Source organism: Pangasianodon hypophthalmus, chromosome 11 (genome assembly GCF_027358585.1).
Source record: "Pangasianodon hypophthalmus isolate fPanHyp1 chromosome 11, fPanHyp1.pri, whole genome shotgun sequence".
NCBI lineage: Eukaryota > Metazoa > Chordata > Actinopteri > Siluriformes > Pangasiidae > Pangasianodon > Pangasianodon hypophthalmus.
This window is the reverse complement of record NC_069720.1, coordinates 25,661,952-25,789,418: the sequence shown is the minus strand read 5'-3', so window position 1 is coordinate 25,789,418 and position 127,467 is coordinate 25,661,952. Positions and strand designations below refer to the sequence as shown.

Below are 127,467 nucleotides of genomic sequence, written 5' to 3'. Positions count from 1 at the left end.
CACTTCAAAATGAAGTAAAATAACGTTATATAAATTAAGTATAAATGAAGTATTTAGTAAGTATTAACTTTTACTGTGTACAAAATCAACATGTAGAGAATGTACAGACTGAAAAATATTTACAGCTTGAAAATTGAAAGTTTCAGAGTGACGTGTTTGAGGACTCCATAATCCAACACACATGATAGCGCCACATGTTATGACCTAATGTAGGGCTGGGTGACAGTAGAAGGGTGTGAATTATGAGTGTGTGCTAAAAGAGAACCATCACTCAGGCAAACGAATTTAAGAACAAAAAGATGTGTATTTGACAATTAGGATATGTGCTACACTAACTGGGTGGAACTTCAGGTGTGACCAAGGCCAAAAAAATAAACATAACTACAGGCTAACTTTATAAAAGAAAACTTTATGAAAAACTTACCTAACTCCCTAACTAAACCTAAAAACATAAACAAACCACCAACATAAATGGCAGTCACGCCCCATGCCCAGTGGTACTAAACTGAAAAAAAAAATCAAAACAATGCAAGTTGTATTTACAAAAATATATAAGAAGCAATCCAGGCTAGCAACGTTCAGATGGGACACAACCAAGAGTTTAAAGATCATCACAAATATAATCACAAAAACAAAATGGAGGCACAAATGAAGTGAACAGAAGGAAGCTGTTCCATTCAATTTGGCAGCATCTTAAATCAGGTGTACCAGATGATGATATAGCACACAGACTGGATTGGACTGAAGTAACAATGACAAGGACTGGACTTCCTGGGTCCTAGAACAGACTACTCAAATCAAACACAAATACATGCAAAAGCACTGAGCATAACTGCTTTCTTGGATCTAGTTAGAAGATCAAAATGTGTTAGCTGTAGTTGCTTTATGTGTACAAAATTATACAAAAAATGATCGCTCTTGGGCTACAGCAATTGCTGGTCTTATGAAGCGTAAACATTCTGGAACATTAGAAAAAACTCGAGTGCAGTGGAAAGTTAATATCGAAGCTGTCATCAAAAAACATTATCATTAAATATTAGTCACAAGTTAACTACAAGCACTGTGTTACTAAACTGAACCTTCCAGGACTAAAAGTCATCTGGTTGAACAGAAACAAGTCGTAATTTTACAAAAAATGTTTTATATTGTTAATATAGTCAAGTGAAATATGTTTAAGAATAATGTCAGGAGAAAATGTTCATTAAAATAAAACCATTAAAAACTGAACATAATATGATCAAAATGGTCTTAACAGGGTTAAAAGTCTTTTCTGCAGTTTTGTCAGGTAATCAACAAGAAACTCTGTTTCCCAGAACACACCGTGGCCTACAGACATGGCCACCAAGGACTACACTTTGCTCAGTCACCACTAATCATACACACCTGTTCACAGTTAACTCCACACAGGGTTTTTTTGATGCCCCATATTTCAGAACAATTCTTCACCCATCACAAGTTGTCATGGAATGGGAGATGTCTGATGTCAGTAAGGACACAAAATAAGTGGCCCTAGTGTATGTGGCAATGATCTCTTGTTAAAGGGAATTCTTAGTATGGACCTATAAGATCTCATTTCTAAGTCAAGGTTTTGTTAATATCACTGGTTATTCTAAATTACTGAATGCTATTCTTCAGTGCAAGTTCACTTGGAAAGTTGGGATACGGTGACCTTTGGGTACCTAAAGCCTGTGCTGGTTTTTAATAGTTCTGATGATTAACTGTTCTATTGCACTGTTCTGGTCCACCTGTTGGGGAGGAGAGGCATGGGTAAGGTGGCAGGACGCAACCGAGAAGAAGCAGTATTTAACAGGACAGGATGGCAAAGGTGCACGTAATGATTTCAGATGCGCCTATATTAAAGCACAATGTGCCTGTGCCGCCCCTGGCAAGTTACTGCCCTAGGTGCCTACGGCAAGGACTGCTACTGATAAAGATGTTACCAATTTAGTAATCATTAATATAACTAATAACATTTCATTTTCAAGATGACCTTCCCAACCTTAAGTGACCCTGTATTAGCAAATCCTGAAGCTTTGTAAAAAAAAATGGATAAAAAACAGCGCTCTATTTGTTAGTGTAAATTGATATTAATAATATTACCATCCTGCTCTAGCAAGGAATGAACTAATAAAGCCTCACAATATGGTTATCTATCTCTGTCATATTCCAAAATCATACAACTGTTTGACTTATGTAATGCCACCATGGCATTGCAGAGTGTCAGTTCAGTCCCTGTTTCACTCCCCCGATATAATTACTGCATGAAAAGTTAGCCATTGAAATGTATGTTGCTGTCAGTTTAAGAACAAGCAAATTGCAAATATTTTAATGGCTTTGGTTATTTTGGGTCATTCTGAGGATTTGGTACAAAAGAGCCTGCACCTCTTCATCCATGCGACCCTGTGAGCAGCAAAACACAAACATACATCTCTATTTAATAAGCCCAGTATGAACCACAGTTCTTGTGTAATACAGAGACAAATAAATCTACTGAGGAATATGCATTTACTCATAAACTAAACGTGTGTAGTCAAAACCCTGTGTGTGTTAAAGAAATTATTCAAATTGGGTTACACTTAACCCAGCTTTTTAAATGTGTGTATTACTTACTTGTACTGCAGCTAGGAGGTGAGAGCGATACGTGGCCACCACTGTTTTGTGCTTACGCTCCCAGTCCTGATGAGAGAACAGCAAGAGATTTTCTTGTATTAGAGTTACACTCATACATGGGTGGCATGGTGGCCGTACAGTGACTCACTGTTCCAGTGTCCCCGGTTTGATACTGAGCTTGGGTTAATGTTCTTGGGTTAATGTCCCCATGGGTTTCCTTTGGATGCTTCAGTTTCCTTTCATTTCCCAAAAACATGCCGCCAGGTGAATGGGCTACGCTAAATTTTCCCCAGATGGCAACCACCTTGAACAGGATAAAGCAGCTACTGAAGATGAATGAATGCATAATGCATATTCTCTTGTATTTTAGTTATGCTTGTTGTGGATGGGTGGAAAAACTCTTCACTTCTTAATACACATGCTATAATTTACGACTGTAGTGGATGGGGAAGACTTTTTAAAGTATGCACCCCAATTCAAGTTATTTGAGCTGTAATTTGAGAGATATTCCCACCTGGATTTGCTGGGTCAATGCAGATACTCTGTTCTGAAGTGCCAACTGCTGTCCTGGTATTCCAGAGGAAGTAGTGCAGGCAGATAAACCCATTGGTGGAGTCAAAGCTCCTAGAGCCTCCTTCAAACGGAACACATCCTTAGACAACTCTGTGATCTACAAAGACAGATTAATGTAATTAACGACAAAATTAGAGTTTTCTAAACACCAATGATACCTTGGTAGTTTTATTTGCTCTAACACATTTGATTAAGCTCATGAAGGTGTTAACACTTATGATGTGCTAAATCAGGAAAACGAAAACCTGTTATACAGTTGGTACTTCTGGTGTTGAAAAGTGCAGTATATATACCACAGTAGAGGACACCATAATTTTAATTGTAGTACTGATAGCATGAAATGATAGCTATAAATTGATAATTGAAAATAACTGAATCCATAATACTGACAAACAGCAATGAAAACATGCACAGCATTTAAGCAATGTATTCACAAATTATGGAAACATATTTTTCCATATGATAATGCAATCATCTTACATGGACGATTCACATTTTTTATGTTTTTTACTCTCTATTACGTAAACATAAATGTCATCAGTTAGTGCCTGTAGACCACCCTGTGGATATATTGGCTGAACATCATTAAAAATTAAGACTTCTGGAAGGAAACAGGACAGAAGAGGAATGAGACCCAGATCAGGAAAAGGAAGTGGGGCTGGTTGGGACACAGCCTTCGAAATCCTGCAACCAGTGTAACCAGACAAATACTAAAATGAAACCTGTAAGGGAGGAGATGCAGTGGAAGACCCAGAAACACTTGGAGAAGATCACTGGAGGCAGAAGAGAAGAAACAAGAAATGTATTAATCAAGCAATGTTAAGCAGCCTAACTCATCACTTGAAAGTGATGTCATGCATAAGTCATGATGTTATGCTAATCCTTGCTAATGCTAATTCTTGTTAATGCTAACTATAGTTGGAGTATACTCTATGAGTCACCAATGCCCCTGGGGTGGAGCTTCTGAACATGGGCAGAAATGGAATAAATAAAAAAATCATTCAAATATTGACCTAACCTACGACTAAAGAACTAGTCTTGACAAATTTTGACTAATCTTGACTAATGCACTTTTAAGTCAAGCGACATTAACTCCTTATATATAATATATATAATAACTGTCATATAGAATTACACCCTTAACATTAGCCACAAAGCCCATGTGAAAAATATCATTACCTTTGCACACCATTACATAGTAGTGTTGTAAATTTAAAACTCTTGTGATTTTCTCACATTATAACAGTAATGTCTTGGTAAACACAGTCATTTTGTGATAAAGCACAATAATGTGTCTGGATTACTCGACTGGTTGAGATGCACACTCACTTTGTGGTCTTTCTCCTTGATAAGCCCCTTTGAGTGCTGGATGTCTTGGTGCAGTTGCTGGATGTGGCTGGACTGAGCCTGCAGGTCTGCTAACTGCTGCTGGACCGTTAGCAGCTGTGCCTCGGCCACCTGACGTTCACTCTTATTGAAGAGAGCCTCCCTCTGCACTTGGAACACCTGCAGCGGGGTGACAGTCAAGAGAAAAGAGAGAGATACACAGGAATGGTGAGGGAGAAGATAGTGAAAATGGAAATAAAGCCTCTACAAAAATGTGAGTTTGAACTAAAGGTCTATTTGGCCATATTACTTACTACCCCTTTTACAAGGTTAAATGAACTACACTAGCACATACACATACCTGCTAGAAATCAGGGAAGCGCTTGTGCATATAAATGTAAAGGTGCAAGGGCAACAGCGTAATGTTTCACAGGGTAGACTACACACAGAAAGGGCCATCCTGACATTTTCAAAACACTCGCACACAGTACACATTTACAAAAAAAAAAAAAACACATAATGGCTGACCTCAGTGCATGTTTTCTCATGCTTGCGTGTAAGGTCAGCCAGGCAGGCAGTCAGTGTGTTGATCTCAGCCTGAAGTGAGAGGCGCTGGGCTTCGTGGGCCTCTTTAGATACCATATCCAGTTCTACAGCTTTCTGAGATTGCAGCTCCTTCAGCTCCAGCTCTTTAACACTCAGAGCCTCACGGGCTGCTGCTACAGCGCTCTGGCTCTCCTCTAGGCTACGCTGCAGCTCAGTCTGCAAGAGAGAACATGCTCTAATATGGTGCTTCAACAGATAGATGCATTCTGAACACTGTGAACATTTAGACCCCTTCATTTTTTTCACGTTTTGTTATGTTGCAGCCTTATGTTTAATGTTTTAAATAAATTTTTTTTTTCATTTTTTCATTTTTTTCTTTTTTAATAAATTTGCAAAGTTATCAGAAATCTGTTTTATGCTTTGTCATTATGGGGTATGGAGTGTGGATTGATGTGAAAAAAAAAAAGAATTTAAAGCATTTTAGCTATAAGGCTACAACATAACAAAATGTGAAAAAAAAACAAATGAAGGAGACTGAATACTTTTCTGAATGCACTGTATCAATCTTTTAGTAAAGTTGTATGTAAATGTTTGCATCAGACAAACCAAACTAAACATTTCCGCTGGATTTACAACACTCGTGCGTGTATGTTACTGAATGTGCCAATCACCCATATATTACCAGGCGCAAGGTACGGCGTAGCTGATTTACGTTTGGTGACGCCCACAAACTCCATAAAAAGCAAAGCTCACACAGCTGACAAGTTAATGGCAAAAAAGACTTTTTCAGAAGCAGAGGTGTAAGTTATTTAGACTCATGTCTATGACAATAATATATACAGTCAGGTCCATAAATATTGGGACAGTGACACAGTTTTGGTAATTCTGCCTCTGTACACCACCACAGTGGATTTGAAATGAAGCAGTCAAGATGTGACTGAAGCGTAGACTTTCAGCTTTAATTCAAAGGGTTTAACAAAAATATTGCATTAACCGTTTAGGAATTACAGCCATTTTTTACAGAGTCCCTCCATTTTCACAGGCTCAAAAGTAATGGGACAATTGACTGATAAGCAGTTTCATGGCCAGCTGTGGCCTGTTTCCTCATTATTTCATGACAAATTAAGGAGATAAAAGGTCTGGAGCTGATTCCAAGTGATGAATTTGCATTTGGTAGCTGTTCATAGGAACTCTAAATATGCCGTCCAAAGAGGTGTTGATGCAAGTGAAGGAGGCCATCATTAGGCTGAAAAAACAAAACAGACCTATCAGAAAGATAGCAGAAACTTTAGGAGGGCCAAATCAACAATTTGGTACATTCTTAAAAAGAAGGAATGCACTGGCGAGCTCAGCAACACCAAAAGGCCTGGGAGACCACAGAAAACAACTAAAGTGGATGATTGCAGAATTCTTTTCTTATTGAAGAACAACCCCTTCACAACATCTAGCCAAGTCAGGAACACTCTCAAGGAGGTAGGCCTATCATTGTCAAAGTCTACAATCAAGAGCCACCTTCATGAATGTAAATACAGACGGTTTACCTCAAGATGCAAACCGCTGGTAACACTCAAGAACACAAAGGCCAGATTAGACTTTGCTAAAAAACCTCTAAAAAAAAGCCTGACCAGTTCTGATGCAAGATTAACTTGTACCAGAATGATGGGAAGAGAAAAGTATGGAGAAGGAAAGGAAGGGCTCATGATCCAAAGCATACCACATCATCCGTCAAACATGTGGAGGCAGTGTTATGGCATGGGCATGTTTGGCTGCCAATGGAACTGGGTCACTGGGGTTTATTGATAATGTGACTGTTGATGGAAGTAGCAGGATGAATTCTGAAGTGTACAGAGCTATACTTTCTGCTCAGATTCAGTCAAATGCTGCAAAACTGATAGGACAGCGCTTCACAGTACAGATGGATAACAACCCAAAACATACTGTGAAAGCAGCCCAAGAGCTTGGAAATTAAATGTTCTTAAATGGCCAAGTCAGTCACCTGACCTCAACCCAACTGAGCTGCTTTTCACTTACTGAAGACAAATCTGAAGGCAGAATGACCCACAAACAAGCAGCAACTGAAGATGGCTGCAGTAAAGAAGTGGCAAATCATCTCAAGGGAGGAAACTCAGCATTTGGTGATGTCCATGGGGTCCAGACTTCAGGTAGTCATTGACTGCAAAGGATTTACCTCCAAGTAATAAAAATAATCCTAATATTTATGATTATATTAGTTTGTCCCATTACTTTTGAGCCTGTGAAAATGGAGGGACTCTGTAAAAAATGGCTGTAATTCCTAAACGGTTAATGCAATATTTTTGTTAAACCCCTTGAATTAAAGCTGAAAGTCTACACTTCAGTCACATCTTGACTGCTTCATTTCAAATCCACTGTGGTGGTGTACAGAGGCAAAATTACCAAAACTGTTTGTTTTAAGTGTCTTGGCCAATGTGCTGAAAATAGTGCACAGTGATAAAAATCACACCAGTCCCTCAGAAGCGTGGCCTTAATCTTCCATCAGGCTTATGGCTCTGCGCAGACAGACCGGCCTGTCTCCCATTTATACAGCACCATTTCTTTTGTCATAACTGAATAATTAGTTTGTCTTAATTTGTGGGTTTGTGTTGTCTTGCGGTCTTTATTTTTCATATTCTTTCATTAGTGCCAATAATATAAAAAGATATAGATATAAATAAGCTATTTAAACTCAACAGTACATTTTATATATAAAAGTTAGGTAATCCATGCTAATTATAGGATCTGAAGTCAATCATTCGAGCTTTACATTAGTTAGTCTTCTTATGCAAAAATTTACACATATTCAGAAGTATGAGTATGGTACAAACGTTTTTTTAGGAAATTTTCATGAATACCAAATTTCTTGTGTAAACGCTCCTATGAACAATTAATTAATAAAACTGTTCCTATTCAGCTTGATAAATTAAGCCCATTACACATACCTGTCAGAAAGAAACACAAACAGAAAGAGAGAGACACAAAAGATTACATATTGATAACACATTGAGAGGGTTAAAAAGTTGAATGGCCACTTTTTTTAAGTAAAAGTGTGCATTTTTGCTTATGTTAGGTGTTTCAGCAGTGTAATCCTCCACTCTCACCCTGATCCTTTCATGTTCCTCCTTGCTGATCATGCCATGTTGTGCATCCTGCAGGTCACTTTTCAGCCTGGCCAGTTCAGCATGAGCATGTTCACAAAGTGCCCTCTCAGCCTCCAGTTTATTTTCTGTCTCAGCTAGTTGTTGTGTTAGTGCAGACAGTGCCTCCTGGTGTTTGGCTAATGATACCACATCCTTCATCTGCAAGGCATCCTGAACACAGCCCTCTTCCCCAGCACACAAGACATCCAGTGTTTCTATGTCTGTCTGGCTAGTCACCTCCAGTTCTTCTTGCACTGACCTCAAAGTTCTTCCACCAGGCAACTCTGATTAGAGAACAAAAAAGTCATTTTTATAAGTTAGCTTCAGTGTGGGATTTTTGATTCAGTCATGGAACAGTGAATGCACTCATCACCCAAAGCACTTGATGGCTGGTAGCTCTCAGACTGCTCTTCCTTGTATTCTTCATCGCTGTCATCTTTGTCACTGTGAGGTGGAGGGCAAAGTCTCTCCAGATCCAGCAGAGCTTGATTGAGTCGCAGGGAAATCTCAGAACGCTCTCGAGCTAGCTGATCCAGCTGGAGACCCAGGGTGAGCTGCACCTCATCCAGCTGCTCACGAGGAATACTCTTACTTAGTTCAGCTTCCAGCTCTTCCACTCGCACCTGTAATTTATTCAGTGCTTCTTCCTCCCCTTCTGCCAAACACCTTGCCCCAGTGCCCTGCTCTAGCTCATTTATTCGTTTTCTTAATCTCTCCACTGACTCACTCATATCTCGTGCCTCTTTCTCCTTCACCTGTAGAGATTCCTCTAACTCTTCCACTCTCTGCTTCAACTGCTGGATTTTGTCACTCTCATTCAGCCCTTCCTTCCACACCACCTCTTTGTTTGCCAGCTCTGCCTCCAGTTCCTGCACCCGGGCTGTCAACTTCTGTATGTCTGAGCTCAGCCCCTTCTCTTCAGCTTTGGAATTGCTAACTGCTAAACCTGCAGTCATAGAATCGATACCCAGTTGCATCTCTTTTCTCAGCTTCTCCAACTCAGCATGGGCACAGGCTAGCTGTTGCTCTAGGCTTTTCTGTTTTTCCTCCTTCTTTACTATTTCTCTAGCTAAAGCCTCCTCCTCCTTGGACTCCACCTCACCTATGTCTTCAGGATTGTTCTCAGACCTGAGAATGAGAATCAAAACTGTTTTATTAAAATTGTATAAATATTATTATAATTTTACCCTGAAATGAATACAATCACATTATAAAATGTGGAATGCCAGCATTACCCAGGGTCCTCTGCAGTGTTTGAGCTTTTAGCAGCTCTGGTGTATTGCTGCTGCAGCTTTTCAAACTCTCTCTTTAAGGTGTCATAGACAGTCATGGGCACAAAGTCAAGACCCGAGCTATGAAAGTCTGTGTCATCCTTTTCAAACATTTCCAGCATCTGTCAATCACAGCACAAAGTGAAAGAAAAAGAAGTGAGAGAAAGAGGATGTATACAGATATATACTACACATAGTAGTATTTTTTGCTGTAAAACTTGCTGTACAGGGCATATAGTCTAGATTAGAAGTGTGCATGGGGCCTATGATCACATGAGACACAACAAAAAGTTGCATGAGCATGAGGTTTTTACTTTCATGTGGATGCTGGGGAGCAGATATGAAGCTCGTAGGACAAAGAAAAACATGAATATGCAGAACTGCACAATGCAAATACAGTATTCATTCATGGTCCGGCTTGCGGTAGTTTAAATTAGGCTACTAGATTATTCATATTTTGGGAAATAGAACCAACTAAACTAACTGAAAATATCTCAAGCAGGCAGCTGAAGTTTGACAAATTGTCAGAGCCAGTGAAAGAAAGAAAGAAAGAAAGAAAGAAGGGAAGGAAAGAGGGAAGCAAGGAAAGGAAGGAAGGAAGGGGGGGGGGAGAAGGAAGGAAGGAAGGAATGAAGGACAAATGGATGGACGGACGGAAGGATGGGCAGATGGACAGACTTTTGGGTTTAAGTCTGAATTAATTTATAGATTAGGATATGTTTGTAGCACTAGACCACATGTCAAACCCAAGGCCTGCTGCCTCATTTCATTTGGCTTGTGCAAACATGCAAAATAACTAATATTTAACCACTGGCACCACTGGAGTGCACACGTGCTCACATCTCACAGTGCTGAAACTCAGGTTAAAACGGACGCCTATCTGCTGTGTTTGATACAAGTCAGTTCTGCATCTAAAAATGATTCAGAGATCCATTGTGAGCCTTTATTGTGATTCAGTGACTGACTCCAAATCCTGAAAGGTATCTCCCAAAGTAGAGATCTACAAATGAGCTAAAAAAACAGAAAAGATGATAGAGCACGAAGACGACAGAGATGGGAGACTAAGTAATTTGACAAGTAAGCATTATTGGCCATATACAGACCTGGCACTCACATGGATAATTAGTGTGATACAGAGAAGATAATAGGTTGTGTCTAAAACCTCTAATAGCACAGGCAGTGCCACTACACCTGCACTTTGAGGACCAGTTCAGCATTCTGTGCAGTCAGCTCCTCCACCTGCCTGCAGAGCTGCTCCACACTGTTCATTTGCTCCCAAGATGAGTTCTCTGTTTGGGCAGGAGGCATCTCGGCTTCTGTGCATTTTGACTGCTTGGACAGCAGCCTATTTGTTCCTGTAGGCACATAGATTAACAGAAAAAGCAAACCAGATCACAGTACTTCATATTAATACAGAAATAGCATATGTACTCACATCATCAAATGTAAATCATTTTATAGTTTTCTTTTGTACCTGTTCAATATGATTTGGCTCTTGGAAGATTTGACAATTAGCTGATTAAGCTAATCCATTCACAGCACAGAGCAGGTTAACGCATAGTGTAGTACAGTGATTTTTTTTTTCTTTGTATTAAGGCCATTGTAACTGCTCAGTGAGGAAAGCACCACCTACCAGGGAAGTCAAGCATATCATCAGTGGTACTGCTGAGCCGAACACCTCCCAGCTCCTTCAGCACTACTTCCAGGCAATCACGTTCTGCCTCTGCCTCTCTCAAACACTCTCTCAGTGAGCTCAGCTGAGGCACAGAAGTCAGAGCAGACACAGAAACAACTCAGACACCGTCTTGCCACTACAAAGTCTCAACTAATTTCCATGTAAACATCTTAAAAAACAGCACCTTATCATTCGAAAATCATAGCTAAAGCAACACATATGCTAACCCTACATTTCAAACTAGTGTATCAATTCATCACCTGTAAAATAGATTAAGTAAGCATGTGGTGGTTCAGAATACACTGTCCACTTTCACAGGAGAAAGCCATTGTGCTTCACCCCAGTCTTATTTCAGACACAGTGGCTGCTTATGTATGTGGTGGTTTGGAAACATCTGTCAGATGTCCCTGTGACGGAATTCTGGCAAACAGTGGTAGTTATATTACTACTGGTCTCTCTCTCTCTGTCTGTCTACAAGCTGAGTGTGTGTGTATGTGTGTGTGTGTGTGTGTGTGCATGCCCATGGGCCTGCTGAAGTACAGAGCAGCTGGAAAGCAGCCAATTTCAGTGGATCAAAACGGCAGTTACTTTCATCCTTTTGTCCCCTCCTCTTTTTTGGTCACAAAGTAAAAGTGGAAAGAGCATGCACTCAGAATAAAACTCATGAATGCAGTCGCCCTGAGTCTGCTGTGTTCCTGAGTAGCATATAGTTGACAGTGTCACACTGGTGTCAAAACCTGGGAGCTACTCAGAGGACGAAGAGAAGCAAATGTGGTACAAATCTTGGTACAGATGCAGGAGCAGCTACATCAGGCTCTCTTCAATTTGCAGTAGCAACAATAAGACACAAGGAGAACTCCTCCCCGCAAGCCTGTCATTATGCTCCCTTTCAAGATGATACCTGGGCACTGCCTCGGCCTGTGCTTGGCCAAGGAGTGAGTGGGGGCTTTGAATTCAAGCCCTCCTGACAGAAGCCCAGCTGGCAGAGCAGAGCCAGTGGCACCCAAGAAGCCAAGTGGCAGCTGGATCACAGGCTGGTCTTGATAGCAGTGCTCGATCATGTCGGTCTCTCTCCAGAGGGACACTGCTGGTGCTTCCACTCTATGATGTTGTAGGAAGAAGACCACCTATTGTCCTTCTCCCTGAGACTCAGAGACTCTTGCAATTGCTCGCTGAGACTGGACCTGGCAAACCCTGAGAAGGTCATCAAATGGGTAGCACTGGAGCAATTCATCAGCTGCTTTCCAGCAGCGACACTGGAATGGGTTCGGTGCCACCAACCAGACTCGCTGGTGGAAGCCACCCAGTTGGTGGAGGAACACCTATCAGGTGCTTCAGATCTCTGCAGTTTTGTGGCCCTCCCCCAATCTGAATTTTTCCTAATTCATCCTGAAGCTTTTTTTGTGTTCAGCTAAGCAATATGGCTGGCAAGCACATAAGAGTCTCTGTACTGTATGGTGTTCTATGAGGTTTGTGTATCCAGGTGGGTGAGAAAACATGTCCAAAATATTCATATTGCAACTTGGCACCTTGTGCTCTCTGAGACGGTGAGAAATGGTCCCTAACTAGGATTGGAGTGGAATTGGATGATTTTGGATGCTCTGGTCCCAACTCATGTCTTTCCACCACTGTTATCGCTAGAACCACAGGGACTACCTCTCTTCTTTGTTTAAGGAGGTCGAGGTAGAACATATGCCATGTGTTCCTCCTGTCCATTCGCAAAACCTCATTGTGACTTCACCCACTCACCATGTGAACTTAAAGGGACCACTTGGCAAGGTGGGAAGCAATACGATGACTTTATCTCCAGTTGTGAGCACCTATTAGAGAGCCGTTGTTGTTTCTTCTAAGCCTGGAGCAAATTCTCCCAAGAAAAGTGACCCTGTGTGTGGAGCTTTGCTCACAGGTCCAGGGTGTACTGAACTTCATTTTTACTGGCCATTGGACAGGTTTCTTTAATTATATCCAACACACTCTGGTGATTCCACTTGTGTAATAACTAAAATGGGTAAACCCTGTGAAGGCCTGGGGTACCTCTTCGAACAAATAATAGGACTTCCAATCATGTATCCTTATTTCAGCTATCTTCATGCACAAACCTATGAATCATGTTCTTAAGCATTTTATTAAAGCACTAACCTCAGTTGAGGATGATATATGCTGGTTTAGATCACATTAATTCTCAATAATTCATAAAGTTCTTGTAGTGTACATGACATAAATGACATGCCTTGATCAGTTAGGATCTCTTTAGGGATCCAAACTCAGGAGATTACTCAAAACAGTGCCTCAGTGCCTCACACTGCTTTATTTGCCAGGACCCACCCAGACCTAACTCCACAGCTAACTGACAAAACCCAAAGTTGGGGACTAACCGCCACCTTTATGCTATGAAATTGACCCTTATATTTAGTTTTGAGCAGCATCACAGGGTATGTGTGCACATCATTGTGTACTGTATACACAGTCCCTGCACCTTCAACTCCCAACACTTTTCAATACCTCATTTTTAATCAGACTTTTATGGATCAAAATTTGCATGCTGCCTGGACCCACCAAAGTCTGATATATTCCTGATGATGGGAATAATAGGGTAGCACCACAGTAACTGGAACACTCATATATACAGTATATAAGTGTACCAGTGTACAACATACTCCTAGTCTCCTAGTGCCCAGTTTTGAAGCATTTTTTGCTCGAATTGAAAGTCACCATCTTGGCTGAGCTCAGTAGGTCAAAATTGGAGCTGGAGCATGCACAGTAGATAAGGATGGTTGGACAGCGTGGCTGCGTCTTGCCTGTCCATACTGGTCGTGTTGAGAGCTATTACCTGAAGTGCAACTTAAGGCGGTTGTCAGGAAAAGATTTTAGAGCATTGAGTCATGACTAACTGAGCTACCACTTGGAAAATCTATTATGTTAAAGTAATGTAAGTATAAGTAGATAATGTAATGTGCCAACTGGAAATATACTGGTGAACAGCAACCAACATTTACACTCAACAAAACATTTTTTGAGGGAAAAAAATCACTGCTCTCCATGATTTTCCTCTAGCTCTGACACCATGACATTCCTCTAGCTCTGACACCATGACTTTCCTCTAGCTCTGACACCATGACATTCCTCTAGCTCTGACACCATGATTTTCCTCTAGCTCTGACACCATGACTTTCCTCTAGCTCTGACACCATGACATTCCTCTAGCTCTGACACCATGATTTTCCTCTAGCTCTGACACCTGGAGTAAGTTCCACATCTGAATGAAGAGCTCTTTTATGTTCTGCTTATTCTGTCGGTGGAGTTTGTTTGAAAAAGGAGAGACTTAGCTAACCTTACGAAGCTACTTCCAGTGTAAACTAAGATCAAACAGTCAATAATAAATTGTTATGAAATTTAGGTTGTGTTAGATGCTTTGGTTTGTGCCATCAATTTGTTCACTCACGTTGGTTTGCTAATTATATCAGTACAATAAGCTAGCTTACATATCAAAATGAACAGTATACAGGAAAACCTGCAAAGAACTCAACTGCCTAGAAAATTGAAAATTAAGTCAGTTTGCTAGTTATAAGTTATAATATCTAGTTATAGTTATAATGTAATATGTAATATAATCTAATATATAATATCAGTATAACAATGTAGCATAGAAATGAGAATGAGCAAGACACTGGAAAAACTGCAAAGAACTCCCAGATAAGGGTCTGTCAGAACAGTTTACAGCAGAATAACACATGCTTTGAAGACAGAACTGTCATGAGCTTCAGGTGAGTATTGAAAAGTGAATGCACATTCATGAGGCTCAACTGTCCTGACCAAAACCGTCAATCACCTCATCAATCATGCCCTTTTAATTATCAACAAATAACTCCTATAAAACACATTTATCATAAAGAAAATAAACGTATCATAAAGATGGGGGTGATATTAAGGTCAACTGAACTGACTTGTGTTCCATTTACTGACATGGGAATGTGCAGGGTTAAAAACTGTTCTGCAGCAAGCCACTAGAGAACCTCGGAGACATTTTGGCTTCATTTTTCCATCCGTTACAAAGTCCACCCATATATATGCCATAATAATTGGCTGGTGCCAAAGACAGAAGGGTGGTCAGCTTTTGTGTGGACTACTGCAAGGTGAACACAGTTTCAATATTTGTATAGCACAGTAAAGTGTGCGAGGGGTCTGAATACGTTCTGAAGCCCCTGTACTTCACTGCAATATGTAATCTATTATACAATGCAAATGCATTATATATTTTGTAAGATTTCACAATCAAATGCAATTTCACTATTGAATGTGCTTGTTTTTTTATGACTGAGTGAATTAATTAATACAAATGAAAAAAACAGAAAGAGCATAAATCAGCAAGTGAGCTAGGTTATCAGGGTAGGCATGCATTTTTTACAGACTTGACTGGCTCGTACTTCATTTGGCCTCTTCTAATATGGTGGACGTGTTAACTTATCGCTGTAGCTACCAACAGGGACTAACACTACATATATTTTATTTTCTATATTGATAGTGAAAGCACTCATTTCTAGGTTTTCAGGGCACATGGGAGCTCCTGTATAATTTGACCAACCCCTTAACTTGTACATTACCTCCTCCAGTGCAGTGGTGGTGCTGCTCTGTTGCTGCTCCAGAGCCTTAATCTTCTGTAGTAGATGTCCTCTTTCTAGCCTTAGCCTGCGAATCTCCTCAAACACTTCCTCATCCTCTGCCTCACTCCATAAACCCCAAGAACACAAGAGAAAAATGCAAAAAATGAATGGCTTTATGTGTTTTCAGACAAAGCTACCCCACAAATAGTATAAACTCATTGTGATTTAGGAGACTTACAGATGATTTGCAGCAAAACCACTTTGTGCTGGCAAATCCATTGTTTCCCTACGGAGAGAATGTGCAACACTGCCTGTGGTGTGCACTGCTTGGATTTGATGCCTTGGTGCTGAACACAGTTGCTGGACACAGTTTATGCTAACCTTTTCAAGGTGCGACCAATAAGATATGTGACATAGCAAAGATGGGACTTGTGAGTTACAAAGCCTATTTTTGTGATTAGGGCTCGAATCTTCTCTAGGAAGACATCAAACATTTTCTACGACCTAAAATCACAGGTCGTTTTCTGCGACCTAAAATAGCACTGGAATTGGTCATCATGGTTCTGTTGCTTTCAGATGAGGTTGAAGCTACCATTAGTTTGAGACATCAGAGTCTAATGCACCCATTTACTTGCCCTCCGTGTTTTCTCCCATTTTCTCCAAAGGTCAAACAAAGGCAACCTTTTTTTGTTTGAGATGTGGATACATGCTGGACTTGGAAACAGACTGGGACTGCTCTATGAATGATCTCTGATTTCAAACACGCCTTGATGACGTAGCACCACTTCGGCCTCATGGTAAAAAAAAAAAAGTATGATTTATACGTTATGGCTACTTTCACAGTGAGTGATATGCAAAATGCTGATCATCTGTAGGTGCCCTTACGGACTGAGTAGTACTGGCTCCTTTTCAGATGGTTAACCTGTTACAAGGTTAGCAGCATCTACTCACAAGGTTGTCTGGAAATGAGTGTTGAGTCTTGGGGGCTGGGGAAGGAGAAGTAGAGCTGTCTGGCACTAAGCACTCGGTAGGGCCATGATGCAGGTCTGGGGAAGGCTGTGTACCCTGATGCATTCCAAAGCACATACAGTGATGTTTAATCTCTAGCAGTACTGCTTTGAAACGTGTGATCATCGAACTATCAATTAATTGTGATACCTGTCGAGGAGACTTTGGAGGAGGAGGTGCTTTTCTCTTGTGAGCTGTGGTCCCTCCAGGCAGGGTTGGGGTTGTAGGGGGCAAAGGACTACACAAAGCAGGTTAAACTGAAACTTTCTAAACATCCTTAGTTGATTAGTTGTATAGATGTAATATCAATAGAGTATTAGAAGCAAATTTAGTGTATAATGTATAGTGACAGTGAAATACCTCCTAACTTGTTCCCTCTGTGCAGTCTGAGTCTGTACATGAAGACACACACAAATATACAAACATAACCAAACGGTAACACACAAGCACACACAGAGATACCCATAGTCCAACACTCCTTAGGACTTAACTGAACAGCCACATGGAGGTGTATGTATATAATATTCTGTCACTAAGCCTATAGAAAAGGGCCTCTATTAAAGTTCCTTGGGAACATAAGTCCAAATATTTCAAATAAATTTTAATTAAAATTTTATTTTAAATATTTAAAAAATAAAGTTAAAGGTTATAATAATCATTTAGCAAAGTTTGATTGAAGAAAAAGGTTTTTTTCCCTCAGAAATTAGAAACTCCCTGCCAATGGGGTTTGTATCATTACCTGCTGTTGCCTCTAATTCATTCGCAATCATCGTTTTACTTTATTCAATTACAGAATTAAAAATTCCTGTCACTCAGTCATGCCATACACTCTGTTCAAGTCTGAAATTAAAATTTCCTCTTATCCAGTCAGAGACTACTTTACTCCATTCCAAGCTCAAATTACAGTTCAGTTCAAATTTCCTCTTCCTTGTGGAACTCAGCTGATACAGAGATCTACCGGCAAATAGTCACTGTATGATCGCACGGTTGAACAGACAATTGCAAAACAGCCGACTCTTAAAAGTATCTTCCTAAAAGCAAGTGATTCCGATAGTCTTCTAGAGACAAATTTTAGACAAATTCAACTTTAAGTTGGCAGCAGAAAGCTTTCTTACCCTAAAGACACAGAGAAAATTAACAGCCATCTTCAATATGTTTTTGAAAAAAGAGTAATCCACAAGACACTAGTTACAATTATCACCAAAGCTTTGTTAAAATTTACATTTTAAATCCACAAGGGAATCTGTGTGATCTGTAGGAACATCCAACAACCACTGACAGATTTATCCTTCTTCAATTTAAAACAGTAATGCAAGAATCTCACACCATCAACTCCGAAAGCTCATCTCTCTAGAGTTGATGGTGTTACATTCTTTGATTTACTCCAACAATCCTGAGGACTGTTATACATTTCATATATTTCCTATTTATGTGACTTGTTTAATTTTGTGTGATTCTGTGTACCGTATGGTATTATTGTCTGTATTTATTGTCAGTATTTATTGTTGTCTTTTAGTCCTTGTCAATGTCTACTACATATTGCACAGTAGTTTCTTGAAAAAACTGTTTTGTTTTCATCCATTGCCATGATATAAATGACAATAAATCTGACTTTGACCAAATCACAGGCGTCGCTGTTTTAAATTGATGCCTTAGATTCCCATGTGGAATTAAAATGTACATTTTAACAATATTTTGATGTTAATAATTGTAGTTAGTGTCATGTGGATTACTTTTTTTTTTTTAAAAATAAGTGAAAGCAAGTGCCACAAGCCTCTTTATTAATTATTTATTGGATTTATTTCAGGAACCTGAAGCATGCAGCAAGTGCTAGCAATAACTTCAGCTGAGGCTGGCCAGGCCCAGGGTGCATCAGCAACTAATCCCCCACATGAAGGTACTAATATGCAGTGTTAGTACTGCTCCTGCATTTACAGTTCTTTCTCTACAATCGCAACAGCAGTATTTTACAGTTTGTGTCTGCAAGGGCTCCAGAAGATGATCATCAATAAAATTCATCAGATGTAAGAATACTAGCAAAACCCCTTCTAGCAAGCTGGAGAAAACTGTAAGCTTTACATATAAATACACACAAAATACCTGTTTTATATAAAACTCATACAAAAACCTTATATAAATATAGGGACAGTAGTTAGAGAAACCTGAAGGACAGGTTGCTGTCTCACATTACTGACGCATGTAAACAATGTTGCCGAATTTCACAGTGGAAATACAGCTTAGCACTGAATGCAAGTAGACCATCTGCTCGAAATGGAAACACTGAATACCACAATCTGCAAAGTACTAAAGACTCTCTTCTTTTCTCTTATTGATTGCTATGGTTAAGTGAATATACTCAGATGTTCTTAGTACTTTTTAAATTACACAACATGGCTACTCATAGCTACCTTTTAAATAAAAATTGTCATTTTCAACTATTCTCTGAAATAAAAACAATCATTGAACCCCGCCTTCCCCCGAAATCCAGCGTGTAATTGAAACACTGCAGTTACACCAGTGCGGCAAATACTACAATGCCAGTATCAGCTCAGTATCACGGTGCACTCTGGGTTGGAAATGGTCAACCAAATATTATCTGGTCAGTGGAAGTCCTATGCTGGTCCCTTTACACTAGCAGACAGTGTAGAAGGTTACGGAGAACCTGAAAGAAGTAAACTACAGTTATTTAGGCACTTACATGGTTTACCTAATAAAATGGCCTGCCAGTGTACATATGCATTTCTGTGTGAACATGTGCATTTAAATAATTGAACACTGGTTGAGATCTCGGGTTACTGAGGCCATCTGTAGGACAGTGCACACTGCAGCAAATGAAACTTCCAGCACGCAGTATGGTTCATGACAACAGAAACACACATATGAGGATTCAGATGAAATCTGAGAAACAAGCCTCAAGTTCATGGAGTAAGGCTACAGAATTAGGAAAAGCTACACAGTCAGGAAGCCATTCAGGAAGAGTGAGAGTGTGTTTCTCTTACCTCAGTCTTCCTAAACTTTGCTTTTAAAGTCTTCATTATCTGGTAGAGAGTATAATCTAAAACACACAAGCAGAAATACAGTGTACAGTGCAGTACTGAGCACAAGCCTGCTTCAGAGCACATTTTCCACTGAGTCTGTTCATGCAGAAATGATTTATTTCTTCACCAAATGAAAGATGAACTCAGAGACCCACTCTTCTTCACTATTTGCGGAAACTTGGATGTAACTGCTTTATAAAGGCTGTAAAATAATACAGATGCGTCATCTAGTTTAATACATTAAGTAAACTTTCATTCGCGTCAAAAGCACATGTAAGACACAAGTGAGGAAAACACAAGACTCACGTTAAATGCAGCAGAGTAGAGATGTATTACTGCACACGCCGCTCCAAACACGTTTCACACGTTCAGCGCAGTGGTACTGAAACTGAGCTCCGCGTCACGTGACCACGCGGCGGCGTCCCGAGCGTCAGCGCGCTCCGGGGGTGATGCTGCGCATGCGCTGTTCACAGAGCGGCTACACGCTCAGCACAGTCACACACACTCTTACCTCTTACGATCACAAATAATAAAATGAGAAGTTTCCGGGTGTAATAAAACAAGCAGGGGTTTGGACAACCTCCTTCTGTTCTTCTGTCTCTGCATGTAAGCTGAAAAGCGTGGCATGTAAACTCTTGTAATAGTATAGTTGTATAATATTATAAAACACAGGGTATCTATAGCCTGTACAGAATATTTGCATTGTGTATGTGTGAATACACAGGCAGCCTCAGAAGCACTCTGCACTGCTGACGAATAACTTTCGTCTGAAATATACACTTTCACAGGAAGTTTTATTTACCAGATTGTGTTGCTGAGGAGCAGCATGATGCTGCCACCACCTGCTTTCACTGCAGGGATCATTCAGCCAGCTGATGAGCAGTATCAGGTTTTTGCCAGACGTAGCACTTGGACATCAGCCCCAAAAGTTAAACTTTTTTTCATCAGACCAGAGAGTCTTTCTCCTCATGGTCACAGAGTCCTTTAAGTGCCTGACATATGCCTTTTACTCAGGAGTGGCTTCTATCTACCCATTTTACCATAAAGACCTGATTGATGGAGTATTAGATGGAGTATTAGATGGAGTGTTTGATGGTTGCTCTTCTGGAAGGTTCTCTCATCTCTGCCCATCTCTTTCCCAAGCTCTGTTACAGTGGCCATTGGGTTTCTGAGTTTGGCCTGACAGTGAGCTCTAGAAAGAATCCTGGTGGTTTATTCCATTTCCCACTGATAAGCCCACTGTGCTCCTGAGAACAATCAAAGATTTAGAAATGGGTTTATACCCTCACCCACATCTATGTCTCCACATAATTTGATCGTGGAGGTCTACAGAGAGTTCCTTGGACTTTATGGCTTGGTTTTTGGTCTGAAGTGCACTGTGAATTGTGGGACCTAATACAAACAGGTGTGAGCCTTTATAAATTTCTGAATGTCCAATCAATTGAATGCCACCAGTGGACTCCAGTCAATTTCTAGAGACAATCAAGTAATCAAAGGAAGCAGGAGCTCAATTTGGAGTGCCTTAGCCAAGGTCTGAAGACTTATCTACATGAGGTATTTTAGTTTTTGTTTTTTAATAAATTTGCAATAATTTCTAAAAAAAAAAAAAAAATACTTTAGCTGTTTTGGCATCGGAAACGCTTAGATATATAGCGTCCCTAAAAGGCCAATGCCCTTTCATCATTAAATTAAAATGCATCGGGTAGTCACAGGTTTTATAGTATAACACTCCATACTGTCTCTGATTTAGTCCAGGGGTGTCAAACCCAGGCCTGGGAGCCATATAACCAACAGAGATTCGTGTTTACCACCTTGTAACACATCAAATTCAGCCCACAACGATCTTGTGAATGATGAGCAGAGTCAGGTGTGTTAAATGAGGTAGAAAGCTGAACTGTGCAGTACTACAGCCTTCCATGACTAGTGTTTAACTGCATTTCAACAATTGCCATCATGCTAAGGTTAGCATAGCCTCACTAGCTAGAAATTAACCTAAATAATTACACTGGGAATATCCCAAGCATATCGAGTGCATAACATCACTGTACAAAACTAGCTATTTGAAAAGAACATTAAAGCTTAGATGTACTTACCTCATTCTGGTTCATCTTGTTTTATTTACTCCACTCCACAGATTTTCTCTTCTCTTCCCGTTGTGGCCATGGCGCAAGCCAGGCAGAAGATTGTGATTGGAGTTTGAGCACACTGAAAGCATCTACTCTTCCCTGGAAATCCAGGATGATTCACTTTTGAACTAATTTACATAAAATCTGTATTTTTAAGATTAGAATTTTTGGGAATTGTATTTATGGTTCTGAATTTTTAATTCTGAAATCTTAAGCCTAGCACTTTCGAAACAAAGGGAAAAAACATAGATAAAAATGTAAATGTACTAAAAAGACTGGAGAAAAAAATTAACTGTTCCAAAAAATGTGACATGTGACATTCAAATGGAAGAAATTCATATTCATATTCAAATACTTTTGTTGGCTTCCAAATAGGCCAAGCCTCACTGTCTTTTTTTGTGAGTTGATCGATATCTAGAACAGAATTGAGTAAAAACTGGCTTATATTTAATTAATTTATTTGTGATTGCAATGTTGAGTTTTGATATTTGATATTCTGAATTTAATCAAATGTTTGTACCTGTTTTTGTAAACTTTAAAAATGACAAAGCTAATCGTTGTCGGCTAATCGTTGTCAGCCCCTCCTTTCCTCCCTCAGACACTCATGTTTCTGCTCGGCTCTCAGTATGTTCGTCCATTTCTATTCACAGAGGCCACTCAGGTGCTTGTTTAGTCCCTTGTCAGAGACTAGACTACTGCAAGTTGCTTCTGGCAGGGCTGTCTCTGTGTGTCATTCACTCTCTCCAACTGGTCCAAAATGCAGCTGTATGGTTTTTTTCAACCATCCCAAGTTCTCCTACACCACCCCACTGCTATGCTCCCTACACTGGCTTCCTGTAGCTGCCCACATCAGATTTAAAACACTGATGCCTGCCAACAAAACCAAATGTGGACCAGCACCCATCTATCTTAAAGCCCTTATCACTCACACTGCACCACGCTCCCTCCGATCCTCTAGCAGTGCTCGACCATCTCTCAGGGTACAAGGAAGGCATGCATTTAGACTCTCCTCTGTTCTGGCATGTAAGTGGTGGAATGAACTTCCCCTAGATGTCTGAACAGTTGAGTCACTGGCAGTCTTCAAAAAATGCTGAAAGACCCACCTCTTCGTGAAGTACTTAAATTAAATTTTAGCACTTTAGCACTAAAAAAAATAATAATAACAACAAATTCTTGTGTTGTCTGTGTGTTTTTCATACTATATTACCTCTCCAGCAGAGTTTTATAGACTGAGAGTATTCTTAGTCCTTGACCTAGTGAACCAGTGTCAGGATGTATTTATTGATAGAGACAAAGTACTATATACTGTATGTACATAAATGTAAATGTAAATGCTAAACAAAATGACCAATCAGTGATCTCAAATCATCTTTTTTTCTCTTAGCCATTGTGGCAAACCCAGGAAATTCACAGAGAGCTGTGTTAAGCTGGATATTTTCTCTGCTTAGACACACAGGCAATCTAGTTTAGACAGCTTGCTATGCAAAGTCATGCAATTTAAGTGTATTTTATGTTTACATTTGGTGTATATATATATATATATCATTATTATTATTATTAGCCTATAGCTAACAGCTTCCTCAGCTTAGAAGAACATATATATATATATATATATATATATATATATATATATATATATATATATATATATGTTCTTCTAAGCTGAGGAAGCTGTTAGCTATAGGCTAATAATAATAATAATAATAATAATAATAATAATAATAATTTTGGTCTTTATTAAAATACAAAACCAAATTTTCGTAATAAATCATTCAATTAAAAACCATCCCTCTGTCATTATGTCAACATATTAAAATAGTAATGCATGAAACATAATATAATTATAACTGTACTGTGTTTTACTCTGTTCTGCGTAAGCAGAATTTTTGTCTTGCTAAATGCAAACCTTCTGTTTCTCTGGATGCCTTTTCTTTTTTCCTCTCTGCTTGGTAATTGTTTGTCTTGTTTTGTAAATTGGCTATATTGTTGGCTTGTTGGGATATTGGAAAATAATATTAGCCAAAGCACCTAAGGCTAATAAAACTTTAATCAGCACTTTTTATGGCAACTACACTTTCCATTGTGTTTACAACTGCTGTGCAAAGATGCTTTCAAAAAGTAATTAAATTAAATGTTTTCTACATTAAAAAAAATCTGCTATGAACTATGATCAGTAAATAGCAAAAAATTAACTAAGTCAATATTTGCCATGAAAACCCTTTGCCATTAAAAATGCATTAGTAGTCTCAGGTACACTTTATACATATTTATGAGAACATGGCAGGTGGTATGTTTACTAAGCGTCTTGGAAACCTGCCACCGTTCTTCTGTTTTTTTATTACTTGGAAATTAGACAGTTAAACATGATTTTGCAATAAAATAAGTTCTTGTGGCGCTCCACTATTCACATATTGTGATGTTTACGCTTTGGATTGTCCTGCTCTGTCCTAATCTGATCAGTCTGATTTCTCTTGATGTATCATAGACGAGCTCTGAATGGATCTCTCTGTATAGATGTCCTGATATATGTGAGTTAAACATTTTTAGAAATATGTAAGCAAATCTTAATGGCCAACATTTTCACCGTGTTATGAGAACCAGGGATTGATTAAATGAAAGGTTTCAAAGCTTGGCCCACAGTTACTTCAGTGCTTTCTGTTAACAGTGGCAGTTGTAGCTCAATGGTTAAGGCTCTGGGTTACTGCTCAGCAGATGGAGGTTCAAGCTGCAGTACTGCCAAGCTGCCACTGTTGGGCCCTTGAGCAAGGCCTCTCTGTTCCAGGGGTGCTGTATCATGGCTGACCTTAGATGAAAAGCATCAGGACACATCTAATGATGTTCCTGCAAGTGTGATTGCAAGGGCTCATTGATACAAGTTAGCTGATGTCACTGATTTATCATTTTCAGAGGTGTTTTTAGTTCAAGAGGCTGGTGTGGAATCTAGTCCTGGAGTCTCCCCGCCAATACATGTGCAAAAGAGCGTAGTTTGTGGGAATAACACAAAGCAGTTGATAGTGAGTTGAGAGCAGCTTATTCAGTTAATGCAATTCAATTAAATTTTATTTGTATAGCGCTTTTAACAATGACCATTGTCACAAAGCAGCTTTACTTTACTTATAAATTTATAAATTTATCCCTAATGAGCAAAGGCGATAGTGGCAAGGAAAAACTTCCTGAGACAATATAAGGAAGAAACCTTGAGAGGAACCAGACTCAAAAGGGAACCCATCCTCATCTGGGTGACAACAAATAGTGCAATTATAAATAATTAACTTCTATAACTGTGTACTACATGGTCAACAAGTGCAGTTGTGTAAACAGGAAATTCACTGATGGAGACTGAACTGCAAAACTGTTCAAGGCAATTGAAGTCCTAAAGCTATCAGCTGTAGTCCTAAGCCATCATAGCAAGACTGTTCATATCAATTGAAGTCCAAAGCCATCTTCATGATTTTTAATTGGTACCATCCTCAGTAATCTCACTGATTTTAGGCTGTCCATGTGGGGCCATCCTCAGCAACACCGAGTGATTTCCAAGTGATGAGAACTCCAACTAGAAGTAGGGCATCAGACGCCCTTATCCAGAGCGACTTACAAAAGTGCTTTGAAGTCTATCGAAAATAACTTCTGATACTGGCTCACTAGGTCACAAACATCATGAATGGTATACTTTTTTGTTTGGTTTTGTAAGTGCTAACTTATGTACTTTAGGGAGCAGGGATTCTGGGATTACTAGCTATGACAGCATAATACTATGCTATGACATAGTCATATATCATAATCCCTGCTATGACAGCAGGGACTCTGGCAAGACTAGCTATAACAACATAACTAAAAGGGAGAGCCAGAAGCTAACACAGACATGAGGGCGTCCTGGAACATAAAGCGGCCAGCCACTCCACCATCAACAAACCTGAGTGAACGCGTGAGAGTGGGGGTGCGACAGCACCCAAACATCCCAGTTCACCAAAACACACTATGCCTGTGAACCCTCTGGATCTGCTGCTTTACCTACGAAAAAAACTATTCACAAAAGGCTTGACTTATCAAATATATTTTCAGTCTAGACTTAAACACTGAGATTGTGTCTGAGTCTCAAACACTCGTTGTAAGACTGTTCCATAACTGTGGGGCTTTGTAAGAGAAAGCTCTACCCCCTGCTGTAGCCTTCACTATTTGAGGTACCAACAAATAGCCTGCACCTTTTGATTGAACTAGGCATGGCGGATCATAAAGACCAAAAGTTCGCTCAGGTACTGCGGCGCGTGACCATTCAGTGCTTTATAGGTCAACAGTAGTATTTTATAATCAATACAAATTTGATTGGGAGCCAGTGCAGTGTGGATAAGATAGGGGTGATGTGGTCATATCTTTTGATTCTAGTAAGGACTCTTGCTGCTGCATTCTGGACTAACTGGAGCTTGTTTATGCATCTAGTGGAACATCCAGAAGGCAAGGCATTACAATAATCCAACCTAGAGGTAAGAAAAGCATGAACTAATTTTTCTGCATCGTGTAGTGACAATAGTTTTCTTATCTTAGCAATATTTCTGAGATGAAAGAAGGCTATACAAGTGATAGTATCTACATGAGCTTCAAATGAAAGACTGGAATCAATAATCGCACCAAAGTCTTTTACTGCTGCGCATGATGAGCAGAAGGCCATCCAGAGATACTATGAAATCAGAAAGCTTACTTTTAGTTGCATGTGGTCCTAGTACAAGTAGAAGGAAGTTAATAAGCATCCAGTGTCTAATGTCCTTTACACATTCCTCAACTTTATTAAGCTGGTGTCTGTCATCTGGCTTTGCTGAAACATACAACTGTGTGTCATCAGCATAACAGTGGAAGCTAATACCATGTTTACAAATAATTTTACCCAGAGGTAGTATATATAAAGGAAAAAGCAGTGGGCCTAAAACAGAACCGTGCAGAACACCAAATTTTACCTTAGTATGCATAGAGAAGTCACCATTTACATCTACATACTAATAACGTTTAGTCAAATAAGGCCTGTTCCCTGAAGTCCAACATCACTTTCTAGTCTATCAAGGAGAATAGTATGATCAGTGGTATCAGACGTTGCACAAAGGTCAAGCAACACAAGCAAGGAGACACAACCCTGATCAGAGGCCAGTAGTAGGCCATTTACCACTTTAACCAGCGCTGTCTCTGTGCTATGATGAGGCCTAAATCCTGACTGATACATTTCATGAATGTTATTCCTATGTAAGTATGAGCATAGCTGCTGTGCTAAAACCTTTTCTAGGCTCTTTTAGATAAAGGGAAGGTTTCATATTGGACTACAGTTGGACAGGTGACAGGGGTCAAGGTCAGGTTTTGTAATCAGGGGTTTGATAACTGCTAGTTTAAAAGAGTAGGTACACAGCCAGTGCTAAGGGAAGAACTGATTATTTTTAGAAGAGGTTTGATTGCTCCTGGAATTATTTGTTTGAAGAAACATGTAGGTAAGGGATCTCGTACACAAGTTAATGATTTTGATGAGGAAATTAGTGAAATTAGTTCAGTATTAACTCCCAGTACCCCTTTTGTCACACATGATAGCTTCCTGTTTTTCTGTGGACTGGCCCACTCATGTATAATATTTGCATGCAGTCTTTGAGAACTTAAGAAAAGCTTCCTAAAATCTAGCAAAGTGTGAGTTACAAAGGTTACAATGACATATCTTGATAATCATGTAGGGCAAGGGCAGGTGTGTCTTGTGGAAGAAAAGATCATGGCCATCCAGAATTTTCTAACCCCTTCTACCAGATGTGTGTTTTGATGATTCGTTGGTATGACAGGTTATTATCACAGTTTTTTTTACAAACCTTTCAGCAGTGGTGGCTTCCCGTGCATCCATACTTAGTCCTTCTGTGTATTTTGTGTGGACTAATGCATTAAATTGTGACTATGCATGCAATAGTGTTAAGGCTTTGCTTTGTAATGCAGCCCCACACTTTTCAAACCCTTAGGTCCATAGATCATTTAGGTCCATCTTAAACTTTGTTAAACTCACCATCAAATATAAGATGCATTCTATGTATAGTTTTTGTGCGTTGCTTAATAAAAGCTATTCCTGTGTTCAGTCCCATAGTCTCTTCCTCCTCTACCTACCAGCTTTATCATACCTATCTCCAGCTCATGTTACTAACCCTATGTGTCTCCCAGTGGACTTTCACCCACATATATTCATACATCTCATACATTCTCCGTATCAATTATTAATAATTATAATTACTCAAAAATCCATTACATGTACATTACAGGTTAAATATGCTCAACAAGTAAGTGTTGTAGAAGGCACTTTTTGTTCTAATAGTAGTTTTGGAGTTACGGTTCTAATGATATGGTTTAATCCTTTCTAACTGATAAATTCAGCTAATCAGTTTGGTATAATAGTTGGTTAGAGTGGCTTGAATTTCATAGCTTTCATAGTTCCTATGTAGCAAGACACTCCTGAAATCAGCCAGTTGCTAATGTCAGTCTTTTCATACATTTCGATTTTGCCACACATAACTTATAGTCCTTGATGTTTCAGTGATGGAGTGAACGAGTCTCCCGTGTCAGCAGTATGTAACAGACAGAGGTAAAGCTGTAACACAACAGGATAGAGGGTTTTGCACCATACTTCTCTTTTATTAACTTTTTAAGAGAAACAAAACAGAGAGGCAGTGTTGTGAGTGATGTTACAGGAACTAACTCGATAACAATAATTATAAACATATAAAATGTATGGATAAAATTTTTAAAAATGGTTAGTATTGGTATTGTTGTGGTATAGCCTAAGAGAATTAAAACACTTGTTTTTAAATAATCAACTCCACACCACCCCATCTTTGAACGTTTTCAACAGACCTGTTGTGTTTTATTCCTTGGATAATGGCACATTCTTAGGAACTCAACTCACTTGTGAAAATTGACGGTTCTATCAACCACGCACACACATGCCAGGATCTTTGACAAAGTCATAAAGTGTGAGTGATAACAGCTGGAGGTGCAGATTTTTCCTCCAAAGATTTATGTTTTCTTCTTCTGTTCCTTCTCCATCATGGTGAGTGTATCCATTTCATTCTCTGTTGAAGCATTGGGCTGTGACTTTCTAGCTTAGAGTGCTCTATAATAACAAGCATAGCTTGTCAGTCTAAAATAGCTAGTGCTGTTGTTCAGTGGTTCGCTCAAGATCACAGGATAGGAACGTGTGTGTGCCTCTGTTTCCCTCACATCCATCATAGCTGTTGGTGCTAACAAGGTCAAAGCATGTGTACCTCCATTACCATTACCATGCTGCCATCCCCACTGAGTCACTCACTGAGTGACATAGTTTTACTCCGGTACACAGGAAAGGGACATCCATACTCCTCCTTTTCCCTGACATTCATCAGCTCTATCAGCGCTAACAGGGCTGGAACATGTGTGCACCTCCACTTCCGTTCTTCTGCCATCTTTATGTCACTTACTCGGTGCCAGCAGTTTTTTCAAATCTCCCAGTGGCTAGCAGGTCTGGATTTAGCTGATGCTCTTGGTATTCACAGAGCTATTTGTGTCTAGCTTTGCTGGAGCCTACCTGCTTGACCTTAGTACAAATTTTGATACCATAGCTCACAATATTCTTTTAGATAGACTAGTAAATGTTGTTGGAGTTAAGCTCTTTCTTGGCTCATGTCTTATTTGACTGATCGCTTTGTAGTTGTGACTCCTCTATGCATACTAAAGAAACATTTGGCATTTCACAAGGCTCTGTTCTAAGCCCACTGCTCTTTTCTCTACCACTGTACTACCTCTGGTTACAGTTATTTGGAAACATAGTATTAGCTTCCACTGCTAAGCTGATGACACACAGCTATATGTGCCAGATGACAGACACCAGCTTAATAAATTTGAAGAATGTTGTAAAGCATATTAGACACTGGATGCTGAGGAACTTCCTCCTACTCAATTCTGCAATTTAGCTTTTAGTACCACAGGCTAGAAATAAGCTTTCTGATTATTTAGTAACACTCAGTAGCCTTTCAGTTATACTATGTGCAGCAGTGAAAGATCTTGGTCTGATCATTGACTTCAGGTTCTCAGTTGAAGCTCGTATATATAATCCTACTTTTTCCACCTCAGAAGTATATTGCTAAGATGCATGATGCAGAAAAACTAGTTCATGATTTTTTTTTTTTTACCTCTAGGTTTGACAATTTAACCACCTTGCTGTCTCTATGTTCCAGTAAGTGTGTAAACAAGCTCCAGTTAGTCCAGAATACAGCAGCCAGAGTCCTTCCTGGAACCAGGAAGTGTCAAAGTGTTGATGATATCACTCCTATCTTATCCACACTTATCCACACTCCTATCTTATCCACACTTATCCACACTCCTATCTTATCCACACATTGGTTCTCAGTAAAATTTCACATTGATTATAAAATACTACTAATGACCTGTAAAGCACTAAATGGTCTCACACAACAGATGAACTTTTGGTGTTCTATGATCTGCCACACCTACATCAATCAAAAGGCTCTTTATTAGTAGTTAGAATAATGAAGACTACAGCAGAGGGCAGAGCTTTTTCTTGCAAAGCCCCACAGTTATAGAACAGCCTTCCAATTAATGTTCAGGATTCAGACACAGCCTCAGTTTGTTTTCAGCCTAGACACCTTCACTCAGGTTTGTTGATGGTGGAGTGGCTGGCTGCTTTATGTCCCAGGGTGCTATCACACCTGTGTTCTGCCTTATGCTATCATAACATTGAGCTAAATGTTACTCCTGCTGCCCAATGAGATGTCAATGATCCTAACTCTGTCTGCCCTCTGGTCCTGCCTGATCCACTCTGATGTCCTGCTTCTGCTTGGATCTTCCCCACATGGATAGCCTGAAGATTGGAATGAATTTGCTGTTGATGGTACCACATGAATATCCTCTTTCTGAGCACTCAGGATCTCCTCCATGATTTCCCAATGGACAGGATAAACAATACAAGACTTGTTTTGGATGGTTTCAAGTGATAATTGTGATTATAGCCCATCATAGATGTGGGACAGGGCATCAGCTATGGTGTCTTTTGACCCTATCTGTAGGTTAGACTGAAGTTGAACCTGATAAAGATCAGGCTTGTCGGGGGTTAAGACACTTGGCAGACTTGACATACTCTAGGTTTTGGCAGTCAGTGAGGTCAATTTAGTGAACATCTTGGCTCCTTTTACTTGAAGGCTGATGGGACTACAGGGAGAGGATATCTATACTTGACTGTGATGACATTCAAGCCTCAGTATTCATTGCAGGGGGCAAATGCCTCCATCTTTCATTTCCACAAAGACGAGCTCGACCTTCTAGGATGGCCAAATGTAGCCTTGTGCTAGGGCTTTGGTGTAGTTACACCTTCCAGGAGGTGAATGGTACAATCCCAAGGGCGATGTGGAGTCAGATTAGCAGCCTTAGCCTTGCTAAAGACATCAGCCAGGTCAAGATATGGTTCGGGTGTATGGTTCGGTATAAGCCAGGGTGAACCTAAGACAGTAGGGTTTTGTGCTGATCTGGTTATCATGAATGAAAGAGTCTCAATGTGTAAAAAGCCTGAGTGAATAATGAGGGGAATGGTGCACTCAGTAACTTTACACCATACTAGTGAGCTGCAATGCATTCTTCAGTCCATTATTTGCTTTTTCATATTAATGGATTTCATATTAATATGATTTTGAAAGTTGCTGGAAAATGGAGAGTGAGAAAAGAAACTCTTCTTCTTCTTCTTTTTTTTTTTTTAGGAATTAACAGTGAAACCTGACACTAGTGACACAATTAGTGATTGTTGCTGGTGAAAATATATGATTGAAAAGTGCAACAGGAAGTGCAGTTGGAGCACATGGTGGAATATGTTGTGATGTAGGCTATTAATCCATGAAATGGCATTCTCTGTAAGTAAAGATATCGCATTGCCACAGATCCTTGGTTTCTGTTCATTTTAATGGAGGTACGCTGTATTTGTTCCAGAGATGGCATGATGTCCAATCAGAGTGATCTATGAGTTTGTGTCTGCTGATATGCCCTACCGAAAAAAGACATAAATTAGGGTATAAAACAGGAAGTAGGGAGAGAAAAGGGAAAATACATGGCTCTAAACATAGAGAAAAGGCAAAGACATTTGAGCTAAACACTATGAGCTCTGGAATTTGAACATGATTTAATGACGCTGATTTATTTTGACTTTTTGATTTTCCAGCAATATTTTTTCTTTAATTTTCTTTCTTTTTATTTTTCTTATGTACTTTCCTGCAGGCACCAAAAACTTTTTTTTTTTTCAAAATAAAGCTGACAAAAGAGATTTTGCAGCTTTTTTTTTATTCCTTTATACTAACAAACAATATTTCTTGCACTAGAAATTATTCATGCATTAATTTTCAGGAGCTGCTTTGTTCTGGTCAGGGTTGCAGAGGCTCTGGAGCCTATCCGGCGCACACTGGCCGCTAGGAGGGAAAATTCACCCAATCCATTGCAGGCCACCATGCAAACACATTCCACATTCCTAAGGGCAATTTAGCATAGCTAATCCACCTATCTGCATGTTTTTGGACAGTGAGTGGAAACCAGAAAACCAGGAGGAAACGTAGGCAAACAACGGGAGAACATGTGAAACTTGGCACAGACAGTAGCCCAAGCTCAGGATCAAACCAGAGACCCTGGAGCTATGAGGAGGCAACAAAACAAACTTACCATATACAAAATATTTTAACAGCTACAAACTAATTTGAACTCCTAAGCTCCTAACAAACTAAGCTAAAGGGAAAGAACACACGCCAGAATCAAGAAATGAGCACACAGTTCACAAACAAGTCAAACAAGCAAGGAAAACAAAGTCAGAAAGACAGCTCGTTATCAGAGTGAGTGTGAAGCTAATGACTCCAATCTGCCAATGCCTTAAGTAGCCATGCAGTGATGGAGAATAACAAGCCACAGGGAATACTGGAAATCCTCTCTACTGGAGCACAGGCCTGGACCTGAAGTTGACTGCACCTGGAAAACCTGAAATGGCATGACACATACACAATACACAGAGAAAGAATAAACACTCAAACACAAAAAAATGACACAGACGGGGCCATAACAAGCTGCTGCACCTCCATACCACCCACAGGCAATTGTTATCTCTATATTTTTAACATTGCAGCAGAATTTGCCACCACCACAATATTTTATAACTTTGGCACTTCCTCAGAAATGTGCTCTGCACCAAAAAGTCCCAACCACAGCGTTTGATGATGGTTTAGTTAATCGTATTTAATATTTGTTATGCACTATTAAAGTTTTTACATTGATCTTTATTATTGATAATAAATGTATTGTTCTGAAACATGTTGATTAATGGAAGTCTTTGACAATACTTCTGTAATGTCATTTAGAGGGTATTTTAGTGGGGAAGGGGACGGTATATACACTGCACAGTTAAGATGGGTAGTGATGGGCCCAGTAAGAACAGCCTACATAAAGGCTGAGCTTCTTGCAGGTTGTCAGCAGGCAGTCCAGAGCTGATCCAGTCTAGGCAGTCCAGAGTTGGTGAAGGGCCACTGAGTGGCCAACAATTCGCCAAAGAGGAAATTCTCATGGGCCCATATGTGCTAAGGGCAAGTCCTTATCTCCACTGATGCTGGGTTATATGCTTGCATGTATAGTCACAGATTATTGCAAAGTTGACAGTTTATTACATTTATAAATAAATATCAAACATTTTACTTCCTCTTCTCAGTGGATTTGCTGTTTGTGCAGAAGTGTCAACATTGCTAATAAGAAAATCCTAGCAGGCAAAACAAAATTTTGCTACAAAACACACTAGTGCATGTTGGTAGATGGGGTGGCTCCATGCTATAGGCATAAATGAGAAAAAAAATTCTTGTACTGATATTAAACAACAATCAGCATAAATGCTTGGATTTATTAACAGCCAATTGATTTATAAGCTAAGTTTTTACAGTTGTTATAAAATTCACACGTATGCATGCCAACATACTTGCATGTATATAAATGTGTTCACTAGGGGCAGGATCACATGTAACAAACCAGAATGGAAAAAAAAGGAAAATAATAGAGGAAAGGAAGTGGTTAGAGTAGTGTATTTATGGCAATATTACCCTGAAACATAGCTCGCATTGCCTTATTTCACTTAAATAAAAAAATAAAATACTTGAGCAGGCAGTTAGTAATAAAGATTGTGGGACAAAGAGAGAGAGAGATGCAAAGTTGAGAGTGCAAAGTTGAAATGGCCACTTAATGAGCTACTTAATGATTAGTGAACTGGCTTTTTAGCCATGCAAATTTTATTCATGTTCAGTCTGGCCGCTGATTTAGCTGAGAAACCAGAACAGCATAGTTTTTCCTTTTTGCCTCAGCAATGAGAAAAAACATAAATGCTATGGTTAAACTGTAACCAAAGGAAAACTGAGAATTTCAATAAGCTAGTATAGTCTCTCTTTTCTTATACTGTTTTGTCCTTTACTGCATGACATGCTGACACAAATAAAATCTGTATTAATAATAAATTACTAATGAGTTCTGGAGCAAATCATGTAGAGCAAACAAAAATGTCTAACACTCAGTTCATTACTATGTGAAAAAGATACATTCATTATGTATTATGTATTCATTATGCATTATGGATTAAGTCATGCAACAATTTTGTAACTAAAAAGTAGTAAACATTTGAGATATTATTTTCTTTCTTCTTTTGTATTGTATAATTGCATTGCCGTTCAACATTAAGCTAATAAACACAAATATTAATAGCATATATTAGTCTATTGCCATAAGTGGGTAGGCAGATAATTGCTAAGTCTTAAAACATACTAGCATGCACTGTGATTAGGACCACATGGGTAAAATAGCTTAGAAACACAATCAGCACTAGAAGAGCCATTAGGCTAGTCAGCTCTAATCAGCTGATAACAAATGATCTATTTGTCAAAACCTAGCACTAAGCAGAATTTGGAGAATCATCCCATCCCACAATCTCAAGAATAAAGGAGAAATTTACATTCGTATTTTACCTAGGCATCACTCATAATCCTTATTAGAAGCTTTCTATAAATACTACTTAATCACAGAATCTTTTCTATTAGCATCTAAATGAGAGATAAAATACAATAAGACCTTATACATAAGTGATATACATTAGTGATAGAGATAAATAAATAATTACATGTATGTACACATGATTATGCTGCCATGATTTCATGAGTAGGGCCTGTTTTCTGTTGTGTACAAACTGGCAAAATCAAGTGTCAAAATCTCCTTCTATTCAGAGATAACTAATCAAACTGAAAATGATGCTGTCAGTGTTTGTCTTTTGCTCACTGTAGTTAGGAGTACCTTGGCTGTGTTAAAGACATTCTAGGTCAAAGAACATACTATCATCCCAAATCTTAAGTGCTACAATCAAAGCTTGCTTAATCATGTTCTTAATGTTTTTGAGAGCAGCACTGTCTAGAACACAACAAACATCTAAATCAATACTACTGAATGGCTTCATCGTGTGTAATCTGTTCATTATATATATATATATATATATATATATATATATATATATATATATATATATATATATATATATATATATATACCATGAATTTTTATTTAGAAAATTAAATGTTATGATTTCTTCCTCTAGGGAGAGAAATACTAACAGATTACACACGATTTTAAAGTGAGGTTTTGTTGAGGTCAACTTTGACTGGCAGAGGCCCTGCCTCTTTTCCTTCATCATGATGACCGACTGCTACAGCAATCACTGAAGTCAGATGGTAGGGGTTGACTTTTGGCATGTAGTCCAGGAACTCTTTATCTCCATTGATGCTCAACTGCAAGAAAAAACAGACCAATGAAAATAGACTTCATAGTGAAATTCCAAGCAGGGCAAAGCACATACTAAAAAAGATGTATGTCTCAGATACATGCTCTTCGGATGACTCGTAATAGGCCACATTACACATAGTCTAATGTCAAGTTGGCCACACCAAAAAATCTGTTGAGTGACCAGTAACACACCAACACCTCCTCTTAAATGTTTCCTTTTATAGGAATTTATCTGAAAGGTACATTCTGAATGCACACACAAATTAAACATATATCGCCTACAAAACACATGAACAGACAGGAATTCTTTACAAAAAACAGGAATAACAACAAATTTTTCAAAGAATGGTTTTACCATATATACACAGTGGCTTTCATAAGATTATTAACCTAGACATTTAAAGGCACTTTGTGCATATTCAAAAGTCTACATTACAAAATACAAAAGAAAAATGTGAAATAACGATTTGAAATTCTCCACAGTACACCACTAACCACAATCATAACTGTCACATTGCTTGATTATCCGTATCAGTATTATTATAGTATGTGAAAACGGATGGGTAAGTCAGTGTGCCAAAGTACTTTAGAAGTATGCATGTCATATAAAATCATACTTCAAAAGCCAAAAAATGTGTTCCATTTAGGATTAGGATCTTGCAAGAATAACATGTTTTTATGAGTAGGTACCTGAGTCTTTACATGTTGCTCAGGTGCTGTTACCAGACTGGCACAGCTCAGCCAGAGCATCACCATGATTGATAACAGGAGACATGTAGCTAAGATCCAACGTGGCAGACCTGAACGCCTGAAAGAGAGAAAGACCAAAATCACTACTGCCTTATCTAAACTTATTCAAATCTAAACATCTCAAAAATTCTTCACAAGATTAACAATCAAACTGTTCATAATATCTGAATATGGCTGAATCCGGCCCCTCTAACCTTGACATGCAGCCCAGGAAGTCATGCTCTGCAACTGTGTCTTCAACATGCTGACTGCTGTGCTTTCCCTTACTCACAGCTTTAGGAGCATTTCTCTCTCCATGCAGTCGTTCTCCTAGAAGGCAGTGGGTGGCCATTCATTTTAAAGAAACAACAGAATTCGTGGTCTCTTTCAAATTACAGTCAAGAGAAAAGATAGAGTCAGCTATGTGTATGTACCAGTACTGATCTTATAGAGGAAAAGAGTGTTTTAAAAAGCCCTCTAAACTAAAGGTGCTCCATCTCACCAGATTGTAGCCTCTGTGTCTGAGGATTTCCTTCAGGCCAGGGTTTGTTGGCAACACTGGAGTGTGGGGCTTGCAACTCAGGTAAATAATACTCAATCTCTGGCTCGCTCTGAAAGAATTGACAATTTAGGGCGAATTTAGCAGTCAGTTAGGACATGTGCAAAGAAATCTGCTGTTGTAGCACAGCCACCTTTTTTGTGCATGCTGATATACTTTTCTGCTCAACACAGTTGTAAAGAGTGATTATATGAGTTACTATATACGTCCTGGCAGCTTGAACCAATCTGCCCATTTTCCTCTGACCTCTGTTATCAACAAGGTGTTTCCATCCACAGAACTGCCACTCACTCTTTTTTTTCTTTTTTGCTTTGTGCATCATTCTGTGTAAACTCTAAAGACTGTTGTGTGTAAAAATCCCAGAAGATCAGCAGTTTCTGAAATACTCAAACCAGCCCTTCAGGTATCAACAACCATATCACAATCTAAGTCACAGAGATCACTTTTTTTTCATTCTGATGCTAATGTGAACATTAACTGAAGCTCTTCACCTGTATCTGCATGATTTTTTGCGTTGCACTGCTGCCACGTGATTGGCTGATTAGATAACTGCATAAATGTGTAGGTGTACAGGTGTTCCTAATAAAGTGGATTGTGTGTGTGTGTGTATTCCACTATGTCTTTACAAATGTTTGCTTGTGACATTTGCTCGCAGTCCTTGTAGTGTTACTAGCTCCTAGGTTTCTAGTCAGTATATGTTCTGTAAAACATTCTGTCATCAGTTATGTTTGCTTTTGACCCTTTTCACTTATATATATTCCTTTCATTTATTAATTTTCCTTTTGCTTTTCCAGGTGTCTACAATTCTGAATTTAAAAATAAACCATGGGAGAGCATGTTGGTTGGGCATTCTGAAGTATATTCCGGTCTTTTGCACTTAGATTATTCTGCCTAGATGATTCACATTCATGTTTGTAAGTGACCTATGACTATTACTATTATAAATAGACCTTTGCCATGAAATGCCGTGAAATCAGCAACATTACTTTTGTATGGTGGTCTGAAACGTGTCAGATGTTGTTGTTGCTGAATTCTGGCAATTAGTTCAAAAACACAAAACAATCATGCTTTGGCCAATATGGAGTTCTAATTCACCCCTGCTAACTACCATGGGTGGTGAGAATCACCTACATACATTTTTGTGCTCATGCACAGGCATTCCAAGACCTTTTTAAAAGTCAAGATTATCATATTACAGAGTTTGAAATATTTTCTTATGCCCTCTTTTTCTTAGATTCTCTTTTTTTGCATCTTGATACAATCCATCATATAACTATGGTTCGAGGTAAAGCTAACCCGTTCTTTAAAGCTGGACATGGACTCCTGTCATATTCTCTGTATCTCACAAGCCAGCTCCGTGAGTTTTCCACACTGTCTGCAACCTGCAGGTCTGTGAATATGTGCCAATAGCATGGCTGAGTGGTTCTCCCTTGCCATACCATGCTCTCCACCACTACACAATCGCAGTGGCCAGAGTTGGTTTATCCTCCATTTCCCAGTATCTCCGTCATGTGGGCCTCCCTCTGTGCTTTGGCTCATTTCTGTAGCCTCCTGAATAGTGATCAGGTGATAAGTGTGAAACTTCCTAACACCACACTGGGGTTGGAGCCAAGTTTTCTCTGCTAACCCTTCTTTCTTTGCTCCAAGTCATTTGTCCCTCCCTTGTTGACTACTCACTCCTCAGCCTCCACATCTCCCAATATCTGGAGAACAGTGGGCTTGTGACTCATAATGCTATTATACTGAGTGTTTTTCTTTCCCGCCATAATGCGTTCTCCTCATGGTTAGCCACAAACTAGCTGGTTCTATACGTACTGGTACTATATACAACTTCAGCTGAAAGTGCGTAACAAGCCATCCTGCAGGATTCACGGTCATGTACCCAATGTCTAAGCTCTCTGCAGGACAAACACCTGATTTCACACTGAGTTCAACTGAAATTGTTGATCGTGGAACTGAAGCTGCACACAGGAAAAGACAGCGCCCTTCAGCAGAGTTCTCCACATATTGAGAGTGATGATTCTTTCTCCCTGTTCTCATGTAAGAAGCCCAGAGATGCTTTTTCTGTGGCTGCATCGGGGAGACACTTCCAGTCTGACAGTGAATCAACAGCCTTTATCAGTGTTCAGATATGAATTAGCCTCTACCAGCTCACATGCAATGCCGACAGGCTGCAAACAGGCAAGCACAGTCACTTTCAAAATGTAAAATTTGTAAACATGTGAGTAAGCCAGAGGTGACAGTGGCAAGGAGAAACTCCCTGAGACAATATGAGGAAGAAACGTTCAAAGGAACCAGACTCAAAAGGGATCCAATCCTCATCTAGGATTTTAAAATGCTAGAACTTCACTTGTGGTTGATAGACAGTACATGCAAAAGAAAGGAAAGACCTATATATAAGAGACATATATACAGTAGAAAATGTCAAAATTTCACCATGTGTTGCGGAATTCCCAGGCCACAACACATTTATAATCTATTCTGCATCAGTTTTATAATGTTTCATTTGAAATGGCCTTTCTGAAAAAGAACTCACCTGGAATACAACCACCTTGCCGTCATCAGCCTGCAGGTAGAAAGTCCAGGTGGAGGACATGAAACTTTGAGCAGAGCTGACAATATCATTACACCAACCAAACAAAGCGTCCATTACTGAAACTGGTTTGGGGCGGTTGGTCAGGGCCTTGAGCTGCAGAGGGAGCAGGCTGGTTGGATAGATGTCTGATTTGTAGGCTAAGAAGATACAGATATGAGAAATCAATGGTGTTGACTGAATACTTAGAGTCTTACCTTCCTCCGTTTGATTTCAGGCTCAGCTGGCTGGCTGGTACAGCCTGTGCTACAAGCCTCCTGCTCCAGTAACTTACTGTATGCTTCCTGGCATGCTGCATACACACAGATATACACTCAGAAAATGTCAGACTGTTTCACCCAAAAATACTGCATATAAGCATCTGCCACTCACGACAAAGCTTGGCAGCTCCAATAGATAGTTGCCAAGTTATATATCTATGCTACATTGGTTCACCAAACCTCACCTCCCTGGCATTCCTCCTTGCTGTTGTTGAAGCCCGTGTTCCCATTCACAAACTGGCAAATTGAATAGAGCCGGCAGCCACGGTAGCATGCATTCATTATGGAGTCCTGCAAGCACATGAGCTTTGTAAGATCTAGGACCAACAACAACAACAACAACAACAACAACAACAAATAGTTTAAAATTACTGTTAGTAAAACAAGATTCATTTTCAGTGAAGTATGTCTTATAACAAAAACTGAAAAGTGGCTTAAAATAATTGAAACAATTATTAAAATTAAAAATTTGGGTTAATAAGTGGTGAAGCAGCAATTTTACTTATAGTTTATTGTCTCTCTTATTAACAGAATTATTCTGCATGTCTATTATGTTTTTACATTTCATTTCTGTTTGTACTTGTTGATCATATACACATATATTTACCTCATGATTTAGTCTCTATTATATTTTTAAGGTTGCAATAACCCAATATGTAATGTGATGTTTTCCCTTTATCACATCCTCAAAGTTTTTAGTTTCTGATTTCATAGATCAAAAAATTCCTCTTGCAAACTGGCAACCTGTACTCTCTGGGACGGTGAGAGATGGTCTCTGCAGGGGACCTGGGTGAATTGGGCCAAACCTTTTACACTTACCTCTGGTCCCAGAACCACAGGAACCGCCTCTTTCCACGGTTTCAGGAGATTGAGGTGGTATATTTGACGTGCATCGACTCTACCCGTTCACCTGGCCTGACCGTTCACCAACTTGTCTGACTCGCCATGTAACCTCAATGGGTCTTTGCCTTATATATTGCCTTACTTCACAAGTAATTTAGAGCTTGGCATGAGTAGTAAAATGAGTTCCTTATCTGGTTCTCTACAACTCTTCGGTACCAACAATTGGGTCATTTCTTCTTTGGTTTGAGTGTCCTGCTTCACTTGATACGGAGTGACAAAGTGACATGTAGCCAAGTATGGTGACCCTAGATTCACTGACCATCAATTACTCTCACTTGGTCAAAGGTGTGTCTCAGGATCTCTTCACACGACTGCTCCAAGGGGAATCCCCACAAAGGGTGGAGGGGTGGAGCCCTCCCCACCCTCCATGTCCCCTTACATGGAGCTGATGCTGAAAGCCCTTGCACTGCTTCCCCAGCCAAAACTGCACGCATTCCACTCCTGTACCCATCCACAAACATTTCTCTTACTAATGACCGAAACCCTGCCCAATTTGCCCCGAGAATTAGTGGATGGGTGAAGCAAGGACTAAATGCCACCTCTAGTAAATAAATATGGCTGTAAAAAAATAAATACAGTGGTAAATACTAAATATGGTGTGTAAAAACAATGCTTTTGCCCCGAAATGTAATGATGACTGGCACTAGCGGATACTCGTGAACATCCTGTGCACACACTTCACTTTTGCCAGTGCTGGTGGCATTGGACCCAATCTGCCATTCGTATGCAGAGTCGAGCAACAAATTGCTGCAGTACCACCAGCTCAATGACCTGTTCCATTTCCCGCTCCTCTGCCATTAACCACCAGGACAGGAGTCCATCAGCTGTTGCAATCAGGCAAAGGGGCCAAGACTTTGGGAAGCTACAGTGACTGGAAGCGTTGGCAGTGCTACTCAGGTGTCTGGCCAATATGCTGCAAGACTGCCCTCCTGACATTGGAATACTCCAGCTGAGTCCTTGATGACATCTGCTGGGTGGTAAGCTGGGCTTCCCCCGATAGCAAGGGGATGAGTCACAGAGCCCTTTCCTCCTCCAACCATTCCCACACAGTGGCCGCACACTCAAAAATCTCCAAGAAAAGCTTTTCGCACACTCGAAAAGCTCCAAGAAAAGCACACTGCCCTGAAGCAGTGCCTCTCCGTAACATCTCAGCACGCAGTGTGGCGGAGGCTTTCTGACTGATCAGGGCACATCTTTCATGTCATGTACACTATACGAGCTGTACAAATTGTTGGGGATTAAATCGATTCGCACCAGTTTTTACCTTGCAAAGATGGATGGGCTGGTCAAATGGTTTACTCAAACACTTAAAAACATGATTCGCAAGTTCGTTGACGACGATGCGCAGAATTGGGATAAGTGGCTAGTTATTTGCACTATGAGAGGTCCCACAAGCCTCCATGGGTTTTTCCACATTTGTATTATTGTACAGGCAGAAGCCTTGTGGCGTTTTGGATGTCATTCGGGAAAATTGGGAGGAGGGGTCTTCTAACAGTAAAAAAGAAATCCAATACATTCTTGACCTGAGAGCAAAACTCCACACCTTAAGTCACATAACACAGGAGAATTTGAGTCAGGCGCAAGAACGTTAAGCCCGGCTGTATAACGGGGTTACTTGGCTATGGGAGTTTGCACCGAGAGATGAAGTGCTTGTTCTGCTACCCACGTTGAGCTCTAAATTGCTTGCCAAGTGGTAAGGGTTCTTTGAGGTCACACACTGAGTCGGGGACTTCGACTATGAGATAAGGCGAATGGATAGAGGCGAGGCGGGGCCACGTTCCAGCCACTCATGGACAAAATCCTCCAGCTGCACTCTGCTGTCATCTACATGACATTATCATCTATAGTAATGATTGGCAGCGGCACGTTCATTGGGCTGTCCTGAGATCACTGAAGTGAGCAGGACTCACGGCGAACCCAAAGAAGTGTGTGATTGGACGGGTGGAAGTACGGTATCTGGGTTTCCACTTGAGCCACGGGCAGGTGTGACAGCAGTGATTGTGGCCTGCCCAAGACCAAAAAGGAGGTGAGACAGTTTCTGGGGCTGTCTGGCTATTACCATAGATTTGTGCCTAATTATTCAGATGTCACCAGCCCACTGACTGATCTTAATAAAAAGGGAGCGCCAGATCTGGTCCAGTAGATGGAACCATGCCGACAGGCTTTTATTCAGGTAAAAGCTGCACTCTGTTTCGGATGCATCGGACAGGGGCTTGGGGGCTGTGTTTTCCCAGGTGGTGGAGGGGGAGGAGCGCCCCATGCTGTACATCAGCCGCAAGCTCTCAGTGTGGGAGACTAAGTACAGCACCATAGAGAAGTGTCTGAAATAGGAGTGTCTGGCCATCAAATGGGTGGTCCTCACCGTCTGTTATTATCTGTTGGGACGGGCCTTCACCCTCTTTTCTGACCTTGCCTCACTCCAGTGGCTCTTTTCTGACCATGCCCCGCTTGAGTCCCGGTTTGTGAATGGGGCAGAGTCGGAGAAGGTGATTGGGAAGGATTGCACACATGTGGGGAAATGTACTAATTAAAAATCTGTGTTGCAGTGAGCTGTGGCGAGGATAAAAAGGGGAGAGACGAGCACCTCGGGAGAAAGAGCTGACCAGCACAGAGCTGCGTGTATTTGTGCATGCCTGAATTTGAGTACGCTGAAAAGTGAAAGTAAATAAAGAAAAGCACACCTTTGAGATTTGCCAAGCCTGCCTCCAGCTTCCTCGTTGCCCAACTGAATCTGGGAAGGTGTTACATACCCCCAGTGGCCAATTCATGTGAGGTTGTAGAGGGAACTAGAGGGTCCTCAGATGGACATACCATTCAAGTTTTGTGAAAAAACACTATATAACCAAAAGTACATAGACACTCCTCCTAATGATTGAATTCAGGTGCTAACAGGTACATAAAGGTATGCAGTCTCATAGACAAACATGAGCAGTAGAATGGATCGTACTGAAGAGTTCAGTGACTTTAAACGTGGCACTGTCAAAGTCAGTTCATGAAATTTCTGCCTTGCTAGATCTGCTCCAGTAAAATGTAAGTGCTATTGTTGTGAAATGGAAGCGTCTAGGAGGAACAACAGCTCGGCCACAAAGTGGTAGACCACACAAAATTGCAGAGTGGGGCATGTAGCGCATAAAAATTGCCTATCTTCTGCTGCATCACTCATTACAGAGTTTCAACTTGCCTCTGGAAACAACAACAACAACAACAACACAAGAACTGTGTGTCAGGAGCTTCACGAAATGGGTTTCCATGACAGAGCAGCTGCACAAAAGCCTAATATCCCAATGTGCAATGCCAAACATCAACTGGAGTGGTGTAAATCACACTGCCAGTAGACTCAGGAGCAGTGGAAATGTGTTCTCTGTAGTGATGTATCATGCTTCACTATCTGGCACTAGAGGATACACAATACCCAAAATGATCTTTGTAGGGAATAGGGAGATCTTCATTCATTCTGCCATGCAGAACAGTTTAAGCTCCTTTGTATTTATGGGTTTGTGCATGTGCTTCTCTCTTCAATTCAGACCAAAGATTTTCAGTTAGGATCAACTCCAGAGACTGAGATGGTCCTTGCAAAGATTGATTTTGTTTCTTTAAACGTTTCTATGTTGATCTGGTAGTATGTTTGGCTCACCACCTTGTTAATGGCCATGTCTAATCCTCATTGTACAGGCAACCAGGTTTTGGGCTAAAATATAAGAATTCATGATGCCATCAGTCTTCACAGTCTTCGCAACCGCTCCATCAGTGATCCACCACCATATTGTACAATGGGTTTCAGGTGTATTTTTTGTATGGCGTCCCCCTTTGGTGACAAACAGCCTGATGTTGTGGATGAGCAAAAATATGATCTGATTACAACAAAGGGCATATTTATTTCACATGCAAAATCACATCACAAAATTGCATTTTGTGAGATGCTCTCAGGAAGAGCTTCTTTCTCGCCATGCTTCCAAACAGCTTGTTGTTGAGTGGAGTTTATTAGATAATTTCGAAACTTGACAATGACAAGAATCAACTAAACTGATTCCTAGTAATTTTCCAAGTGTTTATGAAAGCAAAACATTTTGTTCTGGCCTTAAGTTTTAACTGCTTATGTATTTTTTTATATCCACTTCCTGATATGTGCAGGTTAACAACCATATTTTGAAAGTTCTTTGGTTTTCCCATTGCAATGGAAAGTGATTTTACATGTTTGCAACGTATTTATACCCTAGGGAAACAGGACATGGTGAAAGAGAACAACAGATTTTTAATTTTTAATTGTTGTATGTAATTTTTATTATATAATCATTTTAGCTTATTTTTTATGAAGGGTGCCAATCATTCTAGAGGGCACTGTACATGTCTGAGCTGATATAATTATATAATTGTTCATAATTGTCCTTAAAACAAACACTCAAAGTAAAAAAAAAAAAAAAAAGGGACACATGGATCAAGTTGTTAAAACACCAGTTAAATCATTACCTGCTGAACAATAGCAAGCAGAACATGACAGACCGCACCATACTATACTGCATGATTAGATTGACATTTACCAAATGATATTATAATAATTATTCTGAGATTATTCAGTTGCCGACTTCTATCAGGGTGTTGAAGGACACAATCCTTACCTTCCCTTATTGAGACATCTTTGTACTAAGTACAGAAGGAACAATAAATATTTAAGATCTTAATTAATGAAAAACAATATGATACCCAATAAAATGCATGTTCCAATATAAACTTTATGAAGAAAAGCGAACTAAACACAACCTAGCTACAAAAGTAAGATAATATGGGATATGTTTTTTAGCGAAACACAATAAACTTATTAGCTCCATATTGCTAAAAGGATCTTAAGGGTCCAAGCACAGTGGCATGTCATATTGTTTAAACAGACAGCACACAGGGTCTTCTGTCAGTAGGTAAATTATTGCTAATTGAAATTTCATTTCTTGATAAGCGTCTTTGTCAAGCCTTTCCAAAAAACATTCAAAAAGGCAATGTGGACAGCTCAGCACATCTGTGGAGTAGTAGGACTGTTAGTTGTTCACAAGCACCGACTGTACTAATATTCTGGATATAGGCCTGTTCTCTTTTGTCTCTCTGGCCTAAATCAATTTCCAAGAAAACAGGCAACATATACTGCTTTATGATGTCAGCATTTTAATATGGCAAACAGCGCCGACCTACGGACGAAAGGAGAACAGCAGGAGTATGACAATTCTATCAGCTTTGCAGCTTTATGCAGCTCGGTCCCTTTCTGTCAGGAATGACTGCTGAAGCAGATGCGCTGCATTGGAGCGTCTTCCAGCTCTCCATACTGCTAACAGCCGGGACACAACAAACAGCACAAGACACCACTCTTCTATTCCTCCCCTGCTCTTTTTAAGATCAAACCTCCTGTTTAATGACAGAAGGAAACGGCCCTATAGATCAGGCTACTATAAATATGTGTGTATCTGGTATGAATAACATTCGCATTCACATTTTTCTCAACTGTACATGCGCATCAGCCTCCTCATGATGATGGCCCCTTTAGTAATGGAGCTATAAATGCGACATAGCACGCACCAACTGGCCATGATTCAGTGATTACTCAATCAGTGGGTTAGGAAACAATCCTGCTTGGGAAACAATCTTATGGTCCTTTGTAAATTCAGTGGCCCAACACATGCCCCAACACATGCCCCATGCACTCACGGCAGGCCACCATTCCAGCTCGTGCGCAATTAAAGCCGCCCTGCACTCCGGATGCAGGATACACACGAGGTAAACAGTCAGCTAACATGCACAAACCCTTAGATTATACTGAATACTGAGGAACAGTTAGCTTGAGAAAGGCCCTCTCCAAAATGATGCCTCGAGTTTTGCGCAGTGTCGTCACTGACAATCCGGAGTTCAAACTGCTGAGTGCATGAACGTGCTGTGGACGCACAGGCAGCCCAGTGAGGAGCCTGTCCTTCCCACTGCAGCTGCTCAACGTTTATTCAGGAAATAGATGCGACTGGGCGAAACAGTGGGCAAGAATTTCCTAAATCTCGCTTATTATCACATGACCAATGTATGCAGTCTGTCTAAATCACTTACTTTGGCAGCTTTTTTGTTTTTGATGGTGATCTGACACTGGTTTTTGCAGTAGCTGATGTCTCCCAGTTGGTTGTCAAACAGATCGGATGCCGCCATCGCCATCGCCACGAAGAGCAGAGGAAGGACAGCGGGGACGCCGCACACTGCGCTTCCGACCCGTGCCATCTTCTTGCCCTGTTCACTCGCAGTGCACTGGCCTCGTCCCGGATTCACCGCGCGACCTGGATCCCCTCCACCCACAACGCTTCGGGCACGCGCTCTGGCGTCACGCACAGCATCATCACGCACGCGTCGCCGCGCTTCCCCGCTCGATTCAGGGCTTTTACAGCCGCACAGCAAAGCACTTGCTACTGTAACGTGAAGAAAAAAACCTTTCCATTTTCCTAGTTAATGCTGTGCTTGTTAATGAGTGCTCAGACTTTAGGCAGTTAGGGAAATATGCACACAATCATATTAATAAAAGAGGAAACGAGAAATAGCCCAGGAATGCCCCAGGGCCTACACAACACACAAAAGCCTTCGCTATACATTTATACTTATACACAGTATGCATCTACACGGGTCAGAGAGGGTAGGCACAGGCTATAAGGTGCCTGGAAGCTGAATATGTAGCTTGAATATGAATTTTGTATTTGAATTGTACAGTAGCATAGCCAGGAATTAATTTCAAGGGAGAAATATAGTAAATAGTAACCACGTGAACTGTACTAGACCTGTTACATTGATCAGTGTAACTGGCTCATATTTTGGATGGATGTCAGACTCCTGAGATACCAGTGATCTGACCCCTTCTGCTCTCCAGACCTGCCTGATCCATCCTGATCCATCCTGATGGACACACTTCTGCTTGGAGCCTCCTGAAATCCACTCACTGCTGCTGAGGCTGGCCCCACATGCTTAGCCTAAAGATCACCAAGATGAGATTACTGTGGTTGGTACCAAACAGATACACTAAAGATGGCTGTGGATGTTCTTCCTTAGCCAAAGACAGCAAGTGCTAAGAACAGTCAACACTCAAGTCTCCATCATCGAACAGTTGATAACTTCAGATTGATATAACAGACTTAAAGTTCAAACTCTAATGATGTACATACTCAATTTCCTGTTAACGCAATTAGCATTATATGATTCTATAGTGTACAGTTATAGAAGGGAATTATTCATAATCGCACTATCCAGTGTCACCCAGATGAGGATCCCTTTTGAGCCTGGTTCCTCTCAAGGTTTCTTCCTCATGTCGTCTCAGGGAGTTTTTCCTTGCCACTGTCGCCTCTGGCTTGCTCATAAACTTATACATTTAAAATTTTATATTCTGACTCTATATATTTCTGTAAAGATGCTTTGTGACAATGTCCATTGTTAAAAACGCTATACAAATAAATACATTGAAATTGATTTGAATTTTAAGGCTGCTATGTGACAATGTCTATTGTTAAAAGCGCTATATAAATAAAAATTGACTTGAATTATTTCAAATTTATCATCCTTTTACCCCAAAATACATTTGGAGGAGCAACTAAAGACCTTTGAATAAATGAAAGGGTTAGAGCTTTACCATTTACAGTACTTGAAAGAAATTGAACATTAAACCAGTAGAGCATTACAGGCTCAAAAGACTAAACAAATTACGCTCCCTATCAGTTTAAGTGTGTGTCTCTCTATGTTTGTAATACTTTGCCTTGCTATTATTATTCCATCAATGAGACCTCATGATGTAATGCAGTAATGATGTAACTAATAGTTTCACTGTCAAGCTATTTTAGATGTTTGCCTCCCATCCAGTATCCACTGTTCGGGAGGATAAGTGCTCAAGGTATAGACATTGACAAAGAAATGATCAAGACTGATTGAGCAGTGTTTGTATGCAAGTTCGTATGGAAGACTGTGGCAGTGGCAGGCTGCTGTTCTGACAGTCTCTGAGGCTGAGGTGAAGGAATGTAGCCTGAAGGAATGTTGGCAGCCTCTCTTAGAAGTTCACAAATATTCTTCTCAGCCATGTAGTCAAGCAGCCTACACAGGCTATGTAATGAGTGTATTTGGTGTGCTGTTGCTTTGGCCTGAGTATGTGAGCAACCACTGATCTCTGACCTGCCCCACTAGTGCTGACTTACAGATTACAGCTGAATGAATTCATTGTGCCATTGTGAAATAAATATGTCATTATGAATTTAAAAAGGTTATTATGAAAAAAGAGTAGTCTTTTGAACAAAGCCATTTTGATATGAAAATGTTGTTATGAAAATATTATTGTGAAAATGAGTATGATGAAATATTTTATAATGAATTCAGGTTTTTTTGACATTTATATATTTATTGCTGCATTTACTCATTTTATTATTTATTTTATTAATTTTGACAGCATTCCACATCAGCACATGAATTCTATTAAAATATTTTTGTTGTATTTTAAAACCTTCACTAAACATTATTGAGTATAAACTGACATTGACTCTCCAGCCCTTAGAAACATTTTTCAAAAGGCATTTAATGTTAACGCCTTTGGAAAAATGTTAATGTTAATGTTAACCAGTTTGTTAACAGTCCATTCAGTGAAATCCACTGCAAAGCTAAAGACTTGAAAATGTACTGTATGCCTTTACATGGGCTGCTGCTTATACTGGTCTAAGAAAACTTTTCAAATGCAAGTTTACTGCAAGTCTACAGGATGAACTGACAGTCACTATTCTAACAGATAGCTGTCGATTATGAAAAACGGAAGTTTGCTGGGAGAAACCCACAAAATGCAATCATAAGTAGCTTGGAGAAAGACTAACTAGCTATTGTTGGCTAACTCTGCAAGCAGCTGTGTTAACACTGGTGGTGATGGCATTGGCATCAGTCACTCTTTCAGTAAAGCTAGCTACAGTATTCGATTCTCCACTAACATCTACTGGTTTAAACTAGGTCCACATTGCTGGTACACCGGCCAATGCTGCCTTCTCTCTCTCTCTCTCTCTCTCTCATTCCTTTCTTTTTTTCCCTCTTCTAATTTTCAAATTTGCCAGGCATCATGCAAAAATATATTTATCTAATGAGTAGAAGCCTATATGAACTTGGCGGGGAAAAAAACAGCCCGTTGGAATTAGAGGCCCATGGGCAACAGTCTGATCAGCCCTATGGTTAGTCTGTTATTGGCCTGGACATGACACCTGTTGTCCTGACCATCCAGGCTACTGATTTGCCAACTGCTAAAACAGTCTGAGCAGTGTAAAATAGATAATAATAATTGTTGCTATTTTGTATTATTATTATAATAATGTGTGTGTATAGAAGAATGATTTTTTTACAACACAAATACTACTGCATTCACTGAAATGCTGGAAATCTCCAGTTTGGTCCAAATAAGCCTCAATGGTACTCACTGCATTCACTGACTCGCTGAATGAGAAAGGACCAATACTCTGTCATTAGCAAAAAATGTGCTGATTTAAACACTGACCTGCTGAACTCGAGAGGTGTCAATCTCAGTCCCGTCTGAATGATTTGCTGACTTAAATACTGACTGCTGAACAAGAGAGCAGCAAAAGTCCAGGGCAGACTGGCAAACCCGGAACCCTGGAGCTGTGAAGTGGCATCGCTACCCTCTGTGCCTCCCGAAGGACATTTTCCATTCCAAAATGGCTGCTGGTAATTGAATGAGCAGTGTTGAGGAAGTAGGTACACAGTGGCATAGCCTAGCTCGCTAAATAAAGCTAAAGAATAAGGTCTTTTTTTATATCAGCCTTTAATTAGAACTGGCTGTTGTTTATAATAATGAATTACAATTTTATTGTTATCTCTCAGAAAACTCAGAGGCCCCTTTAAAGCAGGCCAATTTCTAGGAATCTCTAAATGACAAAACAAGGTCAATTAAAACTCAACATAAAACTTTATGTTAATGTTTGCATTAGATAGATAACCAAGCCTGCTTGTTTTTGTACTGCAGTCCTGAGAATAAAAAAACTAGATAACCCAAAATAAGGATGAAAATTTAGACAGATTGCATGTGTATTTATGCATTTTTAATAGCAGCTGCTTTAGCAAATGAAACAGTTCTTTAAAAGGTTGGATTAATGTCTGGATGAAGGTTGGCAGTCAAGCAAAGATGACCAAACTTTACTACTGGGTCAAAATGACAGCATATAGGCCATATAAAATGTCCCATATTTGAAGTTTTGGAAGAAAAAGTATACAGAAGTCCAATAGCTCCATCTACTGCTGGCTTCAAAGTAGCGCACATACTTTAAATTACCCCAGTGTATCAAAATACTGTTCATTTTCTTTATTTTCCATAAGCAAAGAATGTAATGTTCAATTGTTCTGTACAATAAATCAACCAGAAACTGTCATTATGAGAGGTCCTTTGAGAACACTATAACTCTGCATTGTCGTATACAAAGGCGGTCCAACAGAATGTGTTCAAGTTCCACTTATTTGACCTGACTGGTCCACATTCTGTTTTTCACGGCAGCTTCCTGCGGTCCTTAACAGCATTTCGTTTCCGCTTCTTGCTCAAGAAATTCTCCAGCTTCCCACTCTTTTTCAGCTCGTGGTACTTCTCGGCCAATTGCAGTTTCTTCTTCTCAGCTAAGGAAAGGTAAAGTAGTCAAGAATTTAGATTTACACTGTAGAACTTTTACATCACAATATCAGCAAATATTTCTGTCCGAGTGCCTGAGCTGGTTTAAGTATTTAAGAAACTGCTGATCTCCTGGGATTTTCACACACACAACAGTCTCTAGAGTTTACACAGAATGATGCGAAAAACAAAAAACACTGAGTGAGCGACAGTTCTGTGGGTGGAAACGCCTTGTTGATGAGAGAGGTCAGAGGAAACTGGCCAGACTGGTCTGAGCCGACAGGAAGGATATAGTAACTCAAATAACCACACTTTACAGAGACACAACTTTAATTGTGGATCATCTCCTCACCAAAATCTTCTAATCTGGACAGATTTGAAAATTGTAAAGATGATTGGAAATTTGCCTGGTCTTTTTCCAAACTTTAACTGTGCAGTTTGGGTGAGCCTGTGTCCACTGTAGCTTTAGATTCCTGTTCCTGGCTGACAGGAGTGGAACCTGATGAAGTCTTCTGCTGTTGTAGCCTCAAGGTTTGGCATGATGATTTTCTGCTCGCCATGGTTGCATTGATCAGCAGTTTATGAAAAACTCAAACCAGCCTGTTTGCCGCCAACAACCATAACGCCGTTAGTCATTCATAACACATTTTTCGCCAATTCTGATGTTTGATTTTAACATTATATACATACAGTCATGGGAAAAAGAATATACACCCTCCTATCCAAAGGCTTTTGTTCCAGAACGTTTGTGGTTTGTTCAAATGCAGTTTTGCAAACCTACGTCATGCTCCATATTCTTTTTGTAGAGAAGGGACTTTTTTCTAATCACCCTTCCATGAAAGCTATACGTGTTCAGTCTTTTTCTGATTGTGCTGTCATGAACATAAACATTTAATGTGCTTACAGAGGCCTGTAGGTCACATGATGTAGCTCTTGGGTTTTTCTTTATGCCTCTGAGCATTAAACAGTCTAATCTTGGAATGAATTTCATGGGATGTCCACTCCTGGGAAGATTGGCAACTGTCTTGAAGGCTCTCCATTTACAGTCCTTCTCACTGTAGAATGATGAATTTCGGATTGTTTGGAGATGGCCTTATAACCCTTTCAAGATTGGTGAGCAGCAACAGTTGCTTCTCTGAGGTCATGGCTGATGTGTTTTTTCTTGGCATGATGTAGACACACACCTGAGTGCTCCAGACCAAACCACCAAAAGTTCTGTTTTTATAGAGGTCACACTTCTTGGTGAAGTGATCTTGTGCATTTCATAAGTAACACCTGGCTGCTAATTTCTCTCTTAATGATTGTGGAAGTAGGAAGGGTGTACTTATTTTCTCCCACCTGGGTTCTGAATGATGGTTTACATTTTGAGAAAAAAAATATTGACATTGGTTGTTTTTTTTTTTGTCACCTGAGGTTATTTGTGTACTTTCTTTTCCCCGTGACTATAATAAATAGGAATACCTGTACGCCTGCTTATTGATGCAATTATCTAAGCAGTCATTCATTGTTTATAGACATTAGTGAGGACCACACAATTGTTATTTAGGCCCTGATAAATAAAAGTATAGAATTGAAGGAGGATGTACTTTTTTTCCCCAAATAGATAGATAGATAGATAGATAGATAGATAGAAGATAAAACATTGCATGTGTTATTGTTGCAGGTTCAGAGGGTTAACAGCAGTAAGTACTGAAAAAGAGAATTTACTGAACTTACATTTCTTGAGGTAAAAAGGTCTATGCCCATGTCCCACCAGCGCTCTCTGCTTCCTCTTATAACAACGCTCCTTCTCTCTCTGCTGCTCTTGTCTTTGATGGTTACGCTTTTGGTTCTCCTGCAAATACACACCAAACGGTCAATGACACAGTGTAAAGCAAAGAATTACCTTTACTGTCTGTTTATAATGCTATATTATAATGCTAACAAAATTCAGGACATAAACTGAATTTTCTAAAATGCATTAAGTGTTAACTTGCCATTCTCTTTAGTAAAGATTTCAATTCTTCTTTTTTTGCATCAGATTTTACTTTCTTCAGCTTTTTTTTCACCATCTGCAATATAAATGGTTTAAACAAACAAGCAGGATAGAGAATCTAGAATAAACAAATAATCTGCAGGACTCGTGTAATTCTAAGCAAACCTCTGCTTCTCGTTGTCTGATATCATTGATGAATTTGTATGTCTGGCTGAACACTTCTGGTTTAAATTCACCAGAAAGATCATCAAAACGAGGATCCCTCAAAATCTGGAAAATACAAAATCCGCAGAATATAAAATGAGCACAGTATGTATTTAGTCATAGGATTCATATGCAAACGTGTGTGTACAAGGTTAATTACTTTAGGAGACTTACAGGTTCCTTAATGGATCCTACTTTTCTAAGAAAAGAAACTGGTTTCTTGGCCGAAATCTCTTGGGGTCTGCAGAACAAAGGATATTATCAGGAGGTGGAGGAGGAATAATATTGTTAAACATGACGTTGATCAGCGAGTAGTTCATTACCTGTCCCTGGTCACTCGCTTTGCAGGTTCTGAATTCTGCTTTTTCTTTTTTGCCTCATGTGTAAGTTTATTACATGCCTTAGTTCCAACTTTTCTTTGTAACCTCATAATCTCTTCAAATGACATTGTTGACAGATCTGTTCATAAATACACAGAGAAGAGGCAAAGCCGTAAAAATGTTGATGTAGATGAAAAATTGATGGCTGTACAGCTGTTTTCTGACTGTTGCAGAAGCTAAATCTTCTTCATTAATAATTAGTGTGGCATCAGCTGAAGTCTCCTCACCTGGTGTAAACTCAGTCCTGGTGTGTGACCTGGCTGTGGGGTCATTCTGCCTGCAGTGTGTCTGGTTAGGGGAATCCTCTGATCCGGTCATGTCAGTACTCTCAGCTTGCTCTTTTACAGACTGCTCAGTGTCATGATCTTCCTCATCCTCAGCTGCTTCAGTAGATTCCTCACCACTCGTTTCCTCCTCGTCCTTCTCAGTCAGCTCGGACTGTAGCACAGGGCCGCGTTTACTGAACAAAGCAAAGTTTCTTTCCATCTCTAAAGCATCCTCATCCTCATCCTCATGAGCTTCAGGTCTTTTCACCTGAACATGACTTGCAAACTGGAGATTTTGTTTAAGAGACGTTTGTCTTTTCTTGGGCGCCATCGTGCTGGAAATTGGCAAAAAAAACAAACAAAAACAGATTGACATTTTGCTACAGCACATTCTGACAGAAGATCAAGTTCAGCAGTGTTCCATAGTTACCGCTAGGTAATAAAATACAGTGGGAAAATGATATGCGGTTAAAAACATGTAATGTTTTCATTCTCAGTACACGTCATTAGAGGGCTATGAACATTACAGACAGCGCGGTGACGATAAAACGATACAGTCTGTCCTCAAGATGCTCACTGTAGATTTGTAATTACTTCACTATATGTCCACAGACCTTTATTCAACTCTATGGTCACATACAAATGGTCAGAGAAGGTTAGGTAAACTTACATCGAAATTCTGCTAGTAATAATCAACACAGCGCCATGCAGCCTTGAGCCAGCAGCAAGTACTTCCGGGTAATGAGGTTACGCCAGTGAATGGCAAGGGGGAGGCTTATTAATATTCATGAGGCAAGCGCGATCTGATTGGTCGGTGAAAAGCTCCGGCTGTGACGTTTCAGGCTGCGCTACAACCATGGCGACCTACATCACAGCACGTGATGCAAGAAAAAAGTGGAGAAAAACAGACTTTTCATAGATTTTTTAAATTCAAACTGCACATGAAATAACAATAAAGTTGTCTATTCAGCGTTTTATCATCCAAGAAAAAAGCAAAAATGACCTAAATGCCATTTATTTGTTGTGTTTTATTTACATGTTTAAGTCTTTTGACTCTTGTGCTTTGTTTTACACTTTTACTTAAACACACTATACTTTTACATTTGTCACTGGGGTTTGCTCTTATATTAGTTTTATTTTATACTACTTCTGGTCTGTAGATATTTACGGCAATTCTTTTCTTTTATCTGATGTTACTCCTCCTACTTGTGCTGCTGTGTCAACATGAATTTCCCCTACAGGGGATCAGTAAAGGTACATCTTATCTTATCTTATCTTATCTTATCTTATCTTATCTTATCTCATCTCATCTCACCTCACCTCACTTCATCTCACCTCACCTCGTCTCACCTCATCTCATCTCACTTCATCTCACCTCATCTCACCTCACCTCGTCTCACCTCCTCTCACCTCACCTCACTTCATCTCACCTCACTTCATCTCACCTCATCTCACCTCACCTCATCTCTTCTCACCTCACCTCGTCTCACCTCGTCTCACCTCCTCTCACCTCACCTCACCTCTTCTCATCTCACCTCTTCTCATCTCACCTCATCTCACCTCACCTCGTCTCACCTTGTCTCACCTCGTCTCATCTCATCTCATCTCACTTCATCTCACCTCATCTCACCTCACCTCACCTCATCTCACCTCACCTCGTCTCACCTCCTCTCACCTCACCTCACTTCATCTCACCTCACCTTGTCTCACCTCGTCTCATCTCGTCTCATCTCATCTCATCTCATCTCACTTCATCTCACCTCATCTCACCTCACCTCACCTCACCTCTTCTCATCTCACCTCGTCTCACCTCACCTCATCTCACCCTATCTCATCTCATCTCACCTCCTCTCACCTCACCTCACCTCGTCTCATCTCATCTCACTTCACCTCATCAAAAGTAGGATCCACCTCGGGATCAAAACCAAGGCCCTTAAAATGAAAACAGAAATAAAAAGAGGAGTTTCCTTGGACCTCATTCACTCCAACATCACTCCCACATTCACACAACCTCAGGCAGTCATAGTGAAAATTACACCCATTGCTACGTAGCAAACAGAGCAGAAGGGTTAGTGTGCTCCTGTTATATACGAGACCATAATTTAAAACTGGCTCAGGAGGAGACTTAACACACAAACCTGGTGAATCTCATCTAATAACAAGAACAGAACACATCTCTACACTTCAGCCTTTAGCCTTTTCAGGCTAATGAAGAAGGAAACAGAAAACAAATAAAATGTTGAAAGAGCATTTTAGATATGATCGTCTAAGGTGTGATTGTGGGAACAAACAAACAGGCAGAGGCCCGAAAACAGAGCCGCCCAATCAGGACACGCTTCCTCATGAATATTCATTAAAAAACAACAACAACAACAACAACAACAGAAAGGCTATATTAAACAAAAACATCAAAATCTTTACCTACATTAACACATTTTACAGCTTTCTTATTTTTCAACTTTGATACTGTTTTTAGGTATTGCTGAACTTCTGTCTTCAAAGTTAAAAACAAAGGTTTATTTCCACAAATTTCCCCAACAGAAGCAAAGTAGAAAGCTGGGTGAGATGTGATCTTTAATAAATGAGCAGAAATCTGACCAGAAACAAGCCGAATGAGGACAACTCCAACATAAATGAAAGAATGTTTCTGTATGTAATTTACAAAATGTACAAGATATATCACACTTAATGATCTGCTCTCAAGGTAGTAACTGCTGGGGTAATATTTATAAACGAGTTTAAGAGAAACATCTTTGATTTTATTTGTGATTAAATATTTATGAGGTAATTTCCAAATTTTATCCCATATCAGACCATTCCTCATGAATATTCATGAGCCTTACTGTTTGGGTTCGGGCTGCGTCAAAAAACGTAATGCGTGCGCACGCGCAATATCGCTCCGAAATCTGCGCATGCGCGATATCGCTCGGAAAGCTGCGCATGCGCAGTATCGCGCCTGAGAGCGCGGCGTCTGTGAAGGTTGCAGTGGGCTCGTATCCTGCTCGTTTGTTTTGCTGTCGGAGTTGTTTTGCTGTCAGGTAGCTCACGTTCCTTGTCTAGTTCAGAGGGCGTGTCTTAGACTAAGGTAAGTCCTTGGATTTGTTATATTCTGTGCGTCTTGTTGTGAGAAGACTCAGATGAGTAAACTCGGGCCGTTCAGAGCGCCAGCTAGTTGCTGCGTGACGCTAGCAGCAAAGTTTGCAGAAAGTTCTCGAAAGACTCACCTTTATTTCATGAAATGTCGCTTTCTGTCAGATCTGTAACTCTCTTACACACGCACAGTTTGCTCTACAGAAAGCTCCATAATTGGTGTCCGTGTGGTTTTTATCCCGGTGTTGTTGCTTGTCAGGGTGCAGCTGCCGGGTCTGAGGTGAGGTGAGAGACACCTGTGTGAGGTGTAGAGAGAGAGAGACACCCGTGTGAGGTGAAGAGAGAGAGACACCCGTGTGAGGTGAAGAGAGAGAGAGACACCCGTGTGAGGTGAAGAGAGAGAGACACCCGTGTGAGGTGTAGAGAGAGAGAGACACCCGTGTGAGGTGTAGAGAGAGAGAGAGAGAGACACCCGTGTGAGGTGTAGAGAGTGAGAGACACCCGTGTGAGGTGAAGAGAGAGAGAGACACCCGTGTGAGGTGTAGAGAGAGAGAGAGACACCCGTGTGAGGTGTAGAGAGAGAGACACCCGTGTGAGGTGTAGAGAGAGAGACACCCGTGTGAGGTGTAGAGAGAGAGACACCCGTGTGAGGTGTAGAGAGAGAGAGACCCGTGTGAGGTGTAGAGAGAGAGACACCCGTGTGAGGTGTAGAGAGAGAGAGACCCGTGTGAGGTGTAGAGAGAGAGAGACCCGTGTGAGGTGTAGAGAGAGAGAGACCCGTGTGAGGTGTAGAGAGAGAGACACCCGTGTGAGGTGTAGAGAGAGAGACCCGTGTGAGGTGTAGAGAGAGAGAGAGACCCGTGTGAGGTGTAGAGAGAGAGAGACCCGTGTGAGGTGTAGAGAGAGAGAGACCCGTGTGAGGTGTAGAGAGAGAGAGACCCGTGTGAGGTGAAGAGAGAGAGACACCCGTGTGAGGTGTAGAGAGAGAGAGACACCCGTGTGAGGTGTAGAGAGAGAGAGACACCCGTGTGAGGTGTAGAGAGAGAGAGACACCCGTGTGAGGTGTAGAGAGAGAGAGACCCGTGTGAGGTGTAGAGAGAGAGAGACACCCGTGTGAGGTGTAGAGAGAGAGAGACACCCGTGTGAGGTGTAGAGAGAGAGAGAGAGACACCCGTGTGAGGTGTAGAGAGAGAGAGAGAGACACCCGTGTGAGGTGTAGAGAGAGAGAGAGAGACACCCGTGTGAGGTGTAGAGAGAGAGAGAGAGACACCCGTGTGAGGTGTAGAGAGAGAGAGAGAGACACCCGTGTGAGGTGAAGAGAGAGAGAGACACCCGTGTGAGGTGAAGAGAGAGAGAGACACCCGTGTGAGGTGAAGAGAGAGAGAGACACCCGTGTGAGGTGTAGAGAGAGAGAGACACCCGTGTGAGGTGAAGAGAGAGAGAGAGACACCCGTGTGAGGTGCAGAGAGAGAGAGAGAGAGAGAGAGAGAGACCCGTGTGAGGTGCAGAGAGAGAGAGACACCCGTGTGAGGTGTAGAGAGAGAGAGAGAGACACCCGTGTGAGGTGCAGAGAGAGAGAGAGAGAGACACCCGTGTGAGGTGCAGAGAGAGAGAGAGAGAGAGAGAGAGACCCGTGTGAGGTGCAGAGAGATAGAGACACCCGTGTGAGGTGTAGAGAGAGAGAGAGAGACACCCGTGTGAGGTGCAGAGAGATAGAGACACCCGTGTGAGGTGTAGAGAGAGAGAGAGACACCCGTGTGAGGTGCAGAGAGAGAGAGAGAGAGAGAGAGAGAGACCCGTGTGAGGTGTAGAGAGAGAGAGAGACACCCGTGTGAGGTGTAGAGAGAGAGAGAGACACCCGTGTGAGGTGTAGAGAGAGAGAGAGACACCCGTGTGAGGTGTAGAGAGAGAGAGAGACACCCGTGTGAGGTGTAGAGAGAGAGACACCCGTGTGAGGTGTAGAGAGAGAGAGAGAGACACCCGTGTGAGGTGTAGAGAGAGAGAGAGAGACACCCGTGTGAGGTGTAGAGAGAGAGAGAGAGAGACACCCGTGTGAGGTGTAGAGAGAGAGAGACACCCGTGTGAGGTGAAGAGAGAGAGAGACACCCGTGTGAGGTGAAGAGAGAGAGAGAGACACCCGTGTGAGGTGTAGAGAGAGAGAGACCCGTGTGAGGTGTAGAGAGAGAGAGAGAGACACCCGTGTGAGGTGTAGAGAGAGAGAGACACCCGTGTGAGGTGTAGAGAGAGAGAGACACCCGTGTGAGGTGTAGAGAGAGAGAGACACCCGTGTGAGGTGTAGAGAGAGAGAGAGACACCCGTGTGAGGTGCAGAGAGAGAGAGAGACACCCGTGTGAGGTGCAGAGAGAGAGAGACACCCGTGTGAGGTGTAGAGAGAGAGAGAGAGAGACACCCGTGTGAGGTGTAGAGAGAGAGAGAGAGACACCCGTGTGAGGTGAAGAGAGAGAGAGACACCCGTGTGAGGTGAAGAGAGAGAGAGACACCCGTGTGAGGTGTAGAGAGAGAGAGACACCCGTGTGAGGTGAAGAGAGAGAGAGAGACACCCGTGTGAGGTGCAGAGAGAGAGAGAGAGAGAGAGAGACCCGTGTGAGGTGTAGAGAGAGAGAGAGAGACACCCGTGTGAGGTGTAGAGAGAGAGAGAGACACCCGTGTGAGGTGCAGAGAGAGAGAGAGAGAGAGAGAGAGAGACCCGTGTGAGGTGCAGAGAGATAGAGACACCCGTGTGAGGTGTAGAGAGAGAGAGAGAGACACCCGTGTGAGGTGCAGAGAGATAGAGACACCCGTGTGAGGTGTAGAGAGAGAGAGAGAGAGACACCCGTGTGAGGTGTAGAGAGAGAGAGAGACACCCGTGTGAGGTGTAGAGAGAGAGAGAGACACCCGTGTGAGGTGTAGAGAGAGAGAGAGACACCCGTGTGAGGTGTAGAGAGAGAGAGACACCCGTGTGAGGTGAAGAGAGAGAGAGAGAGACACCCGTGTGAGGTGAAGAGAGAGAGAGACACCCGTGTGAGGTGTAGAGAGAGAGAGAGACACCCGTGTGAGGTGTAGAGAGAGAGAGAGACACCCGTGTGAGGTGTAGAGAGAGAGAGAGACACCCGTGTGAGGTGTAGAGAGAGAGAGACACCCGTGTGAGGTGAAGAGAGAGAGAGACACCCGTGTGAGGTGAAGAGAGAGAGAGACACCCGTGTGAGGTGTAGAGAGAGAGAGACACCCGTGTGAGGTGAAGAGAGAGAGAGAGACACCCGTGTGAGGTGCAGAGAGAGAGAGAGAGAGAGAGAGACCCGTGTGAGGTGTAGAGAGAGAGAGAGAGACACCCGTGTGAGGTGTAGAGAGAGAGAGAGACACCCGTGTGAGGTGCAGAGAGAGAGAGAGAGAGAGAGAGAGAGAGAGACCCGTGTGAGGTGCAGAGAGATAGAGACACCCGTGTGAGGTGTAGAGAGAGAGAGAGAGACACCCGTGTGAGGTGCAGAGAGATAGAGACACCCGTGTGAGGTGTAGAGAGAGAGAGAGAGAGACACCCGTGTGAGGTGTAGAGAGAGAGAGAGACACCCGTGTGAGGTGTAGAGAGAGAGAGAGACACCCGTGTGAGGTGAAGAGAGAGAGAGACACCCGTGTGAGGTGAAGAGAGAGAGAGAGAGACACCCGTGTGAGGTGAAGAGAGAGAGAGACACCCGTGTGAGGTGCAGAGAGAGAGAGAGAGACACCCGTGTGAGGTGAAGAGACACCAGGAACAGAGGAACAGAGGAACAGAGGAACAGAGGCTCATACAGGACTGGCTCCTGCTAGAGTAGTCCATGACACCCAGAACTCAGCCAGAGGACTCAGTCATTTGGGCTTTTTATTAAACAGACGGGTTCTGCTTCTGTCTTACACCAAATACGCCACATTTCCCCCTGCTCTCAAATTATTATTATTATTGTTATTATTATTGTTGTTATTCACAACAGTATGACAACAGAGAGTGATACACACCAGCTGCGCTCTCAGTGACATTAACAAGCAATTATTTTTGTGTAAAGTGAAGAAAACCCCGCTTGAATAAAATGTCTTTCTTTCTAAACCATAGCTGTGAAATATAAATGGTATAAACACATCAGCACACACGCATCTGCTGTCCTCTGAGAGATTTAACTTCTTTTTAAAAATATTCCTGTTAACAATAGATACAGATCCCTTCACTGCAAAGGCATGTTTTTTGCAGATTTATTAAAAACCAGAAACTGAAATTTTCTCATTTAGTATTTAGACCCTTGATTAAGGGGTTCCAGTTTGAGCTCAGTTGTATCCTGTTTGCTTTGATTATCTTGAGATGTCTCTTGAAACCTGACTGAAGTCCAGCTCTGGCAAATTCAGCTGATTGGACATTGGCTTTAGAAAGACACACATCTGTGTGTATAAAGTGCCACAATTCACAGTGCAGGTCAAAGCAAAAACCAAGCCATGAAGTCCAGAGAACTCTCCACAGACCTCCACAATCCAACTGTGTAGAGACAGAGAACTGGATGAGGGTATAAACCTATTTCTAAAGCTCTGAATGTTCTCAGGAGCACAATGGGCTTACGTCAGTGTGAAATGGAAGAATGGTCATTTTTCCAAAAGAGTTTCAGACCTCAGCAGAGATCAGAGAACCTGCTGGAAGGACAACCATCTAAGAAACACTCCATCCATCAGGTCTTTACAGTAGATTGGCTAGACAGAACCATTCCTGAGGAAAAAGCATATGGCAATCACTTAAAGGACTCTGAGAGAATGAGGAAAAAGATTCTCTGGTGTGATGAGACAAAGAGGGACGTGTTTGGGCTGAACTCCAAGCAAAACATCTGGCAAAGAAAACAGATACTGCTCATCAACTGGCTAATACCATCCCTACGGTCAAGCATGGTGGTGGCAGCATCATGATATCGTGGCGCTTCTCAGTAGCATGGATGGAGAGACTTGTCAGAATAGAGGGATGAATGCAGCCATATACAGAGAGGTTCTTGTAGAAAACCTGCTTCAGAGTGCATATGATGTCAGACTGGGACAAAGGTTCACCTTTCAGCACAACAACGTCCCAAAGCATTCAACCAAGAACATGCTGGAGTGGCTTCAGGACGAGTCTCTGAATGTTCTTGAGTGGCCCAGCCAAAGCCCAGACATGAGCCCCATAGAGCAACTGTGGAGAGACCTGAAGATGGCAGTTCAGACGCTCGCCATTCAGTCTGATTGAACTTGAGGATCTGGCGAGAAGAATGGGAGAATCTGCCCGAAGTCTTATAGAGATTTACCCAAGAATACCCAGAGATTTGTAAAAAATTCTGAAAACTTGTTTTCACTTTGTCATTATGGATTCTTGTGAAGGAGTCTAAATATTTTTCTTAGATCACTGTATAACAGTTGGTTATGAAACTTAGCACTGTGTGTCTGATGAAGGTTTTTATTGTGTTTACGATGTTAGATTAAATCCTGAAATGTTGCCTTGTGCAAATTAATGTGTGTTATGATCTAACGTGTTATAAGTCCTCTCTGCCACTCACTCAACACCTAAAACACACACACACACACATTCCATGTATGTCTATATGAGTAAATATGACTGTCTTATAGCCTGATTATTTCTCTTAACTAGATGGAAAATGAAGAGGAGACGTTGCTGAAGAGCCAGGACTCAGTAGAGAAAAGGTTGGGGCGAACGACGCTGTTAGACAGTGGAGAAGATTTTGAGATGCTAGAAGAAGTTGATGATGGAGTGGATGATGATCTCCCCCCTTTAGAAGATGCAGGTGTTGGAAGGAAAGAAAGCCATCAGGCAAATAAAACAGTGAAAGAAATCACAGACCCCAGTCAGTGTCCACCCCAAGAGGAATGGCTGGATGTCTTGGGTATGTGAGGTTATACTTACATATAAAAACACTGCATTCTCAGTGAGATATTCTGCCTACAGCAATAACATACATAATGTTCTGTAATGCATGGTTTTATAATGTAATAAAACGTGAACACAGGAAATGGGCAGCTGAGAAAGAAAGTTGTAGAAGCTGGGTCTGGTCCTGACAGTAAACCTCAGAGGGGCCAAAACGTCACCATTAATCTCAAAACCACTCTGACTGATGGAACTACAGTGGAGGAGGAGTCCAACGTCTCTTTCACGCTTGGTGATGGTGATGTCATTCAGGTATATGCTTTCAGAGTCGAGGAATTTTGGGTCTCACGCTTGTGTGTGAGGCTCAGAGATGTGTCTCATGTTATGTTTACTATATTCACTAAATATTTTTATTTATTTTTTTATTTTTTTAAATGTTATATTGCTTTTTCCAGGCATTGGATCTCACTGTGCAGTTAATGGAGATGGGAGAAAAGGCTCTGATTGAAGCAAAGGCCAAATACGCATATGGTGCACTGGGGAGGTGAGATTGTTGACTGACGCAGTCAATCCAGTGATTATGCAGATCTGCCAACCTTTAAACATTTTGCGTAGGAACTCCACATTTTAATGTTGGACTATCGTGTTTTGAATTATTGCTCAAAATTCTGCAATAAGAATCTTCTTGCCACTGAAAAATTTTGGACAAAAATAGTAAGAAATGGCAAATTAAACAGATCTGCAATGAAGTGTAAAATGTAACACTTCACAAATAACAATTAAATAAATTTCTAAATAATTACAAAGCACAGACACACCGAAGCCTATACGCGGCTTCAAAATAATGAATAAAACATTATTTATTACGCTGTGTTTTACAGTAACCACCAGGCAAGCAGCAGCCCCCAAACACACTAAAAATAAATACATGCACTAAAGTTTATACTTTATGCAAGTGATTTGTGATAGGACTATATAAAAAATTTATACACCCCTTCAATAACTTGCACTCTTCAAGTTATTGTCATTAGCCTGCATTTCTGAGCAGCATTCGCATGCATCAGAGTTGAGGCATGAGAGTAATAGCACAATGTGAAAATCTGTGATAATGTTATGATGTTGCTTTACACTCTATCACTATGTAAAACGTCTGCAAAAGGGGAAAAACAGGGTGATCTTTTTCCTGGAAAATTATTTTTATTCAGTATTTTGATCGTTGGCTGTGAGCAGTTATCTCACTCACTGGGCTCAGTTAGGGTTAGAATGCATAAGCAAGGACAAAGTGCTTGTAACCCTATTGGAATTATTACAATTATTCATCATCATCTTATTATTATTATTATTATTATTATTATTATTATTCACAACTAAAACGCGATGGCGAGCAAAAGATACCCCGTAAATGAAATTTAGCATACTGCCTCTCTCCGCTAATTTGTAAGTGGATTGTATTTAAGCTCCTAGTTATTTAAAAAAACATGGCTGCCATCAGCCACTCTAGATTTCTAGCTATTTCTATCTAACGTCACCTAAAACTGGCCACTGGAGAGCGCTATTCATCTCTTGTAAAATAAAACGTATTTTTGTTCTTACTTCTCCTGGTTTTTTGGTAGAAACAATGAGAATGTGCCCTTTTGGACCTTTTAGCCATGCCCACTCAAACCTAATTTGCATCATATTCAAAGCACAGTTTTGCGTACTAGTCCTAGGCTTTGTGGCAGAACTTTGGTGTCAAATTCATGAGCAGACTCAATAATCAAATAATTAAAATCATCTTGAGATTTGTGAACATGGCCCCAATCAACATTGGTGCTGATTTCAAGCTGCTTCACACTGACCATCCGAATGCTCATGTGCATGTCAGAGGTCTGTGGAGGTCAAACCTTGGATGTGTCTTGATAATCCTGCCTATGAAAATGAAAAAACAGAAACTGAAACAAGATGATGGAGTCCACACCACCAACGGTTTCGACTTAATGTTAAGGATGTGGACAAAACTTTTACTGCACTCATACAGAGGCCAGACTGCAGGAAGTAATGACCCAGATCCCCTGTGCTCCTGCAGTATCTCCTTTAAATCTGAGGCATGCAAAATTGTTCCTCATAAAATTGTTCCTCAACGTGTTCCTTCTATTGCTCAACAATATCCCTGAAGAGGCCAGCACTAGTTCAGCAGAGCTTGTGCATGGGCTTATCTTCACCACAAGATGTCGAACAGTTTCCCACAATGCCTTTGAGGCTGCCTGAAAGTTTTTTCTATGACCTCTCTAAACTCCTCCCATGCTCATGTTTTCGCTTCTGCAGCTGCTTTTGCTGCAACCTTCCTGGCTCCCCTATACCTCACAATCAGGAGAGCCCTCCATGTGCATTCCTCTGAAAGCCCCCTTCTTCAACTTCAGCTTCCGTCGCCCCTGGTGTCCACCAGCACATCCTATATAGACCTTTTCACCAAGACAGGCACAGGCAGTCTTCTGGCCACAGTCCTCTTGTCCACTAGACAAGCTCTAACTGCAAGGCCCGAACATATACGTGCGTATCCCCAGACCTGGCTCCAGGGGTGGGTCCCCGTAACCCTAATCTGGTAGAGCACACTTTCACACTTTTACGGTGATCTTTAGGATCACTCTTCGTCTGAATTTTTCCCTCTAATCTGTTCACAAAGCGTGGCCTACTGGGAGCATTAAATTCTCACTAACCTGAGGTTCACCAAAGTGCATAAGCTCCTTCACCCTGACAAGATCTTGGTCCACGAAGGGAGCACCTCCACTTCAGTTTATCATTTTATTGTTATAGTGTTTTAACCAGGGCTCCAAACCGGTTTAGGAACCAGAACCATGTAAAATGTAAGGTGGAAACAAATGCATTATTCTAGGAATAATAACCACAACCCCAAAATGTAATCATTCCTACCTGTGCCAAAACATAAACATTTAACCAGTAAAAATGTTACATTAATAGTGTTATTCTTTCAGTCCATGTAGCCCTCTAGCTTATTATTTATCTTTATCTTATTATTTAGCTCCAAACTTCTGATTGTTTTTGGATTGCTTTCATTCACTGTCTGCTAAGGCCAGATTGTTCACGACATTTTACTTTTTTGTTCATGTGCACAAACATAGAAATTGAGGTTATCTTTGACTGTGGGTAAAACAATGTGAACAGCCCCTCCAGTGGTAATTAAAGACTTGAGACTCAGACCTGCAGCTCAGAGACCTGTGGTTTGTCTTGGGTGTGTATTAAGTGGCTCATGAACATCTCTACAGTATACGTTTCCCATGTTTATCTTTTGCTCATTAGCAGTTCTACTCCTGTTGTGCCCCCCAATGCTGATTTGATTCTGGAGGTGCATCTCCTGTCTGCTGTTGATGCTCCTGACCTGGAGCTTCTGCCTCCCTCTGAGAGGATCAGTTTGGCAAGCAGGAAACGAGAACAGGGCAATGTGCACTACCAGCGTGGTGATTACGCCTTTGCTGTTAACTCCTATGGGATTGCCCTGCAGATAACGGAAGCAAGTTCAAAAGGTAAAAAGACTGGCCATTGACTGCAGCCTAGCCTTGGGGCAAGAAGCTAGTCTGCAGTAGTAGGTACAGTACACTGGGAAAGAGGAAGTGCTAGGCTGATGATGCATTTGTTGTCAAACAAAGACTATAAAAGGTCTTAACCGTTCAACCATTAAACTTTGTGGAGTGTTTGTCGTTATCTAATTTGTTTCTCTTAGGAGTAGATATAAAATAGACAGTGCAAATCAGTGGGATGTGATTTACCTTTACATTTACTCGTTTAGCGTATACAAAGCTCAAGAATGCACAAAAAAAAAAAAAGTACAGCCAACTCCAGAATTATTGGCACCCTTTAAGAGAATGACCAAAACTTATTGCATAAAACACATAATTATACAAATTTTCTAAATGGAGAAACTTCATACCTTTACTGTAACAAAAATAATTTGTACCATTTGCACACATTTTTTTTTCTCTTGAAAACACATGATAAAATTTTTTAATATTAAGAATATTTGACATAAATGCAAATAAACTGCTTTACATAAGCACTGGAATTTCATGCAAAATTTAAAATGAGAAAAAATAAAGTAAGTGGAAGTAGAGCTTCTGTATCATCACTTGGAAATCCACAGGGAAAGACAACTTTAATTACACTGATTTTTTTTCACGTCATGCTTCTGCCTTCATGAGTACTTTATTCATATCAAGCCTGATACAGTTGGAGTGTTTCTTCATGATGTCATTAAGTTTTCATTACAATCAAACCAAAGTACAGTGTTTATATCCACTGTTTAAACAGAGCAGATAATAAGAACAAGGAGCCAACAACGTGGCAGATCAGTTCCACAAAGCAATGTGGCAATAAAATGGACTTACATGCAAGATCTGTGTCGTATCAGTCAACTCACCCATTTCATGGCTTAAAATACATCAGTGGCCCAGGTCAGAAAAACACACGTGGCACCTGGGAAAATGCTTCAGAATGTAGTCATTGACTACTAGCCTTTATTTTAATAATGGTGTGTGTGTGTGTGTGTGTGTGTGTGTGTGTGTGTGTGTGCGCGCGCACATGCACTCACCAGCCACTTTATTAGGAGCACTTTTACACCTGCTTATTCATGCAGTTATCCAGTCAGCACAATGCATAAAATCATACATATACAGGTCAAGAGCTTCAATTAATTTTCACATCAAACACCAGAATGGGGGGGAAAATGATCTGAGTGATTTTTGACCTTGGCGTGGTTGTTGGTGGCACGTGGACAGTCCCCCCCGAACGTACTGAAGGCCAGTTCTTTTGTTTTTTTCTATACACTGAAGATATTTGAGTTTGAGATCAAAAGATAATTATACAACAGTTAGTTCCAGTCCACTAATTTGATTGGTTGAGCAGAATTCCAAGAGTGCTTATATTTCCTATAACTGCACTGGGACATTTCACTGTGTGTATCACGCCACTCGTACATGTTCCTATTTCGAAATGGTTACTGCAGTCGTGCTAGCAAAGTTGGAAACAATACTTTTCAATAGCTACGAAATATGAAGGCTTGTCAGATGAAGATGAAAAGGAAAAAGGGATGCCTGTTTTGCCAGAAGCACATTGTCCAAATCAATGTGAGCTAGCTAGCGAGTACGTCTGTGATTATTCAGCAGAACCATACTCCTGCGATATTTTTGAATATAAGACAATAGATCAGAATTTCAGCTTTCATTTCCTGATATTTACATCTAGACGTGTTAAGCACCTTTTGTTTGAAGTTATCAAAAATATTGGGATGTTGTTTCTTGTTGCCCGTGTGTGCCCTGTTAGATTGATTGTTTAAAAAATGAATAGCTATGCGTGTGTTTAGCTGCTCTTGTTTTGAGCTCTGGGTTTCAAACAGAGCCACTGTACAGGCATTGGGCATAGCCAGTATAAAAATTTGGATTGTCCTGAAGAAGAAAGAACCCAGTGGTGTACTAACAAGCAGACACTGAACAGGTCAGCTAAGGAAAACAACAGCAGGTGATGCGATTGTGAGCGCCAGCTTGGTGCAGTTATTGCAAACAAGGGATATGCAAGAAAATATTAAGTGTTATTTACTTTAAGACTATCTGTTAATATACTCACCTTTTGCTTACCTTTGATGGTCTTCCAACTAAGGTTACCATGTTCTCATCTGTTTAACACATCTCGATATAAATATCAGGAAATGAAAGCTGAAATTCTGATCTAGCATCTCATATTCATCTTTTGATCTCAAACCCAAATATCTTCAGTGTAGAGCAAAAAGAAAAGAATTGGCCTTGCTGTTCCAATACTTTTGGAGTGGACTGTGTATAAAATCTGATCCGAAAACTTTGAGCATTTCAGCATAATATTGGCCCTGATAATGAACCTCCGCATCGGATTGGTACATCCACAGAAGCTGTAACATTTGAAGAGTTGTTTCGAGTTTGGTATACTTGAAGGCTCAGGTGATGCATGAAATGTTTTGAGTTTGCAATGGGTGTACTCATTATAACATCTTGTATACATATAAATACCTAATAACAGTAAAATACCATGTGATCGTGTTCTGATGCAATTGTTGTTTCAGTGGACATCAGCCCTCAGGAAGAAGAGGAGCTGTTGGATGTAAAGTTGAAATGCCTAAACAACATGGCTGCCGCTCAGCTCAAGCTGGACCACTATGAAGCTGCCCTGCGCTCCTGTGTCTCTGTTTTAGCTTACCAGCCAGACAATATCAAAGCTTTGTTTCGTCAGGGCAAGGTACCCTACCTTCAGGCACCTGTCCTTTCACTTATTACATGGTCATACTCTGAAGATTCAGATTGTTAGTAATGTGCACAATTTGTTACACGTTCTATTTTGTTTGCTCTGTGAAAGAATAGCAGCCTTGCAGCCATTTAGCAGAGAAGTCCAGAATAGGTAAATGTATTGAAAATGTTTAGCTTTGCTACATTCCTTTCTGTCTCCAGGTACTGGCGCTACAAGGAGAGTATGCTGATGCAATTAGAAGTTTGAAAAGAGCCTTAAAGTTGGATCCAAGTAACAAGGTAATGCTGAGTCTTTGCCAAATAAACTACAATAAAACAAGTAGAACTTGACGCACAGGGATGCCTCCGCTGCCAACATGTCTAGTCCTTTTTGTTACTAATATGTATGCCAAAAATTCCCTTAAAATATACTTCAAACAGGAAGGGAGCTGTGGAAGAAAAACTATTTCAGACAGTTGACTTTGCCCAAATCTTATCAGATCATATGCTGGTCACGAAGATAATTTCATATAAATCCTACAAACACTTAACCACTTGTTCTGGAGAAATCACGCTAACAAGAATCTCAAGCAACCATAATGCTTCTACCACCTAGTGGCTGAAGCGTAAAAAACAGCCAGGAAATGTTTCCCTTGGAGAGAGAGCTTCAGTTATTAAACATGAAATATGGTTGCTAATTATTTACTGTAGAAGTTAATGTATTAGCAAAGAATGGCTGATTTCCTTTAACCACCAGGAGGTAGTGCTGTAATCTTCCACACTGACCAGTGTTGGAGCAGAGAGCCACACTGTCACGTCGCCTCCCACGATCTTATTTCTCTCTAAAAATAGCCGAATCCCTTGCCCTACTCTGCTTACACAGGCAGAGAAAGAGATGTGCAGTACCGTGCAGCACGTGCTTGTGAATAGATTGACACGATTACCCTACCTGTGCCTGTTCTATCCACCCATCTCATGTGTCTGACCCTTTTACAGATTATTAACTCTGGCTATTACTAATATGTTGGATCATGTGTTGTATCCTTCTGTTTAATTTAAGTGCTGTTGAGTTTGTTCTGTTTAACTGCTGACTGTTGAATAGTTTAGGCAAAGAAAGTACAGAAAAGTACAGAAAAGTACGTTGGAATTCACAGAATTGTTTTAATAGCTGTACAGTGACATCCGGTAATTGTAACCTTAAAGTGGGAAAGGCCACGTAGCACCTTAGAAACCTTACACTAGACACAAGGCTCATGTTAATGGATGTAACAGCTGTAGTGTACAGCCCAGTGGAACATTCTCTACTTTTACATTCAGGAAATACTGTTTCTGAAAACTCTTGTATTACATAATGTCAATGCTGTGTTTTATATGCAGGGAACATACTGTCTAAGTGATACTTCCTGTGTGTTTATTGATCTTGCAAATTTCAAGGGACTGTACTAGTTCTTTTAGGCAAAATAAATTTATTGGCAGTCCAACAGATTTATTGGAACTTATGAGATGTTCTGACTAGCTGGTGTGTCAGGGCGTGAGCTGCAGATATATCAGCAGCCTTTCCACCCCCGCACAAAAGAGAAACACACTCTTTGGCTTTCTCCTGTACAGACCATCCACGCAGAGCTGTCGAAGCTGGTGAAGAAACACTCGGAACAGAAGGGTGCTGAGCAGGCTATGTACAAGAAGATGCTTGGAAACCCACCTGACATCAACACTGTACAGAAACCCCAGGCCAAGTCCTCATGGGTGTGTATGGCATCGTCTGCACCCATAAATAACATCAGCATGGCTTAAATTGGGTTTTAGCAGGCGAGGAAGCCCAGCTCCTTTCATGGATGCCAGCACCGTGTAATTTGTTATTATGCAGAGTTCTTAATATTGAGATGATTGATATGAATTGCTCTTAAAACAGGTTTTTGATGTGTTTCTGTCCTAATGTTTTAACATAAGTAACCGCAGTTGGGTGACCAACTCCCTGCTTGGTGTTAATATCAAATTTTATTCGGATTCTTTTCTGGCAAAGATACATTTTACAAAAAAAAGCATTAAATTAGTAAATTATAACACTGCTTTAACTGAATGTACACTCTTAACAAAAAAAAAAAAGTGGTTCTGTAGGTTGCTAGAAATATTTAGTTGTAGTTTAGTTTAGGTTGTAGGTGCCATATAGAAATATTTATAGTAATAATGTATTATTATTATTATTATTATTATTATTATTATTATTACAACAGTAATAATAATAATCTCTAGTGGATGGACAATTGAGTGTTCTGCCAAAGGTGACGTGTTCTAATCTGTTTAACACGTCTAGATGTAAATATGAGGAAATGAAAGCTGAAATTCTGATCTATCGTCTCATATTCACCTGTTGATCTCAAACCCAAATATCTTCAGTGTAGAGCAAAAACAGTAGAATTGTTCTTGCTGTTCCAGTACTTTCAGAGGGGACTGATTTAGACTTGACAGCATAATCCTTTTGTAAAACTACATTAACTCCAAAAATTATATGATTTGAAGTCGATCAGTCGAAGTTAAGGTTAGTCTTCTTATGTATCGATTTACACACTCAGGAGCACAAGTAGGATTCAAACTTTTTTTTCTGAACTTACAGGATTTTCATGAATGCCAAATTTCTTGGTTTAATGCTTATACGAATGTTTTACGAATAAATCCGTTTCTATCCTTTTCCTAAGAGTGTATATAGACAGTAGTTAACACATTATTATGACAGTGTAGTACGTGCATAACATCAGGAGACAGTGTTTACTGGTTGGTATACAGTGCAGATGGCCGTTCCAAAAATGACAAACCTAATCATTTTTTACCTTTTGTCTTTGTTTCCCACAGAGTATAAGCTGGAAGTGGTTGTTTGGTGCTACTGCTGTTGCAATTGGAGGTGTAGCCTTGTCAGTGGTCATTGCTGCTAGAAATTAAATGAGTTCAGGATGCTAGCATAAACTTGATTTTAGATACACCCTTGTCCATTTAGAGTACTTTATGCTTTCTGTCACAGAATGTAACTTTATAAATTATTAACAAAGTTTCTTTAAATGCATGAAAGGTGATTTGAGAAAATGTTGATGTATGAAGTGATAATACATCTGTAAAATGAGTAAACTTGCCATTTTGTTGTGGAAATGAACTAGGTTATCTAAATCTTGGTAATGTTTAAAGCCTCCTGCATAATGATGTGCGTTTTCTACATCTCATCACCTCCTTGGCCTCCTGTGTTTCTGAATCAGCAAGACTGTTTCTTATGTAGCCGATATGTGCGCTGCTAGCTTGTATTCCTACATGGCTCACTTCTAAGCAATTACATGGCCAAGGATAGAGAACAATATTCGCTTTTCGCAGTTATTTCTTCCGTGTTTAACCAGTCCACTGACTATTTTTTTGGCCTCCTTTGCATTCAGGAGGGTGTACCTCACCTTTTAAAATCTCTGACCAAACACTGTAAGGATTTTACAAGAAAATCAAACTAATTGACTTAGACTTTATTGATTTAGACCTATTTTATGTCTAAATATGTAAATGGTATTTATTTTAAATATTATCCTTAATATGTCTAATTTTCTGAAGAATGATTATGTAAATGGTTTGGTTCTCATTTGGTATTGAAAGTAACAACATTCCTGATAATATTTCTTTTATTTGTTGAAATAAACTTTTGCACATTCAGTTCATACACCTGTGGTATTCCATGAGAAGAAGTGGCTAGTTAATGTTTGATTAAACACTTACAATCACCTAAAGGAGTTTCACTTTTAATTCTATAATAAATTTTCATGACTATACATTTGTCGCTGTCTTAATATTCACTGTGTTTTAGTGTAACCCATGACGGGTTCCACTCCTTACACAGCTCCTCAAATATTCCAATAAGACTCCAATTAGTTCTCCTTTGTCATAACTCATGGATAATATCAGATTTGTCTATGACCCTCTCTGGTTATAAGCATGTAAAAAGTCAATCTAGCAGGTCCCTAAGTGCATAGGTTCTCAAACTTTTGCAGCCAGAGACCCCCGAAACTGTAAAATTCATTTCACAGACTCTCAAATCCCTCACTACAGACTTATTTCATGAAAATGGACAGATGACTCCAAATGGACATTATGAATTTTCTGTGACCCCAAACCTTGGCATTTTGGTTTCTCCTGATTATTTCCTGTCACACTTGGAAATCCATATTCAATAAAAATGTTTTGGCATATTTTTATGTTTGTTTTCTTGACTTCTGTTGTGCCACTTGGTCAGCGTCACTCAGTGTTGTTGAGGAACTAGCAGAGGTATATGGATGGAGACAGTTTTATTGATGGACTTCTACACTAGTGCAGCGTGTCAGGATATCAATCTGGACTAAAATAGCACATACATTTGTTTAAATGTTCAATGAGAGTCTCAGTGGCATTTCAAAAATAGTAGCACACAATATCTGCTTTCATAGTTAAAGCAATAGTTGTAATATTAATTTGTTAAACAGAAGGATTTGTAAAAACAAAAAAAGATTGTGAATTTCTCTTCTGACCCCATTTGTAAATCCAGCAGCCCCATGTGGGGTTGTGACCTCTGATTGGGAGCTCCAGCGAGAGGTACAAGAAATGTTGTTGAAATGTTTTTGAGTTACTGAGGTTTGGATTAAACTCACTGAATTCAGTGAGTCCAGTCAAACAGTCTAATAGCTATACGAACTCAATAATAAATATAATTAACTGATATTCACTGTTGTAACTAAAATGCAAAATCAAGGACTTCTTGGCTCTGCGTCACAGACCCACCTCGAGAACCACTGCCTAAGTGAATTTCTTTCTTTTCTTTTTTTTTTTAAATCATATGACAGTGAGTGGGGATCACTATCAACTAGTACCAAGGTTGTTATGATGATTATTTAGTTATCGTAGTTGTAAGCCTGGTTGTTTCCGCCTTACAGCCCTGAGGTCCTGGCGTTGATTCTCAGCTCAGGTTACTGTCTGTGTGGAGTTTCAGTGCATGTGCTTCCTGCGTTCATGTGGGTTTCCTCCAGGTTATTTGGTTTCCTCCCTCTTCCCAAACACATGCCAGTAAGTGGACTGGACAAAATAAATGGTCCCAGTGTGTAAATGACTGTATGAGTGTGTGTCCCATCCAGGTTTTATTCCCACCTCATGACTAGCTTTCCCGGAATAGGCTCCAGATCCACTGCAACCCTGACCAGGATAAAGCACTTACTGAAAGTGAGTTGTAAGTCTGATTGACTGCTCACTAGGAACTCAATTAAAAAAGTTAAAGCTAAAAAAAAACAAGTACAAATAATATTAAATTCACCTGTAATTTTAAATGTGCCTTAGGTAAAGTTTGTGGGATAAATGTCTCAGAGTTAAATGGGTGGATTTGAATAAGATTTGAATGATTTGTTTTACTCATTGAGCCCGCCCCTATTTCCGCCCATGTACACAAAGCTCCGCCCCCAAAACTTATGGCGGTTCAGCTGCAGTTAGCATGAGCAAAGACTGTCATGGCATCACCTTCAAGTGCACTGGGACATTATAGAGTTACAGCTCTGTAAACATGCAACTTCTCCTCATAATGATTAATGATTATAAAAAAGATGTGAAGGGGTGCTGGGGGCGTGGCTATAAAATGACTGACAGCAGGCCAATCCAAATATAAACACACATTCCGGGCCGGAAGGCAGGTTTCCAAACCGGGTGTTTTTTTGTCTGCTATAGAATACACTTGTTCTCAAACGATGGCTTAAACTATTTTTAATCATTTCTACATAATTTTCCACATTATTTATACTAGTAAGGAATGAAAAAATTGACTAAATTCACCTTTTATAAAAAGAAGAAGTGTTCATATGATGCACAGAGTCAGAGATGTATATCTGGATGAGTGGAAAGTAGAGGAATAAAAGAAAAAAGCTTGAATAAATGAAAATGATGATACATATTTGTCCTTAAAACTGAACCTGTGCTGTGATTATAAGGGAAATTGTTCAGTCCGGAAGGGTATCCTGTGTGTGTGTGTGTGTGTGTGTAAAGCCTGATCTGGAGAGGAGGATGTCTTGCCAGGAATTTCCCATCATCCTGGATGGGGGCGGCGCTAACCGAAGCCACGCCCACCGCGTAACGACCGCCTTATGAATATTCATGCGAAACGCACGAGAGGTCTGTCGCGTTTCCGAGAAGTGCGTGAGCGTGGAAATGGTAGCAAGATGGCGGCGCTGAAGGAGGAGCAGTGTTACGGACTGTCTTGTGGAAGAGTGAGCAATGGCAGCAATATCTCAGTCTTTCACGTTAAACTTACTGACAGTGCTGTGAGGGCGCTGGAAGACTATCAGAGCAGTAAGGTAACGGCTACCCTCCTGTTCCTGACGCTCCTCTCTGCCTGCTTTTTGTTAGCGGAGTAAATACTGTTTCCTGCTGCAGTACCTTCCAGCTTTTTATTAGGGCTAACGTTAGCCTAGCTAGAGAGGGTAGCTATGATTATCCGTCAGCCAGCTCCAGGCTCTTAGCAAGCGACAGGTATCTGCTGACAGAAGACTAATTAACAATAGCAGCTCGGCAGCTAACCAGCTTTACTTAGCAGGAGGACGGTGTGGGTGTTTAACCGACCACTGAACTTATTACCAAGAATATGAACATGAGGGAAAAGCAGAAAAGACACTCACAATCAGCACAACCCAAACTGTAAATGCTAAAAATGTGAGCTAGTTTGTTAGTTAGCAAGCTAACATATATGGAAGCGAGCAGGTCTGAAGTTTTTAGCTTGACCTCACTCCTGATCTTGTGGCATGGTCTCTGAGCTTCAGTCTTTAAAACCTGACAAAAACAAGCTGTTTCCCTAAGCTCAGGAAACTTCCCTGATGGATGGATTTATGGCTTGGCCTGCTTCTTTCTGTGGCAGTGTGAAAGTGTTTTTTAGCCACATATTTATTACAGGACTTATAAAATACCCTTTAACACAAACTAGTCAAGGCTGTGAAACAAGGCATGTGCTGTTATTCAGTAATGTGGCAAATTACAATATTTCAAATCCACCATTTTTAAATTACAGTAAGAAGAAAGCTATAGAAAAAGACATCTAGCCACTAAAGAGTCATTAGGTGTTTTTGTTTCTGTTCTAAAGAGATCCTAATGAACCGTGTTTTAGTTGATAAACACTGTTTTACTGTTTATATGGAGTTTTATTAAAATCTTGGTCTTTTTGAAAGCTTCCTAATGAGCCATAGGTATGTGCTGTGGCTTTGGTTAATTAAGACAGGCCTCCTAATGCCATATTCAGTGGACAGGTTATGTGAAGCGTAGATTAAGCACATGACATCATGAGATGGTGACATGAACGTGTAAGTGAACGTATTTTTAGTCCACCAGAGGAGTGCATGGAAATGTTTACCTCCCGGTTTACAGAAAGCCCTGAGTTAGCAGTTCAGTGTGGTAAACCGTCAGGCCACTCAGTAGTTACTTCCCTGTAAAGCAATGCAGTAAAAACAACACATTATAATCTGGACTATTTTGTCAACTATTCAGGATTGTTCATCACAGTTATTCAGCTAATAACAAAACAAGTTTGTTCATGTTACCAATTTGTTTTTCTTTCTTTTCAATGTACATTATAAACCTTTCAGATGTATACGATCTTTGGATCAGAGCATAACACGTATCCCAAGAGTCGTATATCATTATAAATGTTTAAAGGATTAGTATAGCCAACAACATTTTCACAAATATTCCCTTTATAGTCGCAAAGTAGTTGTTTGCTTCTCTAGTTTTGTAGTTTGAGTGTAATGGCTGGTGGCGGTGGTTCTGTCCACACTACAGTTCACACGGCACCGACTGACGCCGACAATCACCAAGTTTTAAAAGTTGGACGTTGGATTTAGGATGTCGGGAAACACAACTCTCATGTTCACACAGACAGACTGGTTTAAAAAGGGACGATACTTTTATCTCAGTCAAAATTGTACTATTACAAGTGTCTTTCTGTGACATTCTTCGCCTGAACAGACGACGAGTGAAACGCAAGAGGTTATCGTTTATCGAAAAACAGTTTGCTTGCAGGCCAGTGTGTGAAACTGAAACACCACTGAGAACAAACACTACACTTTAAGTTTAAGTTAAGAGTAACCAGGTTAACATTAATGTCAAGCAAGTTTATTTGTCATATTAATAGTATATTATTATTGAAGTTTTGAGGTAAACCTTCAAGTGACTGAACTGATACCCCAAGGGCTGTGGCAGTCGACCTGATCGCATTCTCCCTTGCGTTGCGGTTGCTATACATGGCTACATCCACACCATACAGCTCCGGCCTCTTTTCCCGGAGATCCACTAACTCCTTTTCTTTCTAGATTCGTCCAGAAATCTGCCATTTTACCCACAACAACGATTTCGCACACCTAACACCTAGCGCACAGGCTTTCGTTTCTGTGGAGTTTTCAGGGACGCTTGCATCATCGTCACGGCAACGGTTCATGCCCAGGTCAGATTACGTCAGAGTTTGTTGGAAAATCCTACCGCACTGCTCAGACATTCCACGACCTGACAAACGCTGATTGAACATGTTCAGTCGGTGAAAACAAATGCTGATCAACGCCAACAGACACCTACAGGGTTAACATACTGATCTGACAAAACTCGACAGACGTGTCGGTCGGCGTCGGTCGGCGTCGGTCGGCGCAGTGTGAACTAGGCTTAATACATTTAAAATCACTGAATGATGCCACAGAAATGATAGAAATCTTGCGTTCTGTGCATATGCGTACTGTACAGGTTCTGCTGTTTCTGTGATTTGATCAGATGCATTTCAGCAAAAGTGCAGTTTTTGACTATTTTTGGATGAAATTTTCAGCATCTCAAATACAGTTAACAAATATATATACTTGTTTAACGTTAGCTGAGTCACATACACTGAGAGATTTAATTTCATATTCTTGAATTCAAAACATTGTCTGTTTACCCTGACAGAAAGCGAGGACACCTTCATGAGTTCAGCTCAAGAGCATGTGAGATAGGGGAAGTAGGCGGTGCTTCCTGGTTCATTTCAGAGAGTTTAAAACACCTGTGCAGATCATTCCAGATTAATATGTAGATACGCTTGTCTTCTGTTTTATTGGGGAGAAAAAGACGGCTCTTTCCATGAAATGGCATGTTGTTTGTCAGGGCGACTTCACTGTAAAAGAATCTCTGCTGCTGTTCACCACAGAGCACATGCAGTTTATATAGCTGTATTTAAAGTTTATAATGAGCTTAGTCACAGCTAATAACTTCCTGTTACATTTATGTATAGTCCTGACTTCAGTTTTGCAGGATTCCTGAACTTGTTAACAGGTAGTCAATTTAAAAAACTGTCTAAATACTAATGCTAGCAACAAGCAGCTACAGCCGACTCGTAACCAGTTTCTGGTATTTTCTGCTGTAATAATGTAACATGTACGTGACATGTGCTATGTATGTCTGGCCAAACCATCTCATAAGCCCAATTCCCACATCCACACAGCACAAAGACAGCATATTCAAGTGAGAGATGTGGTTCTGTTTCATGGCTTCTAAACACCAGGTGCAGTGTCTAACACCTTGATATCATCTCGGGTGCATGTGCACACATGCTGAGACCTTCAGTTTTGAAGTGACCGTGACATAGCATTTGCTATAAATACCTTCATGCCACATCACTTCTTTTCCTCAGCTTGTGAGCTTACATTCGGTGGTGTCTGAGGTAGCGTGCTGTTGTTGTTGTCTTGGTGTTTTTCAGTGGCTTGCTCTGGGTCATGGGATAAGAGCATGTGTCCTTCCATTTGCCTCTCATACTCTTGAGCTATTGACGTTAACAGAGCCAGAGTATGTGTGCTGCTGACCCCATACCCGTTAAGCTACTCAATCCATCACTCTGGATCATGGGATAGGTGGATAAGTGCGTGTGTGTCCCTCCATTTCCCTCACACCCGTTATCAACAGTTATCAACACTAACAGGCTTGGAGCGTGTGTGTCCATGCATTGTCCTTACTCCACAGACTGCATCCTCACAGCGCTGCTAGAACCTCACTATGGATTACATGATGGGAGGTTGCGTACCCCACCGTTTACCTCGCACCCACTGCCGCAACCAGCGCTTATAGGGCCAGAGGCCCATCTGCTTCCCCACCAAGTCATTCATTGGGTGCTACAGTTTTGCTCTGGTTCCATGTTCATTACTCTTCTGCCACCATCCACAACCCAGCAAACTTGCATCCCCTCCACTCGTCTCACACTGTTGTGCATTTGCAGTTGGTGTAGTCTTGCGTACTGTTATGTGTTGCACCATGGTCCTGGAGAAACATTTTTTTCCATTGTATACAGACTGCATAGAGGAATGGCAATAAAAACCCACTTGACTTACTCTGTGCTAACAGTTATTCACAGCCTCCTCTGGGCTGGCAGGCCTGTGGCTACCTGGAGGTCCTGCATGGCCCAATGCAGTTGCTGTAGCCATGCTAGCCTACTTGAGCCTACTGCAACATGGTGCAGTCAGCACTCACAGAGTCGGAGCTTGTGTTCCCCTCCATCCCCTCCAAATCTCCTGGAGCTCAAGGACGGGCACCATGTGCCTACTGCCTCGGTATCAACCTAATCAGACCAGCAATCAATCCAGGAAATGTTTTAGGTTCTCTTGGAGCATATGGATGGCATGACATCAGACATAACTTGGTTAAAATTGCTAATTTTAGGACCGAAGCCGCACGTTATGGTTCATGTCCTTCAGCAGGGCATTCATGATTGCTCAGGATACAAGCCTCCTCCCCCCATACAGATCACAAACCAACATTATCGCTCAGCTCCAGACCTGATAGAGTTCAGCGTAGGCTCAAGACCACTGTGCCGGCCACCCTTAAAATAATACATGCTCTTCTGCTCACAGACCAAAGCTGAATCTGATGTACCTCAATACAAGGATTATGTCAGTATCTATGTAGCAGGTCTTAGTGGCCATCAGCTGAGGCCCTGTGGTACAACCCTTGTGTAGTATATCGGACACCTTCAGAATTGGCCTGAACCACATTTCTGGTAGTTTCACCAAACAAAGCGTTATGCTCTGAGGTACGCTGCCCCAGTGCCAAGCGCAGATACTCTAAGAACTTGCTAGCTAAAGCTTATGATTTTGCCATTCATCTGACATGCATGGATAATTCTTTGGTTACTTTACAGTTAACGATGGAGTGGTTTGCTCCACATGGTGTTGTGCCTTAAACAATAACATAACACATTCATGTCATCACAGTTCCTACTGCTGTCTGACATGCACCTAAAATGTATGAGCGTGTCTCACTTACCAGTTTAATTGTTCTCATCCCTCTGAAATTTATTTCTGGTTACGCCACTGCCAGCACAACCCGAGGGGATTCTGAACCGTTTTAGACGTGAGTGTGACTTACATCAAGTGCAGCACACAAGCGTTGATTTATAACCTAAGTTTCAGACCGTGGTCAAGCCAGCCACTGTAGAAACCGAGTGCACGTATATGCTGCGGTTTACAGTAACTACCTTCGGGGGGCTAGGCTACAGATCTGCTGTGAATTCTGGATAGTGTCAGTATTATTTTTTGCAAGTTCACAAGGGCCAAGTAAAAAGAGACGACGGGCCTTGTGTTTGACGTGTGCCGTAACCGTTCCTCCTGATTAGCTTAACTTTTAGGACTATTAAGTATGCATGCTTCGAGGCAGTTCCACTCTCAAACTTCGCGCTCTGTATGCTGCTACCTCTGGTGCTGCTGCGTAGTGTGTAAGAAGAGGTGGAATCCTGTTATCCCTCCTAACTGCCTGTAACCACAACCATCTTCTCTTTTCTTGTCTGATTCGATATTATGTGGTAAAATTGAATGTGTTTATGAACACTTTAATGATTCTGCAGTGCAACACAGCATTTTAGAAAACAAATTCTGACTTGCTGTTAAAAATCACTATAGACTCCCGTAAGTTTTTGCAACCAGGAGGTGCAGCTGATGAGTCACATGTCTCTCTCTATCAGACTATCACTCTATCTCGTGTCTATAGTATCAAACTCTGCGCTGGTGTACTGTGTACGTGTATCCATTTATATAAATAACTCTGCCATGTCAGGATCACACAATCAGGTCTATTTAAATTCCCCAACAATGCAGTGTGATTTCGGGAATGGTACACAGCACTAAACTGGTGGCTGTAAAGGTCTTACTCGTTGGCAACATTGGAGGGAAAAAGCCTATAAATATTTAAAAAAATAAATAAAATGCAGTCATCCTATCATGCCCCCTAACTGTCGTAGATTGACGATATCACCTGTGGCTTTGAAGGGGGCGTGGCCAGATGTACATAACATTTGTCACGTGCACGTTACGTTATTACAGTGGAAAAAAAATACTGGAAGATGGTTGCGAGTCAGCTGTAGCTGCAATCATTAGCATTAGTCCGGAGTGTAAATAAACGTAAGCTCATTATAAAGTAGGTGAAATGGAAACACACATTATGAGATACTACACAGTATATATGTGTTGCTCTTAAAGCTGTAGACACCAGACAGATATTTAAATCATCTGACTTATCAATCGTTGCATGACTAGAATGATTCTTTTGGATTAGAGCAGTGGCCAAGTCATGTCTTGAATGCCCTGGTGCTGGTTCAGAGAACTGGCTTTTTGACTTCTGTCATCGTTCACATGCTGGCTTGCATATCTTATGTACATCTAGAGGATGGAAAGCAACTAGATGGAATGTCAGAGCCAAAACTTCCCTGTCTGTCTGGATTCCAAGTCGAACTGCAAAATGTTTAGTGACTACATACACAGCGATGTTAAACACACTGACAAGCACTTTTTCTCTTTAAAACGTTTTGCTGTTGTGACTGTTGTCATGAGCTGTGTCTAATATGGAAAACCCTCACAGACATTCAAAAGTATTTATTAATCTAGAAAATTCAGAAGTCTGTTACTCAAAGTAGATGAAAGTAATATAGATGAAAATAATCTGTTTACTTAAACCGTGCTTGCATTGTCTCTGCTCTACAGTAGCACATATGGTGAGAGACAGCCTTAGGAAGTATTTTACTACATGGGTGATATAATTATCAATATAAATAAAATATAAATTTCAAATGGAACTATACAATATGTTGTTACACCCCTAGGATTTATTTAGGTCTAATGTAAGTTTAATGGCCCCTGCCTCCCTCATTCGCCTCGACTGTGTTATTGAATTAGGTGATGGTGTAGTGCTGGGGTGTTTCATCTGCTCTGTTGTTAAAGAGTAAATTTTAAGAGCAGTTTAACCCTGTGAAATTGAATCGCTTGTTTATCACCAATCTGACCGTTTTGTGATGCATTAAGTGTCAAGCTAAAAAAGAAGTGCAACCTGTAACCTCACTCTGGCTGATCGATGCGTTCTGAATTTTACTCCAGCGTTTGTCTCTGAATTATAGCCGTTTCTTTTTCTGTATGGCCTCGTGCAGCCGACAGTGAGCGGTGGTCAGAAGCCACCCTCTATCCCAAGGTTAGCACTCTGCCAGCGTGGTGTGGAACATTCTGGGCTCCAGGCCCAAATAATAGTGACATGTCAGCAACCCATTCAAATGACCAGACTGAATATTACAGTGTCTAGGGTGAGACAAGCGAAGTCGGGCCCTAATTTTTAACATTGCTGGATGTCCCCAGTTTATAGTAAAATGCTTGATACATGAATGAACTTCTAGATCTGTTTACTGATAAAACAGGAATTACTAGTTTCAGACAGTATGTACATGTGGTTCTATGTTTTAACACTTGGACACGCATGTGTGCCCACGCATGCCAAGGCCTTACCACAGAATCATATGGTGACATACTATTTTGCTATGACATACCCTCATTAACAGGTGAAGCCTTCTCGTCAGGTCAGCACTAGTGCAGAGTGACGGGGAACCCTGGCACTAATCCAGTGTGTGTAGAACCACAGTTGCACTATATGGCTGAAAGTTTGTGGACAGCTGACCATCACACCCATATGTACTTTGCTGAAGATCTCATTCCATATTTATTCCCTTTGCTGTTATAATAAGCTCCACTCTTCTGGGAAGCTTTCCACTAGATGTTGGAGCGTGGCTGTGGGGATTTGTGTTCATTCAGCTACAAGAGCATTAGTGAGGTCAGGCGCTGATGTTGGGATGTCGAGGAGGTCTGGGGTTCAGTCTGTGTTCCAGTTCATCCTAAAGGTGTTCAGTGGGGTTGAGGTCAGGGCTCTGTGCAGGACACTCGAGTTCTTCCACTCCAACCTTCACACACCATGTCTTCATGGAGCTCGCTTTGTGCACAGGGGGATTGTCATGCTGGAACAGGTTTCAGCCTCTTAGTTCCAGTGAAGGGAAACTGTAATGTTACAGCACATAAAGATATTCTATATAATTGTGTGCTTCAGACATTGTGGCAAGAGTTTGGGGAAGAACCACATATATCAGGTGTCCACGAACTGCTCTTTGGTGAACTTTCGAGTTATAACTCATACTAGTGTTACCTGTCATGCTCAGTTGTCGGGGGGCTCCAGTGCCGGAGTGATATCAGTTTTCTGCCACTCTGGGTAATTTCCATATTTTTGGGTCTTTTCCCTTCACAGTGATGAGTCAGGTGAGGTTACTACTGAATGAGTATCAGTTATTCCAGTTGGTTTTACACTGGGCAAAAACAAAAATGGCAAAATATTAAGCTTTTAATGGTCTTAAAAACAAATCACTGGTCAGGAAATTAGCAAGAATGAAACAAATTGATAAAGGAACTTGGTATGGGGAGCTTTTCTCTTTGATTTCTTTAAATGTGGCCCTTGATGGGCTGCATCAGGTGCAGTAGATAACCAAATAATGACTAATCTTTTAAGGAAAAAAAAATCCCAGAAGATATTTTTGGAAAATTTTGTACACCCAGTCATGTGTTTGAATTTTACATCAAACAGTTTAATCATTATCATGATTTTACCTTTGCGTACAAGAAGACCATATTAGTGAATTTCCCTGTTTCTAGTTTTTCCCCGAGCAAACGGTTCACTGCTGCAAAAGGAAACCAGCGAGCTCTCAGGAGGAGCTCTCAGGAGTGCATTTGTTTCATTCTTGCTAATTTTCTGACCAATGATTTGTTGTTAAGAAAATTAAAAGCTTAATATTTGCCATTTTGGTCTTGCCTCCTTTTTTTTTTTTTTTTTTCTGCCCAGGAGTGTACTTCTGCAGACAACGCCCATCTTAAAACTACAATACCCATAATGCAGTGCACATATAAACATTAAGGCTTTATTCTTTAATGCTAGCGTGCAGATGCAGTGATGCGGAGCTTCTGTGCAAAATGTGCGATGGTTGGCAGGTCTGGTAATAAAATATAATCAGCACTGAACTGTCTTGACAATATAATATTGTGTAGGGACGATAATATTGTTATATTGCACAAGCCTAGCAAGTAGCTTGGCCACATACACTACGAGGCTAGACAGGAACTTGCCAGTGTTCAGCAGCTCCAGTTGGTTGTTCTGGTTTCTGTTTCTGAAACCTACGTTCTTCTCCGTAGGGCTTCTTTGACTGTGAGTACATTGGGTAGGTTTCACAGGATTGGTTGCACATGTTTGGCAGAATGGATTGTGCCAGCCATGCCTGCCTCCATCTACAAACCAAATGAAGAGCCATTCTGCATGCTGGATTACGTGTCCCACTGCCACGAGGCAGGTTTCAGTCAGTTCATACTTGCAGATTGGAGAAATTGCTCTAGTCTGAGCAGCAGATTTGCTAGTGATGTGCTGATGCATGCCACGAGAAAGGCAATGAGTGAGCTGTACATCTGAAATGTAACGCTTCATCCGATGAAGCCACCAGTGACGTGCTGTGAATGTCAGCGGCTGATATGCAGCCCGGGCCAACATGCTTCCAATCCATCATGTTGGGTGAAGCCTGCGCTGGAGCCCTGGCACAGAAGCCCAGTGAAATCCTTTGTGGCTGAGTTGCACAGACCTGCATATTCTGTGCTATATGCTGCACACCAGCTTCTGGTCCAGTCTGCCACCATTTTGACAGTAGCTGTCCCAGAGGGTTTGGAACCTGCCCACATGCATGAAAGCTACAGTTACAGCATGCTCATAGAGAGGTTTTGATCACTTTCTTTGGCTTCGGAATCGGCATGTAATTCAGCTAGCTAGCGCACCTTGTTACATGTAGCTAAGGGGACGTCTGAAATGAAGAGATGGTCCTCGACTTCCAGAGAGCTTAGACAATGGCTGCACAAGTGCAAATCCTGCAGTATGACTTGTAATCACTCAGAGCCAGGTTTTCCTGAACTGAAATGTTTCCCTTATTCAAAAATAAATATTTCAGAAGAGCAGTACTCAATAAATTTGGCTGAATCTAGAATGATTAGCGCAGGTGTTTTAAAAATCTCTCATTAACTGAGACTGGCTGAAAGCCCCCACATCTTACATGCTTGTGGGGCGTCCTCACATTCTGCCACAGTATATGGAGAATATTTTGAATTCATTAATGTGAAATAAATCTATCAATGTATGTTTGATTTAGCTAACATTGGTTAACTATTTATTAGGGATGCTGCCATAAACGGGTCTTTCATTTTTAGCTGAAAGAAGGGGAAAAAAAGATGAAGATTTTGACCTAAAAGGTTAAATAAGCCTTCAACAAATGGTCAAATCTAACATCCTACAAATAAGGTTTTGAGCAGCAAAAAGGTTTTGTTTGCCGCTGCAGCGTCTCACGGGTTTCCCAGACTCCGACACACATTTTTGTTATTGTTTGCCATGTGTCCTTGTTACATCCCCACTGAGATTGGGCTGTGGCCTACAGGGAGAGCACAGGCTTAGTAACAAGCTGGATGTAAAAAAAAAAGCTGCGTAGGAGGAGCTGGAAGAGACTAAATAATACAGTTATTAATAGAGGTTATTATTCACCACATTAAAGATTAAGAGATCCTATAAACATGTATGTGGGGAGAACATCTTGTTTCTTGATTACGAGTACAGTTGAGGCCAAAAGGTTACATAACCCTAGGCTAAAGATATCTCATTTTTTACAACTCCTTTAAAATGTATGTTACTATACATTTCTTTTGGAGAGTCAATTAAGGCATCTAATTTATTCACATCAGCAGTAATTTTAAAACAGTCAATGAGAGACTTTAATTCACCATATCAGAATTTCAGGTCAAAGGTTTACATCCACCATGTTGACTGCCTCTCTAAACAGTCTGGAAGACTTCAGAAGTTGATGTAATGACATTTGAAAGGTTCTGATTGGCCAATTACCATAATTAGGAGATAATTGGGAGCACACCTGTGGCTCTAAAAGGGCCTACAATTAGTGACCTTTGATACCATGGGGAAAATCCAAGAAATTCAGCCAAGAACTCAGAAACAAAACTGTGGATGTCCACAAGTCCGGTTCCTAATTAGGAGCAATTGTTAGACAACTGAAGGTACCACGAGCATCTGTACAAACAATCGTATGCAAACATAAAAATCTTGGGATCCCAGGGACACAATTAACTCCCAGGGATGAACGTTGGAACATAGGGTTGAACATAGGGTTCACCTGAACCCTAAGACAGTAACAAACGACCTGGTGAAAGAGTTGGAGGTCAGGTACAGGTACGAAAATATGTACATCCACCATAGAGTCAGTCCTACATCGCCATGGCCTGAAAGGCTGTCACACAAGCCAGAAGCCCTTACTACAAGGCTGGCATAAAATTCCCAGACTGAAGATTGCAGGTGATCACCAGCCTTTTGGAGGTGTGTTCTCTGGTCAGATGAAACAAAAATGTAACTGTTTGGCCATAATGATCAGCGCTGTGTGTGGAGAGAAAGGAAGCATGGGGGTGGTAGCATCATGTTGTAGGGGTGTTTCGCTGGAAAAAGAACTGGTGCACTTCAGAAAATAGATAAAATCATGAGGAAGGAAGATTATCTAGAAATACTGAAACAAAAATCATAACAGATAACTAAACCAACCTGGGTGGAGAAACAGGTGGCACCAAAGAAATGAATATAAACTTCTAGGTTCTTCTTTGTGGGGCCATAACAATACAGCAGATCTTATTGTTTCCTTCGATACGAAGCTCTCGATTCAGTACATCAGCGGTTCCGTCAATATGTTCAGTGCTACATAATGAAGTAGGTTATTAATCATAAAATACCACTTGTATTATCTGAGGTGTAATAAAGTTAATCAAACCCACACTCCCTTCTCTGAAACATTAACTTTCTCTTAATCTTGACTGAGGGGAAGCTTCACGCTTCTCCTAACCATGCTGGTTTCCTTTAGCGAGTAGGCTATTTAATAGCATACCAATATACTAAATCCTAAATCCAGCAGCAAGCGGAAGCTGGAAGATTAACCCAAATCTTAGATTACCACAGAGTTCTGCTGTCTGGAGGCACTTCAGGTTCCTGATAAATTACAGTGCTTACAGCCAGTGAGTTGTGGACTGAAACATTAGTGTGCCAAATTCTGCAAATATACATACAGTACGCTGGTGCTAATACCGCAAAAATGTGGCTATATGGTACATGTACAATGAAGTCGCCACAGCGAACAGCGGAATGAGTAAAGCCCCATGACCCCCGTGTGAGTCACGCCACTGAACGCTTAGCCGTGTTAATTTTATTACGTTTTAATGCCCAGCTTTTGTTTTAATTACATGCTGCTAAGAGTCTAAATGGATCCCACAAACACTGTGTCATTATTTAGTTTCACTTATTGTATGTTTATAATGTTGAGTGTTTTAATCAGCTGTAAATGGAAACCTAAGGCACATATTCAATATACTTATTTTTGCTATATCGAAATTGTATCAGATTTGAGTTTTGTGTCTCGTTGTATCCCTACTACTTTGTATTTTATTCTAATCTAACTGATAGCTACTGTACTCCTGAGCAGAGGTGGTGCTCACTGTCTTACTTGGTTTGTCTAGACAGAGATAGAAATACTTATGTGAGGGAAAAGACTAGCCACGTAGATATCAGATATCAGAAAGCAGTTATCGAGGTAACTAAACCGAGCACAATAATGTGAGCATTGATTTCCTGAGAGAAACTGAAAATAAAGTGCCGCCATGCTGGCTTTAAAGATGGGAGTCCCCCCATCCTGGAAGCATCGCTGCGTTTGATTGGCCCAAATTGATCAGTAATGAAGCCTAATGCCTTGGTCAATATTTTATTTTGCTTTAATGGACTGTTAACACTTTATCATTTTTCATGGAGTGTGGACATGTCTATGAGGTCCTGCTCTGGCTAGTTTAGAGCTGGATCAGTGGCACACGCTGCCTCAAAGAGGCCAATCCTGAATTTTCAGACACTACTGCAGCTGTAAACTCTCCTGCAGACGTCACATCCTCCATCATTAAGCTAGGATTTTATAGGGAGTTTCCACCGTGTGGTGTTCTCAGGTAATCAGCGGTTTCAGCCGAGCCTCCAGCTTACCCACATGAGCGAATTATAAGATCTGTTGCATCCTTAAATAGTGTAACATGAGATATAGATTTATTATTTTGCACATTTATTGCACTGATTTATTTACGTTCGTCATTAACAGTGCAGCTAAATGTAATTTGTAGTCTGTGTGTGGCTGTGTTTTTGATGCATTCTTTTCTATCCTGTACAAATAAAACAGCCTAAAAATAGCAACATCCTTTAACTGTGGAGAACATGACTAGTTGCCTTTTGAATTACAGACTGACTATTGCAAGCCCTGTGTATGTGTCGCTCGCCTAGTTCTTTCTTTTCAGTCTAACTTGGCCCTCAGTTTTGACTTTACCTACTGCATGACACAAGAGTTCACACCTAGTTTTGATATTGGTTGAGTTTCCTCTGTTTTTTCAAGACAGGTTCTCACTGTCCCAAGCTTTTATCATGCTCCTAATATGACACGCAATTTACAATATTTCATGTCTTTCTCAGGGTCTGTCTGCTCAACCACTGATACGATTCACTGGAAATCAAGGGGTAAGTGTTCACATCCTCTCATAATAATTATTTACATTAGAAATTTACTAAACTAGAAATGTGGTAAAGCCTGAAACCTTGTTTTGCTTTGGAAGTCAGACATTACTATGTCACAGCCTCATTTTCATTATCAGGAATTCCCCTCATAGAAAGTTTCATCAAAGGGGAAAGGAAGCTGTTGACAGATTTGCAGAGTGTTGCCTCATTTACCGTAGTATAAAGACATGTTTGTGATGTGTTCTGTGTCACTGGACCAAGGGATAAATATCACATGTAATTAATTACTCTTGCTTTCTCATCGTTTTTTTATATCTGTCTGGTCCAGATCCATGTTTGCGTTATTATACAGTCATTTCGACAAAGTATTACAGAGAGAAGAAGAATGGATTTGTTCTTCCAGCCATGAAATACTTACCTGAGGGCCATTAGAATGAATTTTCTCTTAAACACAGTTGTTTTCTTCAACTTTAAAGTGTTGTGCAGAGACACCAGATATGAGGTAGTGTATCATCTCAGTGCTGCAGGTCAGTCAAACGTGCCTCAGCTGGATCCAGTGCTCATGTTCATGCCATTGACACATAGTGTAGGAACTGTTAGTGTTGCAGCATTGTTGTCTGGAAAGAGGCATTTCTTTTTTTGTTTTTCTAACTGGTTTTAAGAATAAAAACATTTCCACTTGTTCCACTCCAGAAGACTTGCTGTCAGTAATTGTGAGGCCTCCTATGCGTGTTTCATCACTGCGGTTTCATCACTGTGTGTTTGCCCTGAGTCACCTCCTGTGTGATTAGTTTGGCTCGTACTGGACCTGCTTCCAGTTGCTGCAACTTGCTGTCTTTGATAAGAAGTTTTTTGCTCAATCAGCTTTTTTTTTGTTTGTTTGTTTGTTGAATTGGTGCTTTCCTATTGGAATATTATAATCACATAGAGATTCTCTAAATATCTGTTCTATGGATTCTTGATAAATCTCTAAATACAATGTCCTCACCGCAGTATGAGCAGTATGAGCAGTATGAGCAGTATGAGCAGTATGGGCAGTATGAGCAGTATGAGCAGTATGAGCAGTATGAGCAGTATGGGCAGTATGAGCAGTATGGGCAGTATGAGCAGTATGGGCAGTATGAGCAGTATGAGCAGTATGGGCAGTATGAGCAGTATGGGCAGTATGAGCAGTATGGGCAGTATGAGCAGTATGAGCAGTATGAGCAGTATGGGCAGTCCCGGACGGCACAAACACTGCACGCTTAGATAAAAAAAAAAAGACTGAACTCATAGCAAAGAAAGGTTTAAATATCACTTCAGAGATCTGGAATTGGTACAAGTTTGAAAAGTCAAATGATCAAGTTTATGTAAAATATAATGCTGCATTCGGTAATTCGCTGGTCGGAATTACGTCATTTTTGACCTCGGCACATTCAGCAGATTAAATGGGAAAACTGAAGCCCCCATGTTCCTATTTTGTTATCAGCAAGCTAGGCAGCTAACTCACATGAGTGATGTATATTTTCTTTCTCAAACAGCAAACTGTATAGTCAGTGTTTTAGATTTAACAAACGAATATGGCTGTGTTGATTAATCTAAAGCTAATACTTGTATATACTTGTTGACTTGACGTCACTCTGTAAATGGGGAAGGATCTCTGACTTGAGAAGAACGCCCCGAGCTGACTTCTCAGTTGCAGTGCCATTTCATATCACGAAAGAAATGATCCCCATTTACTCTGTCGAGAACAAAGCATTCACTAAGTTGTGCAAAAATAATATCACCATCTATAGAAAATAGTGCAAAAATGTTTTTTTTTTTTTTTTTTTTTTTTTTTTTTAAAAATATCCTTTCTTTGAATATTCTTTATTTAAAAGAACAGATGGAGCTGTTACTATTTTTTGAACATTTACTTTTTCCAAAGTCTATTCTAATAAATAAAAACTTTATAAGTAAATAGCATAATTTTTCAATTGTATTATGTAAAAACAAAAAAACCCTGAAATTGTAATTGAGAATTGTTCATGAAGTTGAAGGAAAAAAAAAAATCTAGATTTTTCCGGCCCTAATACTTTTGTGTGAACGTTAGCGCTGTAGCACTCCGTTCGTCTGTACAGGTGAAGAGAAAACCACAACGCGTAGAGAATGCGCTTTCCCGTTTTCTCTTCCATGAAACACTATAATAATATCCTAGCGTTTGACTGAAAGATGCCTCTCATGTTGCACAGCATAGAGAGACCAACCATGTAAACTACGTTAGCTGCACAACAGAAACGAAGCCGGTCACAGTGAAGAGGTCTGCGTGGACGAAGTGAGCGAGGTTGTTGTGGCCAGGCTTTTGCTGTGTACCTTGTATTCCCAGGTCACCTTCTTGGTCTTTTGGGTGGATAATTAACCCAACCTTTTGTTAACCTCCACAGTAATGAGTGAACTGAATGTTATGTCAGTATCAAGGCTGGCTCTGAAGTCTGTTTTGTTTTAATGTGCAAACTATAGCAGATCTGCCAACTTTTATGTAGTTTGCACAGGATCTCTGCATATTAACATAGGAGTACACTCAAATATATGCAAAAACAGCAGTCTTCTTTTTCTTCCCAGTAAAAATGAAAGATGAGCCAGTTGACACATGAATCTGGAATCGACTGACAGTTGTGTAGGTGTTTTCAACTCTCCCATATTAACCAACACCCTGAAAACCCTGCCCCCCTTCTCCTCGTCTCGCATCAGTACTCGCTCATGTTTCCATTTTCCCACATGAAAGTTGCCCTGATGCGCCGCTCTCACTTTCTATCATAGTAAACCGAGAATGTTTACTATGTGCTATATATAATGTACTATATTATAATATGCTAAATATATAACGTACTATATTTATTAGGGACATCACCAAAAAAAGTTCGGACAAATATATGAAAATGGCATGACAAATAAAAAAATAACTCAGTTTGAACAGGCCTGCACTGAAAAAGTGTAAAAGCTAACACTTTCAAGATAATTTCCATGTTAATGATGATTGTGGTCAAAGTGATCAAAGATGCTGTTTGTTCTCCTGCACTGGTCAGTACAGACACATTCAAACCAAGTGGCCATGGCTGGAGCGGTAGAAACTGTGGTGTGCGTATACACAGGGCTTTACAGTAAGCACCAAGGAAGAGACAGCCTTTCCCCAACCGCTTACTGTGAAACCCCCTGTTTACACTCACCACAGTTTCTGGTAACGAGGAAACCTACCTCAAGCAACCACAGAAATCTGAATTACTCCAAGTGATATGAAATGAAAATCCCAGTGCAGTTGTGATAAGCTGAAAAGAGATGATGATCACTCCACGTGAGGTCAGATGTGTATGAGGCGAGAAGAAGCATGGTGAACAGTATCTGTATGACGATGGTATTTATTTTAAATACTAGGTCATATGAAGTGTCTATGATTCTCTCAGCATACATGCACACACACGTAACGCACATGGTATCTGGATTATATTCACCGTCCGAGGCCTACGCTTACCCCTATACCCTCTCACTGCTTCTTAATGCAGATTCATGTTTCAACACAGAAGTGTAAACCAACCTCTGACAGACCGCCTCAGTAGCTAGCAAGCCAGTTTAACAGCAGGGGTACAGAGGCTTCTGGAAAGTATTTCGACTCCTTCAGTTTTTGTATGCTTTCTTGTTAGAGATTTAATTTAAAAGAATTAAGCTGACTTTTTTGCTATCAGTCTACAGACAATAACCCATACACGACAAAGCAAAAACAAATCTCATTTAGATCAGACTCTTATTCAGTATTTTACAGAAGCATCTTTGGTAGCAGTTACAGCTTCGAGTCATTTCGGGTAAATCTCTGTAAGCATTGCACACCTGGATTTGGGCAGTTTCTCCCATTCTACAGATTCTCTGAAGCTCATTCAGATTTGATGGAGAGTGTCTCTGAACTGCCATCTTCATGTTTCTGTAAATATTCTTTGAAGCTCTGTTAGCATAGCCATTAGCTTATTGGTTACCTCCCTGACCAAGTTCCTTCTAGCCCAGGTACTGAGTTTGGCCATATGGCCAGCTCTAGGAAGCGTCCTGGTGGTTCCAAACGTCTTCCATTTCACACTGACGTAAGCCCATTGTGCTCCTGAGAACATTCAGAGCTTTAGAAATAGGTTTATACCCTCATCCAGTTCTCTGTCTCTACACAGTTGGATTGTGGAGGTCTGTGGAGAGTTCTCTGGACTTCATGGCTTGGTTTTTGCTTTGACCTGCACTGTGAATTGTGGCACTTTATACACACAGATGTGTGTCTTTCTAAAGCCAATGTCCAATCAGCTGAATTTGCCAGAGCTGGACTTCAGTCAGGTTCTAGAAACATCTTAAGATAATCAAAGCAAACAAATGCACCTGAACTTAAACTCAAGCAGCTTACTGTATATAATTTTTTATAGTTATTTGTGACCTTGTATTTCATTGCAATGATAATTTTTTTAAATGTTAATTGATTTGTGAGATAATCAGTTGAATGAGTTACAACCCAAAATTTCACTCTCCTGATCATCTTTATTTTTGCTTCGTCTTTGTGAGCTAATGATGCATTTTGTTCTTCAGTAGACGCACCCTTACTTATTGTCATTTTGGAAAAAGATTTTGTTTTGCTCAACATAAGACAGGAAAGGATTTCAGCTGAATTCTGTGTTTGTAAAGGGATATCACAATGTTCAATACAAAGTCCATGGCCTAGTAAGTAAGAGTGTCTACAGCAGCGAGGAGCTTTGAGCCTTTTGGCACAGAGCATGAAGCTGAAACACACATTATTTATAGTCGTCCACCTGCAGGCCACATGTGAAAGGAACCTTGGGTTAAAGGAGACTGATCTGAGAACACATCAGCACTGTGTGTTGTGTAAGTTTGTGTGTGTGGGTGGAGTGGACAGTTAGTCCATGTTCCCTTTACCGCCCTGACACCATTTTGACCATTTGGGAAAACAATAATGTTAATAATAATAATAATAATAATAAAAATAATAATAATAATAATTATTATGCACCAAAAGCAGTAAGAAAAAAACCCTCTTCTGCTAATTCTTGCTTGAACGCATGTGCTTTATTGAAACGTAGAGACAAGATTTAAATCCAGCCATGATTCAGGCACAGCTCTGCCACCGAACCACATAACGCGTCAGTCACCTGTTAGATTCTGATTTATCCCAGTGTTTTGCAGCAGGATGTTTCATAGTTCATGTAATCATGTTGTTGATTGCTACAGTTCACCATAAGGCAGACGTGTTCAAACCTTTTCCCCATGAATCCCAATTACCAGGTTTTTGAGAAACTATAAATAAAAACTTGCTCATCTATTACTTATTATAAAATGGAAAATAAAACATGAAACTAAGTTTTATACTACAGCAGAAAGGGTGATGAACGCTGTGAACAGCGAGAAATGGTACATTTTCGATATAATCTTTTTATAAATCACATTACTGACTAATGTTCCTCATGAACAGTTGTGGTCTCTGACCATCGCAAGAGAGCAATGCAAACAAACAGCGTTTTTAAATCACGGTTCAATTATAATTAAGCAAAAAATCACTGTCCGAGTATAATTAAGCAATACACAAGTAAGAGTATGGTTACGCAGACGATCAGCACGGCTGTGATTCGGCCGTAGGGAACCACAGCCATGCCGATATTCAGTATAACCACACGATTGCTCGTGCAGTATTGCTTTTATACAACAGTTCTATAAACAAGAAATTAATATGGAGTAAGTGACATTTCAGACACAAATGTTCTCTTTATTTTTGCTCTGCTAGCGGAAATCCAGAAGAAGCCACGCTCACTTTATAGCATGTCAGCCAGCTGACTAACTACCTCACACTGATCTGTACTTTTCTGTTAAAGGTGTTTCTGGTAACATTGGCATCCCTTCTTCCTTTTCATCTTCAAATGTCATTCTTTCATATTTTAAGTCAAAAGTTGTGTTCCTGAAAAGTATCGTTTTTCCATGTCCTCTGCCAGTCGCTAACATTACTGCAGTAACCGATTCACACTAGGAAGTGGAATTTAACGTGACGAACACAGACAGGTGGCGTGATACACACAGTGAAACGTCCCAGTGCAGTTATAGGAAATAGAGGCACTCTTGGAATTCTGCTCAATCAATCAAATTAGTCGACTGGAACTAACTGTTGTATAATTACTATTTAAATTATATGTGATATGAAATTAGTGGTAAAAACAAGTGGTGGATTTAATATTTAAATCTTTTTGTAGTAAAAATTTTCAGCCTTTTCTCAACGTGGACCCCTTACGCCAAATGTCAGTGTCAATTTTATATATATATATATATATATATATATATATATATATATATATATATATATATATATATATATATATATATGGCACCATTAAGAAAAACATAGGTTGGCCAGAGTGCTTTACAACAATAATTACAAAAGCTAAAATAGAAGTAAAATAATATCAGTAAGAAAAACCCCTAACATTATAAGGGTTGGTTCATCATATATAATCATATAACATATTTAAAACTATCTTTACTGCTGGTGAAATGCCAAGGAAAAGAAATAAGTTTTTAACTTGGATTTGAAAATAGTTAAGGTAGGAGCAGTTCTAATGTGCAGAGGCAGGCTATTCCTGAGCTTAGGGCCAGCCACAGCGAAAGCATGATCACCCCTAAGCTTCAGTCTGGATCTGGGAACCGATAGTAGCACTCGATCACATGACCTGAGAGATCTATGAACAGATTATGAACAGGTAAAAGCTCCGTAAGGTATGAAGGAGCTAGATTGTTCAGAGGTTTGTAAACCTGTAGGAGTGTTTTGAAATCAATTCGGTAGCGCCCCGGTAGCGAGAGTGATGTTTTTGCGCGTCCGTGTGCCCATCAGCAGTCTGGCGGCTGCATTCTGGACTAATTATAATCAGACCATAGATGTCTGATTAATTCCAGTGTAGAGAGAGTTGCAGTAATCCAGAGGAGAAGAGAAAAAAGCATGAGAACTGCTCACACACTGCTCAAAATGTATAACCAGCAGGTCTGAAACACTTATTTAATAATAATTTTTTTGGTATTTTCCATGTTGCCCCCACCTGCATTTTGTTTTGTGTTTGAATCCTTCTTTGAGTCTTTGCCCCACCATCTGACATGAATCAGGATATAAGTTTGAATCTTACACCAGAATGTTTTGATCTGTACTTGATATAACCTCTAGCTCTCAGGCCTGTCAGCAGAGATTGACACCATGTTTTCTGTCTGTCCAACAGCAGGGATTGAAAATAAACCATGTGTTTCAGAAAGCGACAGGTTGCTGATCTTTCCAGCTAAATTTTTGTGGGGAATCTTTGCAGCGAGAAACCTGCAGTCCAACACCCCTAAACCATAAGGTGTAATAGGTGACGTCGTTACGAGCGTAGATACTAGCAGCGTAAATGTTAGGCTTCTGCCCGATATGATGTGATACGATTTTGATTTAAAAGGCAATTCGTTATTTGCCGATTGCACTGATTTTACTACGATTTGATTCAATTTTGTAGCCTTTAATCAGTATGTATCGATAAAACTTTATATATAAACTGGAGTATTGTTCATTCATGAATGGCGATGTAGAGAAGTATCAGAGTTACAGACAAATGACCCTGATAGCCTGTTAAATTATTTACACATCAGTTTAAAAAGATGAGTTATTTTACACATCAGTGTAGCACTCAGACCTCACCAGCACACAGACATTAGCGAGCAAAATATTGTTCTTCTAGCAGACTCAGGGGTATTATAAAGAGTGTCCCAAAACACTACACACACAGTCTATTTATAGTTCCTGCCATTTGTGGCTCCCAGGGCTGTACAGTGCAGCAGTTCTGCTCGTATGTTCGATTCTGTGTGAGGATCAGTGTTCATTCGTACACATGCAGTTGTTTGCATTGCTTTATCTGAGTTTTCCTAAATCAGCCAGAGAAACAAACAATGAATGTTAACCTATGTGTCAGAGCACTACTGCCCTACTATGCTCATGATGTGTGCGTGCTCACGTTTTAAATCTTGTGTTTTGATAGAGATCACATTATCAAAATGTGATCATTAAATGCATCGCAAGAAGACGAGGTTGTGATCGCAGTGAATATTGCGTATTTGCCTGACATTCAGGAGGAAGGGTTGTCTATTTGTGTAATGCCTTTACTTGTTGTCTAATGTTATCTTATTTTCTAACGTTAAAAACCACTGTTTGTGAATACCTCCACAAGAAATAAAGACTTTAGTAAAGTTTTCCCTTTATTTTGCCCGAGTGTATGTTCAACATGCTTGCTGAATATCTGACAAATATCAAATGCTGAGTCAACATTTTGCTCAATTCCTGTCCCACTTCTGCCTCAAAATGTTAGTTTGACATCAAGCTAACCTCACATTTATTATAAATAGATTAAAATCTCTAACACTGTGTTTCCTTTTCCGTTTTAGAGCACATCCTGACTCAACCACACGTGTGCAGTTTGAAAGTAATCACAAATGTTTACATGGTGATTACTGCTGTTTTATTTAATAGAATATTAAAAGGACATTAATCCACCTTTTTAAGTCTGATCAGGCTTTGATTTGGATTGGCCTCAGTCGATGTACTCTGCTGTGCCTGAGGTGTATACTGAATGTTTTTTATTCAGACTGACCTCTCAGTCGGATGATTAACAGATTATTAGGAGGCATGTAAACATGAGGCATGTAAACAGAATGTGAAATTTGTGTAAGTAGCTATTTTGGTTTTTGTTTCAGTATCAGTAAATTCTCAGATATGAATGTGGGAACAAAAATTTTTGTGACTATCCCATGGATCAATGCACACACTCCACGTCTCACAGCTCGGACAATTTGCGGCTGCCTCAGGATAATCTGTGCCGGTTCCCTCTCCCAACATGTCACTGATTCCAAGTAAATCCACTTGTTTGACCAATAATCCACGCTTTCACAGATATCTATCATCCACACTATCTCCCTCCTGACGTCTACACGGGTTCTCACTCCATCTCGTCATGTAGGCTTCGTCTCTTACTTTTGGGATTCCCTCCTCTGTGCAGCGCAGACCAATTAACACCAATCACATCTTATCACTCCACTGTGTGCTCACAGTTTCAGCCCACTGGATTCCTAGAATCATGATTTCTAACAGCACCTCTATGTTCAGCAGTTCTTGTTTTCAAAGCTCGTCTTCTCACCTGTAAACCTGACAGGCATTTCAAGCAAAAAAGACATTTTGTGTATTGTGAGTGATGATGCCTTTAATCCTAACTTCTGAAGGGGTGATTGAAAGTTTTATGTCTAAAAGTTCAAGTTTGCTTTATTGTCCAGAAAAAAAAAAGGTACATGAGAAACAGTGAACTTCTTGTGCTACACTGGCGTGTCCATACACTTAACATAAAGTGCATACAAACAGATGAACAGAGACAGCAATGTAGGGAGAGATTTCACATGGGTGAGAGAAATTGTGCTGCTCAAGTCAGAATGCAGGAGGAATGAATAGTGCAAATAGAGTGATATGGTATCAGAGTAAATAGTGCAAACTGAGTTATTCGATTTAAAAAGGTAAAAGTTTTATAAGAGTGTAGTGAAAGTAGTGACACAACAGTATGAGGATGATTATAATAATCAATGAACTGTGCAAAAAAGATGCAGAGGAGGCAAGTTCAATTATACTGAACAACTTGCTCTTTATTATAACATTTGGAATATTCTTAAAAATAAATCAGTAAATCTGATTTGACCACCAATTGCCAAAGATCTCTACCCACTGACCCACCGCCTGTTCACCTGTATGATGAATTAACCTAGCAGTTGAAACCAACAATATCCACAGCTTGTCCTTGTACTGTCTTGTTTATGATGTTTTATCTCCCAACAGAAAATCACAATACCCCAGTCCACAAGTCCAAATGATCTGCGCACGTTTACGTTCTATCTGTCTAATGTGGGGAGGGATAATCCCCAGGGCAGCTTTGACTGCATCCAGCAGTACATTACAAGGTAGGCTAGTTTTCTGTCTCTGTTTCTGTATATGAGCAGCTTTCCCCAGAGGAGCAGACATGTCTGTAACTGTAGCTCCTCACTTGATTAGAGTGAAATGATCCATTCATTGTGGGGCACTGTATTAAGTCTTTTGTTTTACTCAGTCACAATCAGATGGTATGTAAAAGTTGAGAGTTTATGGTGAAATCTTTTTATTTTGTGTACAAGTTCAGCACTTGCTTGTATTGTGCTTTGTGTTCCACTTCTCTAGCTCCTCCAGATGGCTAATGTTCACCTTAACAAACCTTATTTCATACAGTTAGTTTCTGTTAGGTTTCAGATGTTAGTAGCTTCAGGTTGGTAATGTTATGCACCTCTGGTTTCCTCAGTGAAGGGAGCATACAGCTGGACTGCCTGGGAGGGATCCAGGATAAAATTACGGTGTGTGCCACAGACGACTCTTACCAGAAGGCCAGGCAGAGCATGGCTCAGGCAGAGGAGGAGACACGCAGCCGTGCTGCCATCGTCATCAAGCCCGGTGGCAGATATGTGGGTAAGACAGTAAAATCCTTAATTGTGATGTTACGTGATTCGTGTGGTGGTCTGAGAAGACACTCCGTATTTCCTCCTATATATTGTTCTGAAAACTACAGGTTTTCCTGAACTGAATTGTCTTCCTCTTTTGCATACGTGTTTCCTAGAAGTAAAGTTCTAGTGAAAAAGGGGAAAAGCTCATTTAAAGATTTAATTTCAGTTCCACTTCCACACGCTTAGCTCTACTTCTATAACACAATCAACTACATTAGTGACAAAAATTACAATGGGAAGTGAGTTATTAGTCAGATTATCAGCATCATCCACATCTCATCACCTGAGGTAAACTCCCTCACAGCATTTAAACATCATCGTCTCTCCACTCCACTGCTCACTGTTCATTGGCAGGGAAATAGTTCTTTTAACTAAATACATTTTTTACAACCATGATTTCTGCAGGCAGAAACCAACGTGATGGTCAAAAGTAGATTTAAAATAACATTATTTCCAGATTGTTAGAAATATGTGTTTTAAAAGTATAGACCTCCATGTATATTGCTGGCAGGAAACTCAAACTCCAACAAGATTTTCCAGGTCACCTTGTGTGTGTCTGTCCGTGTGTGTGTGTGTCTGTCCGTGTGTGTGTGTGTGTCTGTCCGTGTGTGTGTGTGTGTCTGTCCGTGTGTGTGTCCGTGTCCGGATATATAGGTAGATGAGCTTGACTTTAGATTGATGGTCTTTTATGATGTTCCTTGTTCAGGTAAACGGGTCCAGATCCGGAAACCAGCGATGGCCCTTTCGGACGTGGCCCCGTTGCGGCGCTTTTCTCGTCCTGTACTCATCTCCAGCAGCATGAAGAAGAGTACGGCGCTGCCACGGCCACTCAGGGAGCGCCTAGTCCACTTACTTGCCCTCAAACCCTACCGCAAGCCTGAGCTGCTAGTGCGCCTCACAAAGGACGGCCTCTCACCCCAGGATAAGGACACTTTGGACAGCCTCCTGCAACAGGTTCATGTCACTCTGCAAACATATTTTTTGCCACGTTGAGCTCCTCAGTCGCAGTGTAGACGCGGTGATAAACAGTGGTAGCGCAAGTAAGATCTGTAATGTCAAATTAAAACGGTACAATCAAAGTAAACATAAGTAAAACAATATGCTTAAAGGCAGTGAGGAACAGAAACCGTAAGGTGCAGTGAAAGTGACGCTTTTAATATTATTCATTTAGAACTGTAGTTGAATCATCAATGCTTTTCTGTGCATCCCTAAAAATAATGCATACAAACTTGGTATTGAATGGTTAAAAAAAAAAAAAAAAAAAAGGGTGTTGAAAATTGTTTGGTTATTAAAATCAGATTAATTGAAAAAATTATCAGCCGATTAATCGATTATGAAAATAATCTTTAGTTGCGGCCCTATAGCAGTTATAAAGCTTATGCTAACACGAAAGCTCTTAGACTTTCAGAATTCTTTGGAGTAATATGTTTTGGTGCATATTAGTGTTGAAATTTTGAGAGAGTTTAGATTTGCTCCCTGTTTTCCCTGTAGGTGGCTAATCTGAATAGCAAGGACAACACCTTCACATTGAAGGACTGTTTGTTTAAGGAGGTTCAGAAGGATTGGCCTGGCTACACTGAGGTAGACCAGCAAATTCTAAAGAGGATCCTTGTACGGTAAGCTGCGCAGGGAAACCGAGTCTGATGCACACTTGGGACTTCTTTTCCTTTAGGGATTACAAATTGAGTCTTCTGATCTAACATTCTGTTGGCCTTTAATTATTAGTTTTAATACTGTGTTTCTGTGACTTTCCTTCTCCAATCGTTTTTATTTTTTCTTTTGCTCTGACACCTTGGGAAATAAATATACTTTGCTTAGTTACTTCATTCTGTTCTTAGTTAAAGCCTGGAATGTGCTCTGTCCTACCTGTACTGTCTAGCTGGACTTTAAAGCATTAGTCTTGCTAACACGAAGGAATCATAAATGTCATTCTGCATGAGGATTATCAGTGTCACGAATATCAGCCCAACCATTTGGGCTTCACCTTTGTCTTTGGGATAATGTTTATCAGCTGTCACATCTGCTGCCCACCCAGTTGGACTCTTAGTTCTGAACTAATTAGTGACTGTTGTGCAAGAGCCATGCAGCCAAACAGTTCAAAGGTCTTGTGGCACAGCATATGTGATTCAAATGCTGTGTGTGACTGGCAGAGGTCCAACATCTGTTTATGGCCAGGTGCCACATAATTGGACAAACATAACAGTGATTCTAAAGACCTAGTGAAACAAAGCTCTCCATGTCATGCGTGATTCTTAAAATCTGGCATTTTTTTTCATCTGCATTTGATCCATATCTGCCTTTATGTGAGAGGACAACTGTGCTGTGATTTTGTAGTAAGTTTGCTGCATCTATTCTTCTATATCATTCTTCTGATTCTTTCTTTTGAGGTGTCTTGTTTCTCCACAGGAAACTGTGCAAGGCTCAGAGCAGTGGTCCCGTGCCTGGGGAGAATCCAGTCAGTCCGCACAAAGAGCAGGCCAGTAGCTCTCCATCGCAGGTCAGTCTACTCTCTGTATTCCTCTGAGCTAGCATCCAGTGAAATCCATTCTATTATTCGTTTTTATTTTCCCCACATTTGAATTTTTTCCCTCCACATTTTTCTCCCCAATTTGGCCATCAGCTAGCTCTCACCTTTCAGGGCAGCGTAACACACTCTCAGGAAAGCGCTATCTGCCCTCTTCCACATACGTGAGCTCACAGACGCCCATGATTCTGCAACTACTTTTAGTAAAAACTTGTGAGGTATAACAGATTAATTACTGGTACACAATTCAACATTGCTATGATATCCATTGACATTTACTTGTTGCCACAAAGTTGGAAACACACAATTGTCTAGAATGTCTCTTGTATACTGTAACATTACAATTTCCCTTCACTGGCACTAAGGAGCTCCGTGGTTTGCCAGGGTTGGTATGGAAGAACTCTAGTGGCCTGCACAGAGCACTGATTTCAATCCCACTGAACATGTTTGGGATGAACTAGAACTCGTACTGCACGCTCTCGGGCCTCCTGACCTCACTAATGCTCTTGTGGCTGAATGAACACAAATCCCCACAGCCACGCTCCAACATCTAGTGGAAAGCTTCCCAGAAGAGTGGAGCTCATTATAACAGCAAAGGGAGAGTGAATCTGGAATGAGATGTTCAGCAAGCGCATGTGAGCATGATGGTCAGGTGTCCACAAACTTTTGGTTATATAGTGTGAGTCTGGCGTGTTTTGCGCAGGTGTTTTTACTTGGCTAATGTTTATATTTTACTTGGCTAATGTTAAGCATGCATATATTTAACATCTGCTAACTATATTTATTACGGAGGCACTGAAGAAATGTGGTTGAAAATGCTTAAAAAGGCACTTAATTTTTCATCCAAAAGAGGAAAAAATCCAAATATTACCAATACATTATGCTTACTTGGTGTTAATGGTGGTGATGATTATAAAGTGATTAAATATCCTGAATTCCTACTCCCAGCCAGAATCCGACTCCCCTTCTTGTGCATGTCTGCCACGTAGTAGCTTAATCCTAACATCACTTGTTCCCAACAGAAATGAGGAGACTTGAATAAACATCCAGAATCCTATTTTGTAACACATGTGCATACGAAGTGCAGACTGAATCTGTGGGGTTGCACAGTTAGTAAAATTATTTATACCCTTCCCTACTCTCCTTTAACCTGAAATGATTTAAGTGTTTATTTTCCTGCCTTTTTGTTTTTTTAGCCTGTTGGTTCTGGATGATTCAGTCATTTATTTAAAAATTATAACTCACAAGCAGGGAAAAATCAATATCCCACAAGCCTAATAAAAACTAAAATATGGTGAAAACAGACTGTGTCATATTGACTCTAAACTAAAGCATTTGTGTGTGTGTTTGGCTGCACTGTCTCTGAGGTCCTCTAGTGGCTGGCTGCAGTACGATTTTTTAAGTTGCATCTCCACAAGTAATTTTCTGGAATAGTATTCTGTCATTTTTGCAAATTCAGTTGACCTATATATCTCCCCCAATATTTTGATTTTTTTCCCCCAAGATTGACTGTATGACCTTGGCTAACCTTCACTAGCTACTTCGAGTGTGAGCTAATCACGCCTAGCTAGCAAGTGGTAGCTAAGTCAGTCATGACTTTAAGCTCTAAAATCTTTTCCTGACAACATAAAAATGAATATACTTATGCAAATTATATCAGAGCGATAGCAGAAACTTTAGGAGTGGCCAAATCAACAATTTGGTGCATTCTTAAAAAGAAGGAATTCACTGGTGAGCTCATCAACACCAAAAGGCCTGGAAGACCACGGAAGACAGTTAAAGTGGGTGACCGCAGAATTCTTTCCTTGGTGAAGAAAAAACCCTTTCACAACATCTAGTCTAGTCAAGAACACTCTCAAGGAGGTAGGTGTATAATTGTCAAAGTCTACAATCAAGAGACGCCTTCATGAATGTTAATGCAGATGGTTAGCCTGTCTCAAGATGCAAACCACCGTAACACTCAAGAACAGAAAATCCAGATTAGCCTTTGCTAGAAAACATCTAAAAGCCTGACCAGTTCTGGAGAAAGTTTCTTGGGACAGATGAAACCAAGATTAACTTGTACCAGAATGATAGGAAGAGAAGCGTATGGAGAAGGAAAGGAAGGGCTCATGATCCAAAAACCACATCACAAATACCACAGGTGTCAAACCCGTGGAGGCAGTGTTATGGCATGGGCATGCATGGCTGCCACTGGAACTGAGCCACTGGTGTTTATTGATGCAGTGGCTGCTGATAGAAGTAGCAGGATGAAGTCTGAAGTGTATAGGGCTATACTCTCTGCTCAGATTCAGTCAAATGCTGCAAAACTGACAGGACGACGCTTCACAGTACAGATGAAATATAACCAAAACATACCGTTAAAGCAACCCAAGAGCTTCTTAGGGCAAAGAAATGAACTGTTCTTAAATGGCCGAGTCAGTCACCTGACCTCAACCCAATAGAGCTGCTTTTCACTTACTGAAGACAAAACTGAAGGCAGAAAGACCCACAAACAAACAACAAACAAAGGTAGCTACAGTAAAATAAAATAATCTTTATATTTATAATCATTAGTTAGTTCAATTACTTTTGTCTTTTTACTTTTGTAAAAAAAAAATAGTTGTAATTCCTAAATGGATAATGCAATATTTTTAACCCCTTGAATTAAAGCTGAAAGTCTACGCTTCAATCACATCTCGATTACTTCATTTCAAATCCATTGTGGTGTACAGAGGCAAAATTACCAAAATTGTCACTGTCCAAATACTTATGGACCTGACTGTATGCAGTTATTGGTACTCGCACAAAGACGCAGAAGCACGACATGATGCGATTCATAGTATTCTTGAAAAGAGCAAGTTTTACGATACACTATATTGTTAAGGACAAAAGGCTCAACCCATTAATTATTAAATCTCCAAAACCATAGGTCTTACGATTGATTAAAACTTGAATTTTGAGTGCAAGATAATAATAAGCCTGGCCAGGATGAATTTTGCCTCCCTTTACTGTTCTTGTGCAATTTTTACACTGCTAGTGTTTGCAGTTTTGTGCATGAGTAAAGCAATACCATGTTTGAGTGAACAGATTTGAGGGTGGTATGTTGTATTGGTTCTGTTTCGCAGTGGTAATACTAGTCATTTCTGAGATTTAACCAGTGTGTTGGGCCTTGGTGTTGGAGTTTAATAAATATATTGCAGTTTCTATTCACTGCTTTACTGAAATAGAGAATATTGACTTTTTTCTAATTACTTGTATTTGCTATTGCTAATCAGTCTTGCTAATCAGTCACAGCTGTGCAACTCTTGACTGGACATTGAACTCTTATGCCTAGGCCACTTTCTAGCTCTGTCAGCAAATTCTTCTAATTTCCCTCAATGCTGAAAACTAGGCTCTTTTCTAAAACACGTTTATTTATTCACATTACTGGTAGTCTACAATATACTGTACAATATACTGAACTCTACATATACTGAAATAATTTAAATTGTTATTCAAACAATAGCTAAATACTCAAGTTTGCTTTTTCTGAACCATGAAGACTTTAGAGATTTTTATATTTTATTTTTTATTATTATTATTTATTTTTTTATTTTTTTGCCCAGTGGTTTTCACACACATCCCCAAGAAAATATTTTAGTTTTTTTAGTTTGCTTACATTTATGTAGTGTAAAACATTATTGGACCAAATCAGAAGCAAAAGTATAATTGTCGCTCTGGCTGGCTAGACAAACGGACTTGCTGGTGAGTGCTGAAAGGGACATGCACTAAATAAATTACTTTTGTGCAGCTTAACATTTCACACAATTTGTGAAAAATATAAGCCATTTATTCTTGTTTAAATCAACACAACAGTGTTTCCCTGGAGCATACAGTAGAAATGTTTTGAGGAAAAGGTTTTGAGGCAGAAACGTTTGGAAGAGTATTTCTGTAGGTATCCTTTGCTATGTTAAAGGTCTTTTTTCCATTTTGCTGGTACTTCTTGTAAGATTCTCATGTTTCTGTTCTACAGAAAAGAACTACCGAAGATTTTATCGACCCCCTGGCAAGCAAGAAGCCCAGGATATCACACCTGATCAGCAAGGGATCAGCACCCGTCAACGGAAAGTTGAACTCTTCAAATGGGAAGGACTCATGCGGCTTATCCAGTGCCCCGCTTCCGCTACTGGATCTATCTCAGCATCTTGAACCACTGTCAGATGTCAGCAACGACTCGAGCCACAATGGCCGGGACTGTGAAGGCCAGGAGGCAGCAGTGGCTGAGAGGCTTAGCCAAACAACAGCCTTAACAGGGAGCTCTCTGCAGACAGAGGCAGCGTTAGGCTCCACCCCTTCGGTGCCCTGCAGCCTAGAAGGATCAAAGGACCGCAGCAGCTCACCCTCGCTGCATGGCAAGTCCAAAAAGTCCAAAAAACGCAAAGATAAAGACAAGTCCAGAAAGAGAGATCCAGAGAAGGACAAAAGGGAAAAGAAAGGAGAGGAGGACGGTGACGGATCGCAGCTGAAGAAATTGTACAAGGTTACTACAAGTCCAGACCTGAGCATGATGAGTATTCCACATAAAAGCACAGGTACAGACCATGTCAAGTACAGAAGTATTGGAAAATTACACACTTTAGACTTACTCTTTTATATTCATATGTATTTATACCCCAGCACAGTTAAATGCTCCAATCTGATTGGTCAGAAGGTGTGCGTTTATTTTCATATAACATATAACCAGGGAGCACTGATTTTGTATAACAGCAAGGTCTGTAGTGTGTTATTACTTACATAAAATATACATTTAAAAAATTATTCATTATTTATATATAAAATAACAATAACTTTGAGCTTCAGTTAATGTTCATATCAAACATCAAATTCAGGGAGAAAATCTGATCTTAGTGACTTTGACCATAGGATGGTTGTTGGTGACAGATCTCCGGGAAGTATCGCACCACAGTGTCTACGGTTTACGCCGAATGGTGCGAAAAAACAAAAGCATCCACTTCCGTAGATGGAAACGCCTTGTTGTTGGGAGAGGTCAGAGCAGAAAAGCCAGAATCGTTCAAGCTGACAGGAAAACTCTCATCAACAAAGAGTCTTTGTTTTTCACAGCATTCTTTTAGAGACTGTTCAGCAGTTTCTGAAATACTCAAACCAGCCCATCTAACAGCTATGCCATGGTCAAAGTCACTGAGATCATATGTCTACATATAAGACATCATATGTCTTATTAGTGCTGGGCGATTTTCACGATTAATTTGGTTAATTTGAATTAACGTTTTAACATGATTTTCAAAATGTTCTACTTGAGGTTATTTAAAAGTTTAAACCAATATGAAGGAAAAACAGAGCCTTCTTAACCTGATACAGTGGATATTAAATGTCTGCACACCCCTGTTAAAGTGGCAGGTTTTTGTGATGTAAAAAAATTAAACCAAGATGAAGCATGTTAGAACTTTTTCCACCCTCAATATGAAATTACAACGTATAAAAAATTAAGGGAAAATTTTCCTAAATTTTAGGCAGCTAACTCCGATGAGTGATGCATGTTTTCATTCTCAAACAGCTAACTGTATAGTCAGTGTTTTAGATTTAACAAATAAATGTCTGTGTGTTGATTAATCTAAAGCTAATACTTGTGTATATACAGTATAACTGATTTAAAGGTAAGAGGTTTTACTTTATTTCCGATGCTGTGCGCAGCCGTGCTGACCTGACGTCACTCCGTAAACCGGGAAGAGACTCTACCAAGCTGACTTCTCACATGCGGTGGCATTTCGTGTCATGAAAGACATGGTCCCCATTTACTCTGTCGAGAACAGAGTTCACTACGTTGCGCAAAAATAGTAACATATATAGCAAATGTTTTTTTTTTTTTTTTTTTTTTTTTTTTTTTTTTTTAAATATCCTTTCTTTAAATATCCTTTATTTAAAAGAACCATTGTTTACACTATTTGCTATAGATGGTACTGTTACTATTTTTCCAAAGTCCATTCTAATAAATAAAAAACTTTATAAATTTTAACTTAAACTTAAAAAACTGTAAAAATCTACATTTTCAGTAATTTCTTTATTTGATCTCTGCTGTTTATTTCTTATTGGCTTTTACATATGCAGTGTAGCTTTACATGTTACACACGATTATATTTTTGACCACTATGATGAACCAGGTCTCAACACATCTGGCTGGAAAGCTTCGATGCTTAGAGAACATCTTGTCATCACTACTGTTTACCCTCGCCAGTGTCTGTGAGTCTGCCGTCTGCTGCGTGACTCCTTGTACTTGCATTCACCTTTTGTTTTTTGTTTCCTTTTAGATCTGAATGGAATGTACAACAGCTCCAGTATTCCTGCATCTTCTTCTGTGATGGCAGACTATTTACTGTAAGTACTCTTCGTCTCTGCATTTCTTAAACAAACACCACGCATTATTTGGCATTGGGTTTGTGTACTTCAATCCAGCATATGTTTTGTTTTTTGTTTCTCTGGTCTGTGCTAATGGAAAATGTATTTTTGTGACAAGACTTTTTTTTGTTGTATGTCTGAGCAGAAAATACACTGAGATTGGCTCCCAGGAGCAGCGTCAGAGCTATAAGAATGACTTTAACGCAGAGTATAGTGAGTACCGGGGACTCCACGCACGAATAGAGGGTATCACCCGGCAATTCACTGTGCTGGACGCTGAGCTGAAACAGCTCCAACAAGGCACAGATCAGTATAAGGTAACCACTGTACCAATACACACTGATTAGTCTGAATAGCTTACACCCTTTGAAGCTCTACATTTCAAAATAACATATTTAGCCAAGTCAAATAAGGAGCAGAGATCAGAACCTCTGGAGATCAGCATCAGTAGTACTTGTATTGCACATAAGAACACTAAGGTAAAATTTCTGACTGACTTGTGCTTGATCTGATGTACACTCCTGGGCAAAAAAAATGGGAATGGCAAAATATTAAACTTTTAATGGTCTTAACAACAAATCAAATCATTGGCAAGAATGAAACAAATAGATACTTAGTATGGGATAGCTTTTCCTTTTTTTTTATAAATATATGTATATATATATATAAGCCTTCAGGAAATTAGGAAATTTTCCTAATCAGGAGAATTTTGTACATAATGTGTTAGTTTGATTTTTACATCAAACATCAAAATCATTATGATGATTTACGTTTGTGTACAAGAAGACTATATTAGCGAATTTCCCTGTTTCTAGTTTTTCCCCAAACAAACAGTTCACTGCAGCAAAACTAAACCAGCAAGTGGAGGCACAGGAGCTCTCAGGAGTGCATCTGTTTAATTCTTGCTAATTTTCTGACCAATGATTTGTTGTTAAGAAAATTAAAAGCTTAATATTTGCCTTTTTTTGTTTTTTTTGCCCAAGAGTATAGGTCAGTATAAGTGACAACAGTATGGCTATATAATTATCCATAACCACAGAGAACACACAGATGTCTTGCATATACACTTGGGTTATCCAAGTTATCTGACCTTTTTTCTTCCCCTTTCATTATACAATATATATTTTTCATTTAACTATACATGTTATTCAGTTGTTTATATTAACTTGTGTTACAACCTGGAATTAAAATTGACTTATTTGTGATTTTTGTTATTTGATTTACACAAAATGTCTAACAATTGAATATGCAAAGCACAAAGGTTAATTAAACTAGAAAAAGGTTTCTTGATGTTTGTTGGTTGAACAGTACTTGTCAGATTGGATGGAGAATGTTGATGAACAGCGATTTTCAAAGATTCTCAGTAGGACTGATGTCTGGACTTCCTTTTCATCAGTCCCACTCTGTTTAAAAAGAAAGGTCAAGTTCAGGGGTTTTATGTGTCAAGGCCGAAAAGTTAAATTATGGTCTGGTCAGACCACAGCAGCTTTTCCCACATTTTTCTCCAATATCTGGTCTCCAATTTCTGCCCACGGGTTACTATGAACCAGGGAAGGCTAACACTTACTTCCTCCAAGACACACAAATCCAGCTGTGGTGGCTGGGGCATGATCAAGTGCTGCTTGTGAATGGAGGGCAGAAGGAGTTGGTAATGTCAAGAATGAGTCTGCACTTGTGTGATTAGCAGTGCTCTTTTTATATCCTGTGTGTCTCACAGTGAATGGTTGGTGAACAGAGAGAGCCAGTGGTGTAGAGCTAGTGCAACTTTCCCCGACTCACTGTGACCTCAAAGGCCCTTGCTATTTTTTTTACTAGTAATTTAGAGCTTGACGCGAGCAATAACACCAGCACTTTATCTCCTGGTGAAAACTCATGCAGCCGAGATCCTCTGTTATACAGCCAGGATTAACGTTTTTGAGTCGGTCTGTGTCTGTGTTCTTGTGTGGGTTTTAGTCTCAGGTTGAGAACATATTGAATTGCTCTGTGAAGGGCCATCCTCCCAGTTTTCCCAGATGACGTCTAAGACACCACGGGGCCTATATCCCATACTATAATTCAAACAGGGAGAACCCCCCGGAGGCTTGTGGGACCTTTCAGACTGCCACTTATCCCAATTCTGAGTATCATCCGGATGATATTTTTAAGGGTTTGACCAGGTTCATCTGTTTGCGGATGTTAAACACTGACACGGATCGATTTAATCCCTAATAAGTTTTACAATTTGTAAATTGTACCTGACATGGTCAGTCAGAATCTCTGTTGGGATTCTGCCATCTCAGAGGAGTGCTGCGATGTTTCTAACAGTCACAGCTTCTGTGTGAATGTGTTGCACAATCCACTAGAACTAACACAAAGTGATACCCTTGTGCACTCCATTCTGATGGCCTGAAGAGGTCCATAACAATCCAATTGCCCCAGTCATGGGATAATGATGAGCTGCATGGAACACTTGGGTACCAACAATTGCCTTATCTCTTTCCTTAGTTCGAATGTCCTACATCAATCGATATAATCTTTCATTTTTGATAATAGAAAAATATGTGTAGGACAGTGCAGGCTTCTGGGTCTTCCACACTCGGAGCTGAATTCGGCAATGTCTCCCCGGTCAGCACTGCACAAATCCCATGTCTCACTACTACAGGGCCCATCCACTAGCATACTTTCTAAGAGCCCTTGAAGTTTTGGCCAGTTTGTTTCTGGTATCAGTGGATGGGTGAGGTGTGGAGTAACCTCTGCCCCCAGGGCTTTGAAGCGCTAAACTTGCTCCACACAAAGGTGTAAGCTAGCGAGGAACTTGATGGTCTTGGCTGAATGTGAGTTCTCTATGACGAAGTATTCTTCATAAATTCTCCAGGGTTTTGGCAGCACTGTGACACCCTGGCCAGCGTGTGGAGAATGAGGACTTGGTATGCAGGTGTGAGAGCGCAGGCTTTTCAGCTCAGCAGCCATCTTAACTGAAATAACGTAAACAAAAACTTCCAAAATTCATACGCACAAACGCAAGCACAGCAGGACGCTGTCGAGGAAAGTTACACTGTTCAGTACCGCCGGCTCTCTCTGCTCGGCATCCATTTGCTGCAAGACCTGGCATATAAAGAGGGACTCCATCTCTGCTCACAAGTGGTGCTTGACCATGCCCTCACTGCCCAAATTCCCCCTAACACACACACGCACTTTATTATGATGGGATATTTTGTGTAGATTCAGGCCATTCAGTTCTAGGTTGTAACACTACAAAATGCAGAAAAGTTCAATTACTGATATTGATTTATATTTTTGCAGACAATCCACAATCAAATACTTCAAGAGTATCGCAAAATAAAAAAGGTATGTTTAAAGCTTTCTCTTTTACAGTAGGAAAATATTGGGCACCCAGGGAAAACATAAATACGTGCTCAAGAGAGGCTTATGTTGGCTGTTATGTCAGTTATGTTGCTGGGTAAACTTTGGACAAATCAGGTATTATACAGGATGTACCAAAAGTCTCCATACGTGGGGGGACTTTGTATGCCAGCACCACGTTGGTTGTGCCTTCGTCAGTGGATGTTCGTTGAAGTCTACTGCTCAGTTGTTCCACAACACTTCCAATGTTTTTGAATTTAAGCTTGACAACAGTGTTGTGTGTGATGTGCGTGCCATGTGTCCTGTTAAAGTCCATCTCAACCTTACGACAAGTTCCCGATCCAGCCATAAGAATGATTTTAATACGTTCTTCTTTTGTTCAACGGCATTCTTAAAGGCTATCTGAAAAAAAATGTAATATAAACTAAGTATTTTACTAAAAATGTAATTAATTTCCCCTCTGTATGGAGACTTTTCGGACACCCTGTAGATCATCACTGTGTAATTTATTCACAGTAGCAACTGTCATTATTAACTCACTATGGATCTGAATATTTCCATTATCTTTGTGTTAATACACACTTTTCCCAAAGTGTGAAAGTGTTTTTATTTTGTCACTGTGTTTTAGTTGCTCAAATTTTCAATGTGAACTAAATCTATATAATTAACTTCTGAAATCTGTAAAAATGTGAGCGTTGGTATTTCAGCAGTGCTGCCATGTTGTAAAAGTTTTTTTTTTTTTATAATGTATTTCACTTCACACAGAAGTCTATAACTAGCTATTGGTATCTTTTAGGGGTGTAACGATACACAACATTCAAATTTGATATGATGTGGTGGTGACAGCAAAAATAAGCATTGCCTATTATGGAAGTGGTTTAAATTTTCAACTGATTAATACTCTTATCATTATAAAATACAATAATTGAAACTTAATAATGACACAGTGTTCATGGCTTGTGTGCGAGGTTGCCAGGTCTCAACGCTATTTCCGTCTCCAACTACATCTCATAAGCTGCATAAAATGACCAGAGATTAGCCCAAGTAGCTTGGGCATTGGCAATAGGAGTCACATTTTTCTTCTTTTGCACATGTATTTGCTATGAAAGCAAGTTCACTGTGTTGCACATGCATTTCTGATGTGTGGGTTCAAAACGAGCCCAATTTGGCATATAAACAGCAATCCTGGCCACCCTGCTGGTGTGACTCTCAAGCGGGTGTGTTTGAAGCACAGGGCACTTTATTTTGCATTTTGCGTTAGTGAGTGAGTAGCTCAGATGTGATCACCACAACTTGAATCAGCTGGGAAATGCTCAGCTGTGTGTGCGTGTGTATGTGCACGCATGCAGGTCTGTTATTCGTGCCACAGCCGGCTCGTGAAAACAGCATTATTTCGGAAAAGCATGGTTTTTGTAACCACTGTAGCCTTTTCTGATTCGAGATAAACTCTTTTTCAGAGGAGAGAGTGTGGGCTAGCTTAAGTTTTTTCAACTCGCCTAATATAAGCAGGTTTTTGTTATGAATAGCCTGCTTTATTATGCAGCCTGTGATTTGTATTGTTTGACACACAGCTTGGTTGAATTCTTGATTGTTCAGAAGGTCTGCATAGTTTTTGTATAAGAGCACAGCTTGGACAGAAGTTCGGCTGTAACATGAATGATAGGTTAATATCCGAGCACGAGAGAGAGAGAGACAGTGAGAGAGAGAGAGAGAGAGAGAGAGAGAGAGAGAGAGAGAGAGGAGAGAGAGAGAGAGAGAGAGAGAGAGAGAGAGAGAGAGAGAGAGAGAGAGAGAGAGAGAGAGAGAGAGAGAGAGAGAGAGAGAGAGAGAGAGAGAGAGAGGGGACTGGTGAGGGGAATGACTGTTGGCTTAGCTTTTCTCTCAAACATTCCATGACATTAAAATCTAAAATCATGAAAATGTGCAACATTCATTAGTTCATTTAAGCAATATGGCACAAGCAAGAGTGCTGTTATACTGAATATTGGAACGGCTGTGATTATCTATGGCACTCGCCTTGCGGGCTAATCACCCAATCACAGCCATGCCTATTATCTTTGCAGTTGCGTTTACAAAATGTAATTCCTTTACTTTTTTTTTTTTTTTTTTTTTAAAACAGCTTTTATTTAAAAGCTATTATAACATGACTGTCACCATTTAGGAGAAGTGTTTTGGGGTAATGTAGAAGGCAGGACTTCAAGATGTAATATTGTTTGGTAAAATGGAAACAAGATAGAAATATTATTGCGAATTTATCAGAGATGTACAGAATATTCATCATTGTCTCCCGTTGTTTCTTCACAGACTAATCCCAACTACAGCCAAGAGAGGAACCGCTGTGAATATCTCCACAACAAGCTGGCACATATAAAGAAACTTATAGCAGAATATGATCAGCAGCAACTTCAACATTGGCACTAATCATGTTGTGTTTTTTTCCCTTTTACCTTCTGGAAACAAGACAGTGAGAGAGAAACTCTGGATTCTGGGGAGTTTTCTTTATTTCTGTTTTCTGGCTTGCTCTAAAACAGCAATTGCTGTAAGGAAAAATGTCATGAAGAAAGCATTCCTGCCCCCCCCACCCCACCCCCAAAGAGGGCCTACAGCTCTAGTGAGGGCACTACAGGCAGTTATCAGTTTTCTTTTTCCTTTTTCCCCCCGTTTTTTTGCAGGGGGTTGGGTGGGTTGTGTTTTACACTGCGTATGGAAAAGTCTTCTGGGCATCGGTTCCCTCTCTAAGAGCACATGTGTCTCCCAAAGAGCAGAAGACCTTGGAATTTTTTCCTTGCTTTATAAACTGGGGCAGGCAACACTGAAACTGATTTCTCAAGGTTTCTTACTTTGTTTATTAAAAGAAGTTAAGAGAAATATCATGTTTCCTTATATATTGAATGGAAGGTACTCATATTATTTATTCTTTTGTCTTCCTGGGGGTTTATACCAGATCTGTTGTACACTCCTCAGTATGAGCTCTAAACTTTTTTCCAAGCTAAAAAAAAAAAAAAAAAAAAAAAAAAAAAAATCAGTATTTTATGCAAATGCTGCCTTTGGTTCCAGGTAGTCCATAGTTTGCAGTTCATTAATTCATTAGGTTTAGTCTCTGGCTTATGCAGGGACTCTCCTGAATATCTCAAGCCAAGCCAGTTTAGCCTCTTTTACACTGTGTGTGATATTGTACCGGTTTCTTCCATGCAATGGATGTTGATATGCCTACAGGTGGGACAATGGTGTCTATGTGTAAAGGCTTTGACTGTATGCTGTTGATTTAATTTCTGGCTTGGTTGAACCTGCTACGCCAAAGGTGGCCATTTTCCTTATTTAATTAAGAGCCTGGGTGTGTCTCAGAGTGATAGTCGGATGCTATAACTGCAGCCGTCTGTGTTTATGCCCACCCTTCTATTATGAAGTTACCTAGTACTATGAAATATGTGCAAAAGCATTACACCAGCCTTGATGGACTTGGTTTTCAAGTCATATTTATCAGGTAAATTATATATAAGATCCTTCAAATATGGCTGTATCCCTTTAAAGTATCAAGATTGTGCACACATGGTGAGATCCAGAGACTAAGCAGGAGTATGAGCTGGACATGTGCTGTACTGTATTTTTTATTTGCCAGCTCTTTTTGATAATGTAGAGCTCTAGACCAACTGCAGTTTGGAGAAATGTGTATGAAGACCTTTTTTTTTTTTTTTTTTTTTCCCTCCCTTTACCGTACTTCACACCATGCAGTTATATAACTGAACTTTAAGCGCCAGCATTTTGAGATGACAGCTAACCCATAATGCAGGATCAGTCTCTGAGTATTTGTCATTCTTAGTATTAACCTTTCAGTTGCTTCGACATAGAGAGCAGAGTCAGAACTCCTATCATGTCTGTAAAGATTTTTGAAGAATGATTTTACAATTGACAGCTGTCTAGAAATAGTTCACCTGTTCAATCTTATCAGAAGATCTTTTCTGATATTGAGCTTTTTATGTTTAAATATTAAAATTCTGCACTTTGCACAGCCTCTTGCTGTTACTCTTACCTGGGTTTTGCTGCAAGGATACATTTGTCTTGTCCATCTTAGTGCATGCTTTTGTGAATGTGTTCAGGAAAAAAGACCAGAACTTGTACCATACTTTTATTACTACTGTAGAAGGGTATTCCGATTCTAATAAAACCTGATGAGATGCATATCTGCCAACATTTGAGACTAGACAACAGAACATACCCTCCATTGTTTCCCCATCAGTGTGAGGAGCAACTGCTCGTCTTGTATTAGATTCAACTTCTTATGATTACAGTATTGATTTGGCATTTATTTGATTTGACAGTGCATTGCGATAGGCTGGTTAGTTCAGGATTAAGTGAAGAGATATTTGTAGATCTTGGTAGAAATCTTAGACCCTTTCTAAATTAAACTACATTTTAATAGAAACTTGTGTCTACAAACCTCCAGGATTTTTTTTCCTCCTGGACATAGAGTTAATTGGTGCTAAAGCTAATTGGTGCAAGCTACAAACAATAACACTGTTACAACATTGCATTAGTTTAGGACTAACCTCAATCTTCAATTGGTCTTAATTTCACTATTTTATTTTGCTTTAGTTATGCTGTCAACAAAATTAGCTTCAAATATGCCAAATGACATGTTGTATAGGGTAGTGTAAGATAAAATATGCTGCTGTTTTAACAAAACAGGGGAGGCTTTTGAAAATAAGTTTTAATGTTAATGCTAAAACCCAAAGCGTGCTTTTTTAATGTTCAGGACTGGGACTGAAATTTGTCTTAGCATTTCAATAAAATTCTCAAACCTTTTATATTTTGGGGTCATTTGAATGTTCCTTTAGAGCCGTTTCTTCATCCTGATCCTAACGTACCACTGCCTTTTTGATGGTTTCCTTGCTACCTACTAACCTTGCTCAACTCATCAGTGAATGAAGAATCCTGAACTACATTGACATAGGTGAGAGAGAGAGGAGCAAAAACACCAAAGTATGCAGGGCAGTGGTACTCCAGGACCAGAACTGAGAAACACTGCCTTAGTGCAATTTTAGACAATGATTATGGATGGCTGCATTTAAAATTTTTTTAGCTGGTCCGCTGGGTGGAAGCAAAAGCAGAATTTGTTTCTTCCTGCAGTCTCATTAGATGGCATGGATTAGCCCTTAGTTACCTGCTTAAAAGTAAAAATAATTGAATTTGGGGCAAGTGCAACAGTTTTCTGTGCAGTGGCAGTCACTGAAAATAAACAGAGTGGGCAGGTGTTTTTATGAGGCGAGAAAGGATACCACTCCTCTTAGGAATCTAGATGCAATAACTTGGTTTCAGCAGAAGGGTTTTACACACACACACACACACACACACACACACACACTCCCCTCTGCAAGCAGGATGTGATATATTTATGCAATAAACTGTGAATGCAATGTGTGAAAATTGTTCCATTTGGCTTCATGGAGCTGAACTTTTGACCTTGTGTCTCGGCGTCAGTTTCAGGAGAATGCTAGTGTCGGAGAGTTCACCATGGCAGAATGCCAAATCCCTCGTTATTCCTGTAACACTTACACACACCCTCGTGCCTCAATTCCAAGTTTACCTGTACGTTTACTTTTCTATAACCTGTTTATAACTAATAGTTAACAAGTAATTCTTCTGTTTACCCTAAATTAGTTCTCAAGATTATTGTTTCAAGGTTACAGCTTCCATCTTGCAAACTTTAGATAACGCCAGTCTGTATAGCTGTACAAGAGCTTGTATCTCAAAGGGTCACTTAATTTGCTACAAAGGTGGTGATTCTTCGTGATTTAGAATTTGTTTTAAAGTGAATTCTGCCTAATTTCATTATGATGTGGCAGTTGAGATGCTTCCAGCAGAAATCTTCCACAGTTTATTGTTCCTGACAGGTATGCAACAGTAATCAGTCTTTCTCTGGAGCAGGTTCAGTTCAGGACCTTAACCCAGGGGTGGCAAACATACAGCCTGTGGGGACGAAGGTTCTGGTGCAGTCCACCAAATAAATTTATAATCTATTCTAAATTAAAATTGGCTTGTGGACTATAATTGAACTGAAAGATTGGAAAAAAAGAGCTAGTCTCTGTTGGTCCACTAGGGTGCACAATAGAACAATTATCTCGGATACTGACAAAACGTGCTAATGATGTGATTCTTTATTAGTGAGTTAAAAATTTGACACCTAATCACAATTAAGTTTATTTCATATATAATCCCGATCCATCATTCTGTGACAATGGCTATTTTTAAAAGCGCTATGTAAATAAAATTTAATTCCATTTCATATATAATCAAAAGGTCATTTCAGGCTGTAAAATGACACAATGAGGAAAAGTTCAGGGGGGTGAATACTTATGCAAGACACTTTATGGTAAAACCATCATTAATTTTTATTTATTTATTTTTTTAAATGAATCACAGGCATCATTGTAGATGATGAACTGCGTGTTTAATCTGTGCATTCGGATAGTATGTCTTGGGTAAATACTGACAAGTGAGCACATTTAAGAGGAGTTATGAACGAATATTGAACTAATTTTATGGTTTGTCCTGCATGAAATAACTAAGTTGCACCCCTGCTTTACCCAGTTCTTGGATCTGCTGTCAGAAAAATCACACTTTTTTTTTTCCTGACATAGGCTACTAAGCTTGGAAATAGTTTTACCATTCCTTGAAAATTTATAGATTTAAGAGCATAAATTAAGAAATGGTTATTTCTTATAGATTGCCAAAGTCTTATGAATTTCCTTGGTTATTTTTTTAATATCTAAAATTTCTGCAGAGAAAGTATTATTGTACTTTGCCACATTGTACTTTTTAAAGCATAATATTGCAGATGTTCTCACTGTTCCACTATCTGAACAGTTTTTATCTGGTATACATTTGCACTTACCAAAAACAGTTTATGCCCAAGACTCACCTGTACATCAGTGGATAATTTTACTTTGATACTGTAGATTTAAAGGTAAAATTCTACCGCAGAGATGGCACAGCAGTACAGCAGGTAGAGTTGCTGCCTCACAGCTTCAGGGTCATGGGTTTGATCCTGAGCTCATGTTACTGTCTATGAGGAGTTGCCCTAGTTGTCAGTGAGTGTGTGAGTAGTGCCTTGTGATGGACTGGCATCCCAGCTAGGGTGTATTCCCACCTCATTCCCAGTATTCCCAGGATAGGCTTCGGATTCACTGACCAGGATAAAGCAACTACTGAGAGAGAGTGAGTGACAACTCTGCATTCATTAAGGATGTGATGCTCATAATGCACATCCCTTGGACACACTCAGTACTGTTTTGAGATGAATCAACACTTTTCCACAACTGTATACTATAATCACATGATCGAATTTCCCCCAGAAAATGAGGGGTTTCCTTTTGAGAGGTTCCTCTGAAGGTTCATTCCTCGTGGCATTTCAGGGAGTTTTTCCTTGCTACTCTCACCTCTGACTTGCTCATTAAGGATCTAAATCTATAGCCAGTTTCCTGTAAAGTTGCGTTGTGACAATGTCCATTGTTAAAAGCACCATGTAAATAAAACTGAGTTGCAGTTGTATATATTTATATGATGTGAATAGTGCCAAGAATCTCAGCAAAAAAAACCAGCTTGTAAGCTCACTACAAATAGTTGTTTCCTCATGTACCCACTCTGGCCATAAAAAGAGACTTCTACAGAAGAGCATGAGCTTGAGCTACATTTGCAGAGTAATTATCAGTAATGATAATTCCCAAGAGTGAATGGTCTTATAGATTGCAATCACTTTCCAACCATCTGTCCTGAGAGTACTCACTATTATTACCACCTCAAGACCACTGATGTGACTGATCATGTAGGGATAGTACAGTTATGCAATGAACATGTGTAACCAGTCTGAATCTTTCACACTGTGTCTGCAAGCTTTATGCTTCACAATTTACCAGCCTGAAGTTAACCATTCATAAGGTAGACACCCTGTCATCCATACCCACAATACCATCAATGCGCAGTAAAGAAACTTGAAACATCAAAATGTTTACTAGATTTCTCTGCTAGAAAGATTTTTAAAAAAGGAGGAGAACATTTCAAATATGTAATAAGACCCATTTTCATTCTTTTTTTTTTTTTACATTATAGCTTTTCTATTTCCCCAATTAGTTTTTTCATGGTTCATGAGGGTGTAGAAAATCTGATTTGTCCTGGGGAAGATCTAAAGGAAGCAAAAACATCCTTTGAGAGGTTTAAATATAAAGGCATCTTTTTATAAACATGACAAGAAGTCTCCTCATTTATTATCTTCCCCTAACAACCCAATACAGTAGTGTATTAATTATACTGCACTTTTATTTCTTGCACACTTCCTGCTTTTGATCCTGTAATCAGTAACTGTGCTTATTTTAACAAAATCATATAATTTCCCCTCAACTCAGGTACCCTGTGTATTCATCTTCAGTAATCATTTTTTTCCTGGTCAGGGTTGTAGTTGATGTGACCCTATCCTGGGAAAATTGGGCCTAATGAAGGAATGCACCCTGGAAGAGAAATCAGACCATTGCAGGGCACCACACACACCTACTCATTCACACCTGGAGCAATTTATCTTAGCCAATCCGCCTACCTTATATTCGTTTGTCCAATTACTTTTGAGCCTGTGAAAATGGAGGGACTCTGTAAAAAAAAAAATGCTGTAATTCCTAAACAATTAATGCATTAATATTTTTTGTATAACCCCTTGAATTAAAGCTTAAAGTCTTCACTTCAATCACATCTTGATTGCTTCATTTCAAATCCATTGTGGTGTACAGAGGCAAAATTACCAAAATTGTGTCACTGTCCAAATACTTATGGACCTGACTGTAAATCACCCTCGTCTAACTGGCAGAAGAGGAGGCATCTGGCATCAGGACCCTCTAAGAACAGTGGTTGTGTCCATTCTAGATTCGCTAGGGGTTCATCAGAACTTAATCGGACCCACTCATAACGGTGGTCACACTCTATCTAATACTAACATTCGGATTAAATATAGAAAATATAGTCACATTTTCACAGTCTGAAGCTATCTCAGATCATTAACTCATTTAAAATGTGTCTTAATCATAATATATGCATTTTGTCAGCTACTGCACATGGTTTTATCAATAATCTCCCAGAGTTATAAACTATGAGTGGATCACTGTCTGACCCCATAGAACTTGATCAGGTGACTGAATGCTTAGTCAACTTTCTGCTACACTCTAAATAATGTAGCTCCACTTAAAAGAAAAAAAAGAGAGAAAAAGCCAGCACCCTGGTAATAACGATCACACACTCACCTTAAAACAGACCACTCAAAAATTAGAACATAAATGCCGTCAAACTAAAGTGGTCGTATTGCAAGCAGCATGGAAGGAGAGCCATCTGAGCTATAGAGAAGCTCTTAGTGCTGCTAGATCAGTGTATCTCTCCACCCTGACAGAAGATAACAAAAATAGTCCTAGATTCTTATTTAATACTGTAGCAAAATTAACTAGGAATTCAAAGCCAGACAATTTGATAACTAACCATGCAGATGACGATATAACCAGTAAAAGACCTTGGTGTGATTTACTGACTCCAGTCTTTCATTTGAAGCATGGAGATAATATTACTAGTTCATTTGTTACCTCTAGGTTGGATTAGTGTAATGCCTTGTCTGGATGTTCCAGTAGATGCATAAACAAGCTCCAGTTAGTCCAGAATGCAGCAGCCAGAGTCCTTACTAAAACCAGAAGATACGACCATATCACCCCTATCTTATCCACACTGCATTGGCTCCCAATCAAATTTTTCAGTGATTATAAAATACTACTATTGACCTATAAAGCACTGAATGGTCTCGCGCTGCAGTACCTGAGCGAACTTTTGGTCTGTTATTATCTGCCATGCCTACTTCAATCAAAAGGTGCAGGCTACAGCATTTGTTGGTATCTTGAATAATGCGGGCTACAGCTGGGGGTAGAATTTTCTCTTACAAAGCCCCACAGTTATGGAACAGCCTTCCACTGAGAGTTCGGGCTCAGACACAGTCTCAGTGTTTAAGTCTCGGCTGAAAATATATTTGTTTATTCAAGCCATTTGTTAACAGTTGTTTTTCTTACGTAAAGGCACAGGTCTGGAGGGTTAATGGGCATAGTGTGTTTTGGTGAACTGGGATGTTTGGATGTTTTCGCCCCCCACTCTCACGCATTCACTCAGGTTTGTTGATGGTGGAGTGGCTGGCAGTCATGCTTTAGGACGCCCTCATGTCTGTGTTAGCTTCTGGCTCTCCCTTTTAGTTATGCTGTCACAGCTAGTATTGCCAGAGTCCCTGCTTGCACTCTGCACACAACTTGCATTTTCTTTAACCATTATGTGACAAGAGCTTACCTAACAATCTGTGTTCTCTCTCTTCCCCCTACCTCTTCTATGTGGATGGTACCAAACAGAAACCGTAAAAATAGATGTGCATGTTCTTCCTTGGATAACCTTAGGATTGCAATTGTTAAGAACAGTTTTGCACTCAAGTCTCCATCATTGAACATTTGATAACTTCAAGACAATAGACTTGTAATCATCATCATCATCATCAAAACAGAGAAGAGCACTTACACACTGTGTACAGACATCAGACAATGTTTTTTTTTTAAATGATCTAATAAAAGTACATTAATAACAACAAATTTAGCCAAGAGAACAAAACTGACTGAATTAATCAGCAGTTATTTTGCGACTGATCTGGTCAGTCAAATGCTGTCTGTGATTTTTACCTCAGGTGATGAGACTGATGTGGATGATGCTGTAAAAGTGATAATCAGCATTTCCTGCAGTAAATTTTACAGTCATTTAGCAGTCATGTTTTTCCATCAGTATATTAGGTTATAAGTGTAGAAGTAGGCGATGTGACTTTCAGTGAGTTGGAATGAAATAAATGTGATTTACTCTTTTTTCACTTTTGGAGTAAGCAAACAAAACTTTAGTTATGGATGACGTGTACAAGAGAGAAACATTTTGGTTAGGGAAAATTAGTAGATTTCAGAACTATAGATAATAGAAAATGTAAAAAATGGCAGTTTCAAAGGCTGCCACACAATGTGTATTATAATCACCCTTAAGCACCCAGTAAACATCACAGTAATCCACAGTGAATGTTCCCTAAAATGTTTTGTCTTTCTTCATATGGGTGCATTTCCTGGCAACTCGAACAAATGCACTAAAATTGGCTGGATGAACGTCACCATGTTTTCAAGAAGGTAAGCATGCGAGGTGCTTCAGTTATGATGTAACCAGAAAATGAGTAATCATCTTTGCCATTGGACTAAGAGGTGCAGCAGACGTGTATAGTGTGGGTGGAGGGTTGTTAAGTACAAAAGCTTTTGACCACCATTTACATCCTGCTCATTGTGCCACACAACTACTGATTCACAGCAGGATTTTTTTACCCTTAATGGAAGAGGAGGAGAGAATATGGAGGAAGAATTATTGGAGCTGTTAAGCAACTCTCTTTGTATCTGACTGAATAAACCAGGCATACTAAGTAAGGCATCTGAGCATGTGTCTGTACTGAGTATATGAAAAGTAGAAACATTTAAACTCAATTTTCAGTATTAAGATTAGATGTCTAGTCTCACAAAGGTTAAACATTTATCATTTTCCCCACAGTATACTTATGTACATATTTGGCAAACCAATCAGCCTATGACATACAATTAATGATCCATGTTCAATAATAGATCACCACTAAAAATAGGGAGCCATCATGTATGTCTCTTAGTGTATCACATCTGTGAGTATTATTCATTGTTTCAAGATGCTTCTCCATCCTTATTCAATTATTCAATTCAGTTCAATTTTATTTATATAGCACTTTGAACAATGGAAATTGTCATAAAGCAGCTTTACAGAAATCCAGATATAGATTTAGATTCCTAATGAGCAAGCCAGAGGTGACAGTGGTGAGGAAAAACTCCCTGAGACAACATGAGGATAAAGCGGTTACTTAGCGAGTGAGTGTAATATTTTGTACTTTTGGAACCAGCAAAGAATGATGGGAATAACTCAGATCAACAAACAAGTCATTGATGTCTCTGTATAATAAGTGCAGTTTTTCTCAATTGCATACACACTAATACTGGAGCAGGCAACAAGATATCCATAAGCTTCAATTCTGTTCTCAAAAGAATGGCACATTTCCCAGAACTATAAACACTAATGATGTGTTTTCCCTCATGTTACTGATCAGTTGCTCTATTTGAGCAGAACCTTACACACAAATCCCATTCCTAAAGCACAGGTTGCATCTTGCCTTCTTTCAGAATGCACTAGCTCGCAATATATTTAACTCAAAACATCACAACCTGAACATCAAAACCTGAAACCTGGTTCCCTGTGGTCCAGCTGGAACATATGCTCTCTTAGAACATCAAGGAAAGCGAGGAGGAGCATAGTGTTATAGGGTTCTAGAATGGCATGGCGGTGGAGAACCCCTCGTTGGCTGATGGCTGCGCACATAGTGACATTCCTTCCGCGCTGACCAGGGACATTCACAATAGCCCGATGGCCAATTCCTCCACCTCCTCCTCCTCCTCCTCCTCCTCCTCCTCCTCCTCCTCTCCCTCCTCGACCTATTCCTTCATTTCTCTGTGGATCCATTGTTCCAAAACTCAATGAACTGATTCAGGCCCTTTTATCTACCTATTCAAGGATCTGATTGATGTGTGTTCAATTTTGACTCTTAGTGTTTTCACCTGGGGAACTGTGTGCTAATTGAGCTCAACATGTGCTGACTTGAGTGAACAGTATCGAATGCTAGTGCTTTCAAAATGACCACATGGTGTACGCAATAAGAAATTAAGGGATTTGTGTGTAGAGTTCTGCAGTGACAGCTCAACAAATCTGACTCATGTGTAAAAACAGGGGAGTAGTGTTTAGAGTTTAGGGAATTGGGGGTGTTTTTTGATAAATGGTGTTATGGTTTTGAAATTTTAGTTCAAAAGCCTGGTTATAGTGTTTTAGCAATCGAGAAAAACTGTAAATATAGCTCAATTGGGTGAATTATCATTAAATGTGTATAAATAGTAAATTGCTGGGCATAGAAGCATGCAAAAAAAAATTCCATTTCAATTGCATTTACAAAAACAAATGCAAATGTAATTTACCGTGGATATAAAAAGTCTACACAGCCCTGTTAAAATGATAATTACTTTTGAACTTGAGATTGAATGTGATTGTTTCATTCTGAACACAGCCACATCCAATCTCATGTTCAAAAGTAATTATCACACACCTGTCATCAATGAAATGATTCAAATTAACCCCAAATAAAGACCAGCTGTTTCTGTAGGATTTTCTTGACATCTTCTTGGTTTCATCTGCCTCCTGAAGTCATGGTCTACAAAGAGCTTACAAAGCCTGTATCTCACAGTCAGAAGGTATCGATCAGGAGAGGGGTATAGAAGAATTTCTAAAACATTATATGTACCATGGAACACGATGAAGGCCATCATCAACAAGTGGAGAAAATGGAGCACCACAACGACCAAGAACAGGACATCCCTCCAAATGTACAAAAGGACAAGACAAAAACCTACCTGGGAGGCTGCCAAGAGACCAGCAGCAACATTAAAAGAGCTGCAGAAATATCTGACAAGTACAGATTACTCTCTACATGTGACAACAATCTCTCATATTCTTCACATGTCTGGGCTGTGGGGTAGGGCGGCTAGACAGAAGCCTCTTCTCACAAAAAACATTCAAGCTCAATTAAACCACCCCAATCTATGTGGCAAAATCTGTTATGGTCTGATGAGACCAACTCCCAAATGTATAATAATTCAAAAAGGTATGTTTGGCACAGAAAAAGCACATCACCAAAAGAAGAACATACCCATGGTGAAGCATGGTGGTGGCAGCATCATGCTTTAGTGCTGCTTTTCTTCAGCCAGAACTGGGGCTTTTATCAAGGTGGAGGGAATCATGAATGGCTACAAATACCAGCCGATTTTAGTGTAAAACATTCAGACGTTTGCTAGTAAACTGAAGATGAAAAGGAATTTCACCTTTCAGTATGACAACGATCCAAAGCGTATATTCAAATCAACAAAGGAACGGCTTAACCAAAAGAACATCAATGTTTCTGAATGGCCGAGCCAGAGACCAGACCTGAATCCAACTTGAAATCTGTGGTGTGACCTGAAGAGAGCTGTGCACAGGAAATGCCCGCATAATTTGATGGATCTAGAATGTTTTTGAAGAAAGAGTGAGAAAATATTACCAAGTCAATACGTGCCACACTGATAGACTCTTACTGAAAAAGACTGAGTGGCGTAATACAATCAAAAGGTGCTTCAACAACGTATTAGTTTAGGCATGTGCACACTTATACAACTAGGTTATTGTAAGGTTTTTTTTTATTTTTCTTTCTTTCCCTGTAAAAATTTCTGACTGTTTTTCCACTTTATTTGTATACTACTGCACATTAAAGGTGAGAAAAGAGCTGACATGATTTATCTTAGTGTCATTCTTTTATTTCACAAAAACCTGCCATTTTAACAGGGGTGTGTAGACTTTTATTATATACATTGTATACTATTATCCAATTCCATTTTATAGCTATTTTATTTAGCCTACAGTTCATGCCTGAACATCATAATCAGAATGACCATTTAACAAGTATTAGAGTTTTTCTACAATTTCCACTCATTTTCCCAGGTAAAAAAACAGCCACGTATTTTTTAAATAAATATTATTCATAAACCTTCCATAAACTGTGCTTAATGTTTAATTAAATCATTAATTAAATGATGTTAAAGGTGGCAGTAGGGAACCACTACTGTTTCACAGACCCATGATGACGTGCGGTTTTTCCGGTTGGCAGGGGCGGACTTGGGTGGTGGGACTCAGTCCATTGTTTCATGTTTTCACTGAACAGAAAGAGATAGAGCGAGATCAACCTTCATGGACAGTAACTAAAGCACAGAAGGCTCTTCTTGTTGTGCAACTGGTTTTGGAGCTACTGTTTTAATGACATGTTCTAATTCTTTCCAACACAAACATTTAGCTATATTCAGTTTGTCTGCAATTTCATATGCAGCCAGATCCTACTGAAATAAGGAGGGGGTAATGTCAAACTTTTCTGTCACACCCCAACATTTCATCTCAATCATGGCAGTGGACAACCAGTTAACAACAGAGTTTAGTTAAGTGTGATAGCCTCTTGACATGAGCCTCTGTTGCGGTTCAAGCAGGAGATATTAAATGGAATTAAATTGTGATTTATTGCCAAAGTACACGGACATGGAATATAGACAATACAC

General features: G+C 40.1%; 5 protein-coding genes across 9 annotated transcripts; 2 read left to right on the top strand and 3 right to left on the bottom strand.

Moving 5' to 3' along the window:
- Positions 1-284: 284 nt before the first annotated feature.
- Positions 285-20,478, bottom strand: ankrd24 (ankyrin repeat domain 24). 2 transcript variants are annotated; one of them, XM_026947144.3, is made up of 17 exons: positions 20,110-20,478; positions 19,931-20,005; positions 19,765-19,820; positions 17,126-17,157; positions 16,916-17,003; positions 16,709-16,822; positions 15,758-15,877; positions 11,115-11,238; positions 10,673-10,836; positions 9,446-9,603; positions 8,584-9,338; positions 8,172-8,494; positions 5,038-5,271; positions 4,513-4,689; positions 3,125-3,280; positions 2,611-2,676; positions 285-2,400 (listed from the first exon to the last, which is right to left on the bottom strand). In XM_026947144.3, the coding sequence occupies exons 3-17, from the start codon at positions 19,798-19,800 to the stop codon at positions 2,326-2,328; spliced, it is 2,622 nt and encodes an 873-aa protein (XP_026802945.3). In that variant the 5' UTR covers positions 19,801-19,820; positions 19,931-20,005; positions 20,110-20,478; the 3' UTR covers positions 285-2,325. The 2 variants fall into 2 exon arrangements, with proteins under 2 accessions (XP_026802945.3, XP_026802944.3); XM_026947143.3 differs by lacking the exon at positions 19,931-20,005 and having other exon boundaries at positions 20,110-20,158.
- Positions 20,479-33,587: 13,109 nt separating this feature from the next.
- Positions 33,588-47,139, bottom strand: tmem59l (transmembrane protein 59-like). The gene is made up of 8 exons (XM_026947129.3): positions 46,873-47,139; positions 40,080-40,185; positions 39,832-39,926; positions 39,578-39,730; positions 36,985-37,093; positions 36,698-36,812; positions 36,444-36,561; positions 33,588-35,758 (listed from the first exon to the last, which is right to left on the bottom strand). The coding sequence occupies exons 1-8, from the start codon at positions 47,035-47,037 to the stop codon at positions 35,600-35,602; spliced, it is 1,020 nt and encodes a 339-aa protein (XP_026802930.1). The 5' UTR covers positions 47,038-47,139; the 3' UTR covers positions 33,588-35,599.
- A 3,712-nt stretch (positions 47,140-50,851) lies between these two features.
- rrp36 (ribosomal RNA processing 36) lies at positions 50,852-55,035 on the bottom strand. Its single transcript, XM_026947141.3, has 8 exons — positions 54,926-55,035; positions 54,217-54,590; positions 53,933-54,068; positions 53,784-53,850; positions 53,571-53,675; positions 53,407-53,481; positions 53,147-53,264; positions 50,852-51,438 (listed from the first exon to the last, which is right to left on the bottom strand). Exons 2-8 carry the CDS (start codon positions 54,584-54,586, stop codon positions 51,314-51,316), a joined length of 996 nt encoding a protein of 331 aa, XP_026802942.3. The 5' UTR covers positions 54,587-54,590; positions 54,926-55,035; the 3' UTR covers positions 50,852-51,313.
- Positions 55,036-57,181: 2,146 nt separating this feature from the next.
- Positions 57,182-73,241, top strand: fkbp8 (FKBP prolyl isomerase 8). 2 transcript variants are annotated; one of them, XM_026947262.3, is made up of 9 exons: positions 57,182-57,340; positions 62,969-63,221; positions 63,345-63,514; positions 63,658-63,746; positions 66,503-66,723; positions 69,285-69,457; positions 69,667-69,744; positions 71,053-71,190; positions 72,295-73,241. In XM_026947262.3, the coding sequence occupies exons 2-9, from the start codon at positions 62,969-62,971 to the stop codon at positions 72,379-72,381; spliced, it is 1,209 nt and encodes a 402-aa protein (XP_026803063.3). In that variant the 5' UTR covers positions 57,182-57,340; the 3' UTR covers positions 72,382-73,241. The 2 variants fall into 2 exon arrangements, with proteins under 2 accessions (XP_026803063.3, XP_026803062.3); XM_026947261.3 differs by having other exon boundaries at positions 66,500-66,723.
- A 2,330-nt stretch (positions 73,242-75,571) lies between these two features.
- Positions 75,572-117,142, top strand: ell (elongation factor RNA polymerase II). Of its 3 annotated transcripts, none has more exons than XM_026947241.3 (12): positions 75,577-75,776; positions 89,344-89,388; positions 99,257-99,378; positions 99,750-99,913; positions 100,655-100,902; positions 101,440-101,564; positions 102,355-102,445; positions 106,467-107,025; positions 108,760-108,826; positions 108,993-109,164; positions 112,130-112,174; positions 114,494-117,142. In XM_026947241.3, the coding sequence occupies exons 1-12, from the start codon at positions 75,642-75,644 to the stop codon at positions 114,608-114,610; spliced, it is 1,890 nt and encodes a 629-aa protein (XP_026803042.3). In that variant the 5' UTR covers positions 75,577-75,641; the 3' UTR covers positions 114,611-117,142. The 3 variants fall into 3 exon arrangements, with proteins under 3 accessions (XP_053094015.1, XP_026803042.3, XP_053094016.1); XM_053238041.1 differs by having other exon boundaries at positions 75,597-75,689; XM_053238040.1 differs by lacking the exon at positions 89,344-89,388 and having other exon boundaries at positions 75,572-75,776.
- The last annotated feature ends 10,325 nt before the right edge of the window (positions 117,143-127,467 follow it).

Coding starts and splice junctions, on each gene's coding strand:
- ankrd24 (XM_026947144.3), bottom strand. CDS start 19,800: ATGAAGACTTTAAAAGCAAAGTTTAGGAAGACTGAG. Junction 17,158..19,764: donor CAAAGTTTAGGAAGACTGAG/GTAAGAGAAACA, acceptor CTTCATGTACAG/ACTCAGACTGCACAGAGGGA. Junction 11,239..15,757: donor CCACCACTGCACTGGAGGAG/GTAATGTACAAG, acceptor TCTGTGCCTCAG/CTGAGCTCACTGAGAGAGTG.
- tmem59l (XM_026947129.3), bottom strand. CDS start 47,037: ATGGCACGGGTCGGAAGCGCAGTGTGCGGCGTCCCCGCTGTCCTTCCT. Junction 39,731..39,831: donor CTGAAATCAAACGGAGGAAG/GTAAGACTCTAA, acceptor CTCCCTCTGCAG/CTCAAGGCCCTGACCAACCG. Junction 35,759..36,443: donor AGCAACATGTAAAGACTCAG/GTACCTACTCAT, acceptor TTTTTCTTGCAG/TTGAGCATCAATGGAGATAA.
- rrp36 (XM_026947141.3), bottom strand. CDS start 54,586: ATGGCGCCCAAGAAAAGACAAACGTCTCTTAAACAAAATCTCCAGTTT. Junction 53,482..53,570: donor TCAGACAACGAGAAGCAGAG/GTTTGCTTAGAA, acceptor TTTATATTGCAG/ATGGTGAAAAAAAAGCTGAA. Junction 51,439..53,146: donor ACCTTTTTACCTCAAGAAAT/GTAAGTTCAGTA, acceptor ACCTTTCCTTAG/CTGAGAAGAAGAAACTGCAA.
- fkbp8 (XM_026947261.3), top strand. CDS start 62,969: ATGGAAAATGAAGAGGAGACGTTGCTGAAGAGCCAGGACTCAGTAGAG. Junction 69,458..69,666: donor CTTTGTTTCGTCAGGGCAAG/GTACCCTACCTT, acceptor TTCTGTCTCCAG/GTACTGGCGCTACAAGGAGA. Junction 69,745..71,052: donor AGTTGGATCCAAGTAACAAG/GTAATGCTGAGT, acceptor TCTCCTGTACAG/ACCATCCACGCAGAGCTGTC.
- ell (XM_026947241.3), top strand. CDS start 75,642: ATGGCGGCGCTGAAGGAGGAGCAGTGTTACGGACTGTCTTGTGGAAGA. Junction 99,914..100,654: donor GCCCGGTGGCAGATATGTGG/GTAAGACAGTAA, acceptor TTCCTTGTTCAG/GTAAACGGGTCCAGATCCGG. Junction 109,165..112,129: donor AAGGCACAGATCAGTATAAG/GTAACCACTGTA, acceptor ATATTTTTGCAG/ACAATCCACAATCAAATACT.